General features: G+C 44.0%; 1 protein-coding gene across 2 annotated transcripts; it reads right to left on the bottom strand.

The window, feature by feature from the left end:
- Window positions 1-55,797: 55,797 nt before the first annotated feature.
- On the bottom strand, window positions 55,798-118,284 carry FAM124A (family with sequence similarity 124 member A). 2 transcript variants are annotated; one of them, XM_016925300.4, is made up of 5 exons: window positions 118,113-118,279; window positions 109,091-109,122; window positions 95,040-95,147; window positions 88,273-89,006; window positions 56,269-59,594 (listed from the first exon to the last, which is right to left on the bottom strand). In XM_016925300.4, exons 1-5 carry the CDS (start codon window positions 118,178-118,180, stop codon window positions 58,788-58,790), a joined length of 1,749 nt encoding a protein of 582 aa, XP_016780789.1. In that variant the 5' UTR covers window positions 118,181-118,279; the 3' UTR covers window positions 56,269-58,787. The 2 variants fall into 2 exon arrangements, with proteins under 2 accessions (XP_003314196.1, XP_016780789.1); XM_003314148.6 differs by lacking the exon at window positions 95,040-95,147 and having other exon boundaries at window positions 55,798-59,594; window positions 118,113-118,284.
- Between the last annotated feature and the right edge of the window lie 15,493 nt (window positions 118,285-133,777).

The following is a 133,777-nucleotide window of genomic DNA, read 5'->3' as shown; positions in this document are numbered from 1 at the left end:
ACCCTGCTACTCACGCTCACACTCACTCTCTCCAACTCACCCTCCTGTAGAAGTTTACAAGCAAGGCCACTGAGCATGATGGTGCCTATTTTAGGTAAAGGTCCAAGATAGAAAACATCTCTTTTTTCCAACACTTCCTCCCTACAGCCAAGTACAAATGCAGTGCTTGGATGACCTTGGTACATAGGGCTCTCTCTCTCTCTCTTTCTTTCTATGTGTGTGTGTGTGTCCCAGCCCAGGGTCATTTGCAAAACTCTTAAGCCCCAGGGTTCTCGCAGCTCTTATAACCTCCCATCTCCCACAAGAACACTCTCAGCAATCAGACCTTGATGCCCCTGGGCTCCCCATGAACAAATCCCTGTCATGGCTCACCTCGAATGAGCCACGTACTCACAGACTTTTGTATCACTGTTGCACGTTTCCTTGCTCGACTCTGTTCTTGTGGGTCTCCAGCATTCATGTGCTCCCCTTTTAAGAAAGTGGAGCAGAATCTGCTTTGAATCACAAGACAGCACAGAGAGGAAGCTGGCGATTGCCGTCTCTGCCGGCGATGTCTCTACCACTCGGTCCAAATTCCTGGAGCCTGGAGGTCCTGCAGAGAGCCAGGAGAAGCAGCCCAGCCCAGGGCAGCAAAGCCCAGATCGGGAACAGAGCAGGGCCGTGGGGGGAGAGCCAGCCACACCCGTCAAGCCTTCTTAGGCTTGTGACCTGGTTGTACCAGCAAGGAACCCCTCATCCAGCCCTTTGTCACATTGAGGAATTCCACTGATAACTTTGCTTGTTGGGCTTTTGCTGGGTACCAGGTACCTAATGCTTCCCCCCTCCTCCTGTGAAGAAAACAATAAATCAGTCATTGGGCATGACTTAAAACTTTCAGCAAATGAAAAGAAATTCTGCAAAAGAGAAAACAACGCAAGATATGGCACGATCAGTTCGGAGCAGGGTGACTTGCCTCATTTATTATTAATCAAAGTGAATGCACTAATTTATATATGTAACTTGAGTTATTAATAATCTGGTTCTTCTCAGATACAACAGTTCGTAAGTCCAATGACTAATTTGAGAAAGAGACCATTTTGTCAATGAGTAGACACATATTTTTGAAAAATATGAGCAGGTTCTGTCAAAAGTCTGTCCTTGTGATCAATTCAGAATTACATACATTTCTATTAAGGACTTAGGCCTTGTATTAAGTTCAAAATAGATGGTAGCTTATATGTGGTTACAGATTAAAGAAGAACTGAATGCAATTCTTAATAATTATCTCTCAGGCATCTGTAAGTGTTAATATTTGAAAATCAATGGACTGTTTTCACTTGACAACTACCCCTGTAATCAGTGGGTAATTCATTTTAAAGAGTTTTATTGCTGACACCCAAACCTGGGATTGTTTACAGGTCTTAGGATAGTTACAGTTCTATAATTGCATCACATAAAATATCCCCAAATCTTTACTTTAGATTCAATGCAATTGTGAATGGACAGGGTATTCTCTAAGCCATAGTATGAAAGGAGAATAAACAGGTTTAACTTATTCTATAGCACCCAGAGAGGGCATATCATTCATCCATCTGTCCATCTGTCCATCCATCCATGCATCCATCAATCCATCTGTCCATTCATCTGTCCATCCATCCATCTGTCCGTGCATCCATTCATCCATCCATCCATCCATCCATCCATCCATCCATCCACCTATCCATCCATCCAACAAATATCTCTTGATCACCTGCTTGGTCACAAATCACTGTGCTGCTAGGTTCTGGGCATATGGCAGTGAACCAGTAACCTGGGCTCAGCTTCTATGGGACTTAGAGTCTTGCTCACTGCCTGCGTATTTTAGATGTTGATGGTGATGGAGCGGCAGTAACTTGTGAGGACTGCCTTGTCACATTGTGAGCTGCCTGTAGCAGGAATTCCAGGGGAAACAGCTGATTCACTATTTGCCAGTGGTAGCAGTGGAGAGAAGCTTATAAAAAGATTTCCCAAATTAAAAAAAGGTTGTTTGTGTAATTTCTACAAACATTTCTTTCTAACTCTATGAATATACCATTCTAACTTGCTTTTAAGAAGCATCCTTCGGGAAAAATGCTAGGGAAATTTAACGTACAGGATATATTTTCTATATAGGCTAAACATTTCAAAGTGTGAATGAATGAAAGATGAACTGCAAGTGATTTTTCTTCTGTGTACTCAGCCTTGAACCTGGGTAAGTCACTGTGGTCTCTGACCATTTAAGCAGAGATTATCATGTTTATTTCTATCTTGCTGGGATGGATGTTCATTATACTGCTAAGTGAGGCTCCATTCTTGGAGATATTTATTTGTAATTTTAACAACATATATAGAGAACATTATTGAGCACTTACTGTGTTCCAGCTACTCTATTAGACCCTGTCCATTCACAATTGCAATGAATCCTCACAGCAATCCTATGAGGAATGTATTATCATTCCCATTTTGCAGATGAAGAAACTAAGTCTGAAGAGCTTAAGATCTTGCCTAAGGTCCCACCAGGCCAAGCTGGGGTTTGAACCTAGGGCCACCTTGACACTAAGGCACATGCCCTTCATCACAGTCTTGGTGCTGTCAGGAGCCAAGGGATGGGGTCTCTTAAAATCCCTCTTGGCTGTAGGATTCTAAGCCTTTCGATGGCCAGCCCAGACTCTTTTGCTCGTAGTGCGTGTTCACTTTGCCCACATTTACCAGGAATGCTGTGGTGAATCACCTGTAGGTAGACTGCTATGAGGCCCAGCACTTTTAAAAATTATAGTTTAACATTTTTCACTAGCCGATTCTTATAAACAAATCACTTTCAAATCCAAAGGTCTACCAAACTAATGTGATGGATAGAAGCATTGCATTTCAATTCAGTTAGGACATAATTAATAGGTAGGCATCTCCTTTGTGCTTATATGGGCTGCCTGTCTGGGGTTGTACAGGAGGAGTCCCATTTGTAGCCCTGACCTTGAGGATTTTGCCATGAAGAGAGAGCACACCCACTGAGGAAGACATGGGCACTGTTAAAAGAAGTCTCAGGGAACAGCTAGAGCAAGCCAGAGGGCAATGCAAGGTAGCCCAGCACATGGTGCTGCACAGCCAGATGAAATTAGCAAGTACTTCATGGGAAATGGTACAGGTGAGCCTCCACCTGTCCTTCCAGGAAGGCAACGGCAAAGCGCTGCCGCTGGGCTTCCTGCTGTCCCGGCTGATAGCTGCAACACGGCCCTCCAGTACTTCACAGCTATGCAGTGCATAGACTCAAAATGAACCTGGGCCCCTCTACTTTTCGATACCTTTCAGAATGGTGTGCTGGAGAGAGCACAGTGGGCTGGCAGATTTTGGGCAAGTCACTGAATTGCTCTGAGCTTTAGTTGCCTCTTCTGCAAAGTGGGTGTATAATACCTACCTCTCACTGTGAAGATGACAGCAAACAGCCTTAGCATGGCACCTGATAAGCAGGAAAGGCTGAAAGCATCAACTTCTTTGGACTATGTCCCCATATCTCATCTCATCTTACTTAAGAAAGGACCATCGAGGTCCTTTCATGCTCGCATAAGAAGGGGCTTTGGAATCGTCATGTAACTGGCTGGACTATGAATCTATGCTGTTGTATCCAGAAATATGTTTTTATTTTTTTAATTAATTTTTTTTTGAGACAGGGTTTTGCTCTGTCACCAAGGCTGGAGTGTGGTGGCACGACCTCGGCTCACTGCAACCTCTGCCTCCCGGGTTCAAGCAATTCTCCTGCCTCAGCCTCTCGAGTAGCTGGGATTACAGAGGGCTGCCACCATGCCTGGCTAATTTTGTATTTTTAGTAGAGATGGGGTTTCGCCATGTTGGCCAGGTTGGTCTCGAACTCCTGGCCTCAAGTGATCTGCCTGCCTCAGTTTCCCAAAGTGTTGGGATTACAAGTGTGAGCCACCGCATCCAACTGGAAGTATGTTTTTAAATGTCTTGCAAGAAATAGGTTGGAAACTTTAACAAAGATCTCTAGACTTGAATTTAGAGCTAGTTTTTAATCTAACTTGTAGAAACTAAGTTAATAACTTACTTTGTTATTATGTTAACTATTATGTTATTATGTTAACATAAGTTGTTGCTGTCTCAGGTGCAGAGGGTTGAGTTAATCCTCCTCAGTTCATGCCACATAGTCACACTGTTTCATGCAAGCACCCCTCTCTTGATTGTCATTTTGTTTCCTCTTAGGAATATGCTTTGAAAAAGATACATTGTTGTTTTATGTGCATGCATTTTAAATTTACATACCTGCTTTTATGTTATGTATTTCGTTATTCCCTAATGTTTTTGAGTAAACACTACGTTTTTTAAGATGTAGCTGTGTGGTGCTATGCATGCATCTGATCCTGGCTTCCTGCTTCTGGGCGATACTCGACAGTGTGCAACTGCCACATTTTCTTTATCTGCTCTCCCAGTGATGAACATCCAGGTCGCCTTAAACTCCTCGCCAGCGCAAACAGCCCTTGGACAGCTCTTGTGGACTGTGCGGGAATTTCCCTAGGATGTTTACCAGAGAATTTGAAGGTTATACACTATGCATATATTTAACTTTACTACGTAGCTCCACACTACGCTCTGGAACATCTACATCCTTCTACACCCCGCCAACACCCCACATCTCTGCCAAGTATTTCCCATCACTTTTATTTTTCAAGTTTAATAGATGCAAAGTCGTATCTCATTCTGTTAATTTGGATTTGATGGATTACCAGTGATTTTGAGCGTCTCATAATATGCTTGTTACTTTTCTGTTTCCTCTTCTGAAATTACCCATTTAACCCTTTATCCATTTTTCTATATCGTGGTGGTTGTTTTCTTCTTGATTTGTAGTCCACATAGAGTATACATCCCTTGCCAATTTTAGATATTGCAAATATTTTCTCCCCTTTTGGCCATTATCTATTTACTCTCTTCATGATGTCTTTTGTTGAAGAGAAATCCTTAATTTTCATGTATTTATATTTATATTGTTCTTTGCCACTGATGTGTAGTGACCCTTCTCTCATATGTTAGATCACTGGATACACATGGGTATGCTCTGAGCTCTCTTCTCCATTCCGTTGTCAATTCCTCTTTACCAAATTGCTTTCATAACTACGGCTTTAAAATATGTCTTTTTTTTTTTTTTTGAGGTGGAGTCTTGCTCTGTCACCCAGGCTGGAGTTCAGTGGCATGATCTCAGCTCACTGCAACCTCCGCCTCCTGGGTTCAAGCAATTCTCCTGCCTCAGCCTCCCAAATAGCTGGGATTACAGGTGCCTGCCACCATGCCCAGCTAATTTTTTGTATTTTTAGTAGAGACGGGGTTTCACCATGTTGGCCAGGCTGGTCTTGAACTCCTGACCTCAGGTGATCCACCTGCCTTGGCCTCCCAAAGTACTGGGATTACAGGTGTGAGCCACCATGCCTGGCCAAAAAATGTCTTATTATATAATAGACAAGTTCTGCTCTTTACTATTCTTTTTAAAAGTTGATTTAGCTTTCAAAAACGTTTATTAATTCTCCAAATCAATTTTAAAGTAAGTTTATTAAGCGCCTCAAAAAAATCCAACTAAAATGGGATTATCATGACACTTAATCTATTGATTAATCTGGAAAATTTTAACAACTTAATAAGTTATCCCATCCAAGACTGTGGAATGTCTTTCCATTTATTAAAATCATCTCCTATCATAGATTATTTTAATAAAATTTTAAAGTTTTAAAAATTTAAGATCTTGTGTGTATTCTTGACTAAATTTCCATGCTTTGTGCTCTTATTGCCATTTTTATTATTAATAGACTGTTTTAAGAGCAGTTTTAGATTTCCAGAAAAATTGAGCAGAAAGTATGGAGTTCCCATAAACCCCCTCTTCCCTGTCCCCAGTTTCCCCAATTATTAACATATTGCATTTTGGTATATTTGTTATAACTGATACATTGTCAAATAGAGTCAACAGTTTACTTTAGGGCTTACTGTGTTGTGCAGTCCTATGACTTTTGTCAAATATATAATGTCATGTGTCCACCATGATAGTAACATACAGAATGGTTTCATTGTCCTAAAATTGCTCTGTGCTCCATACATTAATTCTTCCCTCCTCCCTTTCCCTCAACCCTGGGAACCACTGACCTTTTTACTGTCTCTATAGTTTTGCCTGTTCCAGAATGTCATTTAGTTGGAATCATACAGTATGTTGCCTTTTCAGACTGGCCTCTTTCACTTAGCAAAATGCATTTAAACTTCTTCCATGTGTTTTTGAGGCTTGATACCTCATTTCTTTTTATCACTAATAGTCTATTATGTAAATGTACTGTAGTTCATTTATTCATTCACCTATTGAATGACATTTTGGTTGCTTCCAAGTTTTGGCAATTATGAAGAAAACTACTATAAACTTTGTGTGCAGATTTTTGGGTTTTCAATTCAATTGGATAAATACTTAGGAGTCAATTGCTTGACTTTATGGTAAGACTATGTTTAGCTTTGTAATAAACGGCCCCTCCGTCTTCCAAAGTGGCTGTGCCTTTTTGCATTCCCACCAGCAATGAATGGGAGTTTCTGTTGTTCCCCATCCTTGCTACCATTTGGTGTTGCCAATGTTTTGTATTTTAGCCATTTTAATATGTGTGTAGTGGTGTCTCATTGTTGTTTCAACTTGCAATTCCCAGATGACATGAAAGGCAACATCTTTGCATATGCATATTTACCATCTGTATATCTGCTTTGGTTAGATGTTTGTTCACATCTTTTGTCCAGTTTTTAATTGAGTTGTTTTCTTATTGTTGAGTTTTAGGCATTCTTTGTATATTTTGGATGTAAATCCTTTTTCAGGTAGGTGGTTTTTAAAATTTTTTTTCCCAGTTGTGGCTAGTCTTTTCAGCTCTTAATGAGTTACTCTTTTCTATTACCATTTATAGAATGTAAAGTGGTAAATGTCTGCCAAGTGTCAAAGAAATTTAGGTGATAAGATCAACAGGTGGTTGGTTGACAGTCTTGAAGGGTGGATGTCACTAAATCAGAGAAAGTGTTGGGCAGATGTTAGAGGCATGCATGGTGATTTTTTAAATTCTCATATTTTGGTTCTGATTAGAAAGAGTGGATTTGTGGTTGTAAGAAGTTTAAAGTGTAGATGTGGTGTGAGAAGCCATGTACTATGAACCAGAAGTAAGAGACTAAGTAATAAGCCAAAGAGATGGAAGGTGTCTTTGCTCCTGCTGCTATAACAAACTATCTTTAACTGGGTAATTTATAAACAAAATGAATGTATTGCTCACAGTTCTGGAGGCTGGGAAGTCTAAGATCAAGATCAAGATCAAGATATTGGCCAATTTGGTGTCTGGTGAGGGCCCATTCCTCATAGATGATTGTGTCCAGGTGTTTCCACATAGCAGAAGAGATGCAAAAGGCTAGCTAGTTCCTTTGAGCCCTTTCATAAGGGCACTAATCCCATTCATGAGGGTTCTGCCCTCAATTCTTAATCACCTCCTGTAAAGTTTCAACATATGAATTTGGAGGACTATAGCAGAAGTGTTTTGGGGACATCACAAATGCTGGGGACACATGCTCAGGGCTCATGATGGTATTGATGAATTTGCGTGAACCAGTGTGAATAGCACTTCTGCCTCAAACACTTTCTGGCTCCAAATAAGGCCTTGGTATGAGTTCAAAGCAATTTTATTTAGCTTGGAAAGTAATCCTAAAAACAGAGAAAATTCAGCAGAAAGTAACTAAGGTTGAAAATGGAAAAAATTCATCAAACTGTGTTTGTATATTCTGTTTCTTTAAGTCTTGCTTTCCATCCCATTTTTTTCATATATTTCTGTATAATTTGCACTTTGACCCCTTTTATAGAGTTAGATTTTAAAAGTGAAAAAAAAAAGGAGAGTTGGGGTTATCCCCTATTTTTCTCCCTAGCACCTAGGCTGGATAACAAGACAGGTGAGGCTGGTCCTCGCTAAGCCAGCCTTGCTCTTCAGGAATTGGCAAGCATAGTTAGTAGGAAAAACCATCCCAGGGGCTGTAGGCACAGGGCATGTGTCTTTCCTTCTTCTCCAAGGAGTGAGGGCATCCCTGATTTGTTACAACAGTCCTTCCCAGTGAGCTCGGCCATGACCTGCAGTTCTTCTCAGTAGCACCTGGAGCCACTTCCAATAAGTCAAAGTTGGTGTGTGAGAAGAAACACATTTGCCATCCCTGAAGTAGCCTGAACTGTTTCATAAGGACCCTTTGGCTCAGCTCTGAGAAACTCCGTGACCTCCTGTGAACCCACAAAGTACAGGACTCCACTGGCTACTGGATGACACGCTGGGCAGCATGTGGGCAAGCCGCCTGGTGGAGTTATTACACAGTGGAGAAACTGACGGGTCACAAGCATGCCCCGGTGGCCCTGAAGCTCTGAAGCCCAGAGAGGGAGCTCCCAGGTGATGCCATGGGCTGTGGTCAGCCACTGCATTGGCTGTTATTCCTGTATATCCTTTTCATTTCCCACACACTATGGCCTGAGTCAAACACATCAGAAACATTTGTTCCTGGTCATATTGAGGCCACAATCTCAGAAAACAAATCACGAGCCACTATGAAGCTGCACAGGAGTTTATGAGTGGGAGTGAGGACAGCAAGGCTGGGGGAATTCCGTGAGTCTTTCAATAGTGGCTTTAAACAAATTCTGCTTGAGGGAGAGATTAGGGCTGGGGGAAAGGGGCACATGGTCTCTGGCAGACCCTGCAGACTTCAGGAAAGAGCCTGGGAACAGGATGCCATGTTGATACATCAACACAATCCATTCTAGTTCAAGTTGAAGATAAAGCAAGATGACCACTTTTTTTTTTTTTTTTTAGTTAGCAAAGGAGGGAAATAAGATAAGGAGGAGGTGGAGAGAGCAACAGTTGGGTTTAAAGCATTTTGCAAATGAAAGTGGGCCCCTGGCACTGTGATGTGTAATGTGCTCTGCCCTTGGGGTACCAGGGAAGCTGCACCTCCATTTTCCAGGCTGTTCCTGGAACAGTGCAGCAGGGCCTAAGGGACAAGGTAAGGAGGATAATTAAAAAAGCAGAGGCAGAATTGCACACATTCTGCGAACATGCCCCAGAGGAGATCAGAGGTGGGAGGAGGTGGGAGGCTGTGAGATCAAGATTTCTAAACTTCATTATTTCTATTTTTGTCACAAGAGTGACGGTGATGTGGTTTGGTTGGAGGGAAGTGAGTGCTGTGGGAGAGGCAGCACAGAGAAACCACAAAGGCTGGCACTGTTCTGGAATGTTTCTGGATGCAGGAACCTGGACACAATGTCTGTGTGAATAGCAATGACACCAAGACACAGACTTGGTGCCCAGTGCTCTGAACCCAGCAAGCCAGCTGGGAAGCAAGGTGTCAGAACTAGGTTGCTGACAGAAGGCAGTGAGGCAGTGAAGCCTCCCTGGGAGGCTGGTGGATTGCCCTTTCGGGTGATGAAGACTGTTGGTCCTGCTCACCTCTTAGACAAGGGTATGAGGGATGGAGGTCTTGGTGGACAAGTCAGGGGCTCTCCCAGGGTTCTTACCTTGGGCAAAATGTCCCACCTTCAGGGCCCGCTGCATCACACCTTGGAGCAGCTGCACTCCAACAGAGCCCAAAGCTGATTGTTTATAAAAAATGGAAAATTTCAAGAACAGTGGACTTCCCGGAACCTCTTTGTTGGGATTGGCAATGCACATAGTAGTATAAATGGGTTTTTTATTCTGAAGAATTACACCTTTAGTCAAAGCTAGAGCCTGGATTTAGCATGCCAAGGAGTGGTATGCACACCTGTAGTTCCAACTACTCAGGAGGCCTAGGCAGGAGGATCACCTGAGCCCAGGAGCTCGCTACTGCAGTGGGCTATGATTGTGCCACTGCACTCCAGTCTGCTACAGAACAAGACCCCATCTCTAAAAATAAAAAATAAAAAGGATTTTAAAAAGAATGTCAATGAGTGGGAACCATCAGACACAAAAACACCACCTAGTTTGCACAGGGTTCCGTTATTTATTTCCTTCAACAAGCTAAGGGGCACCTGTGAGCCAGCAAGAGGGGGCCGAGTGGGGAAGGCACGTGCCACCTGTCAGGGACTGGCCCATCTCCCCCTTGGCTTTGGCTGCCACTCACTCTCGGTTGATGCATCCAGTGGTCTCCACTGGCAGAGATCTTGGTCTCCATCTTCCCCAGGGCAGAGTCCCTTATGGGTGGCATGTGGTGAACTGCAGCCAGCTCAGGACACACCGGGAAGATGTAGGGGGTCATCAACACTCACACAGTCTGGCAGCGGGTCTCTGTGTTAACTGCAGAGCCTGGGAACTCTGCACTTGCCTCATAGTTTAATGGTTTGTGGTTGGATCTACCATATTGGTTGCACTCCAAAATTATCTAAGCCATTACATCATTGGCTGTATATGTGGTTTCCAAATTATATCACAACTTACCAATTTATGCCATAAATTTTCTGTACAGTCTAAAATATGTTTATGACTTTGGGGTAGAGCTGTTTATCACTTTTGAAGGAGGTAGCCTTATGTTTATTGGGAATGGGGTAAACATGTTTATAATTTTAACTACTTTTGAGAAAAACATGTTTATAAGCAAAGGAATGTTTTTGGTGGAAAAGCTTGTTTACCAGTTTTAAGCGCAGCAAACAGGTTTTTATTTATGCCTGTTAAAATGCAGGATGAGATATCCTTTACAAAAATTCACTTTGCATATCACAGACTAGACAGTGAATTACCCTTTTGTACCTATTGTTTGTTTCAATGTGTATTGAGATTAGTTTGTATTTTCCAATACACTGGGCTTGTCATCCTAGAAGCAGGGTAGCGCTGCTTTCATTTGGGAATATTCCATTGAAAAAATGTTATGGAAAATACTCAGAATAATAATGGAGCTCTGACTGTACTGACTGTTGGTGGCTTAGGGTTTGAATTTTCCGGACATTCTACTCCGTGAGGATGGGGGGAGATTTTTCTTGTTCATAGCTTTATTCCCAATTCTGAGAATAGAGTCTGGCATATGGAAGGTGCTTAATACATAGTTATTGAACAAATGAATGAATCAATCAAAGAAAGGGACAGTAGCCTTTTTAACAGACACTTTGTCATCCCACTCTCCATGCCAAGGAGTTTACAGTATCACATAGATCTTAGTTTTTACTCAAAACCTTTTTCCCTATGAGATAAGAAAACAGCAGATATTGAACCATTATATAAATAAGAAAAAATAAAGACTTAGGAAGCTTTGCCCTGGGTGGATTCATGGTAAAGTGGGGACTCGTGGCTCCTTATCCCAGGCTCAAGGGGACTGGCCCAGCAGCCAAGTGGGGCAGCTGTGAGATGCTTGCCTGCCTGCCTGCCAGAGGCAGCCTCCTGTCCCACGCTAGCCCTGGGGCTCTGCGTCCTGCCAATCACACTGGGGAAGGTGCCTCCCTCCTGCATCTCTCAGGCCTGGGGTTTATCCAGATTCCACAGAATGGGAGGGGCTTGTGGGGATTAGAGGACTAATGCCTGGTTTCTAAACTCAGGAGTTAACTGGGAGCCCAGAGTCACGGATAAGTGCCAGAGAATGCTGGGCTTCTTTTTCAGAGAGACGCAGGTGTGAGCTGCAGTGCCACTAAGGCGGCAGGAGCTAAGGCCCTGTGAGCAGGGGATTGGCTCTGGGGCCCCGCAAGTCAAGTCAGTGAGCAGGTTCCCCATCGTGTCCCACAACTTAATCCCGACCCTGCCACATTGCTCCGTGCTGAATTGCCTGGGCCCAGTCATTTTAATGTCTTTGGGCCTCAGTTTCCTAATCTGTAAACCAGAAATAATAAGTGTGCCTCAAGTTTGTGTTTAAGTCAAATAATGAATATGAAAGTACCTTGTAAATCCTGAAGTTCTTTAAACATATACTATCATGCATCACTTTAACAACAAGGATAGGTTCTGAGAAATGCACTGTTAGGCAATTTCATCATTGTGCAAACTTCACAAAGTGCACTTACACAAACCTAGATGTTACAGCCTACTCTACACCCAGGCTAGATGGTATAGCCTATTGCTTCTAGGCTACAAACCTGAATAGCATGCTACTATACCGAATGCTGTACACAATTGTAACCTAACGGGAAGTAGTTGTGTACCTCAACAAATCTAAACATAGAAAAGGCATAGTAAAAATACAGTATAAAAGATTTTAAAATGGCGCACCTGTATAGGGCACTTACCATGCATGGAGCTTGCAGGGCTGGAAGTTACTCTGGGTGAGTCAGTGAGTGAGTGGTGAATGAATGTGATGGCCTAAGACATTACTGTACACTACTATAGACTTTATAAACACTGTACCCGTAGGCTATACTACATTTAGAAAATATTTTTCTATCTTCAATAATAAATTAACCTTAGCTTCCTGTAATTTTTTGACTATATAAACTTAAATTTTGTTTTACTTTTGACTCTTTTGCAATAACACTTAGTTTAAAACACAAATACATTGTAGAGCTGTGCAAACATATTTTCTTTCTTTATGTCCTCATTCTATACGCTTTTTTCTATATAAAATTTTTTTTTACTCTTTAAATTTTTTTGTTAAAAACTAAGATATAAACACCTGCAATTAGCCTCGGCCAACACAGGGTCAGGATAATCAATATCACTGTCTTCCACCTCCACTTCTGGTCCCACTGGAAGGTCTTCAGGGGCCATAACATGCATGGAGCTGTCACCTCCTATCACAACAATTCCTTCCTCTGGATACCTCCTCAAGGACCTAACAAAGGCTGTTTTACAGTCTTTAAAAAAGTTTTAAAAACTTTTTCTTTTTGTAGAGACAGCATCTTGTCCAGATTGCCCAAACTGGCCTCCATTTCCTGGGCTCAAGTGATCTTCCTGCCTCATGACTAGCTGGGACTATAGGCATAGGCCACTATGCCCGACTAACTTTTTTTTTTTAATGAGTATAAGGAGTACACTCTAAAATAAGGATTAAAAGTTAGTATAGTAAATACATAAACCAGAAACAGAGTAATTTATTATCAAGTATTATGTACTGTTCATAATTGCATGTGCTATACTTTTATATGACTGGCAGCACAGCAGATTGGCTTACACCAGCATGACTACAAACATGTGAGTAATGAGTTATGCTATGACCTTATGATGGCTATGACATCACTAGGTGCTGGGAATGTTTCAACTCCATTATAATCTCATGGGACCACTGTCGTGTATGTGGTCTGTCATTGACTGAAATGTTATTGTGCAGTGCATAACTGTATTATTATTTTTAATTAGATTTCTAAAATAAGAGCCTATTTTTATTGAGAAATGCTGTGCAAAGCCTTTTACAAGCATTATCTCATTTAATCTTTATAACGATCCTGTCAGGTAAATGTTCCTTATGGTGATTTGAAAAATATTTTTGGCTGGGCACAGTGGCTCATGCCTGTAATCCCAACACTTTGGGAGGCCGAGGTGGAGGAATCACTTGAGGCCAGGAGTTTGAGACCAGCCTGGCCAATATGGAGAAACCCCCGTCTCTACCAAAAATACAAACATTAGCTGGGCATAGTGTCACATGCCTGTAGTCCCAGATACTCGTGAGCCTGAGGCACAAGAATTGCTTGAACCCAGGAGGCAGAGGTTGCCGTGAGTCGAAATTGCATCACTGCACTCCAGCCTGGGTGACAGAGTGAGATTCTATCTCAAACAAACAAACAAACAAACATCATAAAAAAAGAAAAATATTTTAACAAAATAGAACAATATAAAGGAGAAAAACCAAAAGTCCTTAAAATTCCCCTCATCCAGTGATATTTGTTGGGTATTGTTGGGAAGGTATCTCTTTCAAAGGAAGAAAGAAATCTGAGTTGAGGGGGAAGGGCTGGGGACAAGTATGTGTGTGCAAAGGTATGCATGTGTCTGTGCTCTAGCACTGACTCTGGTGGCAGTGGGGTGGTGGCACCCTCAGGAGGGTGCATAAAGGCAGGAGGGCAGGCCTGAGCCTGTTGTCCATGACCACACTATGTTCTCCCCAGCAAGTGTATTACAGATGGCTCTCCATAGAAACAGAACCAACCCACGTGCGCGTGCGCGCGCGCGCACGCACACACACGCACACACACACAGAGCACAGAAGACAGAGTGAGAGCTAGAGAGAGAGAGAGACAGAGAGAGAGAGAGAGAAGGAATTGGCTCATATGTTTATGTAGGCTGAGAAGTCCCAAGACCTGCAGTCAGCCAGCTGGAGACCAAGGAGAGTGAATGGTGCAGTTCTTGTCTGAAGGCTGTCAGTCTTGAGACCCAGAAGAGCCAACGTTTCAGTTTGAGTCCAAAGGCTGAAAACCACCAATGTGTCAGTGTCCCAGCTAGAGGCACTCAGGATGAAGTTCCCTGCTACTCAACCTTTTATTCTATTCAGGATTTCCAAAAGAGAGGAGGGCCACCCACATGCAGGAGGGCAATCTGCTTTCCGTAATCAACCAATTCAAATGTTCATCTCATCCAGAAACATCTTCACAGACACACTTAGAATAAATGTCTGACCAACTATCTGGGCACCTTATGGTCCAGAAAAGTTGGCACATAAAAGTAACCATCATAGCAAGGATGGTAAAGGTGGTGAATCTCAGTTTCTGAAACCTCCAGATCCTTCTCCATGCCCCTGAAGCCTGCTGTTACTTATTGTAAAAGCTGGGAATGCAAACTTGTTTGAACAAGGGCAAAACCTGCCATCAATAGGAAGGTAAGTCTCTTGGAGAAACATAACCCACTGCCGGTTCTAGGAGGTCCTCCACCCACTAGGGACGGCCACGGCCACAGCACTGGGTGTCAGGGCTGAGTGAGCCAAGCCCTGGAGGTAGCGGCAGGGCCCTCTGGTCTGAAATCCTGGGGTGAGAGTGAGGCTGGCCACGCCCACCAGTGAGGGGAGCTTTGACCACACAATAAGCTTGAGAAGAACTCACTGAGTCTGGGATGCAAATTTATGCAAAATAGCAGGTGGGCCCATGAGTCCTGGCACTTTGTTCTTACCACAACAGCAACATTGTTCTGATTCCCCACTGGTCTCACATTTTGCTTCTCCCATTGCGCGCCTCTCTGCAGGCCTGGGCAGGGTATTCAGTTCATCTCTGCTCATTAAGGGAGGCAGCTGAGGCTACGGAGCTGGGCTGGTGGGGGGCACGGTGGGAGGGTGGGCGCTGGGTGGACATCTGGGTTGGCTGCCTCAGCCAGGTCCCCTGTGGTGAGTGCATGGCAGGCCTCAGTACTCCTGAGAGGGCAGGAAGCACACAGGTGGTGCTGAGAGCTTGCTGTGTGCCGGGTGCCAGCAGCTGATGCAGGGCTTACCCGGGTGAAAGAAGAAACAGTCCCTGCTCTAGAGAAGCTCACAGTTTAACAGGGAGACAGACATGCCAGCAAATATCTGTGTTAAGTTTTGTAATTATATTGTGTACAAAGGTTACAGGAAGACAGAAGAAGGAGAAAATAGTCAATGTATTTAATCATCCCAGCAACCCTGGGAGACAGGAATTGTTGGCTCATTTTCACAGATGGGGAAACTGAGGTAAGAAAAATTTCCTTCTTGCCTGCCTTCTCTCTGCCCCCTGTCTCTCCATTGGTCTGTCCATCCTCTGCCCACATTGTACCTTTCTGTCTTTCCTTCCTTCTTTTTTGTTTATTAAATAAATATTTACTGAGCATCTCCATGTGCCAGGCATGGTGCTAGCTGCTGAGAGTTGGCAGGGAAGAGGATACGCATAGTACCTGTCTGCACAGGGAGTCACCGTCCTGTGGGTGTATAGTCAGCACACGAATCATAGTGTGGAGAGCAATGTAATTACTGTTATGGCAGGGAAAGGACAGGTGCGATGAGAACAGTTACTGGAGGTGTGGACAAAGTCCTGCGGAGGGTGAGACTGGCCTGGTTCCCTGACTCCTGAGTCTAAGCTCTTGCTCCGTATGGGGTAAGGGAGGGAACATTTGAACACCTCCCTGGGTAAGTTGTGATCAAGGATTTCCTGAACCTATGACTGTGACTTAAGGGAAAATCTCCAGCTGAATGACTGTGGAGTTTTAATACTAGCACGTAGGCTGTTTCTATCTGGCATTAGGCAAGAGCTCCCAGCCCAGACCTAGTCCTCAAGGACACAAGCCACATCTGCACCAGTCACAGAATCTCAGAAGAGTATCCTTTCATCTAATATTTATGGAGTGCTCCAGGGCTGAAGGCACAACAAAGGGAGTTGTGTGGAAAGGGGACAGGAACAAGCACTGCTGGACTCCTTAGTATGTATAAGCTGAAAATGAATTTGACTCGGACACCATGTCTGATCTGGAAAACTTAGCATCTTTGTGGAGAAGAGAGGCTGAAATCAATTAACTATAACAAAAAATATTAATTCACTCATGCATATATTAATTCATTCATCCATTCATCCAAAATTATTACTTTTTCAGCATAGATTTTGGGCGAAGGCCTTAGGCTAGGTGCAAGTGATTTTTAAAAATCAAGCAATCATATGTAGCATCGAGTCTGAGTGGGAAGGAGACTGAATTTCTATCATGTGGTGAGTGTGCTGTTGGAGCCATGCCTGGGGCCCTAGAGCAGGGATGCCTAATGTCAGCAGAGCGAGTACTGGGCAGAAAAGGTTTTCAGGAGGGGAGGGGATGTTAAACAAGGCAGGGGCTTGGTTGGAGAGGGTTCTTATTTCCTTAGAGGGAAAGTGCATCCCATCCCTCAAGTGTCTGATCTGTAGAGTGGCCTCGTCAGAGCTGCATGTGGGATGGAGCAGGTGGAGACCAGATTGGGGATAAATCTAAAGGGATAGGACAGCCTGCAGGAGAGCATGTAGAAGGCTGAGACAGGGCTGTCCTTAGTGCTCAGGAGGGGCAGAAGCAAGGCCTGCGGGAGCCTCAAGGAGAATTGCTCGGTTGTGACTTGGAGGGAGAGGACCAGGGTTCACCCAGGAGTTGCTGCGAAGGATTGGCAGGGGGTGGGGAGGCGAGGGCACACACCAGGCAGAGAGGAACTCAGGCATGACCAAGGGCATAAATGCATATGGCATGCTCAGCTTTTTCCCAGCCCCTACTGGCTGGTAGACAGCAGTTGAGATAGCTGCAAATTTCCATTGCCTGCCCAGATCCACAGGGGCAGGCCCTGGTAGCCAGGTTTGTACCTTGTTACACAGCAACTCTGGCCTAGATAGTTGGCCAAGACAGAGCACCTGGCCCACTGCCTTATAGGTTTTTCTCTCTTAGATTAGAAGTAAGAAACCCAAAGGCTGGGAGTGGGCAAAGCACCTGAGTCTCCTACTTTGGGCCCCAAGCTGTCACAGATTCCTTTCTGAACCCCAGTTATTCAACTCTCCTTCGAATTCTCTGAGCTTTTCCTTCCAAAAAATTCTTTTTTCCCTCATTAAGTGGGTTTTTGTTATTTGTAACCAAAATAATATTAACTAATACTCACCAGCCAAGGTGAATTTATAAAACAAAAATAATAAATCTTTTAAAGCTAATTTCAGGTACTTCTGAAACAATCTTGTCTAAAAGTTGATTTAGCCAAATTACGTCTACATTCCCGGTCTTATAAAATTTGTGGTTCTTCTAAAACCACCTGCCCACCTCGGCTTGGACATGGAGGTGGCTTTCAGCATGGGCCAGGCTGGCAGCTGCCTCTGAGGCATAATGGAAGGGGAGCTAAAGTCTTCTGCCACCCACCTGCTCTGACATGGGCTAGACATCCTGGCTTTAGCATCCCTGGGGCCTGGTTATTCCAAGGGTATAATATGAGTCTGCCCAGGCTGGAGCTTGGGATGGAGGGCATAAGGAGAAAGAAAAGTCCAGGGCGGGCCTGATCCTCACCACAGTGCCCACCCCTCAATCAGTGTGACTAGACTCCACTGGGACCTGAATTTGAGGGCTTTATAAGCTCAGGCCCAAGGAGGCTCAATGACAGTGATCCAATTGCATGTGTGTCTTTTCTTTCTTCTAAAACATTGTCAGAATGCATTTTAGACATTCTTATTGGTCAGGAGGCAATGTTAAGCCTCTCCCACAGGACTCAGCAGGGAGCTAGAACAACTTGCATTCTGGGTGCATTATAAATTTAATTAATTTGCACAAGAATATTTCAATTGCTTTCTCCCTCATATGAATGAAATCCACGTGATTTCCAATCTGTTTCTATGGTTTCCTTCCTCTGTTCGGATACATTAATTAGCTTGTCAGTTTATTATGGATTTTGGTACCTTTTTCTCCCTTCAAATTTGAGCCCCTATTAATTCAGTTTTCATGTCAACAGTGTTTAAAAATAGAGCAAAATTATTTTGACTGGCACACAATCAGGCCTCTGACTGTTGAAAGAGTTTACCACAGGAGTGTAGATTTTCATTGCATTTTCTCTTGCTTGGATGACATGTGGCTGTGATCTCCTGTTTTACCTTGCAGCAACGTTAGCCAGCCTCAATCTTCTCTGTAATATTCAGCTTGACTTAAAACCCTTGGCTTTTTGGCTTGGTAAGCAATTGTATGCTCTAAAAACACCAGGACTCTCCTCAGGGTTGGCCCAGGCAAATGGATCTTCATGGACAGAAAGATTAGTTATGCCTTTTTTATTTAGTGATTCAAAAGCCCAAAAGCCCTGGACTCCCTCATCCCGAGACACTGAGAGCCATCATTTAATATTGCTCCAAAGAGCTGATGATTTTAATCCAAGTGCTCTCTCCAAGGCTGCTAGCTCCTGCCAGCAGGGAAGAGGAGACTGGTTCTCCCGCTGTTGACTATGTCCTCCCGTCTCTGGCTGCTCACCTTGTTTCACCCCCAGGATGGAGGTGCACAAACCTGCCATACTTTTGGGTCCCCTGGAGGAACTTTTAGAAACTACTGATACCTGGGCCCCATCCCAGCTCAACTGAGTCAGAATCTCTGGGGATGGGGTAGAGACATGGGTATTTTTTGATACCTAATGGGAGCTAGGTTTGAGGAACACTGATTGCTCAAAGCATGGTAAAGAAGTGTGTTATGGGTTAAACTGTATCGCACCCTGCGAAAAGACATGTTGAGGTCCTAACCCCTCGCACCTCCGTATGTGCTCTTATTCGGAAACAGGGTCTTTGCAGATGTGGTCAAGTTAAGATGAGGTCACTGGGCTGACCCTAATCCCATATGGTTGGTGTCCTCATAAGAAGGGGAAACTCAGGGACAGCACATGGGGGAAGGCCATGAGAAGATGAAGGCAGAGGTGGGGCAATGTCTCTACCAGCCAAGGAACACCAAGGATTGCTGCAAAGCAGCTGCAGTTAGGAGAGAGGCAAGGAACAGACCCTCCTTTACAGCCTTGGGGAGGATGAACACCATCCACACCTTGATCTTGGACTTTTGGCCTCCAGAACTGTGAGACAGTAGCTTTCTGTTGTTCTAAGTCACCCAGTGTGTGGTACTATGCCATGGCAGCCCTAGGAAATGAATTCAAGGAGTTATCACCCTGTTTGGAGATGTCCAGCCCTGTTGGCAGAGCCAGGGAGCTGCTTTGGGATGTGTGTAAACAAGGGGGCATTCCTCATAGGCCTCTCTCATCCAGTCTGGAGACTCATGCGGGCAGTGAGGGTGTTACTGTAAAAAGCGTGGCCCGTGCACCTGTCTCCTCCGGCCATTGTTCCAGGCACACCTGGCTTACTCCATGCCATCCAGACTCTGCTGCAGATCTGCTGTCTTATCTCTGGAATTGGGTGTTGAGTCCTTCCATGCTGCCCTGCACTGGCCATTGATTGACTCCAGTGCCGCTATGGGCTGGCTCTATTTATACCCATGCCCTGTCCCTGTGCCTGAAACCCCAGCATGGCCTAAGCCTTGATTTCCTTCTTGCTCGGGCTTGGACAGGCCCTAAAAATGCCTGGGTCCCTCCCTCTGGTACCAAAGATAGGGGCTAGATCTGGTTTCTGGATATGGGACATCCTCACATCTACTGTGTTGGTCGTTGTCGGCCGTCCTCTGGCGGGAAGCCCACTTCAACTGGTTTCATAGGTGTGAACATCACAACACTTCTCTTTATGAAATAAACATCTCTAGTGACTGGTACTACAAGATGCATTCTCTGGCTTGCTTCTTCCAGCTAAAACTCCTCATGAAATCTACATGGATGGATGACATGCAGGAAGAAACAAGCCATTTCTTCTCAGAGTTCACCATATCACTAAGAATGATCAGAATGATTGTGAAGCACCGGAAAACTCCTAAACATGAGAAAAAGAAGATAATTTAGAGTTTGTTTATCAGAGCATCCAGGTAGGAAGTAGAAAACACAGTTTGCCCTTCAAATGTTTATTTTATAGATTTGAATGGACGAAATGTAGGCCCTGAATTTTTCACTTCTTACCTGTTATTGCTGTTAGGTCTTAACGACTGTCTCCCCTCACCCTCCTCAAAAGAAGTAACTGAAGCAAGGCACCTATGAACTCTGCCTCCCTGGCTCAGAAGCCAGTGCTGACCAGGTCAGTAAATACAGGAAGAATCTATCTCCCACCGTGGGTAAGAAATGGAGTCAGTCTTGCTATTGTTATCCTGAGAGTGTTGCTGGCCTGAGCCCTTGTTTGCTGAATGCCAGGGGCCTCGCCTGTAGGCAGTGGGGTGGAGAGGTTAAAGATGTGAACTTCAGAGTCACACCTGGGCTGGCTTGCTGATCTCTCTAGCTATGAGATCTTGGGTTGCTTCCTAACTTCTCCAAGCCTCTGATTCCTCTGTAAAACAGGGGTAATAAAGACTTACCCCTTAAGGTTGCTGTGACGCACAGGGGAGATGACTCCTAGAAAGCACTTGGCATAGAATAAATTCTCCACTAAGCAGTAACTACAACTGTCTTTAATGCCTCCCCTCTTCCTGCTACACGCTCCTTGTTCCTAGGGTTTCTGATGCTTCCATCTCAGGTACAGGCCCCATTCTGAGACCAGTGACTATCCCTGGATTCTGGCTGTGCTTGGTCTAAGTGATGACAGTTTACCTAGCTGTGATAGTTAATTTTGTGTGTCAACTTGCCTGGGGTATGAGATGTCCAGATACCTGGTTCAACATTCTTTCTGGGTGTGTCTGTGAGGGCATCTCCAGGAGGGATTAGCATTGGAACTGTTGAACTGTATAAAGCAGATGGCCCTCCCCAACGTGGGCATGTATCATCCAATGCATTGTTAGCCTGAATCATAAAAAGATGGAGGAAGGTTGAAGTTGCTCTTTATCTGACTGCTTGGGCTAGGACATTGATCTCCAGCCCACGGTGCTCCTGTTTCTCAGATCTTCAGATTTTGACCAAAATCTATACCATCAGCTCTCCCACTCTCAGACCTTCATTCAAATGACACCGCTGGCTTTCCTGGGTCTCCAGCTTACAGACAGCAGATCTTGTGACTTAGCCTCCATAATTGTGTGAGCCAGTAGCTTATAATAAATCTCTTAATCTCACTGTCTCAATAGGTATGTGTGTGTGTGTGTGTGTGTGTGTGTGTGTGTATAGATAGATAGATGATAGATAGATAGATAGATAGATAGATAGATAGATAGATAGATAGATAATCTCCTATTGGTTCTGTTTGGAGGACACCAACTAGTACACTAGCCCTTGTCAAGGAGTTAGACTATGACTCCCGAAATCTCTTGGGTCTGCTTAGGACCCTACCTCAATCCAGATGGACCACAGAAAACTACAATATATCCCCACCTGAATTCAGGTCTTACCCTTGCCCAGATAGACCCCTAAGGTGCCATTATAGACAAAACACCAATTTGCAAAGTGAGGTAGGAACCTCAATAAACCCTTCTGAGCATGTGTGTCAAAATGATCCCCGGCCTCATGGGCTCGTTTTAGCCTCTTCAGTGAATGGCCTGATGAGTCAGGATTATACAAACCCCAAGTCCTACTCAGTACTGGTCTCTTATTTCTTGTTTACCTGCCTGCCTCCACCAGACTGGGAGCAGCTTGTAACCAGGTCTTTCTTGTGTTTCCAACACAGAGCTAGGTTTCCAGCACATACTAAGTCCTCAGTAAATACTGGGTGAACACTAGAACAAGGTCCTGTGACCATCTCCCACTCACTGCTGTTGCCTACTTGGCCTGCACTTGTTGATTTTCTTTTTTTTTTTTTAAATGAAGCACTTACTAGATGCCAAGCACTTAGTTGAAAACTTTTTTTTTTTTTTCTTAGAGACAGGGTGTTGATCGGTCACCCAGCCTGGAATGCAGTAGTGCAATCACAGCTCACTGTAACCTTGAACTCTTGGGTTCAAGGGATTCTTCCCCTTGGGCCTCCTGAGTAGCTGAGACTACAGGGACTGACAACCATGCCATGCTATATTTAAAAATTATTTTGTAGATATGGAGCCTTGCTATGTTGCCCAGGCTGATCTTGAACTCCTGGCCTCAAGTGATGCTCCTCCTCAGCTTCCCAAAGCACTGGGATTACAGGTGTGAGCCACCATTTCTGCCCTGGGTACTTCTTATGTATGGTGTTTTGTTTCATTCTCACAATAACCCTGTGAGGAAGGTTCTCTTATCCTCACTGGGCCAAGGAAGGCCCCTGAGACTCAGAGGTTGAAGAATTTGCTTAGATCACACAGCTAATGAGAGACAGAATCAGGCATCAGTTCTGACCTTTGCTTAGTTACTCAGTTCCTTTATTTTTGTTTAACTTTTGAAGATCTTAAACCACATCAATCCCAACTATACAGTCACCATGTTGAAGACAGGAGCCAAGTATAATATTTCCTTGAAATTCCCACAGTGCCAGGGGTAACTGAGGAATAATCATTGATTGATCCCCATAAAAGGCCTTGATATCAGACAGCTGACCAGTCTTATGACAAGCTTTTCTCTTTGAGAAACCTCAGATCCACGAGTTGGCTCCAGGGATGAAAGCAAGTATTATGTTTGAGGATAGGATTGGGCATCAAGTCTGTAACCCTGGAACCTCAAGTTCATGGTTAAGGTTCTTAATACTTTTTAACCTTTGGTACCATGTAGACACAGAGACAGGCAGTCAGCATGGATTACGGGCGCCTCAATTAACCCCTACCTCTTAATATTTGGTCACTGTGTGGAAGTGGGCTGCCAGGTACCGGAGATTAACCAGTCTGGATTATCTGCCTGGGCCAATTAGCTGGCCCAAGGTAGAACAGCAGAGTGTTCCTCAGCCCAGTGGAGCCAAGTGTAAGAAGTTGGGGCCATGGAATGTTGTGTGCAAGTAGAGGTCTTGAGAGGATTCTGTTCCATGTTGTATGAGCGTCTTACTTAGTCGGCTTGGGCTGCCATAACAAAATACCATAGATGGGGTGGTTTAAACAACAGAAATTTATTTTCTCACAGTTCTGGAGGCTAGAAGTCCAAGATCAAGCTGGGTTGATCAGCAGGGTTGGTTTCTTCTGAGGCCCCTCTCCCTGGCTTTTAGATGACTGCCTTCTCAATGGGTCCTCACATGGTCTTTCCCCTGTACCTGTCTCTTGTCCTAATCTCCTCTTCTTATAAGGATACTGGTCATGTTGGATTAGGGCCCAGCCTAATGACCTCGTTTTCACTTCATCACCTCTTTAAAGGCTCTGTCTCCAAATACAGTCATACTTTGAGGTGCTGAGGGTGACATATGAATTTCAGAGGGACACAATTCAGTCAACAACAGTGAGATTCATTGATATACCAAAAAGGGCTTGTAATGGATATACCACTCCAGCAATCACTATGGCATCTGGTATTGTAAGAGGGGCTTGTCTTCCATCATGGCGAGGTGGGCTTTAAGAAAGGGGCCTGTCTATACGATTTGACTTGGGAGCCATTGTGACACACTCAAGGTGCTGAAAGAGGCCAGTGTGGTGGGAATAGGGGAGCCGAACGCTGGACAGACTGACAGTACAGCAGGGAGTAACTACAGTAGTAGCCAAAGTAATTATTGATATATACACATACCACTGTATATAGTAGGTATATTAGTATGTATAGAGGTTATAGTGTATATATATGTGTGTGTATGTATAGTACATATAGTGGCTATAGTAGAATAGCCCCTGGGTCCTTGGCTACTTTCTCCTCTGATCACAACCCTTCATTAAGCCCTGGACATGGTTTTGCATCACTTCTAACTGTACAGTGTTGTAGCCACCTTGGAGCTTTTCATCCACCCAGCTCACCTCATTTTGCAGTAATGACAGCCCCCAGGAAAAGCACAGATTGGATTAGCGCACCGTACTGTTATTTCAGCACCCTGGGGATTCACAGCTGTGATTCACAGCTGTGAAAAGCAAAAGCTGGTTCAGCCCCACTCACTTTCTTCAAATCAGCAATGACCTAAGCAAATAAACCCCAGTGCCCGGGAAATTTAGCTGGAGTCAGTGCTCTGAAAACTGAAAGGCCACGAACAAGAATGAAAATTTTACGGTTCCCAACAGCTGAAGCTGAGAGCCAGAATTTATGGATTTGTCCATGTGGCCTTCTAGAGCTCAAATTTCTCACAGAAATTGCCAAATTGTTTAAGTGCAAATGCTATAGCTGTTCCAGTCTCCCTAGAGAATTTTATTTTATCATGAGACTAAAGTTTGTGGATCCTGTCCTCATCTAACATTTTCAAGTCAAACTTCAACACAATGGAATGCATTTTGAGCTCCTGAGAGGGGTAAGGTGCAATGTGGAATTCCTTAAGGAGTTCAGGAGTAGCAAAGGGGAAGTCACATGCTCCCAGCAGCCCATGAAAGGCACTCACAGAGGAAGCCCAAAGGAAGTATAAGCATATGGAAGGAAGAGATTAATTCTGATGTCTGTCTGTGTGTGTGTGTATGTGTGTGTGTGTGTGTGTGTGTGTGTAGGGGGTTGAGGGAAGCAAGGTATTCAATGAAGCATCTCTTCCTTCTGGGGAGAATGTGGGAACTAGATCTCAGACTTTCTTTGCTTTGTGTTGCTTTTTGGAATGAGACATTTTGGAGGGTGGGGGAGGAGAGTACACCCCAAGGAAACTCTTTGCCTTTGTGCTTGAGAGAAATGATCATGCAGGTGAGGAGAACGAGACCTCAAGAGGCAAAGCTGACTAAAGATGTTAAAACAAAAAGGAGCTGGGGAGGAGGTAAGGTAGTGATTACCTGTGGGTGGGTTGGTTTGAGAGGGCTTCTCAGAGAATCAGGACCCACTCTACAGTTAACACAGAGCAGGGCCCGGGTGAGGTGGCATCAAAAAAATGGGTGGAAACACTGGCTGAAACACGTCATTTAAAATAACACATGGACTTGGTGAAAGTGAATAGTACTGGTTTTTTTTTTTTTTTTCAGATATTGATTTTATTTTACTAGATGGGCAGTTCAGCAATATTTTTTTTGTGTTATTAAGCATTTTTGCTCATTTTCTCGCATACTGAAGATTTTTTTTCTTCCAACTTTTTTTTTTTTTTTTGAGACGGAGTCTCGCTCTGTTGCCCAGGCTGGAGTGCAGTGGCGCGATCTCGGCTCACTGCAAGCTCCGCCTCCTGGGTTCACGCCATTCTCCTGCCTCAGCCTCCAGAGTAGCTGGGACTACAGGCGCCCGCTACCACACCTGGCTAATTTTTTGTATTTTTAGTAGAGACGGGGTTTCATCGTCTTAACCAGGATGGTCTCGATCTCCTGACCTCGTGATCCACCCACCTCGGCCTCCCAAAGTGCTGGGATTACAGGCGTGAGCCACCACGCCCAGCCTCTTCCAACTTTTATTTTAGGTTCAAGGGGTACATATGCAGGCTTGTTACATGGGCAAATTGCGAATCACTGGGGTTTGGTGTACAAATGATTTTGTCACCCAGGTAGTGAGCATAGCACCCGATGAAGAGTTTTTCCGTCCTCACCCTCCTCCCAGCTCCACCCTCAAGGAAGTCCCGGTGTCTGTTGTTCCACTCCTTGTGTCCACGTGTATTCACATATTGAAGATTTTTTAATAGCTTTGGAGGTTATTGTTTTTATAATATTTTATTTCCAATTTACTTTCAGCCAATTGTATCTCTTTTACTTGCTGGTCATTGTTTTCATAAATTCTTAAAATTTTCTAATCACTTACTCAGGTTTTTGTATCATCTGCAAAATGCTTGATTTCATATAAAACCAATTTTGTCTTAAAAATTATTTGAAATTGTTAATTCATTTTTGACTAATGGGATAACAACTGTCCCAGTTTGCCTGGGACTGAGGGGATTTCCCAGGACATGGGGCTTTCAGTGCTCAAACTGGAGAATTCTGAGCAAATTGAGATTGTGGCCACCCTAGGTGGCATTGCCAGCTTGGCAGAGATGGCCACTGTCCCCCACACATCATGACACATTCTTGCCCAGCCACTCTTGCATCTTAAGTTTGGCTGTGTGGCTGGTTCCTGTCAATGGCTGTAATGTGAGCAGCAAAGCAGAAGCAGGCTCTTCTCTCCCTTCTCCTTCTATACAACATGGACGTTGACACCCAAGGCAATCTTGCAAATGTCATGTATTGAAGATGGCAGAGCCTCTGTGGATCTGGGTTTCTGAGTGACTGCATGTGGCCCAGGACCTCACCATCTGCCCCACCACCACCACCATGGGGCTTCACAAAATCAAGAAACAAGCTTCTGCCGGGTGAAAGCAGTGAGATGTCAGCAGATGTTCTAGCAGTTGGTGCTATCATTATTACTATATCTACCCAACATTTTAAGCCATATTTTTACTCTTTTGATTTTATATTCTTTTTATAATTAAAAAGGCTAGGGAGTTCCAAATAAATGTTGTTGCAAACATTGCTTTAAACATTCCATGATATTCTACAGCCACAATTTGATCCAACTTTTGCTGTCAGATTTGACGCTACAATGGAAAGACAGACTCCACCACATAGATTCAGGCTCAGTGTGGACTTTGGCAGAGAATTCTCAGAACTAGAGTGGTGGACAGTCAATAAGGAAAGAATGCCTGGCAGATTTCTCATCTGAGAGGGGCTAGGGTGAAGGAAGGATATAAGATCACTAAAGGTAATAGTTTTCCTTCCATGCAACCTACAAAATAACGTATTTATTAGCCCTTCCCCTAAGCTCAGGAAAACTGTATGTAAACTGCCTCTTGACTTCAAATCTAGAATTTCTCTAGAAAGCTAAGTCAGGCTGACAGCTCTGTAAATACCCAGGGCATCCACAGTCACTTTGTCAACCAGAATTTCATCTGTATTTTTAAAATCCTAAGGATAAGAATACTCCCATTGGCCAGGCACAGTGGCTCATGCCTGTAATCCCAGTACTTTAGGAGGCTGAGGTGGGCAGATCACTTGAGGTCAGGAGTTCCAGACCAGCTTGGCCAATATGGTGAAACCCCCTCTCTACTAAAATTACAAAAATTAGCCAGGCCTGGTGGTGCACTCCTGTAGTCCCAGCTACTTGGGTAGGCTGAGGCACGAGAATTGCTTGAACCCAGGAGGCGGAGGTTGCAGTGAGCCAAGATTGCACCACTTGCACTCCAGCCTGGGTGACAGAGCAAGAGTCTATATCAAAAAAAAAAAAAAAAACAAAAACCTCTAATTTATGAATTGAATGAGACAATGTATTTTCAAATGCCCAGCAATACCTGACAGAGTAGACGCTCCATAAATATTATTATTTTCTGTCTTTCTTTGCAAAAAATGATAGCATTAATTTTTTCCCCTTTTACTCACACAATTCAACAGTTCTAAGGTGGTGTATCAGTTTGACTCCTTGGAGACGCATATGCTAAGATGAAGTTAGACGTGCAAGAGATTCACTGGGGGAAGTATCTGGGATGAACAAAGGAAAGAAGGGGCAGGAGGAGGTGCGGAGAGCCATCAGACTGTAATACTGGCCTGACACCTGGAAGAGGAGAAAGGGAAGGAGAAAAGATTGGGTAGGGAGAGCTTGAGAGTTTGCAGCTGTGAGAAAGTCTTGGGTAACAATGGGGAGCTCCAGAGCAAAGACTGCTTGTTAGAGGATCCTGCATTGGGCAGGGATGTTCTGGCTCTAAAATCCCACTGTGCCCAGTCATTGTCTGGGAGCAGCCCAGGGAGAGCATGGCCTTGTGTGAGCTGCTTTGTATCCCGAAGGGGCAGCAGCTGACAGCCAGCTATACTGCCTGCAACAAGTTCTCTCTGCAAGGGAGAGTTGAACCATGCGTTCCTGTAGTTGCCAGGAATATAAGGGAAACTTTTTTTCTCCAAATGCACAGAAGAACAACACTAACCTCTACTATTATTTTTTATTTTTTTGAGACAGAGTACCACTCTGTCGCCCAGGCTGGAGTGCAGTGGTGCAATCTCAGCTCACTGCAACCTCCACCTCCCTGGTTCAAACAATTCTCCTGTCTCAGCCTCCCGAGTAGCTGGGATTACAGGCACATGCCACCATGCCCGGCTAATTTTTGTATTTTTAGTAGAGATGGGGTTTCACCATATTGATCGGGCTGGTCTCAAACTCCCGACCTCAGGTGATCCACCCACCTCAGCCTCCCAAAATGCTGGGAGTATTACAGGCATGAGCCATTGCACCTGGCCGACTTCTACTATTATTGTCTGTTGAGGTTTTCATACAGATTTCAGCTTATAGCTAAAAACCAAACTTTCAATAAGTGAACAAAAAAAGCCCCGCTAGGACAGATTGGGTTTTGTGACATAGCCAGCAGGTGGAAAAGCCTCCCATGTAATGAAAACCAAAGCAGCACGGCAGCTGTGCAGCTTTGAGAATTCAGGAGCTGTGTGGCATATGCTGGGTTAATTTCAAGCCCTCCAAATGAGATTGCAAAGTGTGTCACTCAGCAGAGGTTCCATCACTGAGTGAATAAAGTCTTATAATTAATTCTCCACTTTTAAGATGTAAAATGAGAAGTTCGCTGAGGCCTTGAGCATGTTGGGAGAATGACAGCACTTGAGGATTAGCAAGCAGACTGAGGCTTAGGAAGATTTTTGGGAAAAACCTATTTTTGTTTTCCATGCCCTGAAGAGACAATGGTTTAAAGGGGAGTTAATGGGGGATTTAGAGAAAGGGCTTTGTTTCCAGAGTTTTCATTGGCTCAGGTTACTGGGCTGATCTGGATGTCAGTGTCTTTAGTATAAAAACCCCTGTATAATATAAAAATCACCCTGCTCTGTTAGTTCTAATCTTTATGTGGGAGATTGACAAGTTCACATTTTAAATTGATAGTGAATACATGGTATGGGTCCAAGTTTTGTGGGGCCTGAAGTTTAAATAATTTGGGGTGTACTTTATAGAAAAAAGAATAGAAAATATTAAAACAAATTAGATAGGAAAATAAATACTTAGAATAAGAAAAGAAATCACAACAAATTACAGATTGGAAATATCTGACAAGTAGCATAATATACAAAATCCAGAAAAACCTGATATTTTAATAAGCTAAGTACCTGACAAACTTCCCTAATACTTTTAGCTTCAATTTTTTGACTGCATACTTGTTATCCATTTTAAATTTAAATTTTATTTTCTTTCTTTTCTTTTTTTGAGATGGAGTCTTGCTCTGTCCCCCAGGCTGGAGTGTAATGGCATAATCTCAACTCACTGCAACTTCCACCTCCTGGGTTCAAGCGATTCTCCTGCCTCAGCCTCCCTGAGTAGCTGGGACTACAGGTGTGCACCGCCACGCCTGGCTAATTTTTTTTGTATTTTTGGTAGAGATGGGTTTTCGCTATTGGTCTCAAACTCCTGACCTCCAGTGATCCACCCTCCTCAACCTCCCAAAGTGCTGGGATTACAGGTGTGAGCCACCGGACCCAGCGTTATCCATTTTTTAAATAACGATAATTTTGTAATATCCTTTTCTGTAGAGAGATTAGAAAGATAATTCAGACTTTCCTCTAGCATGGTTGACCAAAAGAAATTTTAATTGACAGTCAGGATGTATAAAATATATGACTTCATCTACTGAAGTACAAACTATTTGTATTATTAGCTATAGATTTATGTGTTACAGACAAAGGAATTCTAATGAATTATCTTCCATGTAATTCCCATAGGAAAAAAAATGCATGGTATGTTTATATTTGTATATATTTTATTACTGAGTATATTCCTAATGAGAAAACTTCTAGTTTGACTCAGCATCTGTGGAGAGCTGTCTAAAATAAAATTAGATCAAGTTAGAAAAAATTTTAAAGTTTATTGTCATACAAAAAGTATAGATCTTGATCCGGGAGACTTCAAACCAAGTAGTAAGAAGTTTGCCCTGGCTGGGCGTGGTGGCTCATGCCTGTAATTCTGGCGCTTTGGGAGGCCAAGATGGGTGGATCACCTGAGGTCAGGAGTTCGAGAACAGCCTAGCCAATATGGTGAAACCCTGTCTCTACTAAATATACAAAAATTAGCCAGGCATGGTGGCACATGCCTGTAATCTCAGCTACTCAGGAGGCTGGGGCAGGAGAATCTCTTGAACCCAAGAGGCAGAGGTTGCAGTGAGCCGAGATTGCACCACTATACTCCAGCCTGGGCAATAGAGCAAGACTCTGTCTCAAAAAAAAAAAGAAGCTTGCCTTACAACATTTACAATATAGTTTGTAAAGCATAGGGAGGATGTATTTTGACCTTTTTTTGTGATTTGCTGTTACACATTATCTTTATTTAGGGCAAAGAGAGCTGTTTAAACTGATTTGTCTGTAGCTGATTAGTTTCATTTCACTGAAACATATTGACAAGGATGTAAAATTTACATGTTGTGTTTACGATTAGAATTAGCGTTTCAAGGAAATTGGAATGACATGTTTTGGTTGCATGGTTATGGGCCACTGGACTTGGGGTATATCTCAACTGTGGGCTTTTATTTTTAACAGAACTGAATCTGCTCACAGTTTTACATGTGTTAGGATTGGAAGGATTTTCCCCAGACAAGCTTCTGATCTTAGACATTTCGAACCTTGTTTCTCTTCCACCACCCAAGTGTTTGCAATGCCCAGTAATGGTGCCAGAGGACACTCCCTGAGGCCAGTGTGACTCCCCTGCGCTGCATCTTCACAGGGGAAGCTGAGTGCACGGCCTGACGGGCTCTCCTGGAAGCCATTCTTAGCACTGTGATCCCAACCACGATTTAACTATGCATGGAAAAGACTACAGAAGGCTGCAGAAGTGTGTCTCCTAGACCCAAATTAAGAGAAGCCTCAGCTTAACTCCCCTTTAGTGGGATCACTAAAAGGCTTGCAGACTCACTGCATTCCAATTAGGGGAAGTGAATGAAGGGAAATTAAAAGAGATATGAGTGTTAACAACTCATGGTTAAAATATCTTACTTTTGCAAATTTACCAAAGTATCTGACCACAAGAAAAAGTCTGTGCATGTGAGAGATCTTTCTCAGTAAATCCACCTCTAGTGAAGAACCACGGGAAATTGCTCCATGTAAGTGGGAGATGTCTGTATTTTGAAATGAGACTAAGGTCTGCAACACTGATGGGCAGGCTGTTCCCTCTTCATTCAAAATGTTCCTGAAAACTTGCTAAAAGGTTGACTGTGAGAAAATGAAAGAGCAGACTTAGGAGATCCATGGGCAGAGGAGGTGCTCTGATTTTAGAGGGCTCAAAATAGCAAAATCCCAAATAGTTATTCTCTTTTAGGCACAATTTTTAATATATTTTTAGAAAAGGTATTCATAAGGTTGCAAAACTTGAAAGGCACAAAATAACGTATATTGAAAAGACTCTGTGTCAAAGCTCTGTCCCCAGCACCTAGCTCTATTACCCCAAGAGTACTGGTTTCTTGTGTTTCAGTTCTTTTCATGAAAACAACTATGGATATACATGATCATATTCATATTTACATTTAAATTTTTTACTATATATGCATGTGTGTTATGGCATTTTTCCCTTAAAAATGCGAGAAATTGTTTCTCTTCATAAAAAATCTTTCTTATTCTTTTTAATAGCTGCATATAGCTAGTACCCTATTAATGGACATTTCATCCGTATGTGATGTTTCTTAGTATAAATAATGCTTAAATGCATGCATCATTTCTCCTATGTACAAGTATGCTTATAGAATAAATTCCTTGAATTGGAATTGATACATAAATGGTACTTGTGACTTTTACTAGATATTGCTAAGCTGGCATCCACAGAGGTTGTACTAGTACATTTTGACCTGTAGTGTGTGACAGTGCTTCCTTCCTTACATCCTTACCAACAAAGTCTGTCTTAGAACTTTTGATCTCACTGCAACCTCTGCCTCTTAGGTTCAAGTGATTCTCCTGCCTCATCCTCCCCAGTAGCTGGGATTATAGGCACCTGCCACCACGCCCGGCTAATTTTTTGTATTTTTAGTAGAGACGGGGTTTCACTATGTTGGCCAGGCTGGTCTCGAACTCCTGACCTCAGGTGATCCACCCGCCTTGGCCTCCCAAAGTGTTAGGATTACAGGCATGAGCCACGCAACATAAGTGAAACTCCACCTCAAAAACAAACCAAAACAAAACAAACAAAAAAAAAACCCTTCTGATCTTTTCCAGTCTGAAAGATAAAAAATGGCATCTAAGTGTGGTTTTTCACGTGCATTGTTTTCATTATAAATGCATCTCTCTGACTCTGCTTTCATTGCTGCATCCCTCACTCTCTTCTTCCTCCTTCTGCCACTTTTAAGGACACTTCTGATTGCGTTGGGCTCTTGCCAATTTTACGGTCAGCTGATTAGCAACATTCATTTCATCTGCAATTTGGCACCTTTTCATGTTTCATTGTTTTGTTTATCTGTGGGCTGCCTATTATTCTTTTACTCTATCATTTTTTGTTATTGATTTGTAGGAGTTCTTTGTATATTAGAAAAATGAGTCATTTGTTTGAGATATGAATTACATGTGCTCGGGCCTAGGGGTATAGTTTGGGGTAGAGCATTTGCCTGCAGATCAAGAATCACATGTGCTCCCCTATTGCCCCTCTCCCAAAGTTGTCATGTGGATTTGACTTTACTTGTGATGATTCTTGTCTTGAAAATACTAAAATCTTAAATTTTATATCACAGAATTTATCTGCTTTTTATTCTTGGTTTTAGGTTTTTTGTGTCATACTTGGGCCTTTCTTGCTCTGGGTTAAAAATAATTCTCCTGTGATTTCTTCTGCTTTTATGGTTTCATTTTAAATTTTACATTTAAATATTTGTACCACTTGTAGTTTATTTTGGTGTAAGATATGATGTTTGGCTCTATTTTTTTTTTTTCAGATGACCACCCAGTTAATCCAACATTATCTTTTCCACATTGATTTAAAATTCTATCTTTATTATTATATAATATTTTCCTCCATGTATCTGATTTTATTTCAGTTCAGTGTCTTTGGTCTGTTGTTCATGTATTAGAATCATACTGTTTAGTAGCTTTATGTTTAAATACCCGGTAGGGACAGTTCCACTTCATTATTTTCCTGGCTATTCTTATTTGTTTTTCCCTAGAAACTTTAGAATCAACTTGTTCACTTAAAAAGTTCCAGTTGGAGGCCAGGCACGGTGGCTCACACCTGTAATCCCAGCACTTTGGAAGGCCAAGGCGGGCAGATCACAAGGTCAGGAGATCGAGACCATCCTGGCTAACATGGTGAAACCCCGTCTCTACTAAAAATACAAAAAGTTAGCCGGGCCTGATGGTGGGCGCCTGTAGTCCCAGCTACTCGGGAGGCTGAGGCAGGAGAATGGCGTGAACCCGGGACGCGGAGCTTGCAGTGAGCCGAGATCACGCCACTGCACTCCAGCCTGGGCAACAGAGCGAGACTCTGTCTCAAAAAAAAAAGAAAAAAAAGTTCCAATTGGAATTTACTTGGAACCATGCTAAATGTGTTGACCAACTTAAGGAGAACTGATGATATCTTTATGACGCAGAGACTTCCTATCTAAGAACATAGCAGGATTTTCATTTTCTCCAAGTCCTTTTTCCTGTCTTGAATTTTCCTATTATAAACAAGTCTTCAATGTAGGTGTAATTTCTCATATGTGCACGTGCCCATAGGATAAATTCTTTGAATTGTTGGTGATTTAAGTGGTAATTTAAACATATCTTGTAAATTTTTGGTTAAGCTTATTCCTAGGGATTTTTTTATTATTGCCATTGTAAATAGGGTCATTTCTTCTATTTTTCCTTCTAATTATTGGTTGGTTGTATACATAAAGGCTACTGATTTCTATACATTAAAATAGTAGCCAACTCCCTTACTGAATTCTTTTTGTTTATAATAGTTTTTCACTTGGCTCTCTTAGTTTTTTCATGTGAACCAATCTTATAATTCAAAGAATTATAATTGTATCTTCTTCTGTTCAATTTTTATTCTTCAGTTTCCTTCTACTGATTGCATTGGCTAGTACCCAAGAATGATGTTAAATAATTGAAGGGGGCGGAGGTAGACAGTCTTGACATTTTGTTTCTGACCCACATGGGAATGTTCCTAGTATTTCCTCATTAAGCTGGCCTAGGGCTGAGCAGAGACAGCGAGTCATTACATTATCTTAAAGAAGTATACATCCCTTCCCTTAAGAGTTTATATCAATAATAAACATTGACAAAATACACAGCCTTGCTGTGTATCTGATTAAGTGTTTAAGACATCTTATTTGAAGTGAATCTTCACTCGCCAGTTTTGGCATGTCACATCTTCCAAGCACATGAAACTTATGATGCCTGTGCTTCCTATGGCCACAGATCCATAAGAATGTCTTTGAAGCATTACTCCCTGCCCCGTCGCTTGCCTCCCCACCCAGTGGGTAAGAAGCACACACATTGCTCAGGGAGAGGGATGTTATCACAGGGGAGCAGAGGAAAAAAAAATGGCTGAATGATGGCCAAGAAAAAGCCCCCAGCATCAATATTGGTGAAGATCATTTGGAAGATCATTCTGTGGAAATGATCTTCCATAGAAGACCTTTTAATTATTACTTTCCAGTAGTTTTCTTTTCTTTTAAATAAAGGCAGAATGCAATAACATGTCAAATAATTGCACAATCGCTAATGAGCTAAGGTGACACTGGCTGAATCAAAGGGTGGTGGCTTGGAACTGCTGGTATCAGCAGTCCCACTATCATGTAATTGCTCAGTCTGGAAATGTCTTTAGCCTTCTTATTGTCCTCCTGTTACAGGAAAGGGGTCTTGATCCAGACTCCAAGAGAGGGTTCTTAGATCTCACGCAACAAATAATTCAGGGCGGGTCCACAGAGTCAAGTGAAAGCAAGTTTTTTAAGAAAGTAAAAGAATAAAGAATGGCTCCTTCATAGGCAGAGCAGACCTGAGGCCTGCTGATTTGCCATTTTTATGGTTATTTCTTGGTGATATGTTAAACAAGGGGTGGATTATTCATGCCTCCCCTTTTTAGACCATATAGAGTAACTTCCGGATGTTGCCATGGCATTTGTAAACTGTCATGGTGCTGGTGGGGGTGTAGTAGTGAGGATGACCAGAAGTCACTCTTGTGCCCATCTTGGTCTTGGTGGGTTTTAGCTGGATTCTTTACTGCAAACTGTTTTATCAGCAAGGTATTTATGACCTGTATTTTGTGCCATCCTCCTGTCTCATCCTGTGACTTAGAATGCCTTAACCATCTGGGAATGCAGCCCAGTAGGTTTCAGCCTCATTTTACCCAGCTCCTCTTCAAGATGGAGTTGCTGTGGTTCACATGCCTCTGACACTCCCTGCCCCAACACCAGAAGAGCAGGCCCAGGGAAGGGCAAGGGAGGCCATGTCCCTCCATGCCCTCCACACAGTGCTCTTCTGGTGTTATTAGCTGGCAGGAGCTCATTGTGCCCATCTCTTCCTTCCCAACTCTGTGTTGAATGACATCACCTTTGGAAACCCACCATATGGGGAAGATTTAACCACAAGAATCAGCAAAATATACCAATTGGTGCTTTTTCCACTTGCCATCCCTAAGTTGAGATGGGTGGTGGGGAATCATGTGAGTCAAATAGGATTGAGATTTAAAAATGGACAAGACTAAGACTTAATCTCTCTCTCTCTTTTTTTTTTTTTTTTGAGATAGGGTCTCACTGCACTGCCCAGGCTGGAGTGCAGTTATACAATCACAGCTCCCTGCAGCCTCAACCTCCTGATCTCAAGTGATCCTCCTGCCTCAGCCTCCTGAGTAGCTGGGACTACAGGCACATAACACCACACCCAATTAATTCTTTTTATTTTTAGTATTCTTTTTGTAGAGACACAGGGTCTTGCTATGTTGCCCAGGCTGGTTGTGAATTCTTGGGCTCAAGTGGTCCTCCCATCTTGGCCTCCTAAATTGTTGAGATTACAGGAATGAGCCACTGTGCCCAGCCAGTTATTTACTATCTAAATAACAGAAAATTATTGAAAAGCTATTAAATGGGGCTGAAGTGTTCTTAAGGAAGCCTGGTACCCAGCAGAAAAGTTGAATGTGGCAAAGCATAATGGTATACTGGGAAAATAATCTGTTTCATGTCTATCTTTCCTAAATCAAACCTCCTCAATCAAACTGCATACCTCTATGAAACTAAAGAGGTTGAAAAGGGCCCTTTTTAATCAAGAGCTGCTGCTGCTGAACACACTATGAAGTATGGGGGGGTCCCAAGGAATTGTTTCCCAACATGATCCTTGAGCCCTTTCTCACCTTTGGATTTGAGCCACTGTGACCTCTTGACCACAGAGCAGCTGCTGATGGGTTAAAGGCCTTGTCTGTCTCCTGCCTCCCCAGGCTCCTGAGGGTCCTCCAAATGGCCTGGCAGGGAGGGCAGATTAACACATGGTGGCTGACAGCTCTTACCACTCTGGAGGTGTAGGGGGACCCAACGGCTTCTGCTTCGGCAGAGCTGGTGCTGGCTTTGGAAGCAGATTCTGTGGAAGTGGCAGGAGCCCCCTCCCTCTGGTACTTAGGCCATTTCTAAGGATGAGCAGCTGTGCAGAGAATTAGTTATTTTGCAGAACAAAATCCTTCAAGGAGACTAATTGTTTTTATAATAGGACTTTCACAGGAAGGAGAAAAAAAAAAAACCTCTCTCATAAAAGCAAATGGATTCTCTGCTCGGAATGCACATCTTCTGCCCAGCAGGTACTGAAATGCAGATGGTGCTTTTACATTCCCAACTGGGGATTTAATGAGGAAGGAAGGGGTCTAGCTCTCAAACACTGGCAATGCATTTTCTCTTTTCTTTGAGATTCACTTGGGGAAGGGGGATGTCTACTTTAAATGAAAGACAAAATATTCAAGATTCAGATGAATTCAAATCGAGAATTTAAAAAAGGGGGTACCCCCACAGTCATTCCTAGGCTGACAATATTTTAAGAACCAAGCCTGTTGCCCACAAGGTGCCAATCTGAAGCGATTTTAGGAACATCAAGATGGTTTCCATACCAGTTAGGACTAAGCTTGGATGAAACAAAAACCAAATCACAGTAGCATAACCCAAAAGGGATCTGGTTTTTGAGTAACATAAAGTCTGATGCAGACAGTTTAAGGGCTGGTGTAGCTGCTCGAGGAAGCGACCGTGGACCAGGCCTCTCTGGCTTCCAGCTCCTCCTTCCTTAGCGTGGGGTGCCTCTGCCTGGGGTGGCAGGATGGCTTCTCTTCCTCTGGGCATTGCCCCTGAGTTGCAGGCAGGAAGAAGGGCAATAGGCAAAGTGCAAAATGATGGGCCACGATCCAGCAATCACACTTCTTGGTGCTTACCCTATGAGATGAAGACTTCCGTCCACACAGACACCAGCCACAGATATTTATAGCAGCTTAATTCATAATTGCTGATATAGTTTGGCTGTGTCTCCACCCAAAGCTCACCTTGAATTGTAATAATCCCCACATGTTAAGGGTGGGGCCAGGTGGAGATAATTGAATCATGAGGGCAATTTCCCCCACACTGTTCTCGTGGTAGCGAATAATTCTCACGGGATCTGATGGTTTTATAAAGTGCAGTTCCCCTGCACAAGCTCTCTTGCCTGCTGCCATTAAGATGTGACTTTGCTCCTTCTTTGCCTACTGCGATGGTTATGAGGCTTCCCCGGCCATGTGGAACTGTAAGTGCATTAAACTCCTTTCCTTTATGTATTACCCAGTTTTGGGTATGTCTTTATCAGCAGCGTGAGAACAGACTAATAGAATCGCCAAAACTTGGAAGCAACCAAGATGTCTCTCAGTAAGTGAATGGATAAACTGTGGTACAACCAGACTGTGGAATATTATTCAGTGCTAAAAAGGAATGAGATGTTAAGCCATGAAAAGGTGAAGGAAACAAGTGCATATTGCTATGTGAAAGAAGCCAATCTGAAAAGGCTATGATTCCAACTATATGATGACATTCTGAAAAAGGAGTAACTGTGGAGTCAGTAGAAACATCAGTGGTTACAAGGAGTTACGGGAGGGAGGGATGGATGAATAGGCAGAACACAGAGGATTTTTCAGGCAGTGATGTGGTTGGATGTTTGTCCCTTCTAAATCTCATGTTGAAATGTGATTCCCAGCGTTGGAGGTGAGGCCTGGTGGGAGTTGATTGAATCATGGGGGTGCATCCCTTATGAATGGTTTAGCAGCAGCCCCTTGTTGATAAGTGAGTTCTTGCTCAGTTCACAGAGATCTAGTTGTTTAAAGGAGTCTGGAACTTCCCCCTTCTCTCCCTCTCACTCGTTCTCACCATGTTAACTCCCTCGCTCCCTTTCACTGTCCATCATGAGTGGAAGTTTCCTGAGGCCCTCACCAGAAGCAGAGGCCAGCTCCGTGCTTCCTGTACAGCCTGCAGAACTGTGAGCCAAAGTAAACCTCTTTTCTTTATAAATTACGCAGCTTCAGGGATTCCTTTATAGCAAGGAAAACTGACTGACATAGGCAGTGAAACTCTTCTGTAAGGTACTACAGTGGTGGGTATGTGTCACACACTTGTCCAAGCCCATGGAAAAGACAACACTGTGAGTGAACCCTAATGTAAACACTGTGGAATCTGGGTGATAATGACATGTCCATGTAGGTTCGTTGACTGTGACAGATGTTCCACTGTGGTAGGGGATGCTGAGAGTGGGAGAGGTTGTATGTGTGTGGGGACAGGGGATATAATGGAAGTCTCTACCTTCTGCTCAATTTTGCTATGAATCTAAAACTGCTCTAAAAAGTCTATTAAGAAAAGTAACGGGCCAGTTGAGTCTGCCCCTTTTCATCAACAAAATAATAGTTTCCATAGAAATCCCTCCCAGTAGACTTTTGCTTATACCCCGAAAGCCAAAACTGGGTCTCCTGACCACCTGGGCTGCAAGGGAGTGACTATTTTTAAACAGTACATTGCTGTTCCCCTCCCACCAAACTGGAATACTGTCAATAGTGAAGCAAGGAAGACCGGGTGTTGGGCGGGCAATCTGAAGTGTTTGCCACAGCTTCTCTTCCCACCAACTAGCAAATATTTGTTCCACTGGCTGCCTGATACCAAAAATGGGCCAATTAGTAGTAACTTATCCCTTTTACTTAAAGCATTGTTTTCTATTAAATTGCAATACCTCTGGGAAGGTAGCCTATAAGCACTATAAGCATTGCCGGTCTTTTTTTTTTTTTTTTTTTTTTTTGAGATGGAGTCTCACTCTGTTGCCCTGGCTGGAGTGCAGTGGCACGATCTCGGCTCAATATGACCTCCACCTCCTGGGTTCAAGTGATTCTCGTGTCTCTGCCTCCTGAGTAGCTAGGATTACAGACATGCACCACCACTCCAGGCTAATTTTTGTATTTTTAGTAGAGATGGGGTTTCACCACATTGGCCAGGCTGCTCTCAAACTCCTGACCTCAGGTGATCCGCCTGCCTCAGCCTGGGATTACAGGCATGAGCCACCGTGGCATTGTCAGTCATTTTCATACCTCAGGATGAGTGAACTTTTCATATTTTCAGAGATCAGTTTTCCTCCAGGTCCAATTACCCGGAAGCCCCCCACCTGGGTGTCTGGGACCCTGGAGGCTCTCCATGGCTGTAGGAGGTGCTGCTTCCTGGTCAGGGTATACGAAGCCAAGTCCAATGTCACTGTTCCCTAGGCAGGCACAAGAGCCAGCTCACACCGTTCCTCTGTGGAGAACATTTATTATGAAAGTGGGTACCTGGATCCTTGAACAACCTTTTCCCACAATTATTTGTCCTGCTTCCCCACGGGAGAAGGCATAACTCATTTGGTCAGGCTTCCCTGGGAGCTGGAACACGGGCTTTGACAAAGGCACCCACAAAGAAGTGTTCCTATACAGAGCAATGGGAGGAAGGACCACAGCACCTTCCGGACTCCACTTTCTGGGCTGCAAGGTTGTCTTGCAGCAGCAGTAACAGCAACAGAGGCTCGGGTTCTGGGCATGGGTCCTGCACAGACCCCAAACTGACTCTTTGGCTCTTCCAGGGATTCAAAAGCTAACTCCTTTTTTTTTTTTTTTAAACAAATCCTTGCTGCTTAAACAGCTAGAGGGGTCTTGTTTATAATTCGTAATTCGGCCTGGCATAGTCTTACAACCTGTCCTCCTTATACCGCTGTCTGAAACACAGGCTACTTTGGGCACCTGTCCTCTCCCCCATGCTCATGGTCATGACTCTGTGTGTTCTCTTCCCATCCCACGGCCTCCCTCTCCCCTCGCTGATCCCTACAGAAACACCACTCCGTGGTAAGTACGTTCCTGCACACTCGGGCCCTCTACCATGTGGCTGGAGTGGAACCCTAGACCCTGCCCTGGGGTTGCGATCCTTCTTTCTGACCCCACACACCCTGAGCCAGGCTAGGGGAGGGCCACCATCTCCATCCATGTCTCCTCTGCTTTGTAGATGGTGTCTGTGCCTTTCAGGGACAAAGCATCTGGTCCCATGTCTTCATCCATCACATCTGATGCCCCAGCTTACTGAGGTGGCACATGGCTCTGAACTGCAGTCTCATCTCTTCTCTGACTGCTTACTTGGCCCTCATAAGGGCTGCCTTGGGTGGGTAACCACTTACTTTACACAGTCAGATTCCACACCTCCAAGGACCAGGTCTCAGATCATATTTCCTCATACGTGGAATCCTTGAGCCTAGTTCCATGTTCTGTGCATAGTACCCCCTCAAGAAATGCTTGATCTTACTATTTTTAGTGGATCAAAATCTGTTTAACCTCTTCTTTTTCTTTCATGGCTTCTGTATTGCAAGTCTCAACTTCTGAGATAAACACTCCCAAACTACATCTCCCAGAATCCCTTGAACCTGGATACAGCCATGTGATTTAGTCAGAAGCATACATGCAAGACAGGAATGGAAACTGAACAATGGGTGGGCAATGTAGGGAGACTGACCTCCTGGTAAATGTGGTGGCAGAGGCTTCTGGCTTTTCTGGGGCAGTTTTAGTGGAGAATCTGATGCCTAGTTCCAGGCATAATCAGGACCAGTGTCACAGCAGCAGTGGCTTGTCTGCTAGAAACATTCCAAAGAGCAGTTTGGTCTCCTTCCTTCCTCATTCCTGCAGTGTGGCATTCAAGCTTGGTCTCTGCCCCTTCACAGACTCTGGGATCTGTCTGGCACACTTTCACAAATTTCTTTCTACATTCAACCAGGAGACTGGATTCTGTTGTTTACAGCTAAGAACTACATCAAACCAAGTGGTGGGCAGACAGGACCGCGTCATGATTTAAAGGATAGTTTTCGCAATCCGACAGATCTGGGTCTGAAACTTGAGCCAGCTAGTAATTAGCTATATACTATTGGATATCTTACTTAATCTCACCAAGTCTCTCTTCTCTCATCGATAAAATAAGTAACTAAAACCTATCACACTGGGTTGTTCTGAGGATTCATAAGAAAATATAAAGCATTTAGCACAATGCTTGGCATATAGTTGACACTCAGTGAATAAAAGGGTAGCTAATTCCAGTGAGGTGTGCATACATTCTCTCTTTTAATTTATTATTTTAGAATTTTTCTGTGATAAAGATGCAAAACAAAGGACTGGAAATGGCTGGAGGTAAAAGCTCCTCTCACTCGTAGAGGTGGTTTTCCCCCCGTCCTACTCCATGGGACATCTGGAATCCTCTGGAAGCCAACAATGGGTTGGGGCCAACCACTGTCTTTCTAGAATGTGGGTTGGTCTTTCTCCTCTGGACATTGGTTTTGTCACTGGTCTACTTAGGCTAATGCTATGATGACCCTGCAGATCATTGGGATGGATCAGGAATGGAAGACTACAAACATTAGTATCAGGCATGACTTCAGCAAAGGTATTGCAAATATATAATTTTAGTCATTATAAGAACAGCTTCTATTAATGCATATGTCTCTGTTCCTTCATCACACACTTTTCCTCAGCATTTAAATCTTTCATCCTGGACTCATTCTCCATTTGGTGAATCTTCTTTGGTTATTTCTGCTTCAGCTGTTTAGAGCATGCTGGTTCCGGGGCCCTGCTAGAGATCTGTGGTGGGAATGAGCTGCCAAATGCCTGGGAGACATTTGCAATTTAACAGGCCTGTCTCACCTACAGTGCCATCTTTCTGCTGTCTAGAGGTGATGCATTGCAGGAGGGATCTCAGACAGTGTAATTAAGTGAACAGACAAAAATCCAGTTGGGCAGGGCAGCTGCTTCGAAGACCCTATATTGGTTATAGCAAATCAAATGCTCAGATTCCCAAAGTGATTGTACTTAGATGAGGAAAAGCTGGGCAAACACATGGCTTGAGGGGCTCTGTGGCAAGTGCTGACCTGCGCAAAGGGCCTCTGTGCAAGAGTGAAGTCCATGTGTGGAACCAGGGACTCATTTCACTGCGTGTTCCTGATGCTTCATCCTCATCATTTGTTTCTTCTGACGATGGCGGGACTCAGCTTCATCCTTTCTTCCCTCCGCTCCACTCCTACCCTTCATCCCTCCCTAATTCCAGATGAACGTTATAACTTGCCAAATAGAGCAAATTGGTATGAATTTTGTTATGAGAATTGATGACATCCTTCAACCGAGTTAGAAATGTCACAGATCTGATTTGACAAACTGTCTGATCTTGGCTGCATTTCTATTCCTTTCTGTGCTGGATTATCCTTATTTGTGAGAAGAATTTTAAAATACCCATCTTTGGTGTCCCCCATCGGGTACTGTGGAGACATAAATCCTCCCCCCTTTAATCCAAAGTGGGTATGGAGTGCTTTAGTGATGCTAAAGACACCATTGAAGACCTTTCAGAAATGCAGGGGAGTCAAGACCTCTCAGAAATGCAGGGGAAGCCCACCAAGCCTTCACCCCAACTCTCTGGGACCACAGCGGTGAGGAGGAGTAGAGAGGGATGTGTCTCTGGTCCCTCTGGGGGACCATTTGATTTCTCCCATCCTTGTATCTGTCCTTCTCACCCTCTACTTATTTCCCTCTCCTCTCTCTTTTTGCTGCAAACATCAAAATGGTGGAAGAATTCAGCTCTTGATTGGGAGTGACAGGAAGCTAGAGACTCATTCTCATTTCTTCTTCCTCTCACCCCAAACCAGGAAGGTGAAGAGCCCCCAGAGTTCCCTTGCCCAGGCCCTCCTGGATGCAGAGGGAAGAAACTGGTCTCCCTGTCAAACCACAAGTGTGACAAGGACACTTCCAATGAGAATATGTGGCCCTAAGTGCACTAACTGACCATGGATGGGGCCTGAAATTATGTTTATATAACTTTCATAAAGCAGATCTTTCGTGTGTCATACATGGATACTCCTGCCTGCTTTTCAAAGGCAGAGTTCAGACTCAAACTCAGCACATTTCTGCTTCAGGCAGGACCTTCCCATTGAAAAGACAATCCACAGTGAGTCTTGTTAATGACCATAACTAAGTCATAAGGATAGAGTTTTGCTAAATCTGTTTAGGACTTCTGAAACCTGTGTCCCCGGTGACTACAGGCTGTTCCTGCCAGATTTTTACCATCAGGTTCAACTGCCACCTCTGAGAAGAACAGGATTGTGACTTGGGCTTACAGTTAAATATGTGAATAAGACATTAATATTTTGTTGACAAAATAATAATAAAATAGGTTATACCAGATGTGCTGGTTTTATTATTCTTGTTTTAGAGGAGCTTGACTTAAGAAATATTTCTGCTTGGAAGAACTTTCTCACAGCTTATTCTAACAATTTTACCCCCTTCAAAACCTAGCTCAGTTGTTATTTGCCTTTGCAGAATTGAGTCCTCACTTCTCTATAAGCATAAAGTGCTCACATCATTCGTCACACACCTCACTCTTCTAAGTTTTACTTCACCTGCTATATCCTAAACTCCTTAGGGGAAAGTTAATGTTATGTACAACTCATATGTTCTGATGCAATTTACAGTACTCAGTACATTTATTTAAAGGAATGAATGAATAGATGATGATAGTCTACTCCTGGCTAGTCGTGTGATCCTGGACAATTTCTTATCCTGTCTCTGTTTGCTCATGTGTAAAATGGTGATCAACTACAACCTCCTATGTTTAAGATAGAATGAGATCATGTATATGAAGTACTTAGCAAAAGGCCTGGCACACTGAGTTCTTAATACATGTCAGCTGTTTATTCTATCATTACTAACATAGAATGTATTTTTCAGCAGGTATATTGAGGTAGGGTGGTTTCTTTGCTGAACAAGGGCGCAGTGGTAAATGATGAATAGATACGATCAATAGTATTCCATAAAAGCAAAGTAACAGCTATAAAGTGAGAGTAATTTCAACTGGTAAAATAATGCTTCAAGTTCTATATACAATAACAGGCAGTTTCCAGAAGGGTCTCATGTACTCTACATTCAGCACATAAAAATACAACTCAGCCTTATCATAAATTTGATCTATAGCCCAGATAACTGTGTCCACTCTCAAGTGAACTCATATTGTGCTGGTCTCCCTGTGACACAGCGTGGCTTTGGTGGGTATTTTTGGTACGCTGCTGTTTTACAAGGACTCTCCAAGGAATGTTAAATTGATGCCTATTTCTTTCTGCATTCATTTCCCCATAGCAAGCAGAGGCCTTTGCAATCACTCTGTGACCTTCAGGTCAACACCAAAAGTAGATTTGGTCAATATCTATTGATGATGATGAGAGGCAGTTTCTCTCACTGGACAGTCTTTTTGCAAAGTCAGAGCTGGATACAGCATTTCTCCCCTTCATGGCCTCCAACTTTTCCAATTTCACCAAAGCTCCTCTATATCCCTCTCCTCTGGCATCCTGCACTGATTTTCCCAGACCAAGTGCAAACAAGTGCTTCTGTTAGGAAGCTTTCCCTAGTGTCCACTAAGAGTTCCTTGCCTCCCCTCCTGCAGGATTGTTCTTGTTTGCACTACTGCAATTACCTTATTGGAGAGCAGGTGTATGTTTAAACATTTGTTTTTACCAGTAGAGTATGAACCATTAGAAGGCATGGATCTGCCTTTGATAAGTTTTCCATTTCTGTGTTGTACCAGGAGAATTTTGGCAGCAGAGGGACAGACAGCTATGAGGCTTTCTTTGAGCCTTCTTTGGGCACAGAGCCTGTCACACACAGGACCAGGGTTCCACTCCAGTGGCCCTGATGGCTGATACCAGGGAGCAGCCAGCCCCTTCCTCGATTTCCCAGGACCACATAAGCCCATGTTATTATGTGATCCCTGGAGAGAGTATGGGAACCTCAATGAGGGCTGGGATCAAATTCATTATGGGAATGGCAGGTGGGTGCTTAGGGAGGTAACATTTGATCTCTCTCTATATATGTGTATATGTTTATATTCCCATAGAAACAAAGGAATCTGAAAAATCATGTACCCTAAAGTTGTGGTCTAAAGTTATACAAACACCTGATCAATGCTTATCATTCATTTCATTCATCCCTTCAACAAATATCTATTAAGCATTGGATAGATGCCTGGCCCTGAAAGACAATGGTGTATAAGTTACAGGTAACCTCTGCTGTCATGAAAAGTACTGTAGTCAGGGTGTCAGATAAAAAATAATGCCAGATACAAATATATACATTTATAGATTATAATCACAAAGGAAAAAAGAGTAGAGGCTGAGCTGGAGAATAAAAAGAATGGAGGGAAGGGGCCGGGCATGGTGGTTCATGGCTATAATCCTAGCACTTTGGGAGACGGAGGCAGGTGGATTGCCTGAGCTCAGGAGTTCGAGACCAGCCTGGGCAACATGGTGAAACGCTGTCTCTACTAAAAATATGAAAAATTAACCGGGTATTGTGGTGTGTGCCTTTAATCCCAGCTACTTGAAAGGCTGAGGCAGGAGAATTGTTTGAACCCAGGAGGCGGAGGTTGCAGTGAGTCAAGATTGTGCCACTGCATGACAGAGTGAGACTGTCTCAAAAAAAAAAAAAAAAAAAAAAAAGATGCCAGGCATGGTGGCTCACGCCTGTAATCCCAGCTCTTTGGGAGGCAGAGATGGGTGGATCGCTTGAGGTGGGGAATTCGAGACTAGCCTGACCAATATGGAGAAACCCCATCTCTACTAAAAATACAAAATTAGCCAGGTGTGGTGGTGCATGCCTGTAATCCCAGCTACTCGGGAGCCTGAGGCAGGAGAATTGCTTGAATCTGGGAGGCGGAGGTTGCGGTGAGCCGAGATCACATCACTGCACTCCAGCCTGGGCAACAAGAGCAAAACTCCCTTTCAAAAAAAAAAAAAAAGAAAAAGAATGGAGGGAAGGGATGCTTGTGGGTAGGTAGATGGATAGGTACGCAGATAAAGATAGATGGTCAATGAAGGCCTTTTAGAAGAGATGGCATTGAAACAGAGACAGGAGGAATAAGAAGTGGCTGTGGGCAAAGAAAGGAGAAGGGCATCCCTGACTGAGGGAACTGTACATGGAAAGGTCTTGCAGAGTGTTTGATGAAATGCAAGAAGTTTGGTGAGACTGGGAGATAGAGAACAAAGCAGAGGGAGCGGGAGACAAGGCTGGGTGTAGATGGAAGGGCTGGGTCATGCAGGGCTTTGTGGCCTCTGCACAGACATTTGTATTTTTAGTTCAAGGCCAATGGTAAGCCGCTGAAGGACTTTAAGCAGGATAGCAACATGATCCAATTCACAGATTCTGTCACCTTCTCTCCTCTGTTTGTTTCTTTACTTACATGTTTTCCTACTGGGCTATGGCTGCCGGCGAGCCCGTGCGGCAACTGTCTTGTAGGGAGGCTTTTCACTGAATACTTTCAGGTGGTCTCATGGTGCCTCTTGTCCTGGGACAGATTGGGGCATGCCTATCTCCCTGAGGTCTGACCAGCCTCCAAGGAAGGTGGCCTCAAAGCAGTGGATGTACTGAGAAGAAAGGCCAGAGCTTTGAGCACAGAGAGGTAGCTGCACACCTTGAACCTGGCCAGCCACCGCCCTCCTCCTCAGTTAGCCTTTGGCTCCCAAATGCTGGCCATTGCACTGCACTTCCCAGGAAACCTAGTGTCGGGGAGTCTGCTGGTTTCCATTTGGTTTTAAAAAGAAGTAAACAATTGCACAGTGAGTGCATGGATATGGTGAAAATGCAAAGCAAATAACAAAGTCTGCAACTGCAGCTCCAGGGAGTGGTTCCCACTCTCAGAGAGATTCTCGGTGCACAGCCCCAGCCCCACTCCCGGAGGACCCCATCTGTTGGTTTATGTTATACATGTGGCTTTAGAGGTGCAGAAGACTGATCCTGAGAAAAAATTGGAAAGTGACAATGAAAACAATTTCCAGTCTGAGGCAAAGAAATAGGTCAAATACCTGAACTCCCGGCCCTATCTTGAAATGCTATAATTCTCACCTTCAAATAGAGCAAGCAGGCGTATTCAAGCCATTCTAATGCTCCTTTTCAAACCTGTGGCTCCAAGCCAGTTGGGTTTGGAATCTACTCAGTTTGTGTTTTTGCCAAGAGTTTTGTGGGTAAAAAGTTTAAAAATAGCTATATACACGTAGGATGTCTGTAGGGGAATGAGGGTAAATTCTAGTTTGGGAAAAGGTTGTGTAAGCAAATGCCCTCAGTGTTTAGCCTTAATGTTAGCAAAGACAAGAAACATTTCAGAGATCAAAGTAACAACCTTGCCCTGCTCTTGGTGCGAACCAAGATGCAACTGGATCCATACGAGAGTGTGGATAGAGTGACTCAGAAATACATCACGAGGGCATTTAAAGGCCTGGAAAAAATAATTAAAATTTAAAAAGAGGTAAGGGAGGAAGAGGGAGAGAAAAATTCCATATGGACAGGCTTGAAAAGTCAGGACTCTTCAGCCTGGAAGGATGAAGACAAATAGGATCAGAACCAAAACAGAGTAAATGGCTGAGGTTAAGGTAGACACAAACAGGCTCAGTAATGGCCTCATGTGTTTTCCTCTGTGCGCATGATTTCTCCCTGTTGACCCTCCAGGACGTTTGAATATCATGAAATAAGCAGCCTGATCAGTGTAGGGGCCTTGACACAGGAATGTGATAATGGGGTTTATCATGAAAAGCACATCTGCTGGCAGCAGAGAGGCTGCCCTGTGCACATAAACCACTCACACATGCATTCCTTCAAATCTTATTTATCCAGGTCCTATTTTGGACCAAGGACTAGTTTATAATTGGCCTGGGTAGATAAGCCGTATGCCTAAATCACTACAAGTCTAAATAACCTGTGATTTGTCCTTAGTCAAGGACGACCTCATGAATTTTAGCAGGAGGACGTGTGCTCTGGCAGGGATAACTGGGCAGGCTTTCTGAAAGAGGCAGTGTTTGCACTGGGCTTTGGTAGACAGCAGGAGTTTGATGGGCAGAGATGGTGAGTTACAGGAATAATCTGAGCTTTGGCCCGAAGGTGGGAGAGCCCAAGGTATGTTTGGTGGAGAGTTAAGAGCCCGTTTGGCTGGAGCATGTTAACAGTGAGTGCCGAGATAGCAAAGGTGATGGGGCCAGGCAGCAAAGGCCTCGAGAGCGTGTCTGGGAAAAGGGCTTTTTTACTCGGCAAGAGGGAGGCATGGGATGGTCTTGAGCAGAAGGATGTGCAAAGATCTTTTAAAAAATAATTGGTAGTTGTGTGTAGATGGACAGGAGTAGATTGATGCTGGGGCCAGGAGATAGTTGGGAATCTATGGCCACAACCTTGGAAAGTGGTAACCCAGCTCATCATGATGATGGGTACAGGTCATGACTCTCAGGCAACAAAATCAGGGGTGTAAAAAATACTTCTGCATTTTCTTTAAACCAAATTAATTCTGACTGGAAGCTATCATCCTGTGTGTCATTGAACAATTCCATTGTAATCATAACTGGGGACCCCCTCCTCTGAATAGGGACACAGTAGACTCTAGAAGGATTATGTGGTAAGTGATGATGGGGATGGGCCTCTGCTCTCTTGTGGTGCTACTGACAACATCCTTACCGTCCCAGCCCACAGTGGCCCACGAGGGCAGTTTCTGTACCATAAAGACAAATATGCCGAGATGTGGAGTATTAGAAGAGTATTAGAATGTCCTCACTTTACAGATGAGGAGACTGAGTCACAGAAGGTTAAGGAAGTTGTTCAAGTTAAGGATTAGAAGACCCTTGCTCTAACCACTAGTTTATCCCACCTGTGTAACTAGGGTGGGAGGGAAAGGAAGGAGCAGAAACACACAACACACAAAACCTGGAGAGGACAAATAAGATGGAGGGGACAGATGTGATGTGATGTGAAGGTGCAGAACACTCAAAGGGGGCTAGGGTTCTCCAGGTTTTCATTTTTGTTTTAGACAGGGTTTCACTCTGTCACCCAGGCTGGAGTGTAGTGGTACCATCATAGCTTACTGCAGCTTCAAACTCCTGGGCTCAAGTGATCCTCCTACCTCAGTCTCTCAAGTAGCTGGGACTACAGGCATGCATCGCCATGCCTGGCCAGTTTTTAAATATTTTTTGTAGAGATGGGTCTCACTCTGTTGCCCAGGCTGGTCTCAAACTCCTCCCACCTCAGTCTCCCTAAGTGCTGGGATTACAGACATGAGCCACAGTGCCCAGCCCAGTTTTATTATCTTTACCTTTTAATTATAAAATTAATAAATGTTTATCATATAAGATGTCAAGTTCAAAAAGGAAAATGAAAAAGAAGAGGTACCATCCATGCTTCTACCACCCAGAAGCAAAAGCCATCCTCCTTTGACACACTTTTTTACAATCTATTTTTTCTACAGTATCTTACACGGTCAAGGGCATTTTATTATATTTAACATTCTATCCTGATGTTTTAAAGCTTAAAGTTATGTCAAGCTTTCCCTTTGTTATTAAACATGCTTTGAAGCATTATTTGTCATGGTTGTATAATATTCCATTTCCTGGGCACCTCATTTACTTTTCTTTCTTATGAATGTACTGCACATTCAGGTTGTTCCCCAATGGCTTGCTATTATAAATTGTACTGTGACAAACAAGTGTATAAGTATTTACCTCTGCTTTGGATAATTTCCTTGGGATAGTCTCCCAGAAACTAAATTATCAGACATAAGCATTTTTTTTTTAAGATAGTGTTTTACTCTGTTGCCCAGACCAGAGTGCAGTGGCATGATCAAGGCTCACTGTAGCCTGGACCTCCTGGGGCTCAGGTGATCCTCTCACCTCAGCCTCCCAAGTAGCTGGGACCATAGGCATGCACCACCACATCTGGCTAATTTTTTTTTTTTTAATTTTTAGTAGAGGTGAAGTCTCACTATGTTGCCCAGGCTGGTCTCAAACTCCTGGGCTCAAGTGATTGGCTTGCCTCAGCCTCCCAAAATGCTGGGATGACAGGCGTGAGCCACCACACCCTACCTGACATAAGCATTTTTAAGGCTACTGATATATCTATTGCTACACTTCTTTCCCATGCTAAAAACCATGAATAAACATCATGGAGCATTATCTTCAAAACCTTTGCTAATATGAAAGTTGGAAATGACAGCTCATTGTGCCAGACTTTGCCTCTGGATCTCATTTATTCTTCAGAATGACCCTATGAAGAAGGCTTCATTCCTTAAAATGTTATTATTAATAATCTCTTTTTTTTAGTTTATTTTTAAATTGACAAATAATTGTACATATCATAGGGTACGTAGTAATGTTTGGATCCCTATAATCTATAGTGATCAGAGTAATTAACATATCCATCATCTCAAACATTTATCATTTCTTTGTGTGGGAAACATTCAATATCCCCCTCCTAGTGATTTGAAACTACATAATATTGTTACCTAGAGTCATCCTGCAGTGATACAGGACACTAGAACTTATTCCTCCTGTCTAGCTGTAATTTCGTGTCCTTTAACAAATCTCTCCCCTTCCCTCCTTTCCCCCTAACCTTCCCAGCCTCTAGTATCCTCTGTTTTACTTTTTACTTCTATGAGTTCAAAAGTAATATTAATCTTAATGAATGAGGTTTTGGGAACCCTCTTAAGTTTTGCCCCTGAGGCATGTACCTCACTTACTGCACCCTACTCCTCCCACTTTGCAAATGAGGAACCCAAGAGTGAGAAATGGAATAGCTTGATTAGGGTCACACAGCTAGCAAGTCTGGGTGGGATTCAAAGTCCGATACGTGTACCCCAAAGCCCTGCTTCTCTCCACTGGGCTATCTTGGTGCTTCACTCTTCATTTTCGAATGTGAATGATGAAAAAGAAGGTGGGGTGGGGGGGAGGAGGAGGAGGAGGAGATGGAGGAGGAGGAGGAGGAGATGGAGGAGGAGATGAAGGAGGAGGAGGAGAAGGAGGAGAGATGGAGGAGGAGATGGAGGAGGAGTAGGAGATGGAGGAGGAGTAGGAGATGGAGGAGGAGGAGGACGAGGAGGAGATGGAGGAGATGGAGGAGATGGAGATGCTCCTTATTGGTGTAGGGGTGTGTGTGGTGGTTTGGCGTGGATTTGGTGGCACAGGAAAACCCCAAGTCATGGGTATATTGCAGGAAGCTGAAAATTCAGGTCTAGCACCCAGGAAAGTGTGGCTGAATGTGTAAGAGAGGCCAGGCCCATGCAGGATGGGAAAGGAAAGCCAGTGTCCTCCAAATGGAAAGCTCCAGTGTGTACTGAATTTGAGAGCAAAGGTGAACAGAATGTGGCCATGCAGAATTCCCTGGATGGGCCACAGGTGGTCAGGTCACAGTCCTGAGCCTGCTGCCAGATTCCCGGGCGCTCACCTCCACAGCTGCAGCCAGTTCACCATTTCCAGCAAGGGTAAAGCTGGCCAGAGGGAATACTCCTGGGAAGCCATTGTGGGGGTGGGGGGCAGTGAGCTCTGAAATGACCAAATGACCAAAGAGGTCACTGCAGGAGTGCAGAACCAGCTCGGGTGATGAACACAGGCCCAGACAGCCACAGAGCTTTATGGCCAAGGAGAATTTCAGAGGCCCTGGCATGAGGTGATTTAGCTCATATCAGGCACAGGAGGCTCATTTTGCAGGAAGTGGAACATAACTCTTGGAGTAGAAATAGGTTGAGGAGTCTCCCGCTGCACCTCAGTTTCCTCTGTTCTGACAGGCTGCATTTTCAGTCTTCAGGCCACTGCTAAGAGCTACGCCCCCGGCAGTCAATCCAGCCTACTCTTTAGTCTCCTCTTGCTTCTTACCTCATTAGGATCTGACACATCTTATGTGATGAGGAAACCTGGGGAGGTAGTAGATGCTTCTGGCCTTGGTTGAATAGGGGCAAGGTTAGCTTCAGAAAGGGAAGCAACCTTATTATCGGCCCTTCTGTTTCTAAACTCTACAGATACGGCCTCAAGAGCATTGGAGAAGCCCAGCCCTCTAGGCTTTCTGCTGAGAGAAATTTCCACCTTGCTGCACAGTGCGGCCGGAGAAGGATGTCTAGGGAGCCTCACCCACAAGCTGTGGGTGCGCTTTCTCCTCCAGCTGTTGCTGATTCTGTCCCCCAAGCAAGAAAGCCCAAGACTTGGTCCAAATTAGTAACCCTACAGAGAAAATCCCTAATGAAAATCCCCTGGTGAGAAAGAGATTTTAGAAATCTGTGCTAAGAAAAACTTGTTTTTTTCTGAGGAACTGTGTTGAGGCAACTTAAATTACAATGAAAGAAGACAGTGTTTCTAGATTCCTTTTTTTTTTTTTTTTGAGACGGAGTCTCGCTCGGTTGCTCAGGCTGGAGTCCAGTGGCACGATCTCGGCTCACTCACTGCAAGCTCCGTCTCCTGGGTTCAAGCCATTCTCCTGCCTCAGCCTCCCGAGTAGCTGGGACGACAGGCTCCCGCCATCACGCCCGGCTAATTTTTTGTATTTTTAGTAGAGACGGGGTTTCACTGTGTTGCCAGGGTGGTCTCTATCTCCTGACCTCGTGATCCACCCGCCTCGGCCTCCCAAAGTGCTGGGATTACAAGCATGAGCCACCGCACCCGGCCTAGATTCTTTAATCGTAAATGAGAACTAGACAGCTACTCATCTTTCCCTTTTCGCTCTGGCTTCCAGGAAATTCCAGGAAACTGCTGTAGCAGTTACATTTTTCTTTACGGTGGACACAGTTGTAGATTCCATTTTGGGGGCCTGCTTTACTATTTGCATTGTCTTGTTTCATTTGGAAATTAAGTTGCCTCAATCCTTTGTAGACATAAACAGCTTAAAAAATTAAATGCAGGATAATAAAGTGAAGTTCATCCAGGTGGAGGCTTCTTCAATGAAAAGGGCACTCAGTGACCCTCCCGGGCACAGCGGCCACCAGGTGGCACCAAAGCTTCCCCACAGCCACCTTCAGGGATGCGATTTGGCTTGAAAGCATTTCTGTTTAGCCAGCCGGCCAGTTCTTGGGCTGTGCCACACACATTCAGAGTGACTCCAATCCAAAATGCTCTGGGTTTAGCTTTAGGGACTGAGCAAGGCTGATCTAAGGGAGTCAGGCAGCCTCTTTCAGGTGCTCAATTGATAAGGTCAATATTTCAAATGTCTCAAATGGACCACTCCCAGCCAGAACAGGGCAGTGGGGCATGGTGAAGCAGCTCCATTTTTCTTTCTTTTTTTTTTTTTTTTTGAGATGGAGTCTTGCTTTGTCACCCAGGCTGGAGTGCAGTGGTGTGATCTCAGCTCACTGCAACCTCTGCCTCCCAGGTTCAAGCAATTCTCCTGCCTCAGCCTCTCAAGTAGCTAGGATTACAGGTGTGTGCCACCATGCCCAGCTAATTTCTGTATTTTTAGTAGAGAAGGGGTTTCACCATGTTAGCCAGGCTGAGCTCAAACTCCTGACCTCAAGTGATTCACCCACCTCGGCCTCCCAAACTGTTGGGATTACAGGTGTGAGCTACTGTACTTGGCCTACAGCTCCATTTTTCTATGCCACCATCCCAGATAACAGGAGGCGACACCCTCATCACAGAGTTCATGGAGGTTGTCAGTGGGACCCAGAAGGGGTCTTTTTGCCTTCACCGTGTATTCTAGTGACTTCCGTCTGAAATGAGTGTGTTGCTCCTTATAGTGGGCACATCACTGGACACGGGTCCTCACCCCTCTAAGATGGAAATTGTTAAAAAGACCCAAGCCTGCCGACATTACCATTCATGTTTGCCTCCATTATTCACTCAGGGAAATCAGATCTTTTAAAGCCACTTTGTAAATAGACCTCTGTGCCCAAGACTAGAAAAAGCCTTCAGTAAAAGGTGGAAGAATGTACTTATATATAATCTTTAAATTTAGGTTCCTGACCCTTTGTGGTTCCATTTGTTATAATAATAGTGTGTCAAAAGGTGTTTCCCTTGAGAACGCAATTTATTCATGTCAGCTTCTCATGCTATTTTCTGAAGCCTCTGTAGTATCTGATCAATTGTATTTCTCAGGAATGCAAGAGAAGAAGAACCCTACAAATGATGAGCACATGGAGCCATGTGGCCTGGGGCAGAGAAGGAGAGGGTGACTATTCAGCTATTCCTACTTCTCTCCTGAAATTCATACCCAGGGATCACTGGTCAGAACTGGTCACTGATACCGGTCTGAGGGTATGAGGAGGGAGAAGCTGTCCACAGTTGGTTTTATTGCCCTTAAAAATCTTACAGGAATTCCATGAATCTATTCAGATGCCTCTTGGCTGACAGTTTGGAGCACTAATTCATCTACAGAAAGTAGAAAGATAGGCCGGGCGCTCTGTCTCATGCCTGTAATCCCAGCACTTTGGGAGGCTGCAGTGGGAGGAGGGTTAGAGTCCAGGAGTTTGAGACCAGCCTGGGCAACATAGCAAGACTGTCTCTACAAAAAATAAAAAATTAGTGGGGCATAGTGGTGCAAGTGTAGTCCCAGCTACTCAGAAAGCTGAGGTGGGTGGCTCACTTGAGCCTGGGAGGTTGAGGCTGCAGTAAGCCATGATTGTGCCACCGCACTAAGCCTGGGTGACAGTGATATCCTTCCTGTCTCAAAAAAAAAAAGGAAAATAGGGAGGTAGGAAGATACCTGCGTTTCTCCTGATTTATTTGTGGCCGGGAGCTCATTCTAAGTAAAGTAAACATGTGGTCTCACCTGGGAACGCACTGGCTGGTACAGTCCAGTTCACTCTGCTGTGACTGTTCCCCGGCCCTCAGACCCGGAGGCTCAAGGAGCAGCCACTACTAAAACCCAATTTATTCAAGCACACATCAACCCTCCCATGTCACAAAAGTCTCTGCAGTGGCTCACCCACTGCTTCCACCAGTTCCTCTTATGCTCCTTTTAACCAGTTGAGGTGACCCAAGATGATTTCTGTAGGACTTGCCAGGTGAGTTGGGGACAGACAGAGAAAGATTTGCTCTTTAAAGCAGACACTAGGTGGTGTTTAGTGTAGGCCAAAGTGGGACCATGAGCAGTAATTTGGGGGTGAGGGGATCTTACTTCGAAAAGAGGCAAATGAGGGATGGGATGTAACTCAACCAGAGCACTTACCAACACATCCCCTCCCTGGCAATGCTGGAGGAAGTGTAAGGCCAAGGAAACAAGAGACACGGTTCCATTAAGCGACAAAAAACCAGGGCTACAATCTAGACTTCTTACACTACAGAGCCTAATACGTAGATATAATTTATGAGACAACCTCAATATTTTTCAATTGAACACATTTATTGAGCACCTACAATGTGCCAGCATCTTTTACAAGGATAATACTCCAAACGAGTCAGGATCCTCCAGAGAGTATTGGAAGCCCTTCTGGATGAGGAAGATGCTACTGGAATGGCCAGAAATGGAAGGGAAGGCTTTGGTAAATGTGTTCCTGTGATTCCCTCTCCGTGGAGGGACTGCCATTTCCTTGTGGTCTACAGTAGGCATCCTCTCCCTGCTCACCTGATGCTATGGGAACATTTTGCATTTCTTGCTTTCAAATGTTGTCTGTGATGTCCCTTAGGGTCACTCAGTTTGGTAGATTGGACTGTGATGAGGGCGGGTCCAGAGTTGTACTCTAAAGCAGTCCTAGGCGAGCATGAGAGCACACTGAAATAAGGACACTGATTAGGGAGAAAGAAGGAGCCAGCCCTCGGCCGTTAGCCTTTTTTTTTTTTTTTTTTTTTTTTTGCCTCACTGACTTTTGTTACTGATGAACTTGCTTCCCTGTTCATTGGAGGTGGTATCATCACCTCCGAATTATTTTTCTCCTTCTTCCTAATGTTTGCAGGTTGCTTTTCCTCATCAGCTATTGACTGAATCACATTTCTGGGCAGAAGGTGGAGTGCTGGTGGCTTTCCAGGAATCAGCTCTGCAGAAAGAAGCTCCTTCCTGTTCTGAGCCCTGTGGTTCTGTAGTCACTGGTCTAACCTGAGTAGCCCACTTTCTTGGCATGACACACCACAGCAGCATTAGGCGGGAGACTTAGAATTTTTGTTGTTGACTGGAGCTGGGATGTTGAATCAACCTCAGGCAGCAGCCTAGCTCAAGGGATAATAAACTAAACTATGACCCTTGGGCCAAATCTGGCCCACCAGCTGTTCTTGTAAATAAAGTTTTATTGGCTGGGAACGGTGGCTCATGCCTGTAATCCCAGTGCTTTGGGAGGCCAAGGTGGGTGGATCACGAAGTCAGGAGTTTGAGACCAACCTGGCCAACATGGTGAAACTCTGTCTCTACTAAAAATACAAAAAATTAGCCAGGCATTGTGGTGCGCACCTGTAGTCGCAGCTACTCGGGAGGCTGAGGCAGGAGAATGGCTTGAACCCAGGAGGCAGAGCTTGCAGTGAGCTGAGATTGCGCCATTGCACTCCAGCCTGGGCAATAGAGCAAGACCCCATCTCAAATTAAAAAAAAAATAAAGCTTTATTGGAACTCAGCCATTCCCATTCATTAACATATTACTCATGGCTGCTTTCATACTACAGTGGCAGAGTTGAGTAGCTGCAAAAGAGACCATATGACTGGCAAAGCCTAAAATACTTATTATCTAGCCCTTTTCAGAAAGTTTGCTTACTCCTTATCCTGAATTAGGAGACTATATATTTTTAAAAATTTAAATTAGAGCAGAATATTACAATTCTGAGTGTTAGAGAGTCCAGAATGCTTGGGGCAAGGCCTAAGGCTGTCATTACAAGGATGGCAAAGACTTGAAGCTTCAGCTGAAGACTGATGGTTGGTAACTGCTGCCTGGAGGGTCGTGTTGGAAAGGACTCTGAGGCTGTGTCTGGGCTGGCGTGGGCATTTCCAGAGAGATGAACACTGTGCCATGATTAATTCAAGGAGCACCAGCCTGGGAATTGAGCTTGGCAAACCCATGCTGTTCTTCCTCAAAGGTAAATAGTATCCAGGGACAGCTTGGCACTGCCCCCGATGCCAGCCTTTGGCATTGCTGAGGTTGGGGCTGTAAACAAACATACTCTTACTGAGGTGAGAGGGAGGTGAGATTCAAATACCATTCACGGTGTGACAGTAGCAGATAACAGGCAGGAAAAGCCAAGGTTGCTGGGCTCCAGCGTTAATTAAAGCTCCCATGCAATCATGTGAGGCTGGCAGTGCACTGGTGTTTGTTCAGGAGAGCGTTTCATGTAAAGTTTCCCGTTTTGGGGAGAACAGCATTATTAATCTGTGTGATCAAAATGCTGGCTAAAATGTTCCAAATCATTTAAAAATGAGAAACATAGGATGCGTGACCCAGCATGGTCACGCATGCAGAAAGCAGTATACAGTGCGGCTCTTGTCATTTGAATATAGTCCTTAGACTGTGGTTTTTGAAAGTTGAAGGATCTTAAGACTACCTACCCATGATGTCTAATGGCCTATAATTCTGTAATCCCAACAAATGCTCTTCCTCAGTGATCCAAATAAATTCAGGTAGTGGAGTGGTCTTCAGAAGCCCCTCATCCATTCCAGTGAAATGTGCTGTTGAAAAGGTGTATGCAAATCTACTTTCTGGAACTCACATATTTTAAATGCACCAAGAGTCTGTTACTCATGCTAAATCTTTATAAAACACATTAGCAACTTCTGTATAAATCCAGATTTTCAGGTGTTGCATGGCTTCAAGATGAGGAATTACCTGTAGTCTGATATACGTTTACTTCTCAAGCTGACTTTTTCCACTATAAGCAGTGCTTAAACATCCCTAGGGCCACTGTTCTCTGGTAATGTAAATATATATGGAGAATCCAGTAAGGTGTGCGTTACGTTATTATGCAGTAATCCCTCATACAAGTCACTTACTATCTCTCCCACATTCAACGTTTTGGCCTTAATTGATTTGCCTTCATACCATGGAAAAATTGCCAAATTGGTTCTGGCTGACTAGGTTTTCTTTTCATTTCAAATAATTATATAAGCCATTTAAATTGTATAAACCCACTAAACTATACCTCAAATGCTGAATATTCAAAAAATATATTTTATGACAAGTTTGTTGAGAATTTATTTGCATAAAAATGCCAGTATTTTTCTGCTGTGTCTCTAGAGATATACCACCCCCCAGCTAAGAGTGGGTGGTAGGCAAATGTGCTACGGGCTCCTGGGAAATGGATCATGAAGAATGTGGTGTGCTCAGTGGCCAGAGGGGCAGTGGGGCCTGAGTCTGTGTCTCTGAGTTTGTGTGTTTCGAGAACAAGAGCAGAGGGCATTCAGATGTAGAATTCCTCCATGTCGTTATCCCCGGGGCCAGCCGACCCTGGGGGTGGTGGCATGTCTCCATCAGTCTGCTTGACTTTGGGGGTATCGCATGGGAGCTGTGGGGAGGAGTCTGTGAGGGTGGAGGTGCTGGGAGCTGGGGGAGCAGCACGAGCTGTCGCTGAGGAGCTGGAAGACCTTTTGGTGAAGAAAGGGAGGGAAGCCCAGGAGGCCTCTGTGGTCACCCTGCTGACAGTGGGCAGTGGTCCCTCCCTGGAATCCTTGTGAGCTGCCCAGTGGCTGCTGCATCTTTCGGAGGGGATGGGTGTCTCCACTGTGCTGCAGAACCTACTGGGTGCAGAATATGCAGAGACCACAGACAGGTCCGATGAGGACAGCCGCAGGCCTGTGTCCACGTCTGTCTCCTGGGCCCCCTCTAGGTCATCAATGGAGAGGAGGTGGCCATGCCTCCACTCTGATGCCCTGTGCCCTGGGGCACCTGTGTTTGAAAACCACTGTGGTTCAGCTGAGGAGGCCAGGGAGGGGCCTCCCGTGGGCAAACAAAACAAGGACTTGCTTCTCTGGAAAGACCAGGGAGGGTTGGGGGTGCTGTTGGCTCGTCCGGCAAATTCCTGCTGGTGCCCAGGAGGCAGGCCTGTCCGGATGGGCCCCGGGTGAGGACTGTTGAGCGGGGACTGCTGGCTGCTGCCAGGTGTATGGCTTGGTACAGCAGTGCTCGGCAAAGGAGTGGAATGACGTTTCTTCTCGGAGGCATGATGTACTCTGCCAGGTTTAGGAAACTTCTTATGCGCCCTTTGTGCCTGTGGGGGGAGAGGCAGATCACATTAGTGCAGGATGGGAATTGTTAAATGCATCAGGAAACACAGTTACCAATCATTGGAAACTCCTGGCAATGTCATGGCAATAAAGCATTACCAGCATTACCAGTTCTGCAATCTCTAGAGCAAAGACAGAGGTAGCAGAGCTTTGAGGAGCACCAGAAAGACTTTTCAGTCTGAGGAGCCATCTCCAAGGCTAGGAGGAGATTCAGCTCCTTATCACAATACAGAATACTTTTTAAAGCACACATGCCCATTGCGCTCAACAAACTGGCAAAAAGAACATGGGCCTGGCTGAGCAGGATAACGGAGATAAGAATTATCACAAAATGCAAAAAGAATGCTTGCAGGGTTTGTTTCCTTCCAACCAAAGAATCACAGTGTGCTCACCTGATAGACACTGTTTGTAAATGTTACTGATGAGAGGACAGAAGTGATCAGGATGGGCTATGCAGAGACAATTTCAGACCAGATCCACATGGGGTGTGATTCTAGTATATGCATGATAGCCAGGACACAGTCTTAGGGTGGGGTGGTCCATGGTTCCAGACTGTAAATCCTCCATGAGTGAGGGGCTATCGGGGTTAGCATTTATCTATTTGTTGCTAGTAACTACTGATTCCTCTATATACGTTGCCTTTCAGGAACCGTGTACAGGAAAGGGAGCTGCCGCCTGCTGACTGATCCTGCGGATCCTGCAGGGTTTGGATGAGCAGCTTTGCCCTGTCATATCCCAGCCTATCCTCCTGGTCCAGCAGCCCTCCCTGGCCCTCACTGCAGCTCACCAGTAACCCGTTTCTGTTGTGCAGAACTGGAGACCTCTCTTCCAATGCGCATTTGCACCAGGGTCTGCTTCTCTCAGATTCTCTCTCTGGTCTGTGTCCAAGCCTACAGGCCAGAACCCAAGGCCAACCTTACTATGCATCCAAGGTTTTAATTAAATAATGGGTTTGGGGGCAGTCGGTCTGGCTTGACTTAGCATATATTAATAGTATCTGATTTACAAATCCCTGCAATAAGAAAAGGGTTCTGACTGGGGTTTACTACAAGGGCTCTCTCTTGGCATCCAGCAGGAATGAAGAGTCACCCCTTTGGGATGGGGTAAGGAGCAGCCCCAAAAGGCTCAGATGTGCCTAAGAGGTGTCACAGCTGGGTGGCTGCTGGGGAAACAAATCAATTTTCTTAATCATTTGAATTGGCTGAATAAAAGAGAAAATAAGTCAAGAGAAAATAAAATGAGGCTATTAGAGAAAGAAGTCCTTGGGTACAGAGGTTGTTTCCGGGGGAGGGGGACAATGTTTATTAATTCAAATGTCTATCTTATTTTTTCCAAAGGCCAATTCCTTTGGGTGCCCTAATGTCATTTTCTTTCTTGATAAGTATGCATCACCTTGTAACTTCTGTCTTCAAAGTCTTATTTGAGAACATGCACTTGGTGAAAAATTGTGCAGTCCGAATCTGCCTGAAAAAGGAAGCCTTTGTGGTTGCTTTATGAGGAGCAGAAGGTCAAGGTTCCCATGCAAGGAATGCCAGGGGACGTCTAAATGTTCCCAGTGTCAGGGAATAGGGCACTGTTCAATTTGGCTTAAAATCAAGCACAACTGATGGAGGATGAACATTGTGTAGTTTTGCAGAGATTTTCACGACTGTGCTTGTTTAACAGAAATCTATCTGTACTCTCTTATTTTTACCACATGATGAAGGTAGGAATCCAGACAAACCCTACATTCTGCTGCTTTGAAGAGAGATGGTACCCGGTCTTTTTCACTGGAGGGTGCCCACGTGCACAGTGGAGCTGCCTGCTGGGTGGGCAGAATTTGAGGCTGATATGGCACTGTGAATAATGGCAGGAAATCCTGGGTGGCAGCAGGAGGCAGGTGGTTGAGGAGCCTCCACATCGCTCCTGAGGCCTGGAGCTGATGTGACTGCAGAGCTTGCATATGGGCAGACCTGGTGGTATTCTCTGGCTCTGTCCAGTGGCAGAGGGGTCAGTTTCTAAAAGTGGGGTCTTGTTGGATTTAAAGACAACCCGCACCTGTGAAGGTTGGAGCTCCTTTATGTGCTGTTCCCCTGGTGGTGGTTCCATCTCTGGCCTCCCTTGTGTGCTTGTCTGCTGACCAGAAACACTAGAGGCTGGGAGGGAGTTACTTTAGATGTTTCCAGAGACTCCTCCTCAGTGGACCTTTTTAGAGTGATACAGGAACCTGAATCCTCCTCACATGGAAGCCTCCCCCTGGCTTTCAGCTCTTGGAGGCTGCCCTCCTGAGCTGCTCCAAGTGACAGCAGCGATGTACTCGTTCCTTTCTTTCTCTTTGAAGCAGTGCAGGCTAGCTGCCTCCCTGGAATCCAGAAGCTCCCTTCTTTCTATTTAAGGAACTTTATCTAAGGAACAGAATAGCATCACATAAATTAATGTGCTTAAGGCAACCAGCCCGGGAAATTTGGTTATGTCCCTAAAGTCACCAAAAAATTGGAATTCAGTAACTGATCCAAAAGTTTTCCCTGCACCTTTGAGTACAGTTTGCAGCTGGGGAAGCGAAGGGGTCTGCGGCGGACCACTGAGCCAAAGCATCTTTTTCAAGGATCTGGGTGTCAAGAGGCTTATACCCTGGCACATGGATAGAATCCTTTCTCTCTTTTTTTGAGACAGAGTCTCGCTCTGTCGCCAGGCTGGAGTGCAGTGGCGCGATCTCAGCCCACTGCATCCTCTGCCTGCTGGGTTCAAGTGATTCTTCTGTCTCAGCCTCCTGAGTAGCTGGGACCACAGGCACGTGCCACCACACCCGGCTACTTTTTTGTATTTTTAGTAGAGACAAGGTTTCACCATGTTAGCCAGGATGGTCTCAATCTTCTGACCTTGTGGTCCACCCGTCTCGGCCTCCCAAAGTGCTGGGATTACAGGCGTGAGCCACCACGCCCGGCCAATTCTTTCTCTTTAATTTTTTACTTTTTATAGATTTAGGGAGTACAAGTGCAGATTTCTTATGTGCAAATACTGCATAGTGATGAGGTCTGGGCTTTTAGTGTACCCATCACCCAAATAGTGAACAGCGCACCCAATAGGTAATTTTCAGCCCTCACCCCTGGTCACCCTCCCACCCTCCCACCCTGTGGAGGCTCCAGTGTCTCTTATTCCACTCTGCATGTCCACGTGTACCCATTGTTTAGGTCTCACTTCTAAACGAGAACATGTGGTATTTGACTTTCTGTTTCTGAGTTATTTCATTTAAGATAATGACCTCCAATTCTAACCATGTGGCTGTGAAAGATGTGATTTCATTCCTTTTTATAGTTAAGGAGTATTCCATGCTATATATACCACATTTTTTTTTCCAGTCATCCACTTGATGGACACTTAGGTTGATTCCATATCTTTGCTACTGTGGATAGTGCTGTGATAAACATACGAGTGCAGCTATCTTTTTGGTAAGAATCTTTTCTTCTTAAATCGCTAGTAAAGGTGATTCTGCCCCTCCCCCAGGAGCCCTGGCAGAGTCTCATGATTTGTTCATGGTCAGGGACTTTACCCTCAGCCTCACACCTCCTCTTTCCCAGTAAGATCATTTCCTCTTGTGTTTTCCTTGGCAGAAACATGAGCAGTGTGACAATGTCTGCTGTGTAATGAGCCCGTGATGGCCATTTTAACACAGGGACTAATACAAATTTGGGGCTGTCTCAAGAAAATTGGGCAACGGGTTCACATTGAGAAATCAGAGTCTTGCTCTAAAGAAAAACACCATGTTTTGCTTTTCCTTTCCCTTTCCTTTGGGTGGTTTTCATACACTCACTAAGGATGCTGGCCATGGGCAAAGCCTGTGTTGTCTTTCTGGAATGGTCAGTACAGGAAGAGGATTTGGATGGAAAGGGCAAAGTTCACTCTAAGAATGGACAAAGCCCGTACACGTTTTGTAAAATCAGTGATGTTTTTGGTAGAAAGTTTGAAAGTTGTCAAAGAGATGCTGAGCTAGACAGGATGGCGGTTGAGCAAATGCTTGCTGGATTGTCATCTGTCTAACTTCTCTTCCTGTCGCTACTATGGAAGTGTAAGGCTTTCTGGAAAATCATCAGTTATAGCAACATACCAATTCCATTCTCTGCATAGAATGGCAGGTAGTATAATTCAGGGTAAAAGTACTTATTCCCCCAAATTGGTAAAATGGCAGCAAAGTGATAATTAGCACCCCCTGTGGCTTCCTGCCAAGAGTTACTTAGCCTCCCTAGCTTCACCCCGCATACCTCTTGAGTGATCTCTCTGAAAGTCAAACCTGAACAAGCTCCTTGGCAAAACTCACTCCTTGGCAAGCTCTACAAGACCTGGCCTACCCCTTGAGCCTCGTGTCTTTCTAGAATCCTAACTCATGTGCGCCAGCAGTTTACAACTACCATGCTCCCAAACACCTCATGCTCGTTTGTATCTCCATGACTTTACATGGTGCTCCCAGTGTCTGTGCACTTAGAGAATACCTGCCATCTTCGGAGACAAAGTTCAAGGTGCTGCTGTGAAGCCTCATTTGGCCACTTCCCCTCATTTGGTGAACAACATGCACTCATTTCTCTTGGGTATATTCCCAGGAGTGGAAATGCTGGGCCACAGCATGAGCATGTTTGCGGCTTTAGTAGATACTGTCAGTTTCCAAATTGTTTGCGTCGATACATAATTCTACCAGGAATTTGTAAGTATTCCAGTTGCTCCACGTCCTCACCAGCATTTGGCATTGTAATTCTTTTTAATTTTAGCCATTCTGGTGGGTAATGGCATTTCATCATGTTGTTAATTTGCATTTCCCTGATGAGTGATGATATTGAGCATCTTATGAGATGTTTATGGGCTATTTAGGCATTCTTTTTAGAGACATGCCTGCTTTTTATGCATACTCTGGATTTAACACCTTTCTTAGATATATGCATTGCAAAAAATATCATCAGCCAGTTTGTGGCTTACCTCTTCGTTCTCTTATTGGTATCTTTTGATGAACAGAAGTTCTTTTTAAAGTCATTTATCTTTTTTTCTTTAAGGCTGGTACTTACTGTACTCTGGTTTATTTCTTTATTTCTTTAGGGACAGGGCCTCCTTCTGTTACCCAGGCTGGCATGCAGTGGCACGATTATAGCTTATTGCAGCCTCAAACTCCTGGGCTCATGTGATCCTCCTGCTGCAGCTGCCTGAGTAGCTAGAGCTAAAGGCATGTGATACTATGCTCAGCCAATTTTTTTTTTTTTTTTTTTGTATATACAGGGTCTGGCTATGTTTCCCAGACTGGTCTTGAATTCCTGGCCTCAGGTGATCCTCCTGCCTTGGCCTCCCAAAGCACTGGGATTTCAGGCATGAGCCATCATGCCTGGCCCCTTGCTCTATTTTAAAAACTTTTTGCTACTGCATCCAGTAGCCATTGTGAACCAGGATTCCTGAGTACTATGGATGACCACAGGTAGGACAGAAAATAAGCCACTCTTGATTAAGCCACGATTCTTTAGGTCCCTATCATTCTCAGTTGTACTTGAGCTTACAAATTACCCCAACAAATAGGAGATATTGATATATTTAGAGGAACTGGGTTAATTGTTAAATCTTCACTTAGTTCTGTGAGGCTTTTAGAAATTGGGTTGCTTGACATCTGATCCTGCAATTATGTGTTTAAACAAATGTTCAGTTTTGTACATAGCAAGCACTCAATATATTCCTGAATGAATAAATACAAAAATACATGTGAGATACAAATACATATCTTCTTAAATAACTTAAGGTAATTTTAAGGTACTTATATGTGTGTAAGTTATGATATATGCCTATATATCATAAGTCATAAATACCAATAAATATTATTTGATTTTAAGAGAAAAAAGTTATGAGGACTCTGATATTTTTGGGAAAAGCAGTAGCAACATCTAATGATAAAGAGCAACTTTTCAAATAAAAAAATATCTGAGTAGTTGCCTCAGGGACCAGCTTTGTTTAATACAGGTTGAGTATTCCTAATCCCAAATCTAAAATCCAAAATGCTTCAAAATCTGAAACCTTTTGAGTGCTGACATGATGCTCAAAGGAATGCTCACTGAAGCATTTTGGATTTTGGATTTCCAATGCTCAAGTGATAAGTATAATGCAAATATTCCAAAATCCAAAAAAATCTGAAATCTTAATCACTTCTGATCCCAAGCATTTCAGAGAAGGGATAGTCAACCTGTATCAGTAGCGACTCTTGTGAAAATGTGGCAAGGATCCCAGGAGATACTATTAATAAACAGAAAAGGGCTGGGCACCTAGAAGTTCTAGGAAACAACATGGATATTGATCTGATGTATATTAAAAAGCTATTCACTTAAGGAGGAACAACAGAGAAAATCAAAGTGACAGCTGAGGACCCGGAGCTAGCGCCAACAAATCTAATGATAGAATCTGTAAAACTTGAAAGAATATCATGCCCAGGTGCAAGCTTTCTCTTTGTATAAGTTCTGCATCTTTCCCCGAATATTTATTTTTGGTGTAATTTGTGAATTACCCTGCCCATTGGCTGTAAAACACAGGAATAGACAGAACTGATTTTTATATTAACAAAGGATCATCAGAGTTTCATTAAGTATCATTGATTTTAAGAAATTTCCAAAGAGAAATATCCCGTGACATAGTTCAATGACCAGGAGGAGCTGACAGAAACGATTAACAATAACTTAGGTTAAAAATCTCATTCTTACTTTATTTGAACAACAAGAGATAGAGTATTTTGTTTTTGAATTATCCAGATAATTTCTTCAATTCTCCAATGTAATTTTCTATTGCACTGAGGGTATAATGCTAGCTTGTGGGACTGAACTTTAGCTAATTACTGCATTCTAGCCTGAAGGATTCAAGTTAAAAAAAAAATTAAGCCAACGCAATGTTACACGCCTGTAGTCCCAGCTACTCAGGAGGCTGAGGTGGAAGGATCACTTAAGCTCAGGAGTTTGAGACCGGCCTGGGCAACATAGCAAGCCCCTGTCTCATTAAAAGAAAAAGTACATGCATGCATATCTATCTGTGAGCCTGACTGGAATCTTGGAGATTCAGTTTAATCTCAGTTTTCTTTAGCTCAGCACAATTGACATTTTCGGCTAGATAGCTCCTTGTTGGGAGAGCTGTCCTGTGAGGATGTTTAACCGCATCCCTGACCTCTATCCACTAGATACCAATAGCACCCTGGCTACCTCCCAGTTGTGACAACCAAAAATGCCTCAGGACATTGCCAAATGTCCCCTGGTGGAGGAGAGATGCCAAGTGCCCCCAGGTGAGAGTCGCTGCTAAACTTTTGTATTATGAAAATATAATGCCCTTGCATAAACCTGGGGGTCTAAGTTCTGCGGGAATGCCTCCCTATCATTTTTTGAATTAAATTTTTATTTTTATAAACTGATATGTAAACAGAGTTTTAAAAACAAAGTACACATTAGTTCTACAAAGCTTATAATGGGGGAAAAAAAGAGGTTTTACCCTTATCCAAGTCTTATTTCTTAGAGCAGTGCTGTCTATAGAACTCTGTGCAATGATGTAAATGTTCAATATCTGTGCTGTCTGATTTGGCAGCCACTAGCCTCCCAGTTCTCCCGAGAGGGGACTCCCTCAGCCTCCTGCCTGGGCAGGTGTTAGGAACCTGGCAATCCCAGAAGTGTAACACAGATTGCACTTCTTCCTCCTGGGCCCAGTATGGCACTCCCACCTTGACTGTGCTTTGCGTCCTGTGGTCTAGCACTCCCACCTTGACTGTGCTTGGCGTCCTGCGGTCTAGCACTCCTACCTTGACTGTGCTTGGCGTCCTGCGGTCTAGCACTCCTACCTTGACTGTGCTTGGCGTCCTGCGGTCTAGCACTCCTACCTTGACTGTGCTTGGCGTCCTGTGGTCTAGCACTCCTACCTTGACTGTGCTTGGCGTCCTGCGGTCTAGTACTCCTACCTTGACTGTGCTTGGTGTCCTGTGGTCTAGGTCCCTGGTCCATCTTTCCAGAGAGTAAGCTTTGGCCTTCTGATGGGAAGGGGAAGAGGTAGCTGATCTGGGGGTTCAACTGGTGTGTGTGTGTGTGTGTGTGTGTGTGTGTGTGTGTGTGTGTGTGTGTATAAGGCTTTATTTACAAAAATAGGTGGCAGGCCAGATTTGGCCTGTGGTCTTTAATTTGTCGACTCCTGTCAATTGCTTTCTGTACAAACTTCTAAACCAATTTTTCCACTCTCTCATCTAGGCATAGACACTGTCTGTTTCCCATTTAGCCCGGCCATCTCCCTCCTGCTCCTTTCTTAGGGCCCAGGCCTGCAGCATCAAGTCTTGGCCATTCAGTGTCTCAGAATGATAAAGACAAGAGACAATCAGTGCAGGCAGGAGGGGAGTGTGGTTTGGGGACTCTTGATTTGGTAGGGAGCAGAGGGGAGGTGTGCCCCCAAAGCCAACCTACTGACCTCCTGTGCCCCCAACTTCCTTGTAAGAAGATAGGGGGAAAAGGATATTCTGGTTTTGCTGAACTGGGCCACCCAGCCTGCCTTGAAGAGGGAAGTGGCTGGTCTCACAGCTGGAGCTTCTCTGAACTTTAAGTGTGAGATACTTATCACTGTTTTTGCTTTTTGGCCTAGACTCCAATCACTAATTCAGAGAAAAGTGAGCCCCGACTACTTGACATAATAAAAATGGATTATGAAAACTCAAAAGCAGTGCTACTGCAAGGCTGAGCTAGCTGACCGTATCAGAAAAGGATCCACGCCTAAACTGTGGTAACACCAGTGAGTCAGGTCTCCTCAACACCCTCAAAACCTTCCACTGGACTTGGCGAGGTTATATTACTGCCCAGACTGCAGCTGGGCATCATAGTCCCCACCTAACCATCCTCCACTCTGGCCACCCACACCGTCATTAGAATCAGTGAACACACGTATTTGCCAGGAAAGATACTGGCAGCGTCCTCAAGACTGAGATTGTCATGAAATCATGCCAAGAGGAACAGAAATGAGAGCAGAATTTATTGTATTACGTGGGCCGGTACTTTGCAATCCTGGTTGCACATAAGAATCACCCAGGAAGCTTTAAAAAAAAAACCGTTCCAGAGCAACTGAAACAGAATCTCCGGGGTGGGTCCCAGGCATCAGTTGAAAAGCTCCTCAGGTGATTTGAATTAATGTGCAGCCGGACAAGGGCCAACTTTCTGATTTTCCCTTCTGCCTAGCTGGCTTTACTTCTCTTGTTCAGGGGCCCTCATCTATTTTTATGGCTACTGAAATTATTTTATTCTGAATGACTTTACATTTTCATGACTATATACTCTTCAAAACTTAAAAAATGCCTTTTTTTACTCTATGTGAACTAAACTCTTGCAACCTCCCAGCTCCAAAAATCTGTGATTCTGGAAAGCTGTAAAAATGGAGACCTAGAAAAACTGTGCCCTGTATAATGTGCAGTGAGAAAGCTAGCGGGAGAGGCGGCGCCGGCACACAGGAGTGTTCTGTCCCTTTTGTCTTATCCCTACTATGTTAATTCCTTTAGCATTCACATTTCCCCCTCTTTGTATACAATTATCTTGGCTAAAGTATGTTGAACTTGTCCTTTCAATTAACCTCTGTCTGGAAAATGATATGGATAATGGAAATTCCAGAGAATGAATTTCCACTGCCACATTTCCCTCTCAATAAATTTTAATTTTGTTCTTATCTGCGGATCTGTTTAAATAACAAAACTTGCTTTTTAGCCTTGAATCCTCATCAGTTCCACCCATTTCTATGGCTTACATAAGTTTGTTCTTGCAGTATTATCTGTTAGCTCACTTAAAACAGAGAACTATTGAATATATTTGTAATGCTTATGCCAAAAACACAGGCTGCCTACATCAGAAGAGATCAACTAACCGCCCACAGGACAAAGACTCAGGCTGAACAAACGGTCCATCCAGCCTTCCTCAGAATACATGGACGTCATGGCCATTGTAGATTCTAAACAGTAACTATAGATCTAATCTTTTCCATAAATCTGCCTAAGGGGGGAAAATGTTGATTGTTGAGATTAGCCTTGTACTAACAATGCCTCTTCTCAGCAAATAGAATTTAGGACAGCACCTCAAAAGTTTCATGGGTTAGAAGATTCATGCCAAGAACAGGTCAAGAATTCACTATGGCTATTCTATTATCTGCAAAGCAGCAGTCCTTAGGTGCTCTCCTGGCCAGAATTCTGCGTGGGCTTTCTTGAGTGGTAAAAAGCAAATAAGAACATTATAAATTAAAAAAAAAACCCCATCTTTGAAGTGCATAGTATTTAAGACACAAATGCAGAAACAAAAGGACCTAAAGACAGGACAACGTTTGGGAGGGATAGCATTGGGAGATATACCTAATGCTAGATGACGAGTTAGTGGGTGCAGCGCACCAGCATGGCACATGTATACATATGTAACTAACCTGCACAATGTGCACATGTACCCTAAAACTTAAAGTATAATAATAAAAAAAAAAAAAAAAAAAAAAAAAAAAAAAGACAGGACAACGTTATAGATGTTCAAAGAATATGTCAATTAACTAAGAGACAAGATGGGATGCAAGTACGTTGTAAATAATGAGTTATCTCAAGTTTGCATTTTCAGATATGGCAGCAACCTCGTATGTAGTCAGTGGGCTATTTGCCTGAAAAAGTACCAGCCTCTTAACCTGCTGGGGACCCTTAAGGCTACAGGATGATCTGGGTCTGGGGTCTCTGATTCAGGCTGGGCCCACCCTGGAGTTGCAAAGGGCCTTCAGAGAGACAGGCCAGAACCCCATGTCCACAGGATCTGGAAGAACCCAGAGTAAACAGGACATCTCCAGGAACACTGTGGGTGAGAACTGGCCCCCAGAACTGTCTCACTGATTCTAAACTCACCCAGGATAGTAGTTGAGTCCTGGGATTCTGGCTGTACGTAAAGTCGTCCTGGCTGGGATTAAACTAACCCTCCATTAGTTACCTAGGGTGGGGGTTTACATAATCAGATAAAATTCTGGAATATCAAGGTAGGTTTTCTGATCTGCTTTTGGGTACAGAAAAAAACCCAAAAAATACTTTTAAAAATTAACATGCAATTAATTAAAGTTACCAATTTCAAGCTCAATTTTCCCTTAAATTGACTGAGTTCAACTCACAAATCTTATTCTATTAATAAGTCTAGCAAATGTTAACAATTAACAATTATTTTTAAAAGGGCTTTGTAGCTTAATTTCCTTTAACATCTTAAACTTCATTTATACATTTAATGTATTGATTTTCTTTTTAAGTAGTTCAGTGGTCTTATTCATAAACAAAATCTTTAAAGTACTTAAGTAACTCTTGTAAATCTAATCAATTCAACATATAAACATGGTGACAATTAGATCCTCTTAACAGTTTCAATGTTACAAATTTACTAAAACTTTGCTCTCATATTCCTCAACTTAAAAGTACAAATCTAAATCAATTCTAAACTACATTTTACATTGGAATCACAAGGTTGACCTCTTGTCTTAATAGGGCAAATGCTGTAAAACACAACAAATTCTTAAAATACCAAACATGACCAAATTGTTTCTCAGCTACCACAAAAAATGTTAATATCATGTATTTTTACTGTATTATTTCTATTCTAAATTTTTCTGGGATTAAGTGTCCATTAAGCAGGTAATTACATCATTTCCAACAGCTTGGTGTTGCTTTTCTAGCTGACTGAGGTTGCACACAGACAGCAATTCTAGCCAGGGGGTGTCCCAACAAGGAGGGACACACAGCAGCCTCTTTTGTGGTTTCTGTAACAGGGATTCAGAACTGAAAAGAGCTGTGCACATGGCCCATCCTCTCTGCACTGTACTCAGATTGTGGCTAACTTCCATCATGGCTTCATTGGCTCTGCATGTGTTTGTTTCTCCTAAGTTACTTACATCTTATTCAGTTGGATTGTGCATCTCTCTTGAGGCTTTGCTGCCTCTGTAGCCCTCTGATAACTTGGTGTTCCTGAGTTAATGGAAGAGAGGAGCTGGTTGAACCTGGAAGCCCCAGCTGTTTAAAATGTCCCACTTGAGTGTGATACTAAAGGAGCAACCCCAAACCAGCCAGGCAACTGAAGAGAGAAGCAGATTTAGGAAAGAAAGCCGCTAAAGGTGCTCATAACTTGGTGATCCACACCATTAGACTTAAGTGGATCTTGGAAAGCAATTTCCTTTATTGACATCTGGGCCCTACAACGTGGTGTCCTCTTGTGACCATGCACAGGCCTCCTCCTGAGGTCCCAGTTGCACCTGTTCATGCTACAGGGCCCTGATCCTGCCACCTAAGTGACTGAGCTGGGGTAGACACCTGACCTAATGAAAAGCAACTAAAAGACTGAGCTAAGCCAACTGGACTCCCCCTCTTCTTAACAGTGTGGGTTGGGTTTTGACTTTCATCCATTTCCTCTAGTGAAAAGGAGATAAAAGACCCTTTTTGTTTTTGTTTTTTTAAATATGACATTAAGAGAGTTTATAAAATTATTTCTTCACTCAATAATGACCAAGTTCTGGAAACTTCCTCCTTGGTCCTGTTATTTCTTCAGCCGTTCTCATTACTCCCTTCCATTGCCCTTTCAAAGGAAAGATGTCAGAACTGAATTTGTCTCCTAAGACTGTTTTACTCTTTCGTTTGTCAAGGACAGAAACCCAACTCATGCTATTAAGAAAAGAGATCGAATGAACTGGGGAGATGTCCACAACTGCAGGAATGCAGCTGGGCTACAGGATAAGTGGAGCTAAGGGTTCAGACGCAACAAGTCCTGTTCCTTCTCTTCTCTGGCCTTCTCTCTGCAGGTCAGCACCCTTCCTCTTACTCAAGGCAGGATGGCTTTCTCTCCCTGGTGGAAAACACAGCTTCTGACCACTCCCCAAGCTTTACATGGAAGAGCCAACTTTTCTTTCCCAATTCCAATCCCCAATGCCTCGTGACATCTGGTGCACAGATAGTCTTGACACACCGACTACAGCTAGGGAGGCGGGACTGGGTTATTCTAACACGGCACTTCTGTGTGAATGGGGTAGGAGGCTCTCAGTAAAGGAGTACTGAAAAGGCAACACTTCAGTTGGCCACAATCTGGAGCTGACCGGTGCTGAATATTAGTAGAAGGGCAGCTTAACCCTTATACTCAGAGCATCGCTTAGGTGGTTCAGTAGTAGCTGGTTCTCTTAAAACAGCTAGATTACATTTCTCATTTGCATTGTTGGAAATTAATCAGAAAAGGAGAACACTTTTAGAAAAAAAAATCTTATTTACATGAAACCTATGTGACAAGAAACCTATAAAACCTAATTTCTTGGAAATTTATAGGAAATGAGCAGATAGCCATAGCCTAAAGATTTAGCTTTTGACTTCAACCCTGCAGTTCTAGGCATTTTCTTTGCTTCTCAATTTCAGGAAGTTATTCTTCTCTTTTGAGGTCCAGAAAAATCTATTTGCAATTTCCTACAAGTATTTCAGATAAGCAGTATACTAGGATCAAACTAAAATGACATACATTTAAAAAATTCAAAATCCTATATATTTTGTATAATATATATTATGTAAACACAAGGGAATATATTTGAAAACAAATGTGGTCATTTCTTCCACAGGAGGTTTTATCTACATGCTTCCAGAAGTTTTTGGTTTGGATTACTAGTGAATCTTAGCATGTGTGAGGACAATAATGGCTTGATTCAAGTAACCAAAAATCCTTATGCTTTGGAGGTTTAGTAAACAGTGATTTGAGAAACAGAATCAGCCTCCTATTACAAGTTTTAAGAAGCAGGTTGAACCCATTTCCCCCATCGGCTCTCCTAATACACTACATAATTTTTATTACAGCTATTGTTTATTATCTGCCTGCCCCGGCTAGAATATAATTTCACTAGGGCAGGGACTTCTGTCTGTGTTGTTTACTGATGTATTCTGAGCTCACAGATCCTGGCACAGAGCAGGCACTCTATAAATTGGCTGAATGGACAACTGGTTAAATTTAGGCATGACATAAATTCCTCCTGACCTAAAGATTACAGGTCTGTGTTGATGACAACAACTGCCATAAGGATTAACTACAGTAGCAGATGCTGTGGCAGGACTTTTCTTATTCCCGAGTGTCACTATGAGGGCAGTGGTGCATGGTGGAGGGCTCTGTATGAGCAGAGGCCAAGGAACGTGGCTATGCAGGAGGCAGGCCCCCCTTCCCAAGAAGGTGGCCTTGTCTTTCAGGATGATAATACTCAAGCTTCCTGCCCTTGCCACTTCCATTCTGACTTACAGACATTTTTACAATTGCTATAAACTTGCAGTGTTGTTACTGGTAAGTCATCAGTCTCCATGGCTCATAATGGGTCCCATCACCTTCTAAAATCTAGTCGTCAAGTTCTGCCATAAACAAACACCTGCAGATGCATCCTCAGAGCATTACTGAGTCCCTGCTAACTGAACTGGCTTTGGGGTTGGATGGGTAGATTCCTGGTCACTAATGCACATTAAAAGTACAATTTTATTTTACAAAGGTGGTTTCAAAGAAAAAAACAAAAAAAAAGGAAAAGAGTACAACTTAGATACCTACTTTAGGAGGACAGAGACACTGTGTGTGTCTTATGGTTTACCTAGCAGATGATAGCTTTTATATATTCTAAATAAAAATCTGGCAATGTTTATTCAGTGGCCTCCACTGGGGAAAGGCCCCCAAAACTATCCCCTAAAAATGGCTGAAAATATGTGCGCTTTTCTCCAATGTTTATTATAAAACTTTCAAACATCCGAAAGTGTTAAAGAACAACACCCCTAGACCCACCACTTAGAAGAAGTTGTCTTATTTTTAAAATCTACATATGCACACATATTATCTATATATGTATACATATATGTATGAGTATATATGCAATATAATCTGTATAGTTTTTTGGTGAGCCACTTGAAAGTAATTTGTGGCATCTTCTAGAATAATGTATATAAATCCCACATATGTGAGTGAGATGGGCACATGTTCCTGTGAGATGGGCACATGTTCCTATCGACCAATCAAGCATCTTGAATTCCTGTCTCAGTCAGGAAGGTGATATATTTTGTGGTCTGAAAAGAGGCCCTTGCTGTTGGGAAGGCCCTGGGCAGCTACCAAATTCAGCTAATGGTGGAGCCGCCTCTGTGCATTTCAATCCTTAGTGGTTTATGGATTCTGATGATGATGATGGTGGTGGCGGCGGTGATAATGATAATAACAGCAGCTAATTCTTCATAGTCCTTACCATGTGCCAGGATTTACCATGCTAAATTCTTTCCCTATATTTTGTTCATTTCATCCCATAACCATGTGGCCTTGACTGTGTTGATTTAGGCACGTGAGAACCACCCAGAAGTCCCTTCCCTGCAGCATTGTATAGGGTTGGGTGTAAGGTGGAAATGCAGAAGCAGCCATTTTTTCATGCTCTGAAGGTTAGAGTAGGGCTGTCCCCAGTCAGCTGGCTCAGTGCTCCCAGGCCTGCAGCTGCTCAGCTCTCACTAGATCTCCATTTTCAGCTTTACCTGGCCCTGGGCAGGTGTGTTTTAGGACCATGGCAAAGGGTACCAGCTCCTCCTCAGGTCACCATGTCACAGAAGTTGAGGCGGTGAGAGACAGAGGTGGATTCCAGCACATCTCCCCAACTTCCCAGCAGCCTTCTTTCCCATCTGGTGGCCAAGCCGACCTGGGAAGATCTCAGCCCCAACACCAGGAGTCTCCTTCTCCACCAGCTCCTCCAGCTGTGTGCCATCCTTAGGTTAGGTCACTCCTAAGCCTCTGAGTGAGCCCTGACTGGTACAGCCATCCTATGAGATGCTTACTCGTATTACCCCCATTTTACAGATAAAGAAACAGAGGCACAGAGAAGGAAAGTAACTTGCCCAGGGTTGTAGAGCTAGCATTTGGAAGAGACAGGATACAAATGCAAACCCTGGCTCAGAGACCAGTCTTTGGATCATTGTTTTACTAATATACAAAACAGGAAAAATGATTCTTAGCATCAAAGCTTAAAGATGATATATACACAATGTCTGAACCATGACAGGTGCAAATATATGCTTAGTAAATGTGATGGACATCTCAGTTACTCTGATTTGGTTATATGAGTGTATCATCAGATGGCCACAAGTACTGTGAAAATATGTACAGCGATTACGAATCCATAAAATCCATAAACCAGAATTTCAAATAAATAAATGGAAGCCACTGCTGTGGAAGATAAACAGTGTATGCAATTTTTTTTTTTAAAGAGATATGGTCTTGCTGTGTTGTCCAGGCTGGAGTGCAGTGGCTATTCACGGACGCTATCATAGAGCACTGCGGCCTGGAACTCCTGGGCGCAAGTGATCTTCCTGCCTCAGCCTCCCAAGTTACTGGGACTACAGGTGTATGCCACTACATCTGGCAGGTGTATGCAACTTTGAAGCTGTCTGAAGTTTCAGTTAAGAGAGATCTCAAAGCACAGGCCACTGAGGAGGGACTGATGCAGAGGGGCTGACAGACAGGCAGGGCTCGAGTTTCCGAGGATGTACAAGGTGAAGGGTCAGGTTTTGAGGAATCCTATAGGATAATGGAAACATGGACAACTGGCAGGGAGAGGGGGTGCCTTGGGGGTCAACCCAAGTGGCTGCTTTCATCCAGTGACTATAAGATTTTATTCAAAGCCAATTCTTATTTATTTCCTCTTCCAAAGTTGGACAAATAGCAATCATGGGCATTAAAACCATTCCAGAGCAAGCAAGACAGCACCACTGGCCTAGAGTACCAATGGGTGTAGCTACTAAAGGCATCAGTCACCCTTGACTTTGTCCTTGGCCACATGAAAAACATTTATGCACCTTCAAAAAGTCATAACGGAAGGCCATTTACTGTTATTTTGAATGATTCTCCTAAAAGGACCTAATGAGATTTAGCACCCAGAAAAGTTTGTTTTCAGATCTGGATTTTTGTTTTAATTAAATAACAAAAAGTTCATTTTTCTTTCTGATTTGGCTTCCAGGAAGCTGAGCACTTAATCCTCAATTCCTTTCTCTGCCCTTGCTATATTTACTTTCTGATCTCTTAGTCAGGACAACTATCCTGCATGTATATATTCACTGAAATTTTTTTAGACGGCAGTATATAATTTATAAATACCAAATACAGACACTGAGAAGTACTGAATAAATAAAAACCCAAACTAAATGGGATTATAGGAAATTCCCAATAAGCAGAAACACAGTGAAGGGGCACCATTGACTTGCTTCCTTCTCAAAGGGGATTGGAGGGTTTCACGTGCCCAGGCGGGGCGCTGTGCTTGTTTCAGCCAGGTTTTCCACCTACTTACAAAGCACTGAGTCTGAAGCTCATGTAGCAGAGGGTTCACTCGACCAAGCGAGGGTTCCCCTGAGAGGCATGTGGGGCTCCACCTCTTGTTAATCCCATCACTCTCCAGCCAGGGCTGTGGGATGCTCTTGTCCCTGGAGGGGTGAGGACGCAGGGGAGAAGAGGTGTCTTCAGGGATGTGGTGAGGTCCAGGGGAACACAAAGGTTGGCAAAGGGACCAAGGACCATTTAGGCCCTTTTTCCATCCCATGCTGGGGAATGCACAGAGAGCAGGCTCTCTGCCTGGTTAAGAGTAACCCAGTCTCTTGGGACAGGGCTGGCATTATGGCAGGCAGGCCTGCGCGGGCTTTTCAGGAGCAGATGGACAGAGCCCCTGTGGGCTGGGCCTGGAGATCTTCACTCATTAGCACCTCCCTTTAGGGCCAGCGTGTCTCCCTCCCCACCCTTGGTCCGAACATCACAGGGAGATGTCAGAGTGAGAGGCCCCCTAGTGGGAAAGGCTGTGGCTCCCCACTAAGGGCCCGCAGCCTTCCAGCTACACTGACCCAGCAGGGGCTACAGTGGGCCCAGGAGCCCTCTACCTGACCCTGTGGCCTGGGTGAGTGCTTGCAGATGTCTGAGGCCAGTCGATGCTGGTCATGTGGCGCTAACTTTTTAAAGCTTATTGAGAGCCTGCTGTGAGCAGGTGCTGAGCTAGTTGCCTGGGTAAATAGTAACTGGATTCTCACACATGCCCCCTTCCAGACCACCTCGGGAAGATAGTGTCTTGAGATGACAAAAATCCAAACTAGTAGAACCTAGATTCTTTGGCAGCAAACAGGGACTCCCTTCACATAAAGTCCCAGGGGGCCCAGAGGCTCATTCTCTCAGCATGAAGCCAAGAGCCAGGAGGAAAGTTCCTTAAAGTGAACGTAATGTTTGACCTTCCGTTTGAATGGGAAGGAGGTTGCAGCAGAAAAGAGACAACTAACCCAAAGGCCTGAAACCCATTTAGCAAATCGTTCTTTTCCTACATTTTTGGGGATAAGTGAGGAAGAGAAAGAAAAAAAATTTAAAGAATTTAAAGAAAAAAAATTGACATGTAGTTCACATGACAAAAATGATGCAGATGAAAATGTACCAAAATGCTCTGTGATGGTGGTAGTACCATAAGTGATTTTTAAAAATACTGTGCAACTTCCAAAACTTTTTTTGGGGTAATTTGGTTTTATTACTTTCTAATAAAATTATAATTAAAAGTATGAAAACATCAAAAGAAGGATAAATAGAAGCTAACACAAAATAACTACTAACATGGGGGAAAATTCAGTGGAGATGAAAGTAGGTTTTTGATCTGGTGTTTGAACAGGCCAACCTGACAAAGCTGGCAGGTCGCAGGACAGACAGGATTTGGTCTCTGCTTTGTGAGGATTTGGTCTCTGCTTTGTGAGATCTAGAGCCTGGACTTCTAACTGCTGCCTCCCAGCAGGCATTGGCTATTCTTTCCTGTTTTCCCGGGCCAGGAGGGTGTCCCTCCAAAGCCACACCCCACTTCCCTGTGCCGTGGCTCTCATGAGCCATGCCACAGAACAATCGGAACCAGCTGTGAACTTGGGGCACAGGGACCCTCTGGTTCATCTTTGTCCCCCTCCAGTACTGTACCTGTCTGAAAGGAGCTGTTCAAAGAGTTTGCTGACCTGAGCAGCTCCTGGAAGTGCTGCACTGGCCATTTTTGGTGTGGTTTACTCACAGGCACAGAGTGGTTGGCTTGTAGCCCTGTGTTCCAGGGGATGGGCCCTGCCTGCTGGGCACCATTTGCTACATGCAGAAGCAGCAGCACTTTCTTCCAGATCTCCCACCAAACCTCCCTTAGGAAACGGAACCCTGAACAGACCAAACTAAATAAGCTAAGTGAGAAAGGAAGGGCAGAGGGAAAGCTGTTCCAAGAATGAGAGCAGAAAACATCGCTTAAAACTCCTCACTTTCCTTCCTCTACCTCAAAGATCTGCCTGTAATCATAGCTCACTTCTTTTTTCCTAAAAGAAAATTACTCTTCCTCTCAGGGCTGAAAAGGTAATGATGTCACTTATACCTGCCGCCAGAATATTAAACCCAGATGATGCTCTGAGAAATGATTTTCTGGGGGTGGCTTTCAAGCATGCTGGGTAGCTGGCATAGACGAAATGACCCTGTGCAGGCAATGCAGTTGGCTGAAATAGCGATTTCCTTCAGGGTCTCGGCCTAGGGGCAAGCCCATGGCGGGCACATTAGTATCACTTCCCCAGGTCCAGGGACCCTCTGCACTAGCCCCGTGCCCCATAGCCTGCTGTTCGCAGGTGTCTTCCTTCCCCCACATGTGGATCTCCCGCCCCTCAGGTCACTGCACCCCTGCCCAGGGAATACCAGAGCTCAAGCGGGAGTAATAAGGCAAGCTAATGCTTACCGAGTAGCTGCTGTGTATCAGACATCAGGTGCAAATGGGATGAAATCAGTTTGAGGAAGGTTTGTTCACTCTCCAGATACCTCTTGAGACTTGTATTTTTGATGGTCTTACTGAGCCTGTTATTAATTAAAACTACAAATATTTTTAAAAGTGGCCGTGTCTTAGGTGGTGGTAATCAAACCTGAAGCAGCAGCTGGGCTATCCTGCCCTAGAGTTCGCTGTGCCTGGCAAATGTCTAGGAGGGCGCTACTGGCCAGTTCCTGGAGCTGGTCAGAGAGGCAGAACTTCAGCCCCAGCCCACATCTGCTGGACCAGACCCTCTGGAGGTGGAGTCCAAAAGTCTGTCTGACAAGCCCTCCAGGTTTTTATGCCTTCTAAAGTTGGAGACCACGCCAGCACTGGAAATGCCAGGTCTCTACTGGGTCCATGAGTTGGCTGTGCCTCCATCCACTCCAGTCCTACCACTTACCATCTGTAGTACTGGGAAGTAGGCAGTTTTCTGACCTAAATATCAGTGTGTGCATCTGCAAAATGGAGATAAGAATGGTCTCTGGCTGGTAGAAATGCTGAGGATTAAGTAAGATATTAGATCACACTTAGCCCAAAGCGTGGAACCTATTAAGCGTGCAATTAACATTAGTTATCACATTATTATTTCTAGGGTAAATGCTTTCCTGCATGAGCTCATTGCCAGGCAAGACCAACTGGTGATAGTCTGTCACCATTTCTGGCAGCAAGAAGCAGAGGTGTCATTCCAGGAGGGTGGACCATGGCAGTGTGTATCTCTGGCCTTCCCAAGGACACTGGCTGAGCCCTCCCCTGGGAGAAGCGGGGCTCTCTCACAGTCACATGGCTGGCCTGGGGATGGAGGACTCCATCAGCACAGCCACCATTTTTTGTGTGTGGAAGGGAAGCTGGCCCACAGGCCTCAGGCTTGGCATAAGGGGCAGGGACAGGGTACAGGATGGCCACCTCACAATCTGCTTTACTCTCTGGCCCTGCTTTCAGTGGCTGGAGGTTCCTGCTCGCAGCCAGCCAGCAGACACCACGGCCCCAGGAGCCCTCCTCCCAGACACCTCCTGACACAGCCTCATCCTGTGTCCTATTGGGGGGTCCTCCTCACTCTGCACACACCCAGGAACTGCCTCTGAACCGCCCCCTCTGCCGAGGCTCTCCACTGCTCCCTCGGCCTCCTGCACACACCCCTACCAGCCCAAGGTTGCCATCTTCACCACCTTCCCTCCCTTTCCTTCTTTTATTCATTCCACAAACACCGGGTGTCTAACGTATGCCAGACACTGTTAGAGGTGCGAGGGTGACAGCAGTGGGCAAATAAGACCAAGTCCCTGCCCTCAAGGTGCTTGTCCCTGGTGGGGAGGTGGCCAAGCCTGTGATGTGGGCAGCTGCCGTGCCCTGGCAGCTTACAGTGCTATGGGGAGGAACACAGCGAGGTGAAGGGGACGGGCTGGGGCATCTGTGTCTGAGAATGAGAGAGGGCCAACTGCGTTTCACTGCGGGAAGACCGACCATTCTTCCCACAGATCTCAGTGAGCCTCCAGGGAGGCCTCACTCATGAGGTGACCCTGAGGGGAGACCTGCGGGGGTGAGGTAGCCGGCGTGTGTTTATGTGGGGAGGGGATCAGGCGGTGGGGATGGGGGAGGCAAGCATGGGAGGTACCCTGCGTTCTGAAGGACCCCAAGTGACACAGGGTCACGGGCAGATGAGGGGAGAGGCAGGAGGTCAGCGGGAGTGGGAGGCAGGTCTCACCAGCCCTGGGAGGAACTGGGCTTTACTCTGTGGATGAGCAGCTGCTAGAGGGTTCTGGGCAGGAGTCATATGATCTGATTTGCATTGTAAAAGGATCCCTCGGCCATCCAGTGGAGAAGTGGCTGTGGGAGCCCAGGGCAGAAATGAGGAAATGCCAGTGGCATTTAGAGATGGAGGTGGCAGCAGAAGTGGAGAAAGTGGCTGGGTTCTGCAAGCGTCCTGAGGTAGAGCAAGTGGTCTCATGAGAGAGGACTCAGGGATGACTCCGCTAGTTTTGGGCTTTGGAACTGGAGCATGATTTGCCTGTTCCCGAGTTAGTGTCTCACCAGACATCTATGGCTCAGGGAAGATGCAGCTCGGAACCCTGACGGCTGCCCCGGCCCCGTCCTGCCCAGGCCATTGTGCCTTCTGCTCCCTGGGGCTCCCCAGTGCCCCCGGAACAGCATCTGCCCCAGCTCTGCTCAGGCATAGGTTCTTCTGAGCAGCCTCTCGTGGCATCTTCCTACCCTGGCCACGTGAACCCATCCACCTCTGTGTGGTAACGGTTGCCATTCCCGGGTCATGGGTGCTGACCGAGGGCACGCCAGAGGCATTCTTCCCACAGGTCTCAGTGACCCTGCTAGGGAAGAATTACCATCCTAAGTGTTCAGATTTGGAAACAAAGGTTCCCAATGCAGTGGAACATGCCCCTAGCCACTCAACAGGTGAGTACAAGAGTTGAGACTCTGAAGCCCATGCCACGTGCTGCCCTGGATGAGTTTTGAAGCCACAGCACTGCAATGCTTTGCTAGCTTTCTTGGTTTGCATGTCTGCCATCTCCATTGCTCTGAAAGGTGAAGCCTGGCATAAGGGGCTGCCCAATAACCCAGATATTAGAGTCTGAAGAGGGTTTGGAGACCCATGAGAGATCCCAGATGGCCCTCACCCTTCTATCCCCAGCTCACACTCATTCATTTTTTGACAATATAATAACTGAGACAGATCAGATACAAGTAAACAGATAAATATACAAGACAGTTGTTATCGGTTGAACTGTGTCCCCTCAAAATTCATGTTCAAGTTCCATCCCCTAGTAACCTCAGAATATGACCTTATTTGGATATAATGAGTTGTTGGAGATGGAATGAGCTTAATTAGGATGAGGTCATGCTGGAGAAAGGTGAGCCCCTAATACAATAGAACTGGTGTCCTTACATAAAGGGAAAATTTGGAGATGACACACACAGGGAGAATGCCATATGAACGTGAAAACAGAGACCAAGCTGGTGCTTCCACACACCAAGGAAGGCCAAGAAGGCCAGTGCAACAGCAGGCTGGGGAGAGGCATGGAACAGATTCTTCCTCACAACCTTTGGAGGAACCAACCCTGCTGATGCCTTGATTTTTGACTTCTAGCCTCCAGAACTCTGAAACAATAAATTTATGTTGTTTAAGCCACCCAGTTTGTGGTACTATGTTAAAACCAAGACAAAAACTTAGAAAAGTGATTAAGTGTGTGAGAAGAAAAACCAGAGTGCTGAGTGTTGGGGAACGGGAACTACTCTAGGTGGGGAAGGCAGAGAAGGCCCCTCTGAAACTTGGATGATGGGAAGGAAATCACGGAGGAGATCATTCCAGGTAGAGAGAACAGCAGGTTTAAAGGTCCTGAGGCAGAAATGAGTTCGCTGCATCTGAGGAACAGAAAACAGGCCAATGTAGAAGAAGGAGAGTGAGCAAGAGGGAAGGGAAATGAGAGATAAATAAAGCCAGAGAGCCATAGGCCTTGGTGAAGATCTGGAAGGGACTGCAAGGGCCATGGGAAGCCCTTGGAAACTCTGAATCTTGAAAGAGACATGATCTGATGCATCTTTTATGATGACGCACATAAGCACATGCACACAAATGGTCTAGATCTGGAGTGTACAGGGTGAAGACAAAACAAGGCCCATCTAAGTGTCTGCTCCACTCTTTCCAACCACTGTCACTTTCTGCACCTCCTAGTGGAGAATACCATGTGCTTCACCTCAGGAAGAGCAGGCCTTTCTCTGCTTCCCTAAAAAGCAAGTCTCTGCCTTGTGCACTCTTGCTGGGAATGTAAAATGACACAGCTGCTATGGAGAACAGTGTGGTGGTTCCTTTCCTCAAAAAATTACACACAATTACTGTACAATCCAGCAATTCCACTTCTGGGTATACATGCAAAAGAACTGAAAGCAGGATCTTGAAGAGGCATTTATATACGTACGTTCATAGCGGTGTTATTCACAATAGGCAAGAGGTGGAGGCAACTCAGGGGTCCATCCTGAATGGACATGAAAAATCTATCATATTCCTGCAATGGAATATTATTCAGCCTTAAAGGAAAGGATGTTCTGACACATTCTACAACATGGATGAACCTTGAGGACATTATGCCAAGTGAAATAAGCCAATAACAGAAAGACAAATACTATATGATCCCACTTATATGAGGTACTTATAGTAGTCAAACTCACAGAAACAGATAGTAGAATGGAGGTTGCCAGGGCCTCGGGGAGGAGGGATGGGAAGTGGTCAGTGGGTACAGACTTTCAGTTTGGCAGGATGAAAAAGTTACAGAGATGGATGGTGGTGATGGTTGCACAATAATGTGAATGGATAAAACCACTGAACTGTAGGCTTACAATGGCTAAAATGGTAAATTTTATGTGTATTTTACCACAATTAACAATTACAAAATAAGTCTCTGGAGCCCACATCAATCCCTCATCATATCCTCAGTGGCATCTGTCTCTCTGTCCTCACAAAACCAGTGTCCCCAGTATTCCAGGAATGATGGCCCAGTCAATCTCCTTGCTGCATGCAGAAGATAAGCAATACTAGCTGGTGTGGATGAGATCTGAAAAGTTCTCTGGTGGTAACAGTCCCAGGCCTCTGCCTGGCAACTCATTTCAACTGGTAATAATTCTCTATGTCAGGTTTTCCTGCCTTTTAAGCCTTATTTAAAACCGTTAGTTGCAGCTCTTTTCTCTTTCTACCTTCTAAGGACCCAAGGGATAGTGGTGAGCATCTTCCACAGAAAAACTTTTCCATAGACTTGGAGACCATTGTTAAATTATCTTGCCACTCTGAAGAGACGGAACTACCTGCTCTCACCATTTTCCAGCCTAAAAGTACAGCCACAATCTCATTGTGGAATTGAGCTTTGGGTCCTTGGACTGTGCTTCTGTCTGTTGTTTTAGGGGACCCCAAGTCACTTCTTAAGGAGAACTCTGGCCTTGCTCACAGACGTGAGGCCTGTAGCAGGCCTCCAAAAGAGGCAGGTGGCCTTCCATTCAGGCCTGTGTTCCTATCAGGCTGCTTGGGGCTCCCTGAGAAAGGAACAGTGCACAACCCCACGTGGCCGAGTTGCAGGACACATGAGTCTGTCCTTTACCTATCACATAGAGAATAGGCTCCAGGAACCTGGCTGGGAATAAAAAAGGCAAATTCACTGACACTCACTAGCTACTGAAAGCCTGGCTGAGAGAAACAAATTGTGGGAGAGTATCTGAAGGTGCATTCTTCCCTCTGAGATTAAGCAAAGCCACAAGGAGGTATGAGTGGGGGCTGTTCTGTTTGCCCAGCCTCCCCCTGTGCAGCAGCTTTTCTGAACTACATCTGGCTGGGCATACCTGGCCTCACTGCAGCCATCAGTTAAGAAAGCCTTGTGAGTCCCCTGCTGTGTTATTCGAGAGGTGCGGCTGAGCACAGGCTGTTGACACCACTGAGCATGTGAGATGCTGGGGGGACTTTGCTTCCAGGACTCTGAACTGGGACTATATGTGCATCTAAAGCATAGTTGATTTTTCCTGTGTGAACTCTGAATCATATCATTGATGATTTTCCATTTTGCTTTTGCTGCTACAAGAACTCAAAGTCAACTTTGGGGCTCAATTCTGGAACAGTGCTGGCTGATAGAACTTTCTGCGATAAGGAAAATTTTTGCAGTGGTGCTATCCAGTACAGTAGCCACTAGCCACGTGTGTCTAGTGCCAATGAGGAATGAAATTTAAATTTTAATTTTAATGGCGACATTAACTATGTAGCTAGTGGCTACCATTGAACAGTATAGCTCTAGAAAGTTGACATGCATTTTGGATGTCACACTTGGTTTATCTAATTTTTCTATCAATATTTGCCTTCTACTTGAAATCCCTTTGTTCTAATTGTTATCACTAATCTTCTTTCATGGTATATGTCTTTGCCAGCCATCTTAAATATAGTTTTTTAAATGTGAGATCCACTTATAAATATTAAAAAAAGGATAACATAGCCATATGCCCAATTTTTTTGGACTAGAAATTTCTTCTCTCTCCCCCTTTCATGTAATATAGAGTAATTAAGATGTTCATTTAAGTGGAGGGAGTCCCAGGGCGGGGGAGGAAGAATTTTCTTTGGTTTCTGTCTCTGTTCTGTTTTTTCATCTGTGTGCTGCTTATACAAATGTTAAATTTGTGAAAATTCACTGAGCTGTATATTTACAATGTGAACTTTTTGGTAGATACACAATTAATAATATTCTTTAATAGAAAGTAAACAAAAACGTATAAGGAGAACCTACTGTGTTCAAAGTAGAATGTCAGTTTAGTTCTATGGGGGATCCGGAAAGATTCATAAAGCAATCCTTGACTCCACAAAGCCATAGTTTAGTATCATCAGGCATCAGTGCAAATTTCTACACAATTCTTCCAGGGGTCACCAGGAAGAACTGGGAACATGTTTGCTGACAGTGAAATGAACCAATGGGAAGAGTCTTTCACGCCCCCTCTGCATTTTCCAGAGGAATCTTCAGCAACACCTGATGCTAGTAAGTCCCCACCTACCTCCCTGCCCTCCCCACATGAATCAGGCAATGCCAAGAATGAAGGGAAGATACGTTTCAGGAGGAGGACAGCTTTCTTTCCATTTTATCTGATCTCAGAAAAAAACATTTCCAAATTCTTACAAGGGGTGAGTAGATCCCAGAAAAAAAAAGTTTCAACTTTTCTTCTCTGGAGGAATTAAAATGGGAGGAGGAAGTCCCCAAAATATGGAATGTGAAGTCAGTGGTGTAGGATGAGGAAATAAATGCAATCTTTCAGAACAAAAAACTGTATTTTAAACAAGCGACTAAAAACTACCCAATCAAGATTTTCTTCAATATATAGCTCCATTCAACTAAACAAAAAAATTTATCTTAAACATTACAGTTCAAAATGGCACTCAGGGAACGTACACTGCTAAAGAGAATGTGGATAGAAAGGTTCACTCTCAACTGCTCCTCCCCCCAAGACCTAACTACCTTAATTTTGCTGAAGACTGAAATACAAATTTTTACTTTGGAAAGTAACTTACAGAGATGGGCAGGTGTGGACCTCATGCTAGCTATCTGCACTGATGCAGCTGAACAGGAACCTGCTTGACATTACCAAGAATCTTGTGGGGGGAGGTAATGCATCCTTTCTGCCCACATTAATTTAATTCCTCAACATATTACTATTTGAACAAGGGCCTGCATGCCTGAGTCCCAAGATACAAATCTTTTTTCTACTCTTTCACACTCTGTTGTTCTAACTTCAAAAGCCTGCACCTGTATAGAGTTTATAGCCATTTAAATATGTGGATCTTCCTTGAAATATTCTTTCCATGGTGCCTTTGAGCAGAGCCCAGGCCAAGCTTTCACACTGCATTCTGTTATTTATCTTATTAGAAGGATCAGGAGAAAAAAGTGCTCTAATTACTGCAAAAAGGAAGAAGTCACCTCAGAAACAGTCACATTCTTTTTGGTCTTTTAGTATAAACAATAGCCTTTGCATTTCATTAACTTTTACTTGGTGCAACTGTATTATATTTTGCATAAAGATGTGGCATTCTTCAAACACAGAGACAATTTTTCTCACATTTCAAAAGGGATTATAGAGTAAATGCTAGCATATTGAATAATAAAACATTACTTAGTTCCTTATCTGCAAAGTTCAAAAGGAAGTTTCAAAATTATCTAGTTCCTATAAATAGTAAGTATCTCAAGGTGACCTTTCTGACGAGAAATGAGGCCTGGCTGTAGTCTGAACCAGTTATCTGACATGTGCCAAATTCTGACTTCATTTCATGATATGTGGATTATAGTTCTGGTGCTTAAAGCCAAAACCAACAAAAACGATGAAACTTTACCTGTGATTCAAGTAACCACAATCTTTGCCTCTTAAGGCAATGTCCCCCAATTCACTATCAACTTTCTCTTTTCGGGTAGCCAAGTGTGAAAATTGAGACGTCAGAGTTAGAGGCTTTTCAGAAAAACAAGGCCCTATACTCCTGGAACTAATTTACTTGTAAAATCAAGAAAGCCTGGGTCTGGAAAGCATTTCTCAGGTAGGACCAGATGTAGGATGTTCTGTAATATACATGCTGAATTTTGAATTGAGTATAACTAATTATCTCTAATGAGTCTGGGACAACCACTGGAAGGATGAGAGGAGAAAGGGAGCTGATGATGAAGCTAAAGAGTTTACCATGGAAGGACTAGGGCAGCCTACTTAAAATGAATTCCTTCACCCCTTCCAAGCTTAGTGAAACAAGAAGCTCCCAAGGCATCACTTACTCCTTAAAATGTTTAACGGGACATCCTTTTCCAAGTGATCACAGGATTTCAACAACCTGCTGCCCAGCAGTAGAAGGATGCAAGAGTAGAAGGTGGGGGAGGCACCTGAAGGAAGAGAACAGCTATCTCCTCTATGAACATCAATATATATTTTAAAATTTCCAGATAGATGGGCTTTCCTGAAGCTCCTCTGTGGGAGGGAAGAATCCAGTGGTAAAAACTCTCTAAGTACATGGGCATAGATTCAGGAATCTTTAATAGCAAATTCCCTAGCTTATAAGCTCATTTGAAGTCCCCAGGAGTCATGGGTGTTTAGTGGATGCCCAACAGGGGAGGACAGAAGGGGCAGCTGGAAGAATTGGGAACATGTTTGCTGACAGTGAAATGAAGAGAACCAATGGGAAGAGTCTTTCTTGCCCCCTCTTTTGTTGGGATCCTGTATGGCCACTTTGACTTCGACTAGGAGCTGGGCAGAGGGTCACTGATCTCTCCTTCCTTGATCATTGCCCTGTGACTGGTACTATAGGGTTTGAGGCAAAGCTAACTGGTTTCTCAGGTCCCCTAAACAGACAGACAGGCGTCCCCCCAGTACCTGTAGGAGGATCTTGTTCCCGTCATGGTCCTCCGTCTGCCAGCGCCCCTCGCTGATGGGGCTGCAAGGGTTGGGCAGGAGAGGCACGAGCTCGCCTATGTCCCTCACTCGGAACTCCAGCACGGAGGAGTCGGTGGGCACCGGGCACTGGTCACAGGGCAGTCTTTTCAGGGAGAACTGGATGTCCACATCCAGATTGGAAAAAATAGGGAAGATGCAGAAGTCCGCTTTCTTCTGGCTGGGGCTCCTCCGGAGAATCAGCTGGTAGAACCTGAGGCTGTCAGCGTAGTTGTCGTAGCGACAGTAGACGGTGAAGCGCACGATTTCCTTGCCGTAGTGCACGGGCCGGATGGCCCAAAGCGGCGTCCCCGGGGCCAGCGTGAAGAAGTCCTGGCTGCAGGGCAGGTAGGGCAGGAACCGGCCGTGCACCTGCTCGGTGTGGTGGTGGCGCCAGGGCGGCTGCTGCAGTGTGCGGTGCAGCTGCAGGATCTGCTCTTCGCCGTACTCCTCCTGCAGGAACAGCACCACAGCCAGCGCTGGCTGAGCGCCCTTGGGGGGCTTCCGCCGCCGCCGGGACGCCCGCCTCTCGGACACCCGGAACAGCGGGAGGTCGGGGTGGATCCACGCCAGGACGTTGTCGATGGCCTCCTGCAGGGGCTGGGACTCCCCTGGGTCTGCGATTATGTGGATGCTGACCAGGAAAGGGTCCTGCGCCTCTTCAACGGAAAGCTCACCTGAGGGCACGCAAAAAACGAATGGATGAATGAATACAATTATGATTATTTCATTAAAGTGTCCAGTGATGACGTGTACAGGCTTGACAGGAAGAGAAGTCAAATTCTAACTGAACTGACTCCATGACCTGTGATTTTCTGATCCCAAATTTACCTATAAAAACTACTATGCCAGCACCTTAGCAGCCAAAGAGGAAAGGGCTGTTGCTACCTGAATAGTTTCTAAGCTGGACAAGGTGAGGAGAATCTTGGTCCTGTATTTCATCAGGTTGGTTGGTATAGGGAACATTTGACTTTATATTTACGTATCAGACAAATAGAAAGTCAAGTCTAGTGACTTGGAAGGAACAACAGGCCCATTAGAAAAGATGGCATAGCATCTTGTGGACACCATTTAGTATTTCCTGAAATAGCTGCAGGGCCTTGCCCCATACATGTTCCCTACACAAACGCACTCCTCTGGTTTGCTTATTTCATTTGTTTATTTTGTTAACACACACTCATGGGCTCCTTCCTACCTGCCTCACAGGGAGTGAGGCACAAGGCGAATGATGGAGGACAAGAGAGACCTGTGCTTGCCCCCTGGGGCTTACTCTATAGACAGGTCATGCCCTGGCTGGTGACGAGTCCTGCCCACAGTGTCCCCTATTGTGGGGTCCTGGCCAAGATCGTGTTGCTGCTGGAGACACAGAGAAGGATGACCCCCAGAGCCAAGCACAGTGTTCTTGCTGTTGGAGCTTACTGGGGCTGAGGTTAGGGTGGAAGGAAAGCAGGGTGAGTGCCCATGAAAGGCTACCTTTTGTGCCCCTTGCTGGGCCACATCCACTCAGAAGCCCACACAACTTGAATGGGTCGGTTACCCTCCCTGTGATCTCTGGCGGAACACCTGAAACTATTGAATTCCAAGCATGAAGTTGACTGTTTAACTTGGCAACAGTTTCCCATGGGGTGACAGTTTTTTGGCCACACTTGGCATATTTCTAAATCATATAACTATACCTGATAAAAGGCTTGCTCTTTTAAAAGATGGTTCTATTTGCATTTATAGAAGTTTTAGGTCTCATTTAAGGGAATTGAGACATCTTTAGGCCAATTGTGATTTAGGGGGCTAGATTCACCTAGAATCTAGATCTGCCTTTACAAAACACATGCCTCACAGTGTCCACTAGGGGTGTCAGGCATACAGTGATCATGTGGTCAATTGTGTTCTATCAATGTGGTGTGCTTTTCAGAATCATAACCTTGATCAAGTCACAGGATGAAAATTTTTTTATGGTAGGTAGACATTCCAAGTGGGCTTACAAGTCCATTTCACCATGTACAGCTGCAATAACATGGTTTTAGTTTAGTCAGATCAAAACCTGTCTGAATTTTCTTCCCAACCCTATTAAGTGTCTCACTTGAAAACAGTCCAGCTTGCTGTCTTCTCTCTTATTCATGCATTCATTTGCACATCTGTTAAGCAATCAGTTTGTACCAGGCACTGGGGACACAAAGAAGCTGGCACTAATTATGTATGCCCAAGCACTATGGGAGTACATTTACGTATACTCTTGCATGATATGCTCCCTGAGAACTGTGCAGTGCACAACCTGCACAACCATAGGCAGCAGCCCTCTGAAGACCCATCAGCCCATAAGATGAGAACTTTGTGACTGAGTGGGGAAACACAAACATCAAAAATTAAAATTAAATCTGATACATGCCTAAAAGGAATACAATGGAACAGTAACTTGGGGTGGGGGCTAGATTCTAAAGTCACTGTGAAGCAAAGGTTATCTATAGACACGATTAACACTGAAAGTCTCCTAAATTTCCAATAAAGTACTAACTTGTAACAAGACAAGATGGCCAGATAGATGTTTCTTTAGTTGAACACCACATAAAATAACCATTTTGCTGCAGGGCCATGTATAAGAGAATAGTCTGTTTCTTTAAACACTGAACCCTTACTCATCAAACCCTGCCCTTCACTCTACAAGAGGCTTTTGGGAACCTGAGAGGCTTCTGGAACTTAAGGATGACTAGGGTAAGAGCGGAGTCAAGTTTCAGCTTTCCACATTCATGGAGTAGAATGGCAAGTGGAATCCTTTAAATTGTCTTCCCTCTTTTTCCTTCCTGCTGGCTGAGCATGTATTCTCAAATTTGTATGAGTTAAATATGAGCACAGAGCAATTCCAACTTATTACATATGACAAAAGAAGGAGGGCTCTGCAGAAGGCTTCCTGGAGGAGGCACCAAATGAACTGGGTCTTGAAGGGTAAAGGCAGAACACATCCTCTTGCTCATGATGCCCTCAAATGCTGAGGAGATCAGGAAGTGTTTACGAAGGTATAGAACTGTGCAAAAAACAAGCACATTTGGAAGGGGGCCGTGGGGAATTCTGAGACATGGCAACAGATGCAGCTGGAAAAATGGATTAGAACCAAGCTGTATGGGGCCTCAGCTCAATTCAGTAGTTGATAAGGGGCAAAGGAAGGTTTTATGAAGGGGTATCAGGATCAAGTTGGGGGAAAGTTGGCTATAGGCAAAATAAGGAGTTAGAAGACTAGTGAAGAGTCCAGACAGGAGATGACAAGGACTTGGCAGAGTAGGAGATTATGTTAGTGGCTTCAGTTCCTTATCCTATTATGTATCCTTACTTTCTGCCATGTGACTGTGTAGCTCCTCCCACTAAATGGGTGGCGTATTTCCCCACCCTTTGATTTAGGATGAGACTATATGCCTAGCTTTGGGCAGGAGAAAGAGACAGCAGTGGCATGTGTTTTGGCTTGCCTCCCTGTGCTCCCAACATTTCCATAAGAACATACTTGGGGGAGCCCACCGGTCCCAGTAAGGGGATGAGACACATGGAACAGACCCACTCTAGCTGAGCCTGCCCTAGATCAGCCAAACTTCATACCCAAAGACGCAGGGCAAGAGCCACTCAGGTGAGCATGGTCTAGATCAGCTGATCCAAGACAAATGGGAAATAATAATGACGGTTGTTTCAAGCCTGAAACTGAGACTGGAGGTGGCTGTTACCCAGCAGTACTTACAGATCCAGGACAGTCAGTCAAGTGGGTAAATAGAAGAGGCATGGATTCACAGGCTATAAAGATGCAAATGGCAGGCCAGGAAGCCCACAGGCCTGGTGGGTGGGGTATAGGAAAAGTTGGAGAGGAGTATATACCCTGATGTTTCCAGCTTGAACAAGTGATCTGATGTGATGTTTAACTGAAATAGGAAATAGAGGAAGAAGGGCAGATTCGTGGGAAAAGACAGAAAGTTCCACCTTGACCACTTGGCTTGAGATGCCCAAGTGACTTCCAGGAGAGATGTCCTTTGGCAACTGGATCTTTGTGTTGCGTAGGTGAAGGGCTGAATTTAAGGATGGGCCAGTTACTTTCAGATCATATTCTCATTTTTATGCAGTTATCTGATAAGTGTGTGCCCCCATATAGACCTGAATCATGAAAATTCATCATGATGGCTAGGAACACAATCAGAATTCAGAGATAATTCTGGCCCTTTTCTTTGCTTGCCCTTTCTGTCTGCCTGGCTTCTTTCAGTTTGGTTGAACATTCATGACACTATCGGCAGAAGTACAGTTGACGCAAAAGTAGTAAAGCTGCGATGAAATTTTCTGCCAGTCAGTAACTCCAGTAAAATTAGGAGAAAATACCACATCATCTAAATGGATTTCACTTTTCTCTGGTGCCTTGAACTCCCAACAGTGGAGACATGCGACTTTGCTAAACATCAGTGAATGCTCCATGTAAATGGAAAAGGACAGAAAGGCTTTGAACGAGGGGATCAAGAATTTTACCTGAAAAAAATGACAGATGATTTTAATGAGGGGGAAAAACACCATGCGAAGTAAAGGAAAGTCTGGGAAAAGAAGCTGCCTGGGCCACCAGGCAGTCCCTTCAAGATCCTAATCCCACCCCCAGGTGTGCATGTGGCCAGGTACACAGGGTGACATGTTAGCTAACATGGGTGCTTTCTCCATGTTCTACATGTATGAACTCATTTAATCCTTACAACCACCATAGAAAGGGGAGGTGCTATGATTGTCCCCATTTTAGAAACCAGGAAATTGAGGCACAGGAGGTGAAGTAGCCTGCCAAGGTCACACAGAGTATGAGCACTAGCTCCAGTATCCGAGTTCCGTGTGCACCATCAGCCCAGGCTCTGCAGAGAAGTGTGTTCGCCTCTCCACTGTATCCCTTTCACAGCAGAGTGGCCAGCTGCCATTCTCCATCCATGTGTGGCCACGGCAGCTCCCGCCTGGCCCCTCTGCACGGCTCTCCCACCTCATTCTGACTGGCTTCATTCCCGGCCACCAGCCAACAGCTTCATTTCTTGGACACCCACTTACATTTCTTTCCTCTGGCCCCAGGTCTTGGAGGAAGAATAAGCTAGAAACTGCCCTCCCTGTTGGCACATGCCCAGGTCTTCACATCTCAGCAGTGCCCTCGAGGGCAACTCAAACAGGCCAGCACCACAGGTGGGTGCACAAGTGAAAGGAATGCACAACAGTCACCCAAGAAAGCCTACAGCATGGCGTGAGAGGCTTGGGTGTGAAGAGGCCCGGGAGAAGGTGGCTTCTGAGACTCTCCAGTGGAGCTGTCAGGGCGCTCAGCCCTGTGCCATCTCTATCAGTTACACAAAGGTTTCCCTGAGAGCAGTAACAAAGACCATGCTGAAGTCTGCATGGATGAGTGAATGTTTACAGCTCTGCAGAAGGGCGAAATGCCCGGCCTCAGAGCAGGGGGGTGAGCTGAAAGGCATTCCACCAAGTACCAGCTCGCCTGGCAGTTTGGGAGGCAGCCAAGAGCAGGCGAGCCAGGATGACGAAGACCCGACCCCCAGAGCCCCCTCTGCCCTGCCTGAACCAGGGACATGTAAGTGGCTAAGACCCTGCCCCAGAAGAGCTAAGGAGAATGAGCAGTGGCATTAGCATGCTCTGGCCATCACTAGCATGTACCCGCTGCACGTGACCTGAAAACACAAGCAAAGAACACAGAACACAGCTTCAAGCTGTCATCAGGTGTTAGAGTTACACACCCTCCCCCAGAGAAATGTGCCTCTGTGGAGCTGGATAGGAAACCAAGCATTTGAGGGGAAGGACAGAAAATATGAATAATTAATTGCCACGAAAAGTCTCTATGCCTCCCTGGAGAAGCACAGACGACATGACTGTGGGATGTGCTCTGCCTTTATCATATCTATTACATGTCTTCTCAAAGGACCTAGCGAGCACCTGTTGAATTATGGTAAAACACAGACCAGAACCAAACAGAGCAGTGGCACAGACTGCCCCAAGGCTGGTGGGAGGATGGGAGCTGCTAGCACACCATTAACAAGGCTTTCAAATTAGTTTGTGTTTTCCTAAGGAGAAGGGAGATTCTTTTTCATTTGATTATAGACAATTAGGCTTTCCTTTGATAACACAAAATGAAAACAGTGTTAAAGAAAGCAGTGCACAAGCTCAGGCCTTCTATGATGCAGAAAGTGTACTATTAGCCTGGGCATTTGTTATATATATATTTTTTCCAACATTTTACCTCTCCTGTGTATCCTGTTTCTGGCCATTTAAATTTAACAGAAAATTAATTTAGACAATAGCAACCATTTATTATGCTCTTATTATTTGCCAGACATTGTCCTACAAGCTTTATGTATACTATCTCATTTAATCTTTAATTTAAAGCAACACTATGATAGATGAACTACTAACTGACCCGCTCAAGACCATTTGCCTGGAGAACAGCAAGGGCTGTCTGAACCCCGGATCTGTGCTCCTCACCACTATGTCCTCTCACTACTCAAGGGCACAATCCTTGTGATACAGGAGATGGAAAGAAATTATTTAGGCACATAGTGAGTATAAAAGAGCCCTTATCAGAATTTTGCTTTTAACAAAAAGCAGCCCCCAAATCATTTCTTTTCTAACAGAGCAGTCTGAAAATTCGAGCTGTAGATGTAGATAAGCAAGCTGGAAGCTTGCACAGATGAATGCCGGAAGCTGCGCCAATAGAAAAGGGCTACCTGAGGGCCAGGTATGTTCAACCTGGAGGCTCCATCTTCCCTTTTCTTTGTCACCGTGTGTACAGTAAAGGAACAGGCAACATGGCATCCGCCAGGTGGAGAATCCATCTGCATAATAAAGGATTAAAGTGGGGGGCGGCCAGATTTTCGCATGCTGTGCAAATGGCACACCTAGTCCTAACCAGTTTTTTGCATCTTATGCAAATGGCACACCTGGTCCGACCAATCTTTTGTGCCCTATGTAAATCAGACACCACCTCCTCAAGCTCATCTACACAACCCTAAGTATTTTGTGGCAGACCAGACACCTGCTTGGGAGCCCTCTCTCTGCAGGAGATAGCCTTTCTCTTTCTTTCGCTTATTAAAGCTCTGCTCTTAATCTCACTCCTTGTGTGTCCACATCCTTGATTTCCTTGGCAGAAGACAACAAACCTCGGGTATTATCCCAGATGAACGATGCCACTTCACTTGGAATCATCGCGTTGGTTTTTCTGCCCCAAATTGGCTGGGGCTCTGAAATCATGGCTTAGCTCCTTCACCCACCTTAGGTGGGAGAGCCTGCTGTGAATGGGCTGGCTGTTTCGCCTGGGTGGGCATCCTCAGCTGGAGTCTTCGGAAGAAGAGGGCAGTCTGCCTGTTGACAGACTTCCGGGTGCTGGACCTACCTCAATGCTGCTTGCGCCAGGGCCCCTCACAACCACTCTCTGCAGTCTTGGGCTTTAGATCATCCATGCCTGCACTGCTTGCCCAGTGCCTGCCAGACTAGCCCTCCTCCCAGAACTGGCCAACCGGTGTGTCCCCAGAGCACCCCCTCCCCAGCAGTGGGCATGTCTAGTTGAAGAGATCTCTCATTCCAAAAGAACTTCCTGGACAAGTCTCAGGATATGACAAGCTCAGGTACCCCTTTCTAGAATTTTTGGGCAACGATTAATATGATTGTCACTTTAGACACAATTTGTCACTGACAATTTGCAATTTAGTTTCATCATTTATTTAATCAAAGAATGTTTACTGAACACCCACCATGTGCCAGGCACTAGAGGATACAGTGGTGAATAAAACAGTCTCTGCCTTCAGAGAGCTTATAATCTAGTGAGGGAGACAGACAATAAACAAATATATAAGATGAAGCCGGGTAGCTAAGTCCTACAGACAGACACTTCACTGAACACACACATGCTCAACGTGGTTTCCAAGGCAGTGGCTGTAACAATTTACCATTGACGGAATAAACTGCTGTGCGCCATTCCAGTGCCAAAATTACTGCCAACACCGCAGTGCCCAGTAATCCCCGACGAGGCCAACAGACTGTGAAGGAGGGCACCTCCAGCTGTTGCAGGTTGTTTGGTTTAGGAATCTGGCCCTGGAGCCTGGCTTGAGAGCTGCATAAGGTTGAATGAACACTTATTTGCATTTCTAAAGCCCCCATCAACGGCACTGAGTGGCTTGGGGGCTGGGATACTGGTCTGCCAACCAGACCCACATGATCCAGTGGCAGAAAACTCAGGTGAGACGGTGCGTCACACACACAACAAAGACATGTCCAGGGCACCGGCTGACACTGTGAATAAAGACCAGATCTGGGCTGGGCGTGGTGACTGAAGCCTGTAATCCCAGCATTTTCAGAGGTCGAGGCAGGTGGATCACCTGAGGTTAGGAGTTCAAGACCAGCCTGGGCAACATGGGGAAACCCCATCTCTACTAAAAATACAAAAAAATTAGCCGGGTGTGGTGGCAGGTGCCTGTAGTCCCAGATACTTGGGAGGCTGAGTCAGGAGAATCACTTGAACCCTTGAGGTAGTGGTTGCAGTAAGCTGAGATCACACCATTGCACTCCAGCCTGGGCAATAAGGGCCAAACTCTGTCTCAAAACAAACAAACAAACAAAAAAACCCAACAACAACCAGATCTGAAAGCAGGAGGGAAAAAGGCTCTGGGTGACGCTGAACACAAAACTTGCAGAGGGCTAGCCTCCCCACATTGAGGCATTCCCCAGAATGCCAGAAACAAATGCCTTCAGAAAGGGGCCTCCAAATTCCTTCCTGGGAGACGCTATTCATCCGGAATGTAATGAATAACCTGCCTTCATCTCTTTTTTTCATAGTTTTAGAAGCCAGTTCTTTGAAACTTTGAACTAATGAAAAATGTGTAAGCAACTCCCTTACTCCACCAATATTTAAGACAAAATCTCAGACTTTGTTCTTGGTAATTTTGTAATTTTGACAAGGCCTGTTGGCCTGCAATTTTGGGCTGTGAAAGTGGCAAGACTGGTTGCAGTGCTGGAAATAATGACCTGTGGTGGCAGTGAAGTGACATATAGGATTTTTAACATGGAGATCCAAACTGCATTTATAATATAGATCATAAGGTTCTTCCTCAGCCTGATTTCACAGAAGTGTCCTGTAATTGAAGAACTGAACCTAGGCTGAAATGATTAAGCTAAAACTTATATTTTCATTTGGCAGAGGAGTACAATAAAGGATCTTTCTGGTCTATAGGCCCTCTCACGCTTTTATAAGAAGGGTGGCTTTGCTATAACAGTTATTCGACTGCCCTCTCATTTTTTTTATGATTTGCTGCAGAAACAATGTCAGCGATGTGGATGTCTAATTCATATTCCTGAGCTCATTCTAAAACCAGGACACTATTAAGAAAAAAATATATAGAAAGTAAGGCAGATACTTTAGATACCCTGCCGGCTTTTTTTTCCACTTGGAAATGGGACATCCATCTTACTTTAAATGTATTTCTAAGCTTCATTCAGGTCCATCATTCTGAAACATACTCTCCTGATGGGAAAAGGAGGGGGAGCAAAAGCCGGACACCAACCAAAGGAATGACAGACACTTTAAATCCTGATACAGCTTGACAGAGATTCTGGGAGAAGACCAGGAGGTTGATATGTAATTAGTTTGAGGAGGTATAACTGCAGCTAGAAACACTTAAACATATCTAGCATACGTGTGTAAGTCCTTGGGACTGCAAGGACTTTGAAAGTTTATGAGAAGGTAATGCAGGCCTGACACCCAGCAATGTACCATGCTTAATGATGTACTAAGACTCCTCTTGCATAAAAATTTGACGGTTCAAAATGCCTGAAGAGGCTATAGCATTCTACACAGAGTCCTTTCTTCTACTCAGTAATTTTAATTCTCTCTAAACCACATTATGTGCTTGTCATTTTCATTTGCAGCAAAGTCATCCTGAGAAAGTCAGGATCTCAACAAATATTGGAGATCCAGAGATGACAGAGCAGGGCTTGGAAACAAGAGGAACAGAATTAATATTAATCTTGTATTAGGAAATGAAAGAAATCTACCAAAAAGAACAAAACAAAAAAGACAAAAGAGGAAGATGTTAGCCTAAGCCTATCCCAAGGATTTGTTCATCAGGAAACTCCAGGCCTCTGTCTTACACTAGTGCTCGTGGGAGGAATCCTTACAATTATATTAGTCAAGATTTATCTTAAAAAGGGACTTATTCTGGCAGGATATTGAGAAATCAGATGAATAATGATTAGCCGTTGCAACTCTTCTAAGAAAAGCCACTGCATATGTGCTTATAAAACACGTCCTGAACGCAGTAGACGCAACAGTGACGAAATCCAGCATTGGCTTTGCTCATGATCAAACGAGCAATGTAGGAAGTGGATGGAGACTGGGGACTCATTTGTTTTTTTTTTGGCCTAAAATTCAGTGGAATATTCAAATATTTTGAAAATTTTAATATAACACTGACAAGTCTCCAGTACTTGTTTCTAAGTCTCCTTAGAAAATGTGTACTTTGGGCCCATTTGGAGAACAAACTTGCTGGACATGACTAGAAAATTAAGGATGGGTAAGACAGTCAGTCCAGCCCCCTCATTTTACAGTTGGGGTCAGGCCACTTGTCAATGGTGGGTCTAGAAAGAGAACAAACATCTCCCAACTCCCAGTTCAGGGCTTTCTCCTTTATACCTCAGTGGCACCTAGTCCTGAAGTGCCTGCCCCAAGGACTCCAAGTAAGAGGAGACATAGCTTGTCCTTGCCTTTGGGCAGCTTACAATCTAACTGAGAAGCCAAGACCTTCACACGTGACAAATGTAACAAAAATACAAATGGGAGATGGTACATTCTAAATGACGCAGAGAATGGGATGCAGAAATAATAACCAAGTTTCCCTTTCCCACAGTTTTCTTAATCGCCTTGGGGCCCTCCACCTACAGAGTCCTGGCTGTTCACTGCTTCAGGGAGGATGGCAGCAGATAAACTTAGTAATTGAATTTCTGAAAATTTTGTTTTAACTCATAACAGAGGAAATGGTCTTGAAGGGCAAGGCTCTCTATTGCAAGAGCTGAGCTTTTGGAGACAGAAAAGGCTTTCTGAGCCAGGAAAGGCTAAAAACCTAGAGCAGAGGGTTCACACTGTGAACCAGAAGGCAGAAGAACATGTGGGGCTGCAAGGGCAGCTTTTCCAGCTCAGATGCCAAGTTTGGGCTTCTGGTGGGAGGAACACGACTGGAAGGAACTTGATGGAAATCTGTGTGCCAGAAGCGTTCTGAGAAAGGATCATGGATCGAACCTCTCCCGGGCTGAGCCCTGCAGGCATTGGGATCCCTGAGAAGAGCAGGACTGTGTCTTCACTTACTGGGGGTGAGGGCGGCAGCTCAAGATGAAGTTCAGCTCAATTATAGAGAAATAAAGCAGTACTGCTTTTATGTCTGAGTTGGTGACTGAAAATTCATACTCTTTATAATAGGAGCTTCTTATAGGAGTTCTCAATGAAGAGCAGAACGTGTTATAATCTAACAGATGGCGAGCCCTTCATCACACTGTCTCATAGAGAGACCTCTAACTTCCCAGTTCAGTCTATCTGTGGCCCTACATGTTTGAGCCTCACTCTCCTCAAGCCTGGGGCAATGAAATATTAAATATGGACTTGTAGAGAAAGGCCCAATTATCTCCATAATTGACAAAGGAAAGACGTCTTGCAACTACTGTTGTTACGAAAAGGAAAATCATTCTTCTAAGCACAGGTTGAACTGCTCAGCTTCACTTCCTTTGTGTGCCAATAATACCGTCAGAAGATGTCAGGGTCAGGTCAAAATAAAAAGGGGAGTGAGAGCATGTGGAACATTCCTTCCCTTCCCGAATCAGGTGATGTGCAAAATAGAAGTTTCACAAATGTGGAAGAAGGAGAGAAGGTTTAGAAAGAAGGAAGAATGATGGGATCATCTTAGTTTTCTTCGACTCTGAATTTTGTAACCTTGAAAGGATATGACTTGGCTTTTTGTATCACATTTTTCAGCTACTTCTAACTTGTTATACCATCAGCAGTTAAAGACAGCAGTATGGATGTTGAACAAAGATAGAAACTGTACTGGAGTGGAAAATATTTTCCATAAAGGCTGGACGGAGCACCAGTGGCTTTGCTGTGGCTGTTACTGTAGTCCAAGGCTGCAGCGGGATTGTCATCAATACCACACTTCCAGTGAGGGCAGCAGAAAAGATTTCCCTGTGGTTCTCTTAAACCTGAAAGTCTCCCCGTTTATAACCGACTCCATAGAGTAATTTTGCTCATTGTTATTGTTTTAAAAACCTACTATCTATCTACATATGTATCTATCTATCCAGATAATCTTTTGTGTACATAAAATCACAATTTTTATGACACTCTCATCCGTGTCTGTGGGAGAGTGAAATGACACCTTTGGAGAATACCCTAGCAATAGGGATCAAAAGCTTTAAAGAGCACACTTTTTACCCCAGCAATTCCAATTGTAGGAGTTTTTTCTAATAAGGAAGGATATGCACAAAGACCTATTAGAAAGATGTTTTTGGCAATGCTGTTTACAGTAGTAAAAAAGTGAATACAACCTATAGGACCAACAATAGGGAACTGATGAATAAAGTACAGTGCAAAAATATAAGGGAATACTGTATGAATAGTCAAACTATTATAGAGATGAGTTTCCTGGCATATAAAGATGTTTGTACTATAGTTAGGAAATTAGACTATAAAACAAAATATACAATGCCATTTTTTAGTAAATTATTACCCAAAATGTTATATATCTACATAAATATATAGATGCTCAGAAAAAAATCCTACAAAGGCAGACACCAAATTATGTATAATGGTTGCTTCTGGATAGTAGGATTCTGGGTTTTCTTCTCTTTGCTAATCTGTATTCTCTAATTTTTCTGCAATGACTATGTATTATTTGGGTAGCAAAAAATTATTTTGAAATTGAGAAAAGCACCAGGCACATCAAGGTAAGGAGTAGTGGCAGTTATTCACTTTCGTTTCCTGTCTTGGGGGAAATCCTGACGATTCTGGTAGACCAGATATCCCTGAAGTACCACTTCAGCTTTTCAGGGGGGGTAAAAAGTAGTCACAAGAAGTCTGCCTCCATTTTTCTTTCATACCCTGGATGGAAATCAACACCCTCTGTCGAGTTGAAGTCACACAACTAAAACTGACCTTTGAAACCAGAAGGACTACACCATATTTTTTTTGGAAATGGATGCCAGCGTAGCAAAGCATCAAAGGAGTTGTCTGTGTCATATACTGTCCTTACCCTGTGATTTCCTGATGCATATCTTTGGTTATTGCTTTTTTCTTATCGACTGTCAGATAGTTAATACTGCCTAGCTTTTCAGGCCCCCATTCAGAGGACTCTGAATATACAGGCCCCACACCATGAAATAACAATCTAATGGACTCACACGTTCAGCTTCAGTAGATTCCTTCATCTCAGAGGTTTCATTTGCCACTTCCATGGTCCAACAGGTAAGGCTGCTACCTGCTTCTCAGACAAACCCCAAACACACACCTCTACCCTCTTCATAAGGGATATATCCCGTGTTTTAGAATAAACCACTCTCAATGGATAAACATAATCTTTTCAATTATCAACTTAAAAATGCAAATATCAAGTGAAAAATGTTTTTCATCTAGATATTAGGTGGATCCTAGAGCCTATAGGTTTTAAAAATTAGAACCCAAAAGTAAGAGATTCAGATAAGCCACCTGTATTAGGGATGATTTAAGAGCGAGCTTGCATAACAAGGAGATGGGCTAGCTCGGTGCTCCTCAAACTTTCAGTACATACAACTTACTGGCCTCAGGAGGCCTGGGATTCGCATTTCTAACAAGCTCCTGGTGATGCTGATGCAGTGGTCCCTGGACCACACTCTGAGCAGTAAATTTTCCAGGTTGGTGATTTTATATGCTCTACCAGGCCATTAACACCTTCCCTGGGCAGCTGACAAAATGTGAAGCAAGCAGGATGCCCTGACCCACAACAGCTGGCATTCTGTGGCTCTGAGGCTGTGGCTGAGCCAAAACCTAAGTGGCTGCAAAACCCAGACCTGCCATAAATGCCACACCCAGGCCTGTGGCCTATTAGTGTCACCTACCAGCTACATGCTAAATGGCCCCAGCCCTAAGAGGAGGGCCCAGGAACCTGACAAGTATCCCAAAGCCCCTCCACAGAAAGCTTCAATGCCTGGGGTTGTGGGAAGAGCCACCAGCAGCAGGGCCCTCTCTCCACAGTTAGGGAAAGCTGGAGTGAGGCCCCTGGCTTCTGGGGTGGGGAAAAGAAACCTTAAGGGTGCTCTCTCATACCATACACCTACAGGGACAGTAGCTATAGGTATACCGGATGCCCCATGCCTGGAATACAATAGATACTACTGAGTAAAAGCTTGAATTCTTCAGTCACTTTGAAGGAAAAGCCACAGAAGAAGACAGACTGGATAAGGAAATCAGATTGATCTGTCCAGATGTACAGCATTTCAGTGGTTTCTCACTGGTTTCTGCAGCCATGGCCACACACCAAGATGGAACATGTTATCACTGACACCATCGACCAACACTCAGCCCCTTATGGAGAACCCGATCCAGGGCTGCAGACTCATTCCAGCTGTGCCACAGCTCACCCTGAATCTCCTTTGAGAAGAGTTTTGCGAATAAACGTGACTGTTGTGCCAGGACATGGTCTTAAATGTAATAAAAATGGAAATAGTTCTTATTTGGGGTTCGTTGGCTGGAAGTTGCATGCTCAAGTGCTTCCAGCTCTGTGGATGGTAGAGTAGAAATTCAAAACCCTATGATATTCCTCCACTTGGAAATAAGTACACCATCTCCCCAGTGCTTTCATTTGTTTTATGTCAACTGCTGGGTTTACTACAGTATATCAAACAATCATTAGTATTACTAATAAGCCCTTTGGAAGCTAAGGAAGTAAAAAACTAATGAAAATAGGGGCAGACCTGAACTGAGACACTCAAGGTATACAACTAACTCTAAGAGACTACATTCTAATTTAGAGAATATTGGTGACTTTTCTTTATGACACTTTTACTGCAGTAGGGTGTGAAGCTGGGGATGGAAGAGGTGGGTTTTGGAGTCTTTTCACAAACCTGTGAACACTGCCAACTCCATGCTAATCACAAAATTAAGCAAGTTCAATAGCTAAAATTGTTCTTTATGAGAATTAATAAACAGATTTGAGTTTTGCCTAGATCTTATGGAATAAGACTCTGGAAGAATATTTGTTTTGAGAATTACAGGGAAAGTATTTTACACACAAGAAAAAATGGAGACTCTAACATTTACAAATGGATAAAAGTTAAATTGACTACTGACACATTGATCTTCCTTTTTTGGAGATGTGATAAAAAACTGGCTCTAAAATGAGCAAAATCTGTCAATAAGTTATCATCTTCTCTAATGAAAACAGAAAGAAAATAATAAATACTTCATTATCCCAAGTCTGAATTTAGCTCTTGCATATGGAAACACAGATCGTATGTATTCACATATTCCCCACTGGTGAGGAGTTCTACAGTATGCAATCATATCTTTTCCATGTGTTGCTTTCCAAGCTCCTACACTGGCTTATCACAAATGTAATTGCTTAATTATATCACAATGAGCTCATCTTTCCCTCCAAAATGCTGAGGGGTTGCAAAAATGTGGCCAAGGCCAAAATCAAAACATTTATTGCATCAGTATCCTGAACTTGTAAGAAAATATTGAAATGACTGAGAAACTAAAGGGAGAAGGCAGCATTTATGTGGAAAGAGACAGCTGTGAGGAAAGACAGTATCAGGAAGGGATGAGATGTCTTCCCAGACAGAGAAGCGAAGCAGAACTGACAAGCCCCAGTGGTGGCTCTAGACCAGCTATAACGGCTTGTAATTAAGCAAGACACCTGGACTTGCCTATTTGAAAAACACCTGTGATCCACCTGACCCCTTTTCTCTCAATAAGAGTGATCCAGGGGCCCAGAGCAGCAGCTGTGCCTAGTTGGGGCTGCTTCGAGGGCAGTTCAGACACAGCAACCCCAGGAAAGCAGTAGGGAGGATGTCGACAGGAAGGGAGGCTATCTGAGTTACTGGAGGGACAGAGCAGGAAGTTGGAAAAAGAAGGTAGGGCCAAAATGGAAGAGGGCAGGAATCTGAGGCCCCAGGAGGTTGAAAACAGTTTCAGCGACTCACAGCCACCCATCAGGTGTGCCTTTTTGCATGGCTCAGTACATGTTCCCAGGCTCAAATCAGCAGAGCACACTGTTGGTGGCCTTTTCTCCCTGACTTCCACAGCCACAGAGAATTCCTCAGGGAACTGTCAAGGGGCTAGGAGAAGCCCTCTATCACTTCACCCAATCTTTTAGCATTTGTGCTTTCTGCTGTCTACAAGGCATTCCTGCCATGGCTGGCAGTTCCTAAGGTGCCAGATAAAGAGTTCATGACTAACCTGAGTTTTGAGGAGGAACAGTTTTAGAGGCAAAATTAGGAGACAAAATAGAGAAGGTTCCTTCAGAACAGCCTCAAATAGGACTAGTTAATTCTTTGACTACTTCCTATTGGCTTATTCTGGGGCCAGATATCTTCAAAAAATGTCATATTTTCCTAAAAATATAATTTTTAAGTTCCTAATACCTTCTAAGAGTAATTCTCTAAGTATGATTATAATCTTAATTTGAATGGAAATATTCAATCACACATGATGCAAATTTCATTAGCATTACGTGGCAGAGTTGCTTTTTTTCCTGGCATAATTATTGTTTTTCTTTTCTCCTGTTTATAAATAATTTTCCTCCTTTTATTTAAACCACATAAGAATGTAAATTGTACATAGTGGCTTGATGATCTCATTAGATTTCTGGAAAAACAGGATTCTGGAAGTAAAAATTAATCTTCCATAGCAAGTATTATGATTTATTGAGATCTCCTGAGTGCCAACAGTGTGTTTAGCCTTTCAGAAAACATTGAAAAAAAATAAAAATAAAAATCCTGTCTTCCTTGTCAATCTGAAAAAGGCAAATGAACCCGTTGCAACTGGAAAAAATTCCCCCAGACAAAACCAAACCATCCATTAAAGAAGCCCCCCGGTCACATCCCCCAGATCTGGACAGGGTCAGAGGACAAGTCAGCGAAGTGCAGTTCCATGATCTGTGAGGTGGAGGAAAAGAGGACGATGCCCAGCAGTCCACATGCCTGCCCCTACCCTAGACCTGTGCAGTTCTGTAAGGGGAGGGGGACAAAAAGGAGCTGCTGCCTCTCACCACAGTCTCTCTACTGTGACCGACTTATAGGCAGCTCACAGTTCAGAGAAGCTCGGGTTGATTCTGGCCGGCCCTTGCTTCAGAATTTACATTACAGGCCACGAGAGAGGATGCCCAGGCCTCCAGATTTTTATGCTGGGTCAAAAAGAGAGCAAAGAGAAAACATGTAAGTGCCTCAGTGCTTCCCTGCTTCTTTCCTTCCTCCTCCTTCCTTCCATCTCTTTGTAGAGGAGTTTCTTGGACATTCATATCTCAGCCTCCTAGAGCTTCTGGAAGGGCTCTTAAAGGCTTTCCAGCCCAATCATCTTATTTACGGAGGAGGAAACAAAGGCCCAGAGAGGGTGAATGACCCAAGAGCATGTGGCTAATTCATGGTGGAACTGGGACTAGAACTCAGGACACCTCACCACGCCACCACTCTTATACCTTTCGCTTAGTGATAACTTTTCTTTTTCTCCCATGGGGCAGCTGGCATGAGGAAGCAGCCCTCTGCATTTTGAGGAAAAAGACAACTAAATAGAATGGTGCTCTCTGGAGGGAGGTCTCATTACAATCCCTAGTAATGGAAACTCAGCTGTGGACAAACAGGCAACAAGGTCGATGCTCTTGCTAGCTTACCCCAAGGAAGCATTTCTGCCCCTGTGAACTCAGGAACAAATGGGTAAAGGAGCATCATGTGAATGTTGAGTAAGAATCACTTGCACACGCAGAAAAATCCACTTTGTAATAGTGAATGATTAGAATTAACTCTCAATTCCCAACAGGAATCAGGAATCATTCAAAAGCCACTGAGTCAAGAGAGGCTGACAGCAGTGGCAGAATGACAATGAGATGCAGGAGCTGCTCCCAGGATGTCAAACTGGGACTGGGACAATGCAACTGTAGGGCAGGGGCAGCCCAGGACCCTGCTGGACACAGACGGTGCCACCCCAAGTCTCGACTGTGACTGGGAGAGGCCCTGTAACTAAATCATTCAGGATAAATAACAAAGTCACTACCCTTCTCTCCACTCAGACCCCTATGATTATATAGTTTGTAGGGAAACATTATTTTAAAAATCTACTTAGAAAATATTTTTTTTTCCTATTGTAGCATTGTCAAATTGATACTTTAAAGGATTTAAGACTTTAGGTTTTAAAATTGTTTCCAAATCTTTTCAGAAAGTCAACTATGTTACTCTTCACTGACTGCTCAAGGGGCCTTCTCCTGAAAGTAGGTGGCGCCAGGATTTATGCTCCTGGCTGGGAGGAGAGGCAGGCCAGGCACCGTGCTGGTGCTGACGCAGGGACAGTCAACCCTCCCCGCTTCCCCCTACCCGCCCCACCCTGGTACCCACTCTCCCCTTCTTCCTTATTAATGGAACCATAGCATGTGACAATGTAACCAAAGAAAACATAACATTTTTCAGACTCCCTTGTAACTAGGGTTAAACATGTGACCAAGATCTGGCCAATAGAGAGAAAAATTACTGGGTAGAGTCTCTGAGAAAATTCCTTAAAAAGTGGGGATGGCTCAGCTGGCAGGTACTTTCTGCCCTTCCCCTTTCTTTTTTCCTGCCTGGAACAAGGATGTGATGGCTGGGGTGGAGGCAGCCATGTTATAACTCTGAGACAAGCCTGAGGAAGGAAGCCAAAAGCTGAGAACGGTGTAGTCAGATGACAAAAGGAGCTTCTACACCAGACCTGCACTGCCTCCTTGGACTTTTTTTTTTTTTTTTTCTTAAGGGTTAGAGGAAAACGAATCCCTACTTGTTTAGCCATCATTTTCCACCATTATTTGTAGTCAAATACATTTCCTAACTGAAACACATATACACACTCACTCACCAAGAGGCCCCAACACTGAAGAGTGAGGCAGGAACCACCAAACATTTAAAGTAGAAAGGAAGAGCAATAGCAGGGTATTGATCCCAGCTGCACTAATAGAAATTCCAACTCAGAGGCTGCAATTAAAATAATGGAGAGGAAAACATCCCAAACCAAATTACCAGTTTTGATAACTATAGAGGTGTTGTGTCGTGACCCAGAGGACTGATTTGTGAGCTACAAATTGAACTAAGGCTTCACACAAGTATTTTAGAAAAATCATTCTGAAAAGAAATGTAGCCTCTGGGAAAAACTGAGTGGAATGGAAATGGTGGCACAGAGACAGAGAGAGTTCAACTGAGCTTTCTCTGGTTTTAGGAATGCAGGAGCTTTGGGGAATGAGTGCAAATCTCTGAAGCATTATTCTCATTATTACTAAGGTTCTTAATAACTAAGGGGCAACATTTGGTCTCCAGTTGGCTGAACTGACCAGAAATTGCTCATTGCAGTTATACTAATAATGAAATATAATTTGACACTAAATTACAAATCCAGATATAAAACTATCTGCTCAGTCTGTTATTGCAAAGGAAAACTAAGCCAGAACATCAATAAATAGAATAATCCAATTAAGTGTCTCTCCATTTGGGAACTATATAGAATTCAGAGTTTAACAGGCTAGTGAGATAGGGCAAAACAATTTAATATTTACTGATTTAAACAATCAGGGCTTTTATATTAAGACAATTACTTTTGTTAATTTAAAATAAGTATTCAATCAATCTGAATGGCTTTGGTCATTTATGTAGTAATCTTAATCACTCTCAATTCTTTCTAGTTATGAGGCATAATTTCTCATGAGTACATTTACCTGTACTTTAATATTAAATATAAGCACCTTTTTAATAACCAGAGTGTCTTTGTAAACATATTCCTGATCATTTTCTGCTGCACATAATAACCACCTATAAGCCAGGAATTACAAATACAGGATGATGGATTGATAAAAATGTCTGTATTCTTTTAGCCACATTTAAGTGGAAAAGTAATAGCTAAATTCCCTAATTACAACCTACATCGGTTATACATACTGATATATATGTATATCAATGTGCATACGTATTGGTACATATGTATTGGCATGTATAACCAATGTAGGTTATAATTAGGGAATTTAGCTATCACTTTTCCACTTTAGCTATAACTGTTCCAACTGTTAACACACTTCGCAGGATTTTGCCAGAGATAGATGTTCCCTCCATTGGAGAGGGAAGGATATTTGCCTGCAGATGCAGACATGCAAGGGAAGAGATTTTGCAAGAGATGAGCTGGAGCAACTGCAGGGATCCAGGAATTGTGCTCTGAGCTTTCTGTTTGCCTGAGGGTAGCAGGTATCTGATAGATGTTTGTTCAATGAAAGCGCTACCTCAGATTCTTCAGAGATGATGCTCCTAGAAGCATCCACAAGCAGCTGATAAAGCCTGGGTTACATCCTTCAGGCTGAATTTCTGTATGATCAGATTCTCCAGGAAAAGCCTCCACTTCCAGAGTTACAGCATCCTGTACCACATTCTTTGGCAAAGATGCTTTGGTGATTCTTACCTACTATAAAACCATGTACACACATGGCCTCTACGGTACTGACCTCTCCGGGGACCGTTAGACAATGCTGAAGGATGTTTAAAAGATACTTACTGCTCGTGGAGGACAGGTGACTGTAGTCGGACCTGAAACACAAGACCTCAGCGTTAGTAGAATTCTTTATCCAAATGATTTATTCAAGCCAGAATTTTAAACAGTCAGTGGTAAGTAGCATTTAGCTGGTAAAGAAATGTCACCAATTAAAAACTGCAGTGCTAAGGCTCATTTTCTGCAAAATAAAGTTATGTCTGAATTTGAAAGAAAACTTTAAAGGAACTTTAGAATTCTGGGGGCTCTCATGTGAGTTCTGCAAATTCCTCTGATGAGGTTTGGAAGAAGCCATCTAAAGGTTTAGCAAAAATTTTGAATGGTTATTTTTCTGGGGAGAAGCCCCAAAGTTTTCAACAGATTCACCACTCACAGATTCACTCCAAAGGTTACTGCAAATGAGCACCCTTCAAATCTTCGCACCACACCATGGGGAAATGTTCTTTGCTAACATAAGCAGAGGATCCCAGCGCGAGGAGAGAGGGAACCTCAGCTGTGAAGGTTTCCACATTCAAGGTGGGGCTGACCACCAGGAAACAAAGGCACAATGATATTTCCACTGATTTCAGTTCCATCTGAGAAGAAAGCCTGCTGGATATTAGAGTAACAGGATGTGAGCTGTGATTGGGAAAGGGAAAAGGCAGGCTAAGGCTGGGGTGAAATCGCCCTTTCAGTTTCTATGCTGAGAAATCAGCTGCTGGCATTCAGCCTCCGTAAGAGTGGGGCTCTGGCCAAGGATCTGCTTAATCTCTAGTAAGTTTCTGCCCTACTTCTGTAGCTGTTAAGACTTTCCTCTCTGGCAACAAATTTGATATGGAAGCTACTTATTTTCTTCCTCTAGTGTCCCAAAGTCATTCTCAGTAGGAAATTAATCACTTTAGCACGTAGGGATTTATTCTGCCATGGAAGTTAGGGGATGAAGTTATGCAAATAAACTGCTTAATTATGTTTAATTTTATAGATATACATTCCTTTTATCTCCTTAGTCTCCTGCTGCCTGTCCTGAATCATCCAATTTTCACTCCATTGAACTTCTTGCCACATTTAAAAAAGGACATGCAAAACTTTTTAAAAAAATCATAAGCAGCATGCCTCTTACTGATTAAAATAACCTACATCACTCAAAATGCTGCATTGATTTATTGGTCGAGGAACAAAATGGAAGAAAACAACATGTGGTTTTCACTTTTGCAAATGAAATACTTTAGTAGTCATGGAATCAATGAATTTTAAAACTGGAAAGAATAACAACTACCAACATTTGCATATCCCTTTATATATTACAAACTGCATTCATATATATATATATATAATTCAATATTTTATTGACTAGGAAATTAAAGTGATACTATCTGTACGGAGGCCAGGAGGTGAGCAATGATTAGTGACTGAAGTTGAGTGTGCACGGTGGGTGGAGAGGAAGGACTCCGAAGGCAGAACGGATTGACTGGCTAGCACATGGTGACATACTGGCTAAGGGAGACAACAGAGAGGGGAGGGTCAAGGATTAGCAACATTCTGAAGCCCAGGATTTGTAACCCAGTACTGGTGCATTAAATTCTTTCTGGAACCATTCAGGACATAAACTTTAGAACAATACTTGGAAATGTAATTATATATAAACTTAGTGACTGCTCAGCAAATATCCACTGTGGTAGATGCAACAGGAAAACAACTTGATTACAATAAAATCATCTTAAGATGGACAGACTTTAAAGAAATGTCATGACTATTCAAAAACAACACACAATAAGAATGCGCGATATTTCTATTTCTTTTATTCTTTAAAATGTGTATTTTCAGCTAGGATTTTCCAAATTCTCTTGAAGCAGATGGGATTCACATATGCATACATTTTAAAGATCTGCATACAGATGGATATGTATGTAGAATGAAATTTACACTTGAAACATAGTTCAAGAATCTTAAAGTGCAACAGTATTTTAGTGTCTTGGGACAGGTGCTGGCATAACTGATGCCCCTCTATGAGTCCCTCCACGTTTCTAGAGACTAAGGGCACCAGCGGGTTGGGCCCGCTGAATGGTCAGCCTTCTGACAATCACGCTGATCCTGCTCCAGTTCCCTCCACATACAGCAGCCAATCTTTGCAAAGGATAAATCTGATCATGTCTCTCTCTGGATGAAATTCAAGCTCGCTAGTGTAAAACACAAACCCCTCTCTCCGTGACGGATGGCCCAGCTCTGCTGTCCAACTTTCACCCGGGTCCACTGTCACAACAGAAACACACAGAAAGTCACCTACAGCCTCCCACTGCTCTCCAGCCTCTGATCCTCAGTATATGCAATTTGTACACAGTTGCCATAATGATGGAGACACAATTTTGAATTGCTCTTTTCACTTGATACCATCATAACATGCTGCTACACATTTCCTGTAATTATCATTTTAAATTAATACACTATAATTTATTCAACCCTTTTGTTGGCTAAATGATCGCTCCTGGTTGTTCACCTTTACGAAACACACGGCAATGAGGTATTTATGAATATAGCTTTATATTTATTTCCTTTTCCTTAGAAAAATTATCATGGGTGGAAATATAGACTGATTTGAGGTATAAATACTTTTATAGCTCTTAAAATATATTCCAAATAACCTCAAAAGCTTATTTACTAGAAATACTGTTAGGAAAGACAAACTACAAAGCTTGAAACAATTTTGCACATAATAAATAGGTTCAAACCATTTCAGAGAATAACCAGGTATTTCATTAGGGTTCTCTGGACAAGTCTGTACTCTCGACAAGTTTTTTTTAGGCAAGAGGAACAGCAGTAGGGTAGCTGCCTTGAGATTTCTGTTTATTGGTCTCACATCATAAGAATTTAGTTAGCTGGCTATGCATAAGACATTCAGCCCTGCCAGAATGAAGCATGAAAGGTGAATTTAGAATGAAAAATTTATACACATGATATAGAGCAGAATAATACAAAAATTATGTACATTCACACACCTGACAAATATAGACACATTTCCAAATATTATTTACTATTTGTGCCAATAATGAACAGAAAGTTAGATGCAGTCCCTTGACTATATTAATTACAATATTACATATAGGGATTACATAGAGGTTCTGTACTTAAGACAGTTTACCCTATCAGACAGCAGCCTAGCTACCAAATGATATACTACATATATACAGAATACTACATATATATACTGTATATATATACACTACATATATACAGAATACTACATATATATACTGTATATATATACACTACATATATACTGTATATATATACACTACATATATATACTGTATATATATACTACATATATATACTGTATATATATATACTACATATATATACTGTATATATATACTACATATATATACTGTATATATATATACTACATATATATACTGTATATATATATACTACATATATACAGAATAAATTATTTTCCAGGAAAATCATGGCATAAGAATTGATCTTGGCATTCCTGTAAAATTGATCTTGATGTTTCTGTAAAACATCAGCTATTGAGCATCATGAACTTCATCTGTTAACCCTCATTGCACTGAATTAAATTTAGTGTTAACTAGCTCCACCTTGAATACAAAGATAACAAAGTACTAACAAACGATCTGGTCTTCTATACAGCATTTCCCCTTTCATCTTTTTAAAAGACCTATCCCATTTAAAAATTCATCCCACCTATTCTTTTCCACCCACCTATTTAAAGTCTAGACCCCTGATTTTTTGTTATGTCTTAAGTCACAGCGAAGTATCAATTGGAGGTCTTCCAAAGAAACAGGGCATGGTATGGCCCTACAGGTTCAGAAGCTCAGTGACAGCTGAGATGGAAGTGGAAGTTCATTAATGCCAGACCAAACTATTGAATGAAAATAACCCATCACATACAAAAGAGTGGCTTACATGCCAAATCTTGAAGACATCACTAATGAAACAGTCATTATAAAGCACTGGCTTTTATTTGGGTTTACAAGGAACTGGCTGTCCTTCTATTTAAGGGATTCTGTTTCTTAAGATAGTTTACCACCATCAGCAGCCGACTTGCCAGTTTTTGCTAACAGAAAGTACATAAGAGCACAAGGCATCTTTCAAGTGGATTTGGAAAATGGGAGTTTCAAAATGATATCAATTGCTACAGAAGAATACTAGTTTGCTTTTAGTCTTGGCCTGTATTAGGTGGGTGAGACAGCAGCAGCAGCATTTCAAGCAAAAGAAAATGTCTGAGCAGAAAACAAGAATTAATTACAGATCAAACAGCTCCTGGAGAGGCAACTTCACTAGGTGGGAAGCACACTGGAGATCCAGGCTTCAATTCATGCCTCTAACGAGCCATGTGCCCTCTGAGTCTCCATTTCCTCATCTGTAAAATATAATTATTAGAATACTGAGGCATGCCCTGTAGTCTCTCAGATGCTCTGAATGATCAAATTACTTAAGGTATTTAAAAGCAACAGAGGATCTATTGTGATGAGTTTGAAAAACATATGGTCTTGAGTTCACCATTTTTATTACATAAAACTCTAAGTTTATAATTTGGAGTGTTCTTCATAACAATAATAATATAGTATGGTGAGAAATAATCATGTACTAAGGGTTCTAGACACTGAACAGCCACTGTTCTAGGGGCTTTAAATATATATGCTCATTTAATCCTCACACCAACCCTAGAAGGTAGGTACTACTATCGTCATCCCCATTGTACAGAGGAGGAAACTGAGAGCAGAGAGAGGTTAAGTCACTGGATCAAGGTTTCACAGTCCCTAAGTGGAGAAGCCAGAATGTGAATGCAAGCAGGCTGGCTCTTGTGACTGTAACTTTCAAAGTGGCCAACATGGCCACTGGCAGTGGGACCCAAAAAGTTTCTCAGAACTGTTTCTTCCATCATGCCACTGAAAGGATAGATAATCAGCTTAAGCAATACCCTGACAGCCCTTGTTTCTGTGTTTTGTTCACACCCCCTTACCCCAAATTTTGATGATCCTAACTACCCACTCTCTCTCTGCCTGACCCTAGGTAGTTGAGCATTGCTGCGAGAAAATAAATAACAATGGGAACTCGTACCCCTTTTTATTTATTTAAATACGTAATTGCAAATTTCAACTGGGCACCCACTCAACATTGCCCCAAACAACTATTCAAATCTCCATTCTCCTCAGATGATGGAGGGCTGTATTTACACCAAAGAGAAACCCCATCTTGCCTGCCCTTCTAATTGCAGGAGGGGATGTCCTGCCTCCTACCTAAAGCCATCCATCCCCCTGTGGTATGAAGTCCATCTGCCTCCACTTTTTCAGAATGCTGACACTATAGGGCCAGAAGCAGTGGCTCACACCTATAATCCTAGTGCTTTGGGAGGCCAAGGTGGAAGGATTGCTTGAGGCCAGGAGTTTAAGACAGTTTCTGAGCAACATAGCCGGACCTTGTGTTTATAAAAATAAAAAAATTAGCTAGGCATGATGTTGGTGGTGCAGGCCTGTAATCCCAGCTACTTAGGAGGCTGAGGCAGGAGGATTACTTGAGCCTTGGAATTTGAGGTTGCAGTGAGCCATGATTCCACCAATGCACTCCAGCCTGGGTGACAGAGAGACCTGTCTGTTAAAAAAAAAAAAGCAAGCAAGCAAGCAACATTACAGATTATCATCTTTTCTCCTCCTTCTCCTTCACCCTTCTATAGAATCCTTTCTATCACACTGATTGCTCAATTAGCGCCTATGTTTAAGAAATCTTTCTTCACTCCACTCTCCCCTTTAGCTACTGCCTCTTTTTGCCTCTCCTTTTTCCAGACAAAGGAATCCACCTGTCTCCTTTTCTTCACCTTCTACTGCCTTCTAGAGCCACTCTAATCTGGCTCCTGCCTCCACCACCCCGCTGTGAAATACCACTCTTCCTTCACTTCATCATCTCCATTTAAAAAAGACATTTAGCGTTCCTCATCTTCATTAGTTTCTCAGTAGCATAGTTGATCTCTCCTTCCTTTCTCAAAAACTCAAACCTCCCTTGGCTTCAATGATTCATATTCTTCTTTCTTTGACTCCAAGTCTACTCTTTCTCAGGCTCCTTTATCAGCTCATTCTCATTGACTGGGCGTTTAAATATAGTTTCTCAAGGCTGGTCTTAAAGAGCACCTGCTGCACAGAGTTGTTGAAGGATTCGAGGAGTCCGTGAAATACATAAAGGCTTAGAACAGTAGGTGGCACATACTAAATGCTAAGAAAGTGCTTGCTATTACCTTCAGTTGATTTAGTCTCTCCCAGAGCTTCCATTGCCATTTGTAGGTAAATAGTACCCAAATGCAATGTCATCATGCAGACCTCCCTTCTGAGTTCCAGACAGATATACCCAACTGCTGATTCATCATCTTTACTTGGATGTCTTGCAACCCCTCAGACACAGTGTGTTGAAAATGAAATGTCTCATACCTTGCCCAAACTTGGTTTGGAATAGATCACCAGCTACTTTGAGAATTTGATTAAAAAAATAAGGTCTCTTCTCATACAAATTCACAAAGCACATCATTTTGCATACAACTTGAAGGAATTCATGGACCCCAAATTAAGGATCACTGCCTTAGCAGATGTGTCACTTGAGCTGAGTCCTGAAAGAAGAGTAGAGTTTCACCTGGCAGACAGGCATGTCAGGTGGGAAGGGCAGAGCTGGCAAAGAGGGCAGCTTGACAAAGGCGAGGAAACAGAAAAATACAAGGCGCAAAGAAGGACCTGCTGAGAAACAAGGCCAGGGAGGGAAGAAGGGACTCCATAACAGGAGTCAGGGCATATAGGCCATGTTAAATTCCTTGCATTTGTAGATAACAGAGCCATAAAAGTTTGAAAGGGAGAGATATGATCAGATTTGCATTTTAAAAATACTAACGATAGCAAACACTTGTTGTCTTCTATGTGCTTTCTACACAATCTCTGTGAAAGCTGGATAGGGGTAAGGGGTGGGGGCAAGCTCCGGAAAAGCAGGGACACGAACAGCTTTTTGATAACTGAAATTCAAGGGCTCTGTGAATATATGGCAAACAGAAAACTAATTAGCATACATTGAAATGCATGCTATTTTACCTTTAGTTTAAGGATACTAGTGATACAGTAAGAATTCCTTTTTTTTTTTTGGAGATGGAGTTTCGCTCTTGTTGCCCATGCTGGAGTGCAATGGCGTGATCTCAGCTCATGGCAACCTCCGCCTCCCGGGTTCAAGCGATTCTCCTGCCTCAGCCTCCCGAGTAGCTGGGATTACAGGCATGCGCCACCATGCCCGGCTAATTCTGTATTTTTTTTAGTAGGGATGAGGTTTCTCCATGTTGGCCAGGCTGGTCTCAAACTCCCGACCTCAGGTGATCCGCCCACCTCGGCCTCCCAAAGTGCTGGGATGATAGGCGCGAGCTACCGCGCCTGGCCAAGAATTCTTTAAACAATACTGTCCTGTTACAACTACACATTTTAGTGACAGAGGCTGAGAACAGAAGCTCTGGTGTCAGCAGGAGTGGGGAGCCCCTCCCAGGAGGCCTGGCCGCTGTCATGCTGATGTCCAGATCCTGGGGCGATGTCACCCCCTGGGTCCAGGACTTCCTCTCCCTTCTCTAAGACAGAGCCCTTGAAAAAAATATCAGTTTTAGGTGAGCTCTGCAAATTGAAAATGAATAGACTAGTGAATGCTTTATTTAACGCAGTTACAAATAAGCTGGTTAATTTTGCTTTGTTTCTTCTATTCATGGTCCAGCTAACTAGTGGCAGAAAAAAAAGCCAATAATCTTCAGTTAAAGTTGATAAATGCCACTTACACAAAGAGTGGGAAGAAGAAAGGAAGTTTGGCATTTAGCATCAGGTTACTCCACCAGATTATAATTGGGTGCTGTAGAGAGCTATGAATAAGTTTGGATAACAGAGAAAGCCCATTGCTGGGTGAATGCCCTAGGGAGTAAAGTCCCGCGTTTGGGCTAGGAGTGGTGGGGCAGGAGGGGCCCTGTGGGGAGCTTTGCCGGGGTTGGGTTAGAACTCTGGGTCGATCGTGGGCCTGGATTCTCTACCTGCCCTCACAGGGTTGCCAAATCCTGAGATTAGTCTAAAACCTCTCCGACCTTCCAGGAATGAGGCTTTCTGTAGTCTAGGCAGCTCCCGCCCTCCCCCAGGATTACTCCAGATAGGAAAAAACACCCTTTCCTCCTGGGTCAGTACCCGCGGCCTGGATGTGGTGCTGACTCTGTACAGGAAAGTCCTTTAGAGACAGAGGCTGCCTGGAAGCCTTTATAATGACATTCATCTCCTAAAAGGCATTTTGTCTTTTGTTCCGCTCAGGAAAACAGTGTTTGGAGACTAACTAATTAGTCTCCAAAGGTTTGAGCCCATTGTTTGAGTCCGCTGAAGCGAAGAGAATATTAAAAAAAAAAAAAAAAAAAAGGCAGGGCTAGATCCTAATCCCAACACCATCTCCATCCCGCCGGTACAACAGGCCAAAGGGTCCAGCTGGGACAGGTGCACTTAGAGGTGAGGAAGTTCGGCGGGACTGGAGGAGTCGAGGAGGGGGACTCTGCAGCACAGATTAAAGTCCCACGATGAAGCCATATAACGAGAAATGCCATCCTCCTAGCCGACTTCGGAAAGACTTTTAGGTGCGGGTGTCCCACCCTGCTTTTCCTCCTCTCCCGATCTCCAGGGCCGGACTCCAGGGGGCTCCGGAGCTACAGGAGGAAAGTCCCCGAGGAAGGAGGAAACAAGTGCAAGAGCATCTCCTGTCTCTAGCGATGCAGACAAGGGGTCTTTGCATCCGCCTGGCGCTCTGCATCGCCTCACAGGATGGGTGGGCTTGCACTGAACCTTGAGTCCTTCCACTTTCCTCCCCCCGGGTGGTGCCCGCCCTGCCCAGGGCAGCGCGGCCCGCCCAGGAGGGAGCGGGGGATCCGACAGGAGGAGAAGCCCCGCGCCCCGGTCCCGTCGCAGGGATCAGGAGGGTCCCCGGCCGGGGAGGAGCCGCCGCGCAACTCGGAGAGCGCCCCCCGCCCGCGGCCCGGCCCGGCGCGGCTCACCCTCCGGTCTCGGCGCCCGAGTCCACGCAGTCGTCCTCCTCGCCGCCGCCGCCCGCCTTTGGGTCCATGGTGCACGTCCCGGCCGCGCTCGGCTTGCGGGCGCCGTCGTCACCCGGGGCGCCCTCCCTCCCGGCCGCCCAGTCCGAGCCGGCCGGGCTCCCTCCGAGCGTCTGGCGGCCCGGGAGCCGGCAAACAACTCAAGCGCCAGCCGCGAACCCCGCGCCGCGCCCTCTCCCGGCCGCGCCCGGCTGGGCACCCGCGCCCGCGCCCGCCCCGCCCCTCGCCGTACGGCGGGACCCGCGTGTGCGCGCGGCGGTGAGCGGGGAGTGCGGGTGCGAGCGCGTGGGGGGCGTGTCAGCGTGAGTGGCCGAGGTGTGTGAGGTCCCGTGCGTCTGTACATGCGGTGTGATGTGGGTGCGGTGTGCACTCCTGGTTGCACGCGACTGTGGCTGTGCTGAGAGCGTGTGCCCGTCTGTGGTGCGTGACCGCGTGTGTGTTGTGGGGGCGGGGTGAGTGTGCACACGAGAGCCGCCTCTCTCCCCCAGGCCCACAGTCCGGGAATCCCGAGCCCCAGGGTTTGCCACGAGGTTCCCCACCTCCTGATCTGGGAGGAGCACTGAGAAAACCAACCTCAGCGCATCGTGAAAGCTGAGAAGGATTTGTTTCCCTTTTGGGACCAATTCGAACACCTGGGTGTTTTCTTATAGTTTCTGAAGAATTGCTGACGCCAAATTCATTATCACCTTTCTCAGTACACGTCTGAGCGGCATCCCACGCCCTCAACTTGCCAGTTTACAATAGGTGTCATGCATTCTTTTGCTACTTAAAAAAAAAAAAAGCCTTTAAAAATAATTTAAAGAGCATTGAATGAACCTGCAATTCACGGGTTGTTGCAGCAAGGGGATAACCTTAGGGTGAGTTAATGATCGCTATTGGAGGGGCTCACCTCCTATTAGGAGGGTGAAGAGGGAGGCAAGTTGGCAGGGCGGGCGGAAGGAGACTTCGAACAACTTGAATTTAGTTCTGACAGCCCTATCCAAACCATTGGGAGGAATTGTCCTTACTGAGCCTAAAATTTCTTGCACCCCAAACAGCAATGGACATATTGGTGGGCATTAGCTGAAAGAAAGGAGCGTGCCAGTTCTTCAAGGGAGATTCCCCTGCCCATTTTTTATCTTGCAGCCAGGAGGGAACCTGCCTTTATTTACTCTGTGTGGGAACAATTCAAACTGTACCTCATTTGATCCTCAGGGAAGTGCTGTGAAACAGGCTTACTTTTCTATTTTACCGTCAAGGAAACTAAACCCTACCGAGTTCGAGTGCCTGGTCCCAGGACACCCTATCAGTGAGTAGGGAAGCCAGGTAGTCCACTTAAGGTAGCTGGAGCCTGTGCCACTTACCTAGAAGGCTGATGAATGGGCCAGTTGTATCCTCAGGAAGATGGTACTAAGGAAAAGGCCAGGGAAGAAAGGGTGAAATCAGCATGACTTTTAGAAGATGGGCTTTGGAAAATGAGATGCTATTTAAATGATTTCTGCCTTTCTCAAATATCCAGAGAAAGGGCATGCCAGACCAAAACCTCAAGCCACATCTCAAAATGATGCATTGATTCAGGTTCCCCTCGCCCACAGGGGACACAGTGTTATCATTCATCATTGGCACAGCAGTCTAATGGCAACTCAGTGATGCATTTATTATATGGAAGAGAAGCTTGAACGGTATCACTGTATTCTAGTGATGCATGGCTTTCTGCTTCAGTTCCCAGGTTTTAATAGCCTCACTTCATTTTTTGCTTGTTTGTTTGAGACAGGGTCTTACTCTGTTGCCCAGGCTAGAGTGCAGTGGCACAATCACAGCTCACTACAGCCTCGACCTCCCTGATTCAAGTGATCCTCCCAGCCTCCTGAGTAGCTGGGACTACAGGCGTGCCACCATGCCCAGCTGAGTTTTAATTTTTTTGTAGAGAAAAATATGTTGCCTAGGCTGGTCTCGAACTCCTGGCCTCAAGTGATCCTCCTGCCTCGGCCTCTCAAAGTGCTGGGATTATAGGCATGAGCCATTGCACCTGGCCCATTTTTTGGGAGGGCGGGATATAAGAGTTGCTGGCAGGTAACCAGCACAAGAACCTTGAAGTGATCACTGCAGGGTATCTAGCCCCTAAACTTACATGGTTCCCACACTCCATAGTCCAGCTGTTTAATGTCAGTCTCTTTAATCATGGGGGTACAATGCTCTCCTCCACCCCTTTAAGATGGGGACAAAAAAGTGTCACTGGTCTGCTTAGGGTGTCTTGACTGCTGCCCTAGAGATATTCCTATCAGAGCCTGAGAACAGTGTTGGGGGAATACTGAGGTATGGCAGGAAGTGTAACAGGCTAGGAAACATGAAACCTGACTTCTGGATCGGAATCCATCATGTACTAGTTGTTTAAACTCTCGATAGAGAAAAAGGATAGACCATCAACTGTTTCCAAAGTTCTTACTACATGTCAGGCTTTGTGGTAAGGATTTTACATACATGATTTATTTAAATCTCACAAAATTCTCGTGAGGCTTCCTTTGTCCTTAAAATGGGGTTGTTGATATAAATCTCACAGGAGATTCAAAGCCCCTTAGAAACTACGAAGCAGATGAATAAAAGATATTGCTGATTTTTTAATCACTTTTTCTCAGAAAGGTCTGAACATCAATCTTTTGTTGTATTTCACCTATAAAGCATGTTTCAGTCTCTGTTTATATTATTGCATGTGTTGGTGTGTTAGAAAACAAGGCAGTTCATTCATTTATTTATTGAACACTCAGTGTGTACTAGGCAGGGGCTGGTGCTGGGGATATGTTGAGGAATAGGCCAGAGCTATTTTCTGGCCTAATGGAGCTTTTTGGGTCAAGAGAAGGCAAGGCCAATGGGCATGGCTAGCCTTCCCACCAGGCACCTGAGAGGTATGTAGTGCCATCAGCCATTAGAATAGGACTGGAATGCCAAAGCCCTGTCTTGGAGGAAAAAACTTAAGATAATCGGATGGTAAATAGAGTCCATCAACTTTGCTGATGAAAGAGATGGATTAGTAATTAAGAAGGCCAAGAGTAATTGGGAGGGGGCCAAAAAAAGAGGAGCTAAGTAGCTTTAAGATAAGAACTTTAAAGCAAGAGACTGAAAACAGATAAAAATAAATATCTCCAGAACATAGGATTTGCCCAGATTTGGATTTCAGTTTAGAGGGAAGCTAGGCTACTTTCATTGCATCTGTACCATTTGCTATTAGGCGAGCTTGATTTAGTCCCTTAAGTAAAATATTTGTTAGGGTTATCCAGTAGCAAATAGAACCAGAAAATATATTGGTCTGGGAACTTTTGCTCATTCGTTTTAATTAATTAATTACTTTTTGAAAACACATTTCCCAGAAACAAAAATTACAGGTTAAAGAATGACATTAAAATAAAAAAAAAAGAAATCTCTTTCTTCCAAGTCTCCAGAAGAGTCTGTCTAATGTGAAAAATAAATATTATGATCATGAGAAGAAAATTTATAAACTATTGACAAATCTACTTAGACAAAGAAAGCCACTAGCCCTACATGCAAACATAAGGGGACCAGATGGCAAAGGGATAAATGAAATGAAAGATAAACTGTTGTGTTGGGAAATAATCTCATTAAAATATAAATGACTCCACTTTGATAAGGGAGAGCACAGATAGTGGTCCTGCCTTGGAGGCTTCCCAAGAATTCTCAGCCTGCAGTTTATACCCGGATGAGATCTGGAGTCCAAGTCAGACATCAGACCACCCACCCACTGTGACCCCCAACAACTGGTGGGTGGGTGGGCGTAAAATGAGATGGGAATGTGAAAGGCTGGCTTCTGGAAATATGCTGTGGAAATTTAAGAATCAAAGGGAACCTTAGACTCAGGGCACTGCCCTCCAGTCCCCCGTGAATAGACACGCCTCCTGGGAACTGTGGCTAAGTCACGCATTTATGGCTCTACGAATAACCTAGGCTTGGAAAGCTTTGGCCTTCCATCCACTTTCATCCTGACACTTTCCTTCAGGGACCTGGTCCTCCCCAGCTCCAACGGCCTGTTAGTCAGCGTGGGCTGCCATTACAAAGTACCACAGACAGCATGGCTTCAACAATAGAAGTTGATTTCGTCACAGTTCTGGAGGCTGGAGGTGGAAGATCATGGTGTCAGCAGGATAGGTTTCTTTGGAGGCCTCTCCTTGGCTTGCAGACGGCCGCCTTTTTGCTGTATCTTTCTTCTATCTGTGTGCATCCTTGGGTCTCTTTGTGTGTCCATATTTCCTTTTCTTGTAAATTAAACAGTCAGATTAGATGAAGACCAACTCTAATGGCCTCTTTGTAACTGAATCACTTTCTTTCTTTCTTTCTTTCTTTCTTTCTTTCTTTCTTTCTTTCTTTCTTTCTTCTGTCTCTCTCTCTCTCTTTCTTTCTTTTTTTTTTTGAGATGGAGTCTCACTCTGTCGCCAGGCTGGAGTGCAGTGGCACAATCTTGGCTCACTGCAACCTCCGCCTTCTGGGTTCAAGCGATTCTCCTGCCTCAGCCTCCCGAGTAGCCGGGACTACAGGTGCGCACCACCACACACAGATAATTTTTGTATTTTTAGTAGAGACGGGGCTTCACCATGTTGGCCAGGATGGTCACGATCTCTTGACCTTGTGATCTGCCCACCTTGGTCTCCCAAAGTGCTGGGATTACAGGCATGAGCCACCACGCCCAGCCCTGAATCACTTCTTTAAAGACCCTGTCTCCAAATACAGTCGCATTCTGAGGTACTGGGGATTAGGATATTACCACATTAATTTTGGCGTACACAATTCGACTCATAACACTGCCTTTGAAGTCATATCATGTGGGAGGCAGGATCTTATCATGGGTAAGACTGAGTTTCACTCCAGCCACAGTGCACAAGCCCAAGTCTTCCCTCTCCCTCTATCACCTGCTAGGCTTGTGAACTGGGGCAAGTTACTTAACCTCTCCGGGACTCAGTTGTTTGCATCGCAGGCATACTAAGGTCTTTATGAGGACTGAGATGTTATCACGCAGAGAGTACTGAGATAGTGCCTGGCACATAGGAAGTATTGGGTATTATCATTTTACTCTGTGGTCAGCTTCCATATCTGAATCTTTCTTCATGACCTCTTTCTGGTTCTGCATCTGACTGTCCCAGTGCTCTTGTCCCTGTCCACAGGAATGTCATGCATTCATGCACTCACTCTTCCAAATTATACTAACCCGACTATCCTGTTGGATCTGTCCAAATAAGACAGAAATCCTGCCCTTGGACCCTGCCAATCATTAGTGGGAGATCCAAGCAAGTAAATCTCAAACCTCAATACAATGTAACTAATGCTATGACAGTGGCATATGCAATTCAGTTCAGAAAGCTGTGCAATGGTGAAGTGCCATCTCTACTAAAAATACAAAAATTAGCCGGGTGTGGTGGCAGACACCTGTAATTACAGCTACTTAGGAGGCTGAGGCAAGAGAATTGTTCGAACCTGGAGGCGGAGGTTGCAGTGAGCTGAGATTACACCACTGCACTCCAGCCTAGGCGACAGAGCAAGACCCTGTCTCAAAAAAAAAAAAAAAAAAAAAAAAAAGAAAGAAAGCTGTGCAAGATGCTGTTAGAGCCCATGGAATGAAGAAAATGACACATCCTCAGGAGGATGGGAAGGGAGGGGTTCAGGGACAAGAGGAAAAGAGCAGGAAGTGATGAGCACAGGTTTCAGAGAATAGATCACGTAAGTTGAGTTTTAAAGAGTAGAATTCAGCAAAGAGACTAAGAGGGGAAGGGCAGTAACCATTCTTCCAGCCCCACTCCTCATGGCTGCTGGTGTGTTGTTACTACAGACATCCTGGCACCTCCCCCCCGGCCCAGTGAGGACCTTGGCATTTAGCTCAGAATCATCCTGTCTACCTAAATTTTTGTCTTCATTTTGTACCTGCTCTAACCCTGCAATTTGAAACTCCAAGATACAAATTTATGACCACTCGTTCCAGTCCTTCCTACCCTCATTTCTGTCTCCCTACCTATTCCTTAGCCTCATAAAAACTCCTACTTAGGTATCTCAATTGAGCTACCCTAAAGGTCTTTGGACATACCTACTGCTTTGAGTTGCTGGCCCACAGCACAGCTTTAAGAACTTTCACTGTGACTGGGCATGGTGGCCCAGACCTGTAATCCCAGCACTACGGGAAACTGAGGGGGGAGGATCACTTGATGCCAGGAGTTCAAAACCAGCCTGGGCAACATTTCAAGACCCTGTCTCTACAAAAATTTAAAAAATTGGCTGGGCATGGTGGGTTGCATGACTGTAGTCTCAGCTACTCAGGAGGCTGAGGTGGGAGGATTGCTTGAGCCCAGGAGTTTGAGGCTGCAGTGAGCTAGAATCACACCATTGCATTCCAGCCTGGGCAGCAGAATATAACTCTATCTCAAAAAAAAAAAAAAAGAAAAGAAAAATTATTTTCATTGCTACCATCTCACAGAATACCAAATACAGGCACATACCTTGGTTCATCTTCCAGCACCACTTCTCTCTACTTTCCTTGTGATGGGCCCTGTCCTCCTGGCTCATCAATTACTCTGTATCAGGGACTGCATTAGGTACTGGGGACACAGATAAAAAGGGCACAATCCTGGCCCCTAGCAGCTGTCAGCTATATTCCAGGGGTGAAAAGTAACCAGGCAGTTTGAAAACAATGTGATAACTTTTCTCAAGTTCCAAGTTAGGCTGAGGGAATCCTCTTTACCCCCCATAATAGGTCCCTGGACCTTTTATCATAACTTTTATCACAACATCCATTGGTGCACTCGGCTCATTTGCTTGCTTTTTGGCAGTACAGTGCCTGTGGGTCCAGAGCCCTTTTTCTGAGTTGTAGCTTCACGAGTATCATGGGCCACTGAATGAAGAAAGAGGTTGCCTCACTGGGTGGGCTTGAGCAAAGCCTCAGGCACAGACAACCACTCTAGGGGTGGACCAGTAGGCAGCTGCCTGACTAGCTTGGCTGTCCTCAGGGTGGCAACAAGAAGCACAACTGGAAGCTTCTTTGGGGTTCCCTGGTGCTGGCAATGATGCTGCTTGCTCCTGCAGTGAGTTGCGTGGTTGTTGTTTTTAATACAGTCTGAGAACCTGACCTGGTCATCCCTTTTAAAATGACTACTTTACAAATAAAGTCAATCCACCTAGATCCTCTTCACCCCTCTCAGAAATGTTACACTATTGCTTGCTCCTTCTCTCTGTAGCATCTTCAGTCTTCTATGGGGTCTCTCCCATTAGCATTACATACACTTAACTTTTTCATGTTAAAAAAGAAAAAAAATATTAACACCACATCTCCTTTCAGCAGGTGCTACTCCTTCACACAGCAGATTTTCTGAAACCATTGTCCATATTTGTTATCTCCATTTCCCTTCCATTACAGGTAGGTTGCAGTTCCTTAGACATGTCGCTTCCTCCTTCCTTCTTGAAATGGTCTCTTCTCCTGTTTCCTAAGATACAAGGGCCCCTGGTTTTCATCCTGCACCTCTTGTCCTGTCTCCTTTGCCTCCTATGCCACCCCGCCTACCCAGTCTTTATGGACTGCAGTCCCCAAAGCTTGTTCTTAGGCTCTCTGTTCTTATTAGCACTCTATTCCTGGGCCCATAATTTCATCTGACATGCACATGACTCCAAATATGAATCTTTAGCTCCAGCATCTCCTCTGTGCCTCAGCCCTGTTGATCTCATTATGTCCTTGACATCTTTCCTTGCATGTCTTCAGGGCACTTCCAATTATGGTTATGTAAAACTAAACTCATAATTACCACCCACAGTCCCTCACCCACACGGTCACCCCTGCCATGATTCCCTGTTCCTTATCTCAGTGTGCGGTACCATCATCTCTCTATTATACAAGCCTTTTTCTAGCTGTCATCCTTAAAAATTCCCTCTGCCTTAACTACTTATCAGTTCACCGCTGAGCCTAGTCATTTCTGCTTGCTAGAAATGCCCTGAAATTTTTTCCTCATCTTCAATTCCATTGCTACCATCTTAATTCCATTCTTCCTTTCTCTCTAGCCTAGCTTATCACATTAATCTTTCAAATGGCTTCCCACATCCATTCCTGCCCACTTATATCCAATTGCCATACCACAGCCAGAGTGTTCTTCCTGGAGGACAAATCTGGTCATATTGTCCCCTCCATAGCTGAAAGACTGCAATAGCTTCCTGTTGCACTTAGGATGGAGACAAGCCCTCCATGCATCATCATAGTCCTCCCCCTACTTTATTTGCATTCTCTGCACTCCAAGTACACCGGCCTTCTTTAGTTCCTCACAGGACAGGCTTCCTCTCCAGGCACAGAGCCTTTGCATATGCCAGGTACTCTACCTGGAATACTCTTCTTAGCCCATCTTCATCTGGTTAACTCCTATTTAGTCATTAGATCACCTTTCAGTCATTATTTCCTTCCTGACTAGATTGACACCCCTCTTTTATGCATTCAGAGGACCTTAACAAAATCATTTTGTATTTCTTCATGTGATTCTTTGACTATTTCCTCTTTCCCACCTCTAAATTATAAGCTCCATGAAGACCAGACTATCCTGCTTATCACTGTACTTTCACCGTCTAACATAGTGCCTGCCACATGGTAAGTGTTATTACAAGAAATGCTTCAATGCCTAGCACTGAACGCCCAGCCTAGCACACAGCAGGCATTCTGCAAATGTTGCCGAAAAGTGACTGAGCACATGAGCTGGGAATGTTCTGATGCCTCTTCTAATCCTGTAGGGGAAACTAGAGGAATTCCCAAAGATGTTCACTCTCTTTTTAAAAAAGACTTCGAGTTTTATTCAAGTGTTCATCACGGGCAAAGCAGAATATGTGGGAGAGCTGACACAGTTCACATAACTAGGTTTCCTCCCACTGGGAGATTTACTTACTGGAAGAGGCATGAAAACAGAGTACACTGAGTGACAATGGTTAATTCCCACAACCCCTCAAGAAGCAACCCAAGTGGATGGTGGGTGACCTCTGGACGCTTCCAAGCTGAGTAATCTAATCTGAAAAACATTATACTATGAACTGGCTGTGTTTTGATGCTTTTACTTCTTCATAATATTTTCCAAAATTAAAAGTACTCTATGTGAGTCATCTGTAGGGGCAGTAGGTCATTTTCTTCCCAGTCTATCTTGGACTGGCAATCCCCAACTGTGATAGCTGTGGATGCTGTGCTACCTACCTCAGGGTGCTCACAGGGTAGAGGTTGCTAAGCACCGGGAATTGTTTTTTGGAGGATGTAGAATCTTTGCCTCTGGAGGATAAAGGGGCCATCTTTTAAATAGGACGATCCTCAGTTCCTTGGAGTTAGGTTAAACATCCACCTGCTGAGGGGAGGAGATTGAGTCCATGAGTTCCCCAGGTCTCCCTCTGCCTTATGATTCCATGATTCTATTAATGTTTGACAGAAGGGCAAGTCTAAATGTGCAATTCCATATAACCCCTGAGTTTTCTCCTGGGGATGAAATTGAATAGAAAATGGAATATATCATAGTGATGGGAATCTGGCTGTGTGCTTTGGAATAGTAACTAGCTGCAGGGTTTCATCACCTTGGAAACAAGCAAAGCCCGATATGGGGATCTCAGAGGGCTTATGCTACTGAATCAAAATTTATCTGGATTTGGCTTCATGGTGGGAGGGGATGCATGTAATATTTTATCTGTGAGTCTGAGAACACTGACAAATGGTGTTCTAAGTGAGTTAAGAAGCCGGTAGTGCATTAACCAAAGAGATCAAGGTGCAGCCACTGGATTTTAGTGAGAAAGGTGGGAATGTGGGGTCAGTTAGCTGTGGGAAGTTTTGGGTTGTTTTATACGTGATGCTAAATATCAGGATGATTCATGGGGGGAAAAATGTCTGCCGAACATCTGCCTGTTTGGTTTACAAGATGCCAAACACTGAGATATTTGAAAACATTCAAATGTCTGGCATTGCAATAACAACTTTCTGGATGAACAATTATATATTTTCTAAAATTCTTTAATTTGGTGCTACATAAATAATTTTTGAAAAGTTGTTTTATTAAATGGAACTGGGATTTACATTGCATATGCAGAGGGTTTTTTTTTTTTAATAAACATTTTCTGTTACTATTATAGGATTTTTCCTAAGAGAAAGATTGTAGAAACTTGAACTTGACGTCTCAGCCACAGCCCACACAGGCGGCCATGCTCCCTCCCTGGAGCACTTCCTCTCTTTGGCATCCATGCCATCACTCTTGCTGGTTTATCTCCCACCTCTCTGTATACTGCTTCTCTGATTCTTTGCTAGGTCGTAGAGATCAATCTGGCTTCTAGTATTGGAGCATTGGAATCTCTATTTCAGTCCATTACACCCCCCTTTGTCTTCTCATTCTCCACTCATTTCCTTGGAGATCCTGTGCATTCTCATGAGTATAAGCACTATTAATATGCAGATGACTTCTAAATTTATGTCTTTGGCCCATTTCCCCCAGCTGAGCTTCAACCATAAGTCTAATTCTCTACATAGCATTTTTACTTGGATGGCTCAGAGATATACCAGATTCAGCATGTCCAAAACAGTAACTATGGTTTTCCTCCCCAGATATGCTGCTTTTCCTCCATGTTTCTGAGTAAATGATCCACCTGATATCAGGGAGCCGTATTTGATGCCTCCATCTTTTCCATCTTTTTTTTGAGATGGGGTCTTGCTGTGTCACCCACGGTGTTGTGCAGTGGCGTGATCTTGGCTCACTGCAACCTCCACCTCTCAGGTTCAAGCGATTCTCCTGCCTCAGTCTCCCCAGTAACTGGGATTACAGGCGCCCACCAACATACCTGGCTAAATTTTGTATTTTTGGTAGATACCCGGTTTTGTTGTGTTGGCCGGGTTGGTCTTGAACTTCTTACGTCAGGTGATCTGCCTGCCTCGGCCTCCCAAAGTGCTGGGATTACAGGCATGAGCCACCACACCCAGCCTCTTCCACCTTTCATATCAGCCATCACAAATACACCTCATAAATGTCTCCCGAATTGTCCAGTTCTTTTCATCTCCTGTGTCACCTCCTCAGTCCAGGTCAATGTCATTGCAGACCTAGATAAATTGCAGTATGCTACCTGGCCCTCCTGTATCCACTCCTGCCCTCTGACTATCTATTTTCTATACCAGGTAGAGAACTCTTACAGAAATGCAAACCAGATCTTGTTTCTACTCTGCTTAAGGCCTTTCTTTGGTCTCCTGACACCTCTAGAAGTAGCAGGAAGAATGGGCTTGCAGGGCAATACTATAAATTATGTCTTAGAATTGTTGAGCTTCAGGTAGACATTAAGTTAAAGTCCACTGGGCAGTTGCAGAGAGAGGTTATCATAGGATATATAAATGCAGTAGTTGTAGTAACTAAGAACCAACTAGAGATGTTGTAAAGGTAAGCTAGGAGGTCCCCAAGTCATAGCCTCATATTGGCAATCATACCTGGGTGTAGTCACAGTATTGCAGAGACTTTAGAGAATAGGACACTCTTGCTTTCCAGAGCTTCTGAAATTAACCAGTCTTTTAGGGTCTGCTCAAAACAGACAAAACTCACAAAAGATTGATGTACATGTCAATTTATGAATTCATAGTAAGAAATACAACTCCCAAAGAAAACAGTGGCTCAATACATTTGCTGCCTAAAGATACATAGACTCCAAGCTAGGGAAGTGAGAGAAATGATTCTTATTGAATTGTGGGTCCAGCATATTTATGTACATGTTCTAGCCCCTGTCAAGACTGTCTTAATCTTGTTTGTGCTTAGCAAAATTTAAGATTGAGAAAAAAACTGTAAAGCATCCCGTCTCTACTAAAAATACAAAAATTAGCTGGGTGCAGTGGTGGGCGCCTGTAATCCCGGCTACTTGGGAGGCTGAGGCAGGACAGTCACTTGAAACTGGGAGTGGGAGTTTGCAGTGAGCCGAAATTGTGCCATTGCACTCCAGCCTGGGCGACAGTCAGACTCCATCTCAAAAAACAAAAAACAAAAAACAGCAACCAGAAAAAATCAACACAAAAAACAAAACAAAACTTTAAAGCAGTTTTTACAAATATACGATACTTTTTTTTTTCTACAATGGTTTTTGTCCCTTATAAAAACAGAACAAAGCAGCAAACAGTTAACAAAAGAAAAACACAAGGGTATGGAAATATTTAGTATTTAGAAATATTTGGTGCAAAATATATCATAAGTCAAAAGGTAACTTTGCACTCTCAACAGGAGCCAGCTGGAAGAATGTTTTAATTTACTAAACTTTTTGCCTTGAAGCTGACAGAGCAGTTTAGCAAATAGTCATTTGATTCCTCTCTTCTGCTTAGGTCTTAGGAAAAAATCACTAAAGAAGGATAAGCACCATGCTTCTGATATAATTGCCTTGGGGGAAAAGAATCAGTGAGACACAAGCTCTGCTCTGATAAGCAGAAGTTGGGAGAGGCACAATAAAAGTTCTAAGCTCACAACTGCTGAGATTTGTGGTATTCCTCCTGTCCTCATCAGCATAATATTGAGAATTTGACTCTGAGACAGGCACTATTCTTCACCCTTTAAATATATTAACTCTTTGCGTTCTTCAAGTCCTGTGAGTTAGATGGTATATTTACCCAATTTGCAGATAGGAAAATGGAGGTACAATGAGGCAAGTAACTTGCTAAAGCATACAGTCAAGAAAGTGGCTGACCTGGGATTTCAACCTAGGTGATTTGATTCCTGAATGCACCATCTCAAATACATGATCTCTTCCTTTTGCTCTCCCTGGAAATGACAGCATGCCCCAAGTCAATGAGCCATAGTCCTGGAGGAGGTAATAACACAATGTCTGTGGTAAACCACAGTCGCTTGAGGAAACGTATGTCCGCACCCATGGAGGGGATCTACCCAAGGACCTGGGTTGGGGAATGGGCTGGGACATCGGTGCTTTTTCTACTTTTTTCTTCCTTACTCACATAATCCCCCCAAATGCCTCCCTTTCTTAAGTGCCCTGGCTCCAGACTGCTTACTTCAGGCAAACCACAGGGACTCCCTCTCCTCTGGTCTGTGCATTAGACACTTGGACAGAGTTGCACTGTCTTGTGGCTCTTTCCCTAGCTACCTGCTGACCACAATCTTCCATGCAAATCTTTCTTCAAAAAGACCAAAATGCAATTGCTCAGATTTCAGCTTCCTTAATTAAATATCCCACTCTAATTGTGCCTCTCCAAGAGGAAGCTACTAGCAAACTAGCTTGACAGGCTTTGGGCTAACACAAATTGCATGTTTTGTATTTATGCACACTCTCTTTGTTTCCTTCTATATATGATTAACATTATTTACAATGTCATTGGTTTTCTGTTGAACACTCAGCAGGTGGCATTATTTATAAGTTACAGTGGTGATGGATGGTATGGGGTAAAGGTGGAAATGGTCTCACTTCTCCTTGTGGGTCAGCACAGACAGGGTGTTATAAGCATCTAAGTGGGAGCCAGTGCCAGAGGGAGAGAGAGAAAAAAAGTCAAAACAGACCTTGGGTACATCATCATTTAAGAAGTCAGCGAGAGTCAGAAAGGCTTGCTGGAAAAGTGAAACAAGATGTCATCACAATGGCTGGGGAAGCTGTGGCTCCTAGTTAGAGAGGCTGAGAATCCGGTGACAGAGAGGTTTATTGATTGCAGTCAAGGTGGTTGCAGATCCAAATCAGATCTGAGAATTAGTCAATGTGAACCTGAATCCAGGTATACAGGCTGAAAGGCAACTCCACTGGGCAGAAGTGCACGCGGCGTCCTTATTGGGATAATGTCTATAGAAGGAAGCTCAAGTCTTCTTGCTCAAGGTCATTGGCAAAACTGCCCCAAATATCTATAACTAGTTAATAAGCAACTTCGATTCTTAGAGGAATCACTCTGGCTTTCTTGGGAGAGTCAGCCCTGTTTTCTTGGGCTAGTAACTGCAGCCTGTTGGCTGCAGTTAGAACAGTAATCCCCATTTGCTTGAGATAATAAAATTGTTTACTTGGTTAATGTCTTTAACCCTAGGAATTAAATAAATGATGAAGTAGATCAAATCTATTGTATTAATGTCTCATGGTAAGTTCACAAGTGATCTGTGTATATTTGAAATGTAAAGTTTAAAAGAATTCAGCTTACTGTTTGATCAAGCATATCCACCTCAGGGCCTTGGCATTTGGTACTCTTCTGCCTGAAATCTCTTCCACCTGATAGCCTTGTGCCTTGCTTTATTAAATTCTTTAAGTCTTTACTATTATCAACTTACCAAGGAAACTTTCCTGGATTGGCTTTTAAAAATTATGCCTCACCCTTCCCTGCTCTGCTTTATTTTCTTCATAGCACTAGCCACCATCTGACATGCTATGTATTTTAATGATTTGCTCCCACTGTGCACCAGGTGCTGTTCTAGGTGCTGGAGATAGAGTAATAAATAAAACAGACAACGTTTTTGCAGACAAATGCCTCTGTGAGCTGCTTGAGGTAGCAGCAAATTTCCAAGGGTGTGTCCATGTAACCAAAGATGAAAACTGAGAGGTCTCAGACACAATAGAAATGAAGAGGAAAAAATTGTCTAAAAGGATTTTATCTTAGTCTGCTTCCTTTTGCTATAACTGAGTACTTGAGACTGGGAATTTTACAAAGAAAAGAATTGATTTCTTATAGTTCTGGAGGCTGGGACGTCCAAGATTTAGGGGCCATATCTGGTGAGGGCCTTCTTGCTGGTGGGGACTCTCTGCAGAGTGTTGAGGTGGCGTAGGGCATCACGTGGTGAGGGGGCTCATGAGAGTTGGCCAAACTGGCTTTTATAACAGGCCCACTCTTGTGATAACTAACCCAATCCCTCGGTAATCCATTAATTCATGAGTAGATTAGCTCATTCATGAGGACAGAATCTTTAAGACCCAAACACCTCCCAAATGTTCCACCTCTCAAAACTACTGCATTGGGAACCAAGTTTTCAGCCAACGCATGAACTTTTGGGAAATACATTCAAACCATAGAAGATTTCGAGTATCTTAACAAAAATTACTCTATTAAATATTAAGTCATTATTGAGTTGGGATGTGATTTCTTAAACTTAAAAATATGCGCAAATGGTAAAAATTTCAAACAGTATAAAGCCTAATACAATGAAAAACAAGGTGTTTTCTACCCCACATTTCTTGTCCCATTTACCTAATTCTTTCCAAGTTTTTTCTGCTTCCTTCCAGACATTTTCCAGGCATATACTCACATATATGAATGTATTATCTTTCACCAACTTGCAATATTACCAACAGACTATGCTTTGACTTTATTTTTTTCACTTAATATATTTTAGAGATGTTCCTATATGAACACATACACATCTACCTCCTTTTATGAAAAAGCTTTTCCTTTTATATTTTATTGCATGGAGTATCATGTTTTAAACTAGTAAGTTACTGATGAATTCAAACGATGCCTTGATTAGCATCCTTACAATACCTCTTCGTTAACTTGTCCATGTGAAAATACATTCGTAAGATAAATTGTTAATAGAAATGCTTAAAAGAGTTTAAAGTATTTCTTCCTCAAACTGTAGTTTGAATAAATGGAAAACTTGGTTTTACTCCTAGCATTCCCACTGTGTTAGACTAACACAAGGCTTGATACT

This window comes from Pan troglodytes, chromosome 14, assembly GCF_028858775.2.
Source record: "Pan troglodytes isolate AG18354 chromosome 14, NHGRI_mPanTro3-v2.0_pri, whole genome shotgun sequence".
NCBI lineage: Eukaryota > Metazoa > Chordata > Mammalia > Primates > Hominidae > Pan > Pan troglodytes.
This window is presented reverse-complemented; position numbering and strand designations above follow the sequence as displayed.

Excerpts from the sequence above, each read along its gene's own strand:
- FAM124A (XM_016925300.4), bottom strand. The coding sequence starts at position 118,180 with ATGGACCCAAAGGCGGGCGGCGGCGGCGAGGAGGACGACTGCGTGGAC. Across the intron at positions 109,123-118,112 it reads TCGGGCGCCGAGACCGGAGG|GTCCGACTACAGTCACCTGT; the intron begins GTGAGCCGCGCC and ends CTTGTGTTTCAG. Across the intron at positions 89,007-95,039 it reads TGAACATACCTGGCCCTCAG|GTGAGCTTTCCGTTGAAGAG; the intron begins GTAGCCCTTTTC and ends GCGTGCCCTCAG.